Raw genomic sequence first — 144,179 nt, 5'->3', positions numbered from 1 at the left:
GGGTCCACCTGTCATAAGAAGTCCATTTATGAATATTTTATTTTAGTTTTAGTTTATCCATTTCTTATTTGGCATTTTAAATTTACGATCTCATGTTTCGGGATTTCCAAAGTATTTCAGAATCTCTAAATTTATTTTTATTGTGCATATTTTGTAAATTCAATTAATCAAATAATTTTGACGTTTTAATCAATCAGTCAGACATTAAAAAAATATATATATAAAGCGTTAAAAGTTTATGTTCAGATTTATAAATCAATTAAAATTTTCAGATATATATTTGTAAATTTCATAATGTTACAGATACAGATACAGATAGTCTCAGATATGGATACGGATCGGATGTTAAACAGATACGGATACGGATCAGATTTCAGACAGATACGAATTAATACATATATCAGTATAATTCAGATAATTAAAAATAAAATACTAATTCAGATAATCAAAAATTGGAATGAGATTTTATTGGTCAGGTAAATTTTAGCAATTCAAAACATTTCATTAGCGGATCCGACAAAGAAAATTAGACAGTTTTGAAGACTTCCCAGTGTACAGAAATTGAATAAAAAGATCTTATTATTGGATTTTGAAAAAAAAACAATGAAAATATCCTTTTTTTTAAATCTCATTATTGGATTTTGAAAATATAATGAATCAAATGTTATTATATTTTTTTTGTTGTTGCAAAGACGTGATGACATTCCTAATCAAATTAATTGTAAGATGGGACTTGCTTGCAGCTTGAAGCATTTGACTTTCGAGCTAGTCACTCGTGACATGAGAATATCTCGGGAAATATCTCCGGGATGTACCTGCTCTATCTCGGGGATCCTTTGTGTCCAAATTAAGCAATACCAGTTTAAACATTAAATGTAACAATGTAAGTATAATTTATATAAAAAATGTATTGTACCTGTAAATAAATGAGTTGCGTTGTATTTCGTTTGTTGACCAACATTGAATTGAATAAGACTTGGTTCATATTTAGTTGTTGTTGTATTTTTTATCAACTATGTATATTTACTAAGTTTTTATAAATAATATTACTAAGTTTGATTCTAAATATATCTCTAAATATAGAATTAATAATTAACATTATCATCATATCAAACATAGCGTTTTATGGTTATAGAAACCTTTAATGAATTTAAAATTATGCCCCACTAGTTAATTTAAGCCTAAAATTTTACATTGTAAGTATAATTTATAATATAAAAAATATATATTATCTATAAATAAATGGGTTGTGTTGTATTTCGTTTCTTGACGCATCAAATAAGAATTAGTTCATATTTTTATTGTTCACTAAGAGATGAGGAATAAGGTTTGATTCATATTTTGTTGTTCACTAGCTTATAAATATAAAAACATTTAATGAATCTAGAAATCCTTATTGTTGTATTCCCAACTATGCTTTGTATGAATCTACAACCCTTAATGTGTTTAAATTTAACCACATTAGTTTGAACTTACAATTTAACATTGTAAGTGTATATAATAAATGTATTATATCAAGTAAGGGAACAATTTGGATCTGACATCTATGAGACTCAAATTTGAGTCCGATGAGTTGCGCATATACGTCCGATTCGTTTTAGAATATGTGAGTATTACTTTAATATTTGTGCATCTCCACTTTAATATTCGAACAAATCTTAAAAACTAATCAGACAAATGTGAAATTCATTGGACTCAAATTAATAAGTATAGCGAGCACAAAATATTACATTTTTTAGAATTTTTTCGGTGAACATTTTTCAGATAGATAGGAAATCACAATATTTGGATGATTTAGATCGGGTATATTTCTCCCTATCTAAAAATATAGTAAAATTCTACAAAATATAAAATTCGTTCTCCAAGTACATTTATATGAAGATCACGTTGAACAGTTCGAATAAATTATTTGAACTTTGCATATGTAGATATTAATCTACAGTATGGAACGTTAGGCGCTTTGCAAATTACTGTAGCCTCACTCTAATAAATGCATTATATCTATAAAAATAACAAGACTTAATTAATTCATAATTTTTTGTTTAAAAAAAAATCTAAAATTCATGATTGTTATTGTATTATCAAGTATACTCAAAGTGTCGAGTTAATTGAGAATTTAACTAGCAAGTTATGTAAATATATTTCAAACAATTTGTACTATTGTTACGTTACGAAATTTTTACAATTAAATTCAAATGATTTTGATACCTCGCATATTTAGCCTATATTTGACTTGATTTCGTACCAAATTCACGTTCTAAATTGTCAAAATCATGTGCATTTCATTGATATATCCTTAGAATTTGGTACTGTTGAGAGTTTGTTTGTTTTCTGCAGGATTGGAGCAAAATACACGAAAAAACGGCGTTTTTGGACTCCCTGGTACGACCCTTACCAGGCTTGGTACGGCCTGGCCGTACCACCTTGGTACGGCCCTTACCAGGCTTGGTACGGCCCTTACCAGGCTTGGTACGGCCCTTACCAGACTTGGTACGGCCTACCCTTACCAGGCTTGGTACGGTACGGCCCTTACCAGATTTGGTACGGCCCTTACCAGACTTAGACGATCCAGCCTCTTTCCCATCTTGTACGGCCTGGCCGTACCACCTTGGTACGGGCCGTACATAGATGCCGCCTGACAGAATTCAAATCTTGGCAGAGGCTATTTAAAGCGAGGGATCTCTCCATTTTCGGGGATTCCACTTCATTTTCCAGATTGAGAGCTCAGTGAAAGAGAGAAAGAGAGCAAAGGAGCAAGAAGAGAAGATCAAGGAAGAGGAAGAGGCGAGAATCGACGGATCTACACCTTCTTCATTCCCGATCTTCAATCTAGTTCTTTCATGACTTTCTCTATCTCTTTTCTTGTATATCTGGACAGATCCATGACTTGTGAGTAGTAGACTTTCGTTTCTAGGGTTTGTAGATGGATTTTCTTGATTTGTGTTGCTTTTCTTGATTTGGATCTTGTATGAACTCTTGTGATTGATTTGATTGTGAATTTGCTTGTCTTGATTGCTTTGTGTTGCTGTGATTGCATGTGGTGTGCCTATAGTGGTAGATCAACCCTAACAAGGTCATGTGACCATTGCCTTCTCTCAACCAAACCAATCCCTTTAGGTAGACTTGATCGAATTGAAGCCGAAAGGTTGAATTCTCCTCTAATCGACAGATTAGAGGTTACCTTAGATCTCCAATCAATCAACTAGAGGATCTGGACCAAAACACGAGAGTTGAGGTTTAGAAACCCTAGAAGGTGAAGAATTGAATCCAAAACTTAGATCTTGAACCAACAAACGAGAGTTGAGGTTTAGGAACCTTAGGTATGGTCAATTGAACCTTTATCAAGAGTTTAATACGAGGTACCAGCAAGAAATGCATCAACTCGAACTTGTAAGCTCTGTTTTGGTAAACCAGTACGGCCCTTACAAGAGTGGTGCGGCCTACCCGTACCAAGCCCCATACGGCTTGGTCATACCAGGTTGGTGCGGCCTGGCCGTACCAACTTGGTAAGGGCCGTACCACTAGAGGCAAATCAGAGATGAAGTCTGAAACCCTTGAAACACCTTTTATCCCAAATCAAAACACAGTTTATACCTTTTCTTGCACATTTACTATTCTATATCATTGTGTGATTGCTTGAGTTGATTCCTTAGGAAAATTAAACACCAAAACCCCTTTTTCTCACTTCTAGTCTTTAGTCGAGATAAGTAAATATCTAGATAAAGGAACCGTCCCTGTGGATCGATACCCGATTATACTCCTCGATAGGGTTGTACACTTGCAACCCTAATCGGAAGGTGTAACCGCGGTTTTAAAAGGTACGCCCCCAAGCGTACTGAAACTTGCGTTGCGCTTTTACGCCGATCAGATTTAAAAGAAGGAATCGATAAATCATGTTAACAAAATAGAAGTTTAAACCTTAATTAAGGTTCCCCTAAATAAGTAAGTTAAGTGTGAATCGAAACCGCGTCGAAATTTCGAGATTTTGAAACTTTATAGGCTGAGTGCGGATGGGATTGACCCGCACTGCGGGTGGGTGCATCCGCACTCATGCAATTCTGTGTTGGTTAAAATTTACTAAGTGCTGAGTGCGGGTGAGTGACCCGCACTGCGGATGGGTCCAGCCGCACTCATAAATTCCTATACTGAGCTGAATTTCCTGAAAAATTGGCTAAGTCCCGAGTGCGGATGGGTTGACCCGCACTGCGGGTGGATTTCATCCGCAGTAGGCTCGGACTTTTTCCAAAATTTGCCTAAGTCCCGAGTGCGGATGGGTGACCCGCACTGCGGATGACTTCTGTGTTAAAACTCATTTTCTGGAAACCGACTAAGTGCTGAGTGCGGGTCAAGCCACCCGCAGTGCGGATGGGTGCATCCGCATTCAGGGTAATTTTAACCCTAAAACTCAAATTGAAGCTTCTCTCTCTCTCTCACTTCACCATTTCCCCATTTCTAAGTCATTTTCGTCCAAAGAGAAGGAAAAAGAAAGAGAGAGTTTCCCGTCTAACTTAAACCCCCGATTGTTGCGAGAAATCGAAACTGGAACCAAGTCAGCGGCCGTGAATCTCTCCTAGCTCTCCTGTTCGGTATTTCTTTCTCTTCCCATTTCTCTCTAAAATCTCGGATTTCTCGATTTTCTCGGATTCTCATTTTAAACTCGAGATTTGTGTTCGAATTGCTCGAGGACTAGTTCCTCTACACTCCTTACTAGTTTGTTTGTCAATCTTTTTCCCGATTTCTTCCAATTTGTGAAATCTGATTTCTAGGGTTTCGTGCCAAAATTGAAAGTTGGCATAATCGTGATTTGATTTGTTTAACCCGACCAATTAGACTTGTAATCGGTAGGGTTGCTTCCTGATCTGGAATTTTTAGAACGTTTAACGGTTAATTTGAGGTTTTGACCAAATTAGGGTTAACCAAACGGTGAATTGAATTGAACCGAGAACCAAAGTAGTGAAACGGTGATTGATGGTTACCAAAGTGAAATAGTATATGGCTAGAGGGCCTAGATGAAATTGTGCACCGTTATGTGAGATTTTGATAAGAAAAGAGGAATCGAAAGAATCGGTACCAAAGCATAGGAATTAAACTCCTCGATCATGAACCAAGGTTAAACCTAGAATACGTGTGATATAGGTGTAGGCTCGGTCGAGCAAGATGTAGCGAGGCAATTCGAGACGCCTGATCCATAGTTTAAGCGGTACGCTCGTCAATCAGGTGCGGGATTCTTGGACTTGTTTGATACTTTATTTTCAGGAATTAAACTGTTTATTCGTTTGTCATGTTGAATGATTAATTGTTGCATATTTTGGAATTCATGCTGTAGATTGATTCTTGCATAACTGAGAATGATTTGAATTGTTTGGTTAAGATTACTTGGCATGTTGGTATGGTTATTATTTGATTAGTTCTATTAATTGTTCTTGATGTGAATGAATCTGCCAGACCGACCTGTTTAGGTGGCTGGATAAGGTGACGCTGCTGACTTATGCGTTGACCTGTTAGAATTTGCCAGACCGACCTGTTTAGGTGGCTGGATAAGGTGACGCTGCTGACTTATGCGTTGACCTGTTAGAATTTGCCAGGCCGACCTGTTTAGGTGGCTGGATAAGGTGACGCTGCTGACTTATGCGTTGACCTGTGATGATCTTGCGAGGATGACCTGTATGTGTGGCTTTGATATATTTGCTTGAGATTTAACAAAGTTGACCTGTATAGGTAACTTTGATTCCGTGTGATTGCATTTGTCAAGTTGACCTGTATTGGTGACTTGTAACCGGACCTTAGGAAATGGTTAAGCCAAACAGCAATTGCAGATGGGTGTCTGATAAAGGGTCCAGCTTGGTTGGCCATCTGTAGGCGTCTGTAACCCTACAGATGTGGGTTTGATAACGGTTCAGCTCGAAAGAACATCTGTGGTTGCTACCAGTCATAATGAAATGAGTTAAGCCAAAAATATATGTTGTGTTTTGAAATCCATCTTGGAAATTCCGTTAACTGTGATTCATCTAATAAACTGTTGTCGAGTATTGGCATTCTGTTATTTATGATTATGTATATCTGTTTGCATTGTTATTGTTTGGGTTTCATTTTTGAATATAAAGTCTGATTGCAAGTCCAATAGTCTGAACTGTGGCAAATTCGCACTGAGAATTTATTCTCACCCCCACCCTCCCGGTTATTTTACAGGTACTGGTGCGACTGATTCCGGAGAGGCACGCGAGTAGTAGGCCATAGTAGCTTACCATCTCCGGACCCTAGATATTTTGGTGTATAGTTTTAGGGTAGGCCTCATGGTTGGTATCCGGATGAGATACTTATATTGTATTATTTACTGTCCAGACTGTGTACTCTGATTTTTATATTAGAAACTTGTTTTGAATTGCGTGTTGTTTGGTTTGAATTGTTAATTGCCTTGTAAGCATACACGGCGTTGTATGCTTACGGCGGGGGACTGTTACGACCCGTGGTCGCGGGGTGTGGCAACTATAGTTTTTAATTATGATATATATTATTTCCTCGTTACACATTCAAAGATTACGAAAAATATTTAACTATTGATAGAAAGTGAAAAAGTGATATTTTTAATGGACATATATGAACCATGTCAAATAATTACATTAAAATTTTTATGAATATTTTTCCAACTTTTGTCAAATAATTATTATGTTAATACCAAAACAATTTCAATTTGTATGAAATATGGAAACAGAGGGGAAACAAGCCTTTTAATTCTCTTTTCCTGGCGGTTATGGCATGAATCGGCAAACAAAAATTTTAATTGGCGCGAAGAGCAATGGACACCCTCCAAAAATTGGCGCGAAAACCCCATACGGTACCCTTTTTATTAGAAACAAATTGGACCCTTATCAATTCATCAACAAAAATAAAAACAAACGAAAGAAAGAAAGAATTAAAGAAAAATATTGTACTACTGATTAGTGCTTTGCACTTCTTTGTTGGAATCGGGATGCATCTGATACATATATATGAGTGTTCAGAATTGTTCAATTCGCTTCGTGGTCCCTGGTTTATGTCTATTTGGAGCCGCGCGTCCAATTTACTTCATGATTTTTGTGCACTGCTTTAATATTGAATTGTAAGCTATCTATTATTTTTTTCGTTTCTTACTTCTTTCTGATCGGTGCCTTTTGAGTCAGGTTGGTCAAAATTATCACATACGTGAATGAAGTCCATTTATGAAAAATTATGGTAAGAGTTTCCACAATATGTAAAGACACATGCTTATATGAGATAACAGATAAATAATTTTTGTTATATGAAAATACTTAGAAATTTGAAGGGTACATTGAAAAAAAATGAATTAATATGAGCATACGAAGTTTTTGGACAAAAATGATCTATCTATGTAGAAATTCTATATAAAAGTGTTTGAGTGGTGCATTAAAATATTTAATTAAGCGGGCCGGTAAGCAGTGAAAAATTAATGTTTTTGAAAACAAGACAGCGCAAAGAACTGATACTCATACGAATCAACACGTGACATAAATTTTGAAAGGATGAATGCTTACAAGTTATTAACGTGCAGATATTTTTTAGCAACATATTTTCAGTTGCAATTGCAATTAATCTGGTAACAAATACTTGTTTTTGCGGGCAACCAATTAATTGGTTGCAATAAATAATATTTAATACAACCAATTTATTTCATAGCAATATCATTTATCTAATGCATCAAAATTTTGTTCGGTTGCAATAATTTGTTGCAAAATGTCTATTTTGTAGTGCATAAAGTATGAATAGAGTAAATTACTTTTTGCATTATGCGTGTACAACATGTACTGAGGTTGTTAATAGATCCGGACCGTCCAAAAACCAAAAACCAAAAATCAAAGATACCTCACTACCTGCTACTACTACGCTAATACTACTACTGCTACGCTAAGTATCATTAAGAGTTATCCACCCTTTTTAGTGAAGATCCTATCATCATCCGGTCAGAGCAACACTACGTACTGATCTCAAAATACACCAAGTGGTGCCAGGATCTTCACTTTTACTAGTACAAGCGTACCAGTTTACTAGCTCCAGCCAGGGGTCGAAGCTGAGTGCGAATAAACGTCAGTCCATATCTCAGTAAAAGCACGCAATATGTAACGGTGGTTGCACGGCTTGTTAAGTGCGAGTAACTGGTGAACCAAGTCACTGAAGCCATCCCACGTGTATATCTCCATCCGCACTATCATTTCCAACATGGAATCACGCACGGAAGTCCATATATGGATCAGCTGATTCCTTCCCCACTGCAACTCCCCGTACCTTTTCTTTACCTGTTATGAAAAATTAAGAATACTTTTCTGGATTATTTGTACAATAAAAATTATAAATGCTCCAAAATATCCAGGTTAAGCCTAACTGTTCAACTGTAGCAAATAAAAATCAAATGCTACACTCGAATTGTGCCTTAGAAAAACACCCCACAAATTCTGTGTACACTCTAATACCTTACCGTATAAGACAGCTACTCGTGATCAGGGAGTCAGATGACCTCTAGCGTCGGCCAAATAATTTGATAATCTTACAAAAAATTAATATTAAGCCTGAATGTGAGCTAGCTAGTTATTTTCAATAATTTATAACATTGTTAAAACGAAATCTTATAAAAAAAAAAACTTGGAGAGTGGCAAATTAACTATATCTAGCAGGCATTCGTATCACAAAAATTAATAAAAGGATTATATTAACAACCAACAAATAACACAATGGTTAAGCAAGAGGGAGTTCTATTAATGTAATACCTTCTTTGGTTCCCTTCTTTCTCTCCTTGGGCTTCATTATTGGGCTATTGGTTGCAGAGTAGCCAAAAGACGGTGAAGTGGTGTCGTAGAAAGAAGAACAGGAGGTGTTTTTTATAGTAGTAGTGGTGGTGGTGGTTGCACTAGAAGAAAAATTACGGCGGATTCTTAGTATCTTTGATAGCTTAAGTTTTGGCAAGAGATTAGAGAAAAAAGAAGGCAGTTTTGGTTTTTTCCAACAACAACCTATGTCCACCACCACTGGATGCCTTACAACAAACCTTCGCCTGTTTGATGCCATCTCAAATTAGGTACATATGCAAGAGAAATGTGTTAGAAGGCTTAAGTTGTCCACCCTTTGAGTGGAGAGATGGAGAGAGGGAGAGGGAGAGGGAGAGAGAGAGAGAGAGGGAGAGAGAGAGGGGTACAATTTACCTGGTGTATAGAGAGGAACTCTTAGATATCTCATATTTTGCGTGTTATTTTACTTAAAAAATAACTTATGTTATGCATGAGGTAATTTAGTGAAATTAATACTGGCACCAATGATAATCTGAGCAATGGACAAGTCGGTCACGTAAAATAACTTTAACTTTAGAGCTGATTTTTATTTATGGGCTGATTTATGGCCCAAGCTCTAGATTATTGAAACCAAATGACTTTGAACCTATATATGCTTGGATTTAAAAGAAAGATAAATGTTTGTTAAACGCATTAAAGATTTGATAATAAATAATAATTATTTCTTTCTATGTGACTTGGCAAATTGTTCGAATCATATATACAGATTGAATATAATTCGAATGTGAATCCTGATTGTTCGAATCATATATACAGATTATTTCTTTCAGACACTTTAAGTCAAAATCTAATATAATTCAATTCGAAGCTGATTTTAAAGTTGTTATGATAATAGATATGAATCCGCCTTTAAATCCTCAATTTTTATTAAATATGAATCCTGTAATATCTTAATGAAATCGAATTTAAATTATACTAAAATTCGATCAATTAATTAACATACGTTTTGTTAAATTAGATAGCTAGCTTCGTGCGTGAAAACAATGGTAAAATATATTTGAATGCATTCAGTTAGACAAATATTGGACCCTCGTGGTGGGGCCCGAAATTTTTATATTTACCATTCCAAAAGAAAAACCAATCAATTATAATTTTGTGGGAATTCAAAATTTAGTATGGACCCAACTTCACGTTAAGTTCATCAACTTTTCTTTTTCTCTAACTTACAGCACGCAATGTAAAAATCAGAAATTGGATGACCCTCACATTTTTTGGGCCAATCATATTCAATCAAACCAGTAATTGTATCAATTAATTAAAGAGCTTTTATAATCTTGATCAATTCATGGCATGATTCTAAAATGAAGAATTGTATATATCGCAAAATTCTTAAAATTACATTTTTTTTTACCATGGTTTAAAAAAATATATATATTTAGCCAATTCTTTTTTTTCGTAATTTATCCAGAAAACAAGGATCGATAATTACTAACCATTTATAATTCCTAAATTTTGCCCAATTTAGTCACATATTCTAATCCGACAATTGGAGATGTGAGGATCAAGGAAAATTTTGTTTTTTTTTTAAAAAAAAAAAAACATAACGCCCATTGCATTAGCAACATATGATGTCTCATTTTCCAACTGAGAAGAACACACTCTCCAATGATGAATGTCTCATTTTTTTTTTTAGTCCATTCCTGGGTTCTCTCTAGCGTTCGTCCGCATGTTTATCAATGGAGAGGGGTGGATGTTATTCCAAACGAATAAGAATAAGAATAGAACATGCAAAAATATGTGATCTCTATTCGGTAACGGATTAAATTGTTTCCAATTCATTCATTCATTGGCACCCGTTGAAGTAGATTCTTCTCAGACTGTAATGATAATGACACCTCAATTGATTTCGTAAATAAAACAGCCGGGAAAATAATAACACAAGCACACACAGTACCAAGTATCTCTAGATATTTCGGCAAGTTTCTCTTTCGGTTATCTTTGCTATTACAATAATAGTAGTCAGAGTAAACATAAATATTTATCTTGGGAGTGTTCCTCTTCATAACTAACTTTCTTGTCTTTGTACTTAGGAGTCATTTTTCCTTTTTGCCTTTTGGATCTTCCTCCTATTTTCTTTGTATCGGTATAACTAGGGCTGCCAAAAAAATAAATTATTTCATAATTCGATTCGATTTTGATTCAAAAAATGTGTAGTTCACAATTAATTCGATTCGAAACAAATCAAATCTAGTTCAGTTCGAATCTTATTCAAATCAAACACAAACTAAGGTAAGTTTGATTCGATTTGATTCGTTGCCACCCCTACATGCAAGTGCTAATAATTATTTACTAATTATCTGACTAAATAATAATCTGGTAGGATCAAATGGCAGTCTACTAAAATTACTATTATTATTTTTTAATTTTATTCTTACAACAACAATTCATAATACGAAAACTTAGAATACTAAACGAACAAATAAGAAGAGGGCTATTATGCCATTAGGCCCCTTTGTATTCTTTTATTTAGAAGAGGGTTGGAAGTTTATTTTTTGAAGGAAAGAGGGACTTCATTGCTAAATAGCTTTGTTTTTTGAAGGAAAAATTGGCATGCAAGTGCTAATAATTATTTACAAACTTACTCTTTGCTAATTACTAAAAAAATCTCTAGTGGTATCTAATGTGCCTCACAGCCACTGTTAGTATTTAAAAAAAAAAAGATTATCCAATATGCCTCAGTCACATACACCTGCATCCTGGACTAGCAACTAAGTAGAACAAATTGTAATCATTAGATCTGCAATAGTTTGTAAAATCAGTCTTCTGTCAAGGTTTTATGAAAATCCGCCTAGAAAGCATGTTTTAATCTTCTCTTTGAGCGCTCTCCTACAGCCATGCTTCCACCTATAACGATTTTTCAGAGGAGCTTAAATAAATATGAAGAATGAGCTGAAATCATGAGAAATAAGGGTGGCCCATGTACAAGACAAAGTCATGTGTCAGCTGATTAAAGTAGTTGTTTACAATTGCGACATAGCAGAGGTCGGTGTGGTTCAATCGTTCTATTTTAATACCAATTTGCAGAATATGCTGCCAAACATCATCTGGTATGGACTCCAACTCCCTTTTTTTGTTCTCTATTCTCTTATCTTCTTAGACCTAATCACAACTCAGTTGAATTGGTGAGTAGCGAAGCTTTGCTATTTTGTTGTTGTTGAGGGTTGGAAGTTTAAGGCATCCAAAACCTTAATATCCAATAGAGATCTTTAGTAGGATTTTGAATATGCAACTTTTCTCATGAAATGAAATTTACAAGTAACCCTCCAATTAGATGACATTTATTTCAAATCATCATATTCAAATTAGATTTAATCAATTACAATACTTATAATGCTGTCTAATAAAAAAAAGAGACAGATTTATTCTACACAATTTGATCCAAACTATATATATAGTCCATATATGTATATTTAATTCGAAAATTTCAGAAAAAGCTAATTGATTTCGTCTAAATTTAAATTTATCTTTGTTCCCTGATTGCACTAAATTAAAGAGTATCACTGTGTCAATCACAAAAGTTGTATTGAAATATTTACTAAAACTTTGGCCGTTAAATGGGATTTTTGTAAAGGGAAAATTAAACAATTATAATAACCAAAACAATAACTATCAAAATAAATAATTATAAATGTGCATCAAATTAGGTGAATTTTAAAACCAGATTAATTATGAATCAACCAATTTAAAAATTAACAGTTTAATTTTATTACGATATGGTTAGTAATAATGCAATTTTGATACATGAACAAATTTGACACACAATTTATTTAAACAAGAAAGAAAACATATTTCATTTTTATTTTACAGTTGTGATGTATTATGATATCTATTGTCATAGCTTCCAAATAATTTTAATCAACCATGTTGTTAATATATAAAAAATATGAGTTCGGCTATTGAAAGAAAGTGAGCTCAAGTAATATAAAAACTAAGTGATAATTAAATAAATAATAGATCTAACAACAAACAACAAAGAGAGTGACCGAGGAATCTAATTTTTTTTACAAGAGATGTAAATTTGATTTTTATAAAATGTGTCTCATAAAACTAACTAATAGAACTCTTTATCAATGCATGTAACTTTCCCGATTGATACAAAAATCTGATTAATATAGTTGATTGCTTATTACTATTCGTGGAAAAAAAGAGTTATATATTAAAATTTCCATGTATATATTGCATATTTAATATTTGAAAAAAAAAACATATATCATTATAATTTGCGGAGAGATTCATACCATCTAGTTGATTATTTGGTATTGGTCATTATACTCTTCTGCTGTGGTATTTTTCCTTCTCTTTTTTTTAACCCACTCATTTGGTTTACTCCATTATCCTAATAGGAATTACTTAATTTCTATCTTTAGTTCAAGCTAGTAACATTTTAGTCCAATGCTACGCCTTTTTTTTTCCTTATATTTGAAACTCGAAAATAATAAACTTGTGCTCAATTTTTTTTCATTTGTTTTAATACTGATAAGTTGTAAATGAACAATGTATGTCTACAATACTGAATATATGTTGCTTCTCACACAGAATTCATTGTCAATGACAAATGTATGCATACATAACAATGTATGCCGACAAGACGTAAAATGTTTCTTTCCCTCGCTTCTTTTATTTTATATTTTTACTCAATTGCTTGTTTACCCTCAAATCTATTTAAACTGTGTTTTCATTAAATAAAAATATTTAATAAACCTTTAGAATAAATGCAACAAGCTATAGGTAATGTTTGGTACAAATTTATTTAGGGAAAATTAGTTTTATGCCACTTCAAAACATTGAAATTATGAAATTGCCACCTCAAAACTTGAAATTAGTTTTTTACCACCCCAAAACATAGAAATTTATGAAATTGCCACATCTATACCGTGATTTTTATTTTTACCCAAAAAAAAATAATTTTAATAAAAATATCCAGTTCGGCGCTGGAATTTTAAATATACCCAGCCCGTGGAAATCGGCATCTATACAACTAATATACATATTGAATTAAAAATATTTTGAAAAATATTGTATAAAAAACGTATTTATCCTTTCCAATTTTATCTAATTATTATTTTTACATGTGAAAATGTCTCATTCACATTAAAACATAAACTATTATGCTACAAGTTATCAATAACTATTATGTAAGTCTAGACTTATAACATCTAAATTTCATAAATAAAGTTGCACTTTTACATTCACAGTTTTTAACAACTTTTTTGTTGTAAAGTTACTAATTTGTTTTTATCAATACATGTCCATTTTTTTTTCTTTGCACAGTTATAATTTGTTTCCCCGGCCTTTTATTTTGAGCATATCAATCAATTAGATAATAAACAACTAAATTATTGAATAATATTGGTCAAAGGTAACAGTAGTTTTGTTAAAAAGCATAATAACAATGTTTTTTTAGAGGAGGGTTAAAATGCATCATTCCTTTTGTGCTCCTAACGTGCACCCTCACCTCATATCTTCATTTTCAAAGTTTAAATAGTCAATTTGAACCTTCCAACGTGTTCTTCATATTAAAATGTGCTTGGAGACCAAATTTTACATTTTTTGAAAAAAAATTACTATTTTTTCAGAATTTTTTATTAAGCTAAATAATAATAAAAAATTTAGCAAAGTGATGATTTTCAAAAATTCTGAAAAAATAGTAAAAAAAATTTCAAAAAATGTAAAATTTGGTCTCCAATCACATTTTAATATGGAGAACACGTTGGAAGATTCGAATCGACTATTTAAACTTTGAAAATGAAGATATGAGGTGAGAGTGCACGTTAGGAGCACAAAATGAATGGTGCATTTTAACCCTCCTCGTTTTTTTAATACCATTTGTTTTATACTCATATTATTAGTTTTTCTTCACTTGTTCGAATAATTTTGGTATTTTTATGAATTGTGAAAACAACACTCTATTAATCTAATTATATTATTCATAAAATTTGTATTTTAAAATTTAATAAAATATTAATATTTAATATGTTGTCTCTATTGTAAAATAATAAATATTTTATTAACATATCTGATTCACAAATTATAATTTTTTTTTGCATTCACAAGAATTATAAATTTTACCGAATTAATCAACACGTTAATTATTGCTCAAATATACATTTTTGAACAGCGCATATAGTGATATGTTTTTGACTGAATTCCTTTTTTTTTTAAAGCTCCAATTTTGACAATAATGCTATTGGTGGCATAACTCATGATGAGAACCTCTAGAAGAAAATATGATAAAAAGAAGGGTGAATATCTTTTGATTCTTTTTACTTGAGTATTACATCAGCTTCAAACTGTGACTTATTTTACCCTTTTTGAAGCTTATTTACTTTTAGTCATTCTTCAATTTCTTGGTTGATAAATTATAGCCTTCATTCTTTATGACTTGTTTGAATTAAAACTGGTCTTTTACTTTTTGTTAAGGGCTTTTCAAAGCAATTTTTTTTTTTTTTTTGGATTATTTTTGTGAAGATGGACATCGTAGAGAGAGAGAGAGAGAAAGGGTGCAGATGTGGAGCGGAGACTAGCTTTATTAAATCTCTCGGGTCGCAGAGAAAGGAAGGGGTCTTGAGGTGGCGTAGAAAATAATTGATTTGCAGTTGCATTAATGCAGGAGTTTTGCAATTAAGAAATGAAATTGATTTCAATTACTCCATGACAGCTATTTGCAATTGCAAATCAATTGCATCATTGGAGATGCTCTAATATAGTATTAAGCTCTAAGGTTATTATTTGCTTTTATTATTGATGAACACATAATGAAGAAATTATTTAAAGAAAGTGATCAAAATAAAAGTTTGCTCTTATATGTTCTCACAGCCCCCTCACAATTAATTCTTCAATTGCACTTGGATCTGATCACGGTAAGGTCTCGCAGCGGTGTTGGCAGCTTCTGCCATCCCCTAAAAAAAAAGGTCTCGCAGCGGGCGGGGCCCTCAACTGCTGCTTCATATCCTATTTTTCATATCAAACAAATTAGGAGACATGATTGACCTTGTCTTGAGCTGCTCTTGCATTCAAATTAAGAACTTGAGTTGCCATCGAAATTGACACAATTTTGACGCCTTACCAGTAATCTTATGACCCAATCAGTTTACTTACTGTCAAATCCTCTAATATGAAGAGCTTCTTTCAAATAACCCCAACTAATAGCTTTATCATAAGCCATTCCTTAATCAATTTTCAAAAGAAATTGACGCAATCCTCTGCTTCATATCCTATGTTTAATATCTATTTAGATTTTAAACAAACGAGTTTCTACGTCGGCACTGGAGTAAAGATTAGTTATTCTCAATTTTATGTTTCTTGATTACTTATTTAATTATAAGAATTTTGAAGAATCTCAGAAAATATTCTCCTTCGAAGAAAAAAAAAATCGATCAAATATGCTAGTGGAGTCCACGGCTTCTAGATTCATTTGTAGTTCCATCCTCTACTCTTTCCTTTTTAATCTACAACTTCTCGAATTTCATTATTTGAAATAATTTAAAATTGTCAGTTATCTTTTATTTTTTCTAAATAGTTAAAATTAAAAATTATCATCATATTTTATATCATAAAATTGCAGCCAATGTAATATATTTTCAAATTCTGAAATCAAGAATTCCGTTTTTTTCATTTTCATATATATATTTCAATCACTAATTCGACATTTCTAAGTTACACTTTCACATTTATATTGAAATTAAAAAGTAAAATAATATCTCATGATATTTCTAAAAACAAAAAAGCTTCAATGAGAAAGGATAATGATCAATATTGCTATTTCTCACCCAAAGTTTAATAACGCTAACTGAGCATAAACGTCAGAAGTTGAAACTTCTGAGGAAAAATAACTTATTTTAAATTCCATAGTTTGGAGGACAGCTTAATATATATTTACACATTGTTTATTAATTATTAAATTTTGACAATAATATGATTGAGATATCAGATCAGCAAATGTAATGATGTATTATATATGCTGGAGATGAAAAGACTGATCGTTCAATCCCATAAAATTTTGGGTCATGAGCTCTCAGGCTGGTCTCAATGCCAGCAAATGTTTCTAGTGTGGTCCTGATTATTGTCAGAAAATATTCCTAAAATAGGTTTTCAAGGCTTAAATTGTGCACTGATTTGAACAACTTAGTCTTTAAAATTAATTGATATTTGATTTGAACAATTCAAATAATTATCAAAATAATCGATATCAATTTGAAGACTATATGCGTGGATCAGATCGAATATGAAATTGATCCTTCGTGTCAGGTTGGATTTTGCCACCTCTAATTACCATTCTTTACCTTGGATTGAAAGGTATATTGTTTGTTCTTGTAGTTGTTCATAAATTAATAGTCGAAACGAACTCTACTAAACAACTGTAGTTGTTGGTGCAACACTTAAAACAAAAGAGACAATGCCCATCAAATAATTTCGGTTCGATCCTTCATCGATCGCTCCCGCATCTTCAAAGGCTGTCTACTTGCAGTACTTATTTTCGAACAATATTATTACTAAAATTACCTGCTCCATGGAATCGTACGAGTCCTGTATAGACGAGTAAGGCGGCTTCATATTGGCAAAGACACATGATCTTTATATGGAAGGTTATTGGTTCAAAACCGAGATAGAGAGAAATAATTTGTTGTATTACAAAGGTATTAATTAGTTGGGTGGCTTGACCTCCAACCTTTACTCAAAAAAAAAAAAAAAAAAAATTATATATAAGAGATGAATGGAGGATTGAAATATACTACATGCATGAAGAGTTCTATTCATCTTATAATTCCTTAATTTTTTTTTTTGCGGATCTTCCAGGAAATTTACAAATTAAATGAGGGAAGCTTCCAGGAAGCTTACAAAAATTTATACATTATTAATTGTGGAAATCTGACAACAGCTATTGTTAGAGATAAATTAATTATATATTATTGACATCAATTAAATTCATACTAGAACCCATGATATTAATGATTTTAGTATAGAGGAAAAGTTCGGACATTAACCTTTTAACATATCTAATTAACATGGTATTAATAATTTTAATTAGTTAATTAGAACCCATGAATTATACCTTTTGTCTAGCAAGACTGTATGGTGAAATATTTAGTTTAATTTTGCTTATTAGGTTGACTCGTATAATTATTTTTTATTTTTGAAAGAAAGAATAAATAAATTAATTAAATGAATGATTCAAGGAGGAAAAAAACATCTTAATTCTCACCCAGTGACATCACTATGATTGCACCACCTTTGGCTTTATTATACATGACGGAGGTGCTGCACCTCCGTCATGTATAATAAAGCCAAAGGTGGTGCAACACATGGCACGTGACGTAACCACGTGAACATATTTAATATTATATATTTTTTTTACAATTTTCCTTTTTTTTTCATTGATATTTTTTCTTAAATAAACTTAAATGTTAGAAATATAATTAAACAAATCAAATGTATCCAATTACGTTTAATTACGATATGTGTGGTCATGACATTACTAAATGTTTAATTATGACCATTTTCGCTTAATTAATTACGAGTTTTTACCACCTCAGGTACCAGACTGAGTAAAAATAATATCTCATGATATTTCTAAAAACAAAAAAAAGCTTCAATGAGAAAGGATAATGATTAATGTTGTTATTTCTCACCCAAAGTTTAATAACGCTAATTGAGCATAAACGTCAGAAGTTGAATGAAAACAAAGACTTTAATATAACCATTGAAAATAATATTGCTACGTACTATGCTTAATTTTTATTTTATTTATTTATTTTTATATTTTTAGTTATATTGTTAGAATAATAATAATTTGTGCATCGGACATTCTATTTAAATTTATATTGTTAAAATAGTGTTTTTAAGAGTAGTGATTTTTATTTAGATAGTATGTTTTTAATTTAATTTTGTTTTTCTATCTTTTATGTTTTGTTTGTTAAGTTGTTAACTTATAGTTTGAATATGTATGAATCTTTATGAATACTTACTGATAGTATTATAGTTTTACGGATCTTGTATGCTATGAAATTGGTAGTATATATGCATTTATGTATTATAGCGGTTATTCTTAATTTTTTTTATTTGAATTATATTCGGTAATTACTGTTATTTTATATATTTAGAATATAATTTTGGAATCCATATAACTTTGTAATTAATGTTGGCAGGTTAGATGACTTGTTAATTTAAGATTTAAATTCAAATTTATTATTTCCTTTTCAAATAAAGGACGGTTTGGTCTATAAAAAAGATTTATCTCATCACAAATCATTAAATTTGTAGCTGTTAAAATCTGCACCCTAATGAAATGAGAGTGCTCCTCTTGGACTTGATACTATTGAGCGAAAATTTTCCCATATTTTGTGTATCTATAGCATTTTAATTTGCCATGGTCAGTCTTTCTTTCATTTAAAAAATGTTTTGAACTGTAGATTAATTAACTAGTAATTGGTGGAATCAATAGCGGTCAATTAATCCGGAACTATATTCAAGAGAGAAGAACTAGATCTACATTTAATTGTTCTTATCACCTTTGTTGGAACCACGTATATAATCACTTAATATTTTTAGGTACATTAATCGATATATATAGAGAGAGAAGAGGGATCCACTTACATTATTTTTTTGTGACATCGATTACATTCTGTATTTTTAAAGTTTAAACAGTCGATCCAAACCGTTCAACATGATGGATATATTTACATATCAGATTAATTTTTTTTTAAATAGATGGAATACTATATAATTTGATTTATTCGAAAGACTGCTACAAATAATCCAGATCAACATTTTTCATGCCGTGTTTTTTATGACCGTAAGAAAATTTAATATAATATAATATATGTATATGTATATATAATATAATATATGTATATGTATATATATAATATAATATATGTATATATATGTATATATAATATAATACTAGTTAAGTGTCCGTGCGTTGCAACGGAAATTGAAATATTATTTTGATCACTTTCTTTGTATGTGATTAATTTTTATTTGATTTCTTCATAATATATTAGTATATAATGAGAGCAAACGATAGTCTTAGAGCTTGATAATATATTATTTGTCTTCATTGTCAGTAATTAATTTTATTGAAGATAATTAGTTATTAATAACTCCAAACTAATAAATCAAATCTTTCTACTATGACACTAATGAAGTATTATATGACATATTTTTAATAAGAGTACCAATTGCCTCCTCCCTTCAAAATTATTAATGACATGAATAAAAATCCTCAAATAATTAAATACAATTTTTATGTAGCATTCATGAAATATATATCTTGCGAACAAATTAATTAAATGCATCAAGAATGGCTTAGGAATCAAGACATTTGATTCTTGACCAAAATAATTTAATTAATTAAAAAAAAATTTACATACTCTGCTAGTAAGAACACATCCAATTTATCTTTATAAGCAAAAACGGATTAATAGTTAAAAATAAGTACAAATACATTTTTAATATAATTATAATTTTAAATCAAAATTTTAATGATTTTAATATTTATTTTATCTGAGCAAATAATAGAAAAGAAAAAAAAAATTGAAATGAAAAATCAGAAAATTTTGGCAGGCAGCTCAGTGCGCGTGCGGCTCTCGGCCCCCAAGCCAGTGAAATTCCATCTTCTTGACTGAACTCTTGGCCCATAAACGCCCGTGTTCACTCTTGTGCGCGGCTCACAAACACTCGGTCTAGACAAGCGAACGAGCATAACACAGCTGACCGGCTGACCCCTTCTCTCCTGGAATTCGTATCCACTGAGATATCTCAAACTTTGCGTGACTTTACTGACAATTTGAACCGTTTAAATAAGTTCTGCATGAATCTCAAAGCAAAAGTAATAAAGGCCTCCCGCGCTATCACCGAATAGGCACTGGACATGTCGGTCAGCAAAACACAACAAGAATGAGACACCTTTCGCGAGGATAAAAAAGTGACTTTTTGCGACGGACTACTCTCATTCTTCAGCTTTTTCTTTTTGCGACGGTACTTTTCGCGAGGGAGTACCGTCATAAATTTTCTTTTTCTCTCGCAAAAAGTATCTACATTGTTGTAGTGAAAGTTGAGATATCTTAGAGGATACGCACTCTTCTCTCCTGTGTCTCATTACTCCACTGCTCCAATTAATTGTTAGTTTAGATTGCTCCAATATGCGTCGGGAAGCGGAGAAAGAAAGCGCGTCATGCGCACAGCAACCAAGAAAGAGAAATGAAAATAATGTGGCGAGTATAATGGCTCAGATTATGTGTTGCATTGAAACGGGTATGTTTTTAATTAAATTTTGACTTCTACACGTTTGATACTATGAAACAGATGCATAAAATCGAGATTAGTAATTAAAAGCTGAGATTGAAATATATCTTGATGAATGGCTCAGATTTATTAAATGGACGGTTGAGATTTTGTTTGGACAGATAGATGCTTGGAACCCAATTTTTTTTTGCGTGATATTAGTAGTCCTGATAAGTTATTTTAAATAAATGAAGTTCTATTTAATTTTGTGATTTATTTTTAGATTAAGAAAGGCCCCTTTGTAAGACTAGAAGCACTCTCAATTGGGTTGCCACATGATTTGGACGATGGTTATTTAGATTCTCTTAACCGACTTCGTCAGTTCTGGCACAAGTCACAGAATGCTGTGTTGATCGACCAGGAGGTACCTCTGGCACTCAACTGTTTTAAATCTCTCTTGATATCTGACCATCATAATTGTCCATCTTCAAGCTCGCCATTGTTAGCTTTGGAGATTTAAGCAATGATCACTGTCATGGATCTTCATAGTGCATCGGATCATCTACTTTAATATGAAATTTTCATTTTTTTTCTTCTTAATGAAAATGGAAATTAAGTTATTAAACAAAATTTAACATCAACTCCTAGATCTCTCAAACATTGGACCCATGCAAGTTGTTTATTTTGCTCTTAATTTACTTTCCTTGTAAAGCTTGGTAGCCACTACCAAGTCTCTCAAAAAAAAAAAAAAAAAAAAGATCTCCTAGATCTCACTAACAACCTATTTCTCTCTTTCTCCACAGGAAAAAGTGAGAAGAATCGTTCTCTTTATTAAGTCCATAGTAAATCATACTGCCCAGCCGTTTCTGATTTTATCAACAGTGAAATCCCTCTCCTCGTGGGAAGATAAGATAGGACAATTGATACCATCTGTTCATACCGTGGTGCATACAAATAGATCCGCTAGCTTCTTAGTTGAGGTCACGGAGTTCTGGGGGCAAGATGGTCATTTGCTATTTCAAGTTTTTTTGTCACATCCTGATGCTATCCAGGTGAACTAAATTTTATTTGTCAATTCCAACAATTTGGACTAATTGCTATGTTACTAGTTTGTCCAAAATAGCAGTTTTGGCCAATTGAAAGAAAAGGAGGGATCAACATGGGAATAAAAATAAACAAAAAGGACATGCTTTGGGAACCAGACTATATCTTGGAATGAAGAGATAATCAAGGATTATGGGTTCATTTCATTTAAATCTGGCAGGGAGGGAGTAATTAAACCCCAAAACTGCCTCTGTTAATTCTAATTTTTCTTTGGTTGCTCAATTTAGGATCAGCTTAACCCTCATCCGTTCACCTGAAAAGCAAATAGTACCATATGGAACAAAAGGAAAACAAAAGATGTCAACAAAGCAAATAGTACCATATGATAACATACCAACATCAACCTGACTGGAAATACAGATCTGCATGGAAACCTTAAAATATATAACACTGTACAAAATGTATTACTATTGGTAGTCATATTTGATATCCAAATTTTATTGGTTCACAGATCTTAGAATTGACCTAGAATTGTTAATTCTTTCATTTATAGTGTCTTTTTTTTTTTTTTTTTTCCCTTTTTTGTTTCAGGGCTTTCAAGCCATAAAGCAGATCAGCTGGGAAGGTGTTATTGTTGACCAATGTGATAATGCGAATATGTCAACCCACCTAGAGCAAATAAAAATTCTTTCTGCTGATTTTAAGATGCTTATACTAAATAGCCATCTAAAGGTGTATTAAATGGATAACTTTGTTAGAGCGTCCTTTGCCATGATAAGTGATTGTCCTATGCAAAGGGATACATACAGATTAATATTCAAATGTTGTTATTTTGCAGGATGATCCTTCACAGTATGTGAAATTGCTTTCTGTTCTTGAACCGGGAGATGCATACTCTGTTCCTGATATTTCTATCTTGAAAGAAAGATTTTCAAGATATATTGCATATCCAACCGATGCTGATGGCTTTTGCCAAGAAGTCCCTTTCGCTGGGGAAAAAGAGGGGGCACTTTCAGAGGTGCTAGATAAGGGAGATTGTTGTCAATACTTGTCTTCGGTTGTGAATCCAAGGAAGCGCAAAGAGAGCCCGAATGATGTTATGGATCTTTCTGTTTCCCATGGTTTGATGTTATGTAAAAGAAGATTTTTCTGGAAAAGCCTGCAAGCACTGCAATATTGGAATCTTTTTGTGAAGATCTTGTGGTGACATTGAGTATGGAAGTAGCTAACTCGAGTTTAAGTTCAATTGAGACAGGTATTGTTCTGGGACTTTTTTCTTCTTGGTTTTGCTCACTTTTTTTAACTATTTCTTTTTAGTATTTAAAATAGCATTTTGTTACACTAAATAGTTGTAAACTTCAATTTGCAGATGTTCCAACAAGTGCTGATATTTCAATTGCTACAATAAAGAATCATATTGTCAGTGCAGAAAGATCCAACCATATAATTGCATCGAAAGATGGAATTAGAACCATTCACTTTTTATTGATACCCAGGCTGTTAAGGTCATATGAGATGTTAGGCATCCCGGTACAGATCTATCTTATCTCAATTTCTTTGTGTTGCAATCAGTTTTGTATATTTTATTTCTCCATTTATATGTCACTTCTTGTCAAGAAAAAGGGCATATCAACAAAGCAGGATCATAAGGTAGTAGGCAGTTATTTTAGGATCCTAGATAAGAAATATCACTACTGAGTTTTTGTTTTGCTTTGCCTCAACAGGCTGTTAATCGTGGTTAATCACAAAAAAGTGATAATGTGATAATGTGAATATGTCAACCCACCTAGAGCAAATAAAAACTCTTTCTTCTGATTTTAAGATGCTTATACTAAAACCCATCTAAAGGTGCATTAAATAGATAGTTTTGTTAGAGTGCCCTTCGTCATGATAAGTGATTGTCTTATGCAAAGGGATACATACAGATTAATATTCAAATGTTGTTATTTTGTAGGATTATCCTTCACAGTACGTGAAATTGCTTTCTGTCCTTGAACCGGGAGATGCATCCTCTGTTCCTGATATATATATCTTGAATAATGTGGCCAACATGTTTTTTAATCATGTATTGAAGAGTCACAGGGCAATGCTAGCACCTTTCATCATTCCTAAGGTTAAAAATAATTAAATTGTTCTTATTTCTGCTTGCTTTATACATAGAGAGTGGCAATTACCCTTCACTATTTTTTTTCCCCTCCAGTCTTATTTAAGAGAACCGCTGGAAGTTGTCTCAAGCTACAAAGGTTCCTCACTGAATGGGCTATGGAAACAGTTTCTTCACCGTTTAGAGATAGGAAAGAGAATTCCCAGACTCGGTTACTGCGATGTCCCAATCGCTATTTCACCAAATGCCCAGCAAGAGCATGTGGTGCCACAAGAAAATAAGTCTCTGGAACATAAGATTGAAAGGATTTGTTCTAGAAGAGAAAACGAATTGCGTGCCCTGCAAAAAAGTGAACGTGTTAATCTGCAAATGCATGCTGAGAGGGAATTTAATTGCCAGTGGAAGGCTCATGAGTCAGTGGTCAAGAATAAGCACGCTATCAAAACATCTGACAAGAAGTCGAACGTGCTTCTGGAGAAAACAATACAGAAATTCAATGCTTTTAATGAGCACATGGTGTGCCAGCACAGGAGACTAAGACTCTTGCAAAAGGAAGCATTGGCTTCAGAAAAATTGAGGAAGGAAGAATGGTTCAAAATGGTAAAATCAGGTGAACTGGGGGAGTCTTTTGACTTCAGTAAAACCCCTTTGCCTATTTCAGGGTTTGTATTTGAGAAGTTCGATTGGGTTTGTGGTACAAGAGCCATAAATTGTGGTGTTAGTTCTTCTCAGGAGAATGTTTTAGAGACACCTGACCATGGTCAACCAACTGTAGGAGACCTCGGGGCAATAACTGATATGGTATGCAATAACTCTTTATTCTTAACCTTTCTGTAAGCTGACTTGGTGTGTTCATGCTTGTTATATGCCTCTGAGGGACTGATGCGTGTTGCTAACCTAAGCTAACATTTGAGGGTAAAACCGTCACTGAGCTTGGGTATCATGGTGGTTTCTTTTGTGTATGTTTTGTACAGTTGACTAATAAGATCCAATTCTAGGTTCTCACTTGGCTGTTTTGAGCAAAATATAGAAGTAATGTGGGATGCCTGGTGTGAACCAAGCATTGCTCTTGCTTTACTTTTCTTCCTTGAGAACTAATTTGGTCAGGTATTCTTTCTTGTTTTAGGGGGAGCCACCTAATAGGGTACAACAACATGATGAACCTGTAGGAAGTCAGAGCAGAATGTGCTCTGCAAATGCTAGTTCAGCTAGCGGATCTAATTCTGCAGTTGCTAAGTTTTCAATGCAACAAGAGACTGAAGCTGCTCCTTTAAAATACGCTGGTGCTAGTTCAGTGTCCCATGAAGTTAGGATTTCCAAGCAATTAAACACCAACACCACCTCTTTTCTGGCTGAAGAAACTCCAATCAACCTGGTAAATAACTTATTGTCTCGTACAAGTTACCACTTATCACGTACTATTGTAGTGTTGACTGGTAAGTTTGACTTGTCTGGTCGAATTTGTCCAAAAAAAGGAAAAGAAATGAAAAGAGCACAAGAAGACATAAAACAGCTACAGATGTTTCACATGATTTACCATGCTATGCCTGATGAAGTATTATTTTAGGTGAGTTTGGTTTGAGTTACAATTTGTACTTGTAAATTATTATTTCTTTTTTTCAGGAGGAATTGCCTGACTGTGATGACATGCTTTTAGAACCTGTTCAGAAAGAAACCAACTCTGGTTGTACCAGTGCCCATGCTTCCATGCCTGACATTGGCGTTTCTACTCTCCTCAGGCCTATCGTTTACTCAAGAAATGTTTCCTGACAGGCTTAACCTGGACCAGCTTACTAGAATAAGTTATACGTTAAAAAATCTTGCCAAGAAGGATGAAGAGAAGGTACATCATTGGCTCTCCTTATTTTATTTTTTTTGATGGTTAACCGGCAAGTGCCGAGTTAACAAATATATTATAAGAAAAGTTTTTTATAGGGTCATTATTTACATGGTCTTTTAGACCCTCTGCCCTACCCTACAGCCCCTCCTAGTTATTTGCTAAATGTTGCCTGTAGCATTATGCTATAGGTGCTTGCATAACCTCTAGCCTTCCCTCTTTTCTTTTCCCCTTCTATAAATAATTTACGTGAGATGTATCCAATCATTGATTTCTAATGTTGTGCTCTCGATGGCCATCCCCGGTGGCCTACGCTTGTTTGTGAAAAGTCTCTTGTTCCTTTCTCTCCAAAGGCTCCATGCTCCTGCCGCCCAAACCGAGTCCCACGTTGCTCTTGTCTGGCCGTGGAGTGCCGATCTTACTTCCAACCATACTTGCCCGGGTTGAGCATTCGAAATTGCCCTATATGTCAGATTAAATTCGGCCATGAGGCCTCTCCAAAAGGTCCTTGCATAAGGACATGCCCAAAGCATGTGCTCTGTGGTTTCGACATCCGTAGAGTCGCACAACATACATCCATGGGATACGTTGCATCCCCTTTTAATCAGTACTTCCTGCGTCAGCAGACTGTTCTGTGTTACCAACCGTACGAAGATTCGTACCTTAGTTGGTACTTTGAGTTTCCACAATGCTTTGTAGTATAGACATGTGGTTCCTCTGTTGTGCATGACTCTGTATGCTGTGGTGCATGTGTAGTTTCCTTCCCTCGTCCATCTCCACCTTTTCCCTCCATTTGGCGGTTCTGGTTCAGTCGATACCTGATAGAAGTTCCGGTTTCTTTCCAAATCCTTTATGAAAAACGATTTGCTTGTTGAATCCCAGATTTCATCCGCCATCCCATAAATCTTCTGCACGGTTTGTGTCCATTGGCTGGCCGGTGTATTATCAAGTTTCCAAAGCCATTTAGTGAGAAGTGCTTCATTCTGTATGGCTAGGTCTATAATTCCCATACCTCCATTTTTTGCTAATGTACATACCGTCTCCCAGTTGACTAGGCAATTAATTCCTTGACATGTTTCGTTTCCTTTCCATAGAAAGTCTCTTCTCATTTTATCCAAGTGCTTCAACACCCCTTTGGGAATGGTAAGCGCTTGCATATAATGTAATGGCATGGCGGACATGACTGATTTAACTAGTGTCACCCTTCCTCCATAAGAGAGAATGTTAGACTTCCATCCTTCCATTCGGTTCTGCACCGCATCGATCATAGGTTGCAGCTCTACTTTCCTCGGCTTCTTGGTTGTAAGGGGTAGGCCCAGATATTTCATCGGGAGTTGGGATGGTTGACAACCCAGAATATTTTGAATAACCTGGGTTTGGTGTGGCAGGAGCGCGATTGGAACAAAGCTGCTTTTGGTTTTGTTTATTTTGAGGCCTGAGAGCTCCTCATACACAGATAGGATCCTGGCTATGATTTTCAGGGTGGTTGGGTGCGCCTCGCATATAATGACAGTGTCATCTGCAAATTGGATTGGTTGTGGGGTCATAAATGTCGGGTTCGGCATCAGGGTTGAGGCTGTTTGGATAAAACGGGTCAGAGAGTCTGCCACAATGATGAAAATCATGGGAGATATTGGATCTCCCTGCGGTACCCCCCTTTGATGACTAAAGTAGGGTGTCAGGCTGCCATTGACCTTAATTGCAGACGATCCTGATTGCCAAATGTGTAGTACCGATGCTATCCATTTCGGGAGGAAGCCTCTCTCAATCAGTAGGTTAACTGTGAAACACCAATCTACCGTGTCGAATGCTTTCTCAAAGTCCACTTGCCTCTTCCTCTCTGGTTCCTTCTTCCACTGCTTCATCCATCTCGGAATTGGACGAGATGTCCTTATCGGATTGGGGATCCACTTCTCTGTCCTTGTCTGGGGGCGTTACCTCATTATGATGAGCTGGGTCGGGCCTCCCCATCCTTGCTTCGATATTAACCAGTGGAGGCCCACCGTTGTTGCTTCCTTTATTGTGGGAAGATTGGCCCTCTAGCAATATCCCTTTAAATGGAGAGATTTGGGCCGCGCTCATGCGAGTTAGAGGTTCTTCAGCCCATTCCGTATCATTTATAAATTCAGTGATTTTGGGCCCCTGTGTTTCCTTATTCCTAACTGGGCTTTGGGCTATTGGGTGATCAGATAGGCCGACAACTAAGGGATTTTTTAAATTTTGAATTTCCTCTGTAGCCGGCAGCGTAGGTACTGTGCGGTCTCCATCCGCATTAAACCCGACTTGACATTGGCGTGTGGTTGACCCCTCTCCATTTGCTGCACTGGAGGCCTCCAACGTCTTCCCCTTCTCTTTAATTTTTAAAATTTCAGAACCTTCAAGGTTTTGGATGTTATGATTGTGGGTCGGGTTTTGCAAGAGGGAGTGCAGTTCCTTGTCCCTGCCTTTCATCTCTCCTTCCCTTTCTTCGTTCTCCCTCAACAGCTGTTCAAAGTGCTGGTTAGCCCTAAGAGAGAGTTCTATTTTATCCCTTTTCTGACTTGGCTCCATCTTAGACCAGATAGAGAAGATGGTGTCAAAGTCGACCACTACACCTCTTTCATCCAGTTCACTATTGGAGGTGGAGATGGCTTTTGCATTCTTCCTTTGAACTGTGAGAAAATAGTTCTGCAGTGGCGTAGTGTCTGTCATAGGCGGTAGCGGTATTGGATCTTCAGCCCAAGAGAGCACCGTTAGTTTGTTCCTTCGCTTAACTCCCCTGATCCACATTGAGATGGACCTCGGGATGTCCTCTAGCTCTTCCACCGCAATTACTGCTCGAAGGGTTTGCAGAGATGGTGCCCCTCGCATGTTTGCGTGTTCTAATAGCATCCCAAAAGAGCTTAGGGCTGGTACTAGGTGGTCGAGAGTCCATGCCTTTGGCGTGACGTTTTCTAGCTCTATCCAAATTCTATATTTGAGGATGAGTTGCACGCCATTGATTCCTTCACTCCACGGGTATATAACAAAGCCGAGATCTTCCAAGGGTGGAGCAAATTCCTTGAGAAAGATCTGGCGGTCAGCTCCATGGAGCAATAGAAGGATGTATTGAGCTCCTTGCATGTGTGTGAGTTGAAATGGGAAGGCTGATTTACTTACTGCCATAAGAACTGATTGAATGATTTGAGGGTTGTGTGTCGATTTTAGCCTGGCATCCACCACGATTGCCCGCCTCAACTCCATTGCATTGTACCTCATCTGGTATGTTTCTGGTATGTAGACATTGGCCGTCTCTGGCCGATTGCTTGGCAGCCCTTCCTCGCCTAGATTGCCCATTGGTTGCATTGGGTCAAAATGTGCCCTGTGATATTCCGGGCAGCTGCGTGCCTCATGACCCTTGACCCAACAGTAAGCACACATCCTTTCTATTTCTTTGCATTCACTTTGGTCGTGTCCGATTTCGAGGCAGTTGAAGCATCTCCCGCGCCAAGCCTGATGTGTTGGTACTGGTGGCAGCGGTAGCGGGTGTCGTTTGGGTTTACTTGACTGTTCAGCGTTGATTCTTGAGGACCATGGGTTTTGGTCGACAAAGTTGATCCAAGGTGGCAGTTGGTATCTCGGTGGCGGAGGTGGTGGGGTGACGTGTGCCGATGGTGTTGAGTGTGTGTGTAGTGCTTGGTTTGTGCCATTGCGGCTGGCATGCAGGGGGGGAGGTGGGGATGACAGAGTTTGTGCATATGATGGTTCAGTGATGTTGAGGTTTAGAGTAGCGGGTGGTTTTGGGTACTTTATGTATGGTATGGGTGTAGCTGTTTGGTTTTTGGGGCTGTCTGGGTTATGTGTGGGGGTGTAGTTTGGAGAGTTGGATGTCATTTTCTGTTCTGTTGCCATTAATGTTTGCTTTGGCTCATTAATGGGGTATGTTGGTTGGTGAGGATTGTTGTTATTTGTAAGTATAATACGGTATTGGGAACTGTTGTTTTGAGTGAGTGATGGTTTTGATTGGGCATGGTTGGCTAGAGGGTACGGTATCAGAGCATTAATGGCCGTATGCATTAATGGCGCCCAGTGATGATTACTAAAAGTATGCTGATGTGTGGTTTGCTTTGGATATTTTGTGTATTTTGAATATGTTGGTTCTCTTCTCCAGTACTTTTTGTTTTGAAATTGAAAATTTTTTGGTTGAGTTACATACCTTTTTCCTTGATACTGCTTGTACCTTCTCCCTGCGTTGAGATCTCTTGGGTGGTTGTAGTGTGTATTTCTCCCTGTTCCATACTTCATTCCATTGTTTGGTACCACCTTCGACCAGCCATCCCCTGTTGGGATGATTTTCAGTTTCGCCATAGTCGCCTCTTTTCCCGTCACCAGCACATTGGAGTAGGTAGTTGACTATTCTTCGGCTCTCCTTATTTTATTGACAAACTCCAGAAGAAAAGAAAAGCAAAAGAAATCATTATCTTTCTTTCTATATTAAAAGCCAAATGACCCTCGATTTTCTTTCTGTTTTGGTATTAGCAGAAATTGAGGTTCAGATCGCAGTTTAAGGCTGAGTCTCAAAACATAAAGAGAAAGTACAATGAATTAACTAAGGAAATGGATGCACAATCAGGTAAACTTAAGAAGTTTCTACTAGGTCTATCCTGCAGGGTTGAAGGTGGTCAAAAAGCGGCAAGGGAACTAAGAGCATTTGAAATGGCTGCAGAATCAGATATTCTACTTCAAAGTATGGTTCTGTTTCACCTCTAAAGTTTTAATACAATACCAGGTTTAATTACTACCAACAATATACCTGGTCAGTGTGGTAAGGATGGTAGCTTAATAAAGTTATTGGTAGGAGCTTCATATATGGTCTTAGTGACCTCTTTTGGCCAGAATACTCTTAAGGGTCTGCTCCAGAACGGAGATTTTGAAGGAAAGAGGAGTGAAAGGAAACAAAAGCCTGTTTGTGGAACTATTGATTTCAGAACAAAAAAATATTGAGAGGGAGCGGGAGGGAGAGAGGGTGAACAGTGTATAGAAAATTGGTGATTTTGTTCACCCCCGATTTGGAGTGTAGATGAGGTGAACTTGCTTCCTTTCCTTCCCTTCCTTTCCCCATTACACACCTGGTTTGTGGAACTATTGATTTCCATCACACTCCCTGTATCTTAACACTAATGAATTACCAAAGGGAAGGAAAAATAGAATCTTGTCAGATATTACTAGCAGTATAAATTTTTTTTAATCATATTTTCTCAATAACATCAGATTGGAATCGACAATCTTTTCCGCAAAATTCACCAAGTCAGTCAGCATGTCAGTCTGAACCAGCATTTATGGACTGCACATCCTTTGGGCTTAGCCCTTGCATGCCACCTATCAAGGACACTCGAGCGCCACCGGTTGAAATTGGTCAGGCTCCACCTATCATGACAAACCAAGTACCATCTGTCCAGACTCATCTAGCTCCCCCTCTCACAACCAACAGAGTCCCAGCTGTCCATTCCAATCTGGGCTCGTCCAATGAAGCATCAATGAACCTGGCCTCAGCACAAGCATCAGTGGACCTGCGTCAGCACGTCTCTCCACTGTCCATGCTGCTAATTTCTCACACATTTGGAATCGACAAAACCATGGCATTCCGATCATAACTCAGCACCTGCTCACCACAGACACTCTTGGGATGTCTCCCCCAACCAGTAGGGCAACGTCTGTCCAGAAAACTAAGACACCAACTCTTACCACCGCACCAGTTTCACCCGTTCAGGTCCCACATGTCCGAGCGGATCTGCCTTCACCTTGCTGGACCAGCATACCCAGGCCTGCCTCGACAAGCCAAGTCCCACCAGTCATAGCTGGCATGCCCCCTCCTTTTGCCAGTACATTGGCCCCATCAACATCTCCTGTTCAGGTCCCACATGTCCGAGCGGATCTGCCTTCACCTTGCTGGACCAGCATACCCAGGCCTGCCACGACAAGCCAAGTCCCACCAGTCATAGCTGGCATGCCCCCTCCTTTTGCCGGTACAGTGGCCCCATCTACATCTCCTGTTCAGGTCCCACATATCCGAGCGGATCTGCCTTCACCTTGCTGGACCAGCATACCCAGGCCTACCTCGACAAGTCAAGTCCCACCAGTCATAGCTGGCATGCCCACTCCTTTTGCCAGTACAGTGGCCCCATCTACATCTCCTGTTCAGGTCCCACATGTCCGAGCGGATCTGCCTTCACCTTGCTGGACCAGCATACCCAGGCCTGCCTCGACAAGCCAAGTCCCACCAGTCATAGCTGGCATGCCCCCTCATTTTGCTGGTACAGTGGCCCCATCTACATCTCCTGTTCAGGTCCCACATGTCCGAGCGGATCTGCCTTCACCTTGCTGGACCAGCATACCCAGGCCTGCCTCGACAAGCCAAGTCCCACCAGTCATAGCTGGCATGCCCCCTCATTTTGCTGGTACAGTGGCCCCATCTACATCTCCTGTTCAGGTCCCACATGTCCGAGCGGATCTGCCTTCACCTTGCTGGACCAGCATACCCAGGCCTGCCTCGACAAGCCAAGTCCCACCAGTCATAGCTGGCATGCCCCCTCCTTTTGCCGGTACAGTGGCCCCATCTACATCTCCTGTTCAGGTCCCACATATCCGAGCGGATCTGCCTTCACCTTGCTGGACCAGCATACCCAGGCCTACCTCGACAAGTCAAGTCCCACCAGTCATAGCTGGCATGCCCAATCCTTTTGCCAGTACAGTGGCCCCATCTACATCTCCTGTTCAGGTCCCACATGTCCGAGCGGATCTGCCTTCACCTTGCTGGACCAGCATACCCAGGCCTGCCTCGACAAGCCAAGTCCCACCAGTCATAGCTGGCATGCCCCCTCATTTTGCTGGTACAGTGGCCCCATCTACATCTCCTGTTCAGGTCCCACATGTCCGAGCGGATCTTCCTTCACCTTGCTGGACCAGCATACCCAGGCCTGCCTCGACAAGTCAAGTCCCACCAGTCATAGCTGGCATGCCCCCTCCTTTTGCCGGTACAGTGGCCCCATCTACATCTCCTGTTCAGGTCCCACATGTCCGAGCGGATCTGCCTTCACCTTGCTGGACCAGCATACCCAGGCCGGCCTCGACAAGTCAAGTCCCACCAGTCATAGCTGGCATACCCCCTCCTTTTGCCGGTACAGTGGCCCCATCTACATCTCATGTTCAGCCCATGCATCTACATACTGGCAGGTCCCAAACTGTCATGAGAAACTGGACCCCACCTGTTCAGAATGCATCTTTTTTAGGCCGTCCACCTGGATCTCAGCATGCCTTCAATCCTCAAAATAAACTAATATTATTAGTCAATATCATATTATTAGTCAAAATGTACTATGTGATTGATGGTCCAGAATTTTTTTACTATTTTTAGTCAATAAACTAATATTATTAGTCAATATCATATTATTAGTTAATATCATATTATGAGACCAAATTTTACATTTTTTGAAATTTTTTTACTATTTTTTTAGATTTATTAAAAATCACTGTTTTTGGATGGTCCAGAATTTTCAGATCAAGTGTTTTTCTAAATATCTAAAAAATTAGTAAAAAATTTTCAAAAAATATAAAATTTGGTCTCCAAACACATATTAATATGGAGAACAAGATGAACGGTTCGGATCGACCATTAAGATTTGAAAACTCAAATATAGAGCCGTAGCACGGTAACAACCCGTGATATGCATAGTACCATAGACTCACTCATATTTACTTGTTGTTTAGTGGTTAGAGTTTTTTTGATGAAATTTGCTTTCAAATACCATCAATCACATATTAAGCATTTTTAATTTTTAATTTCTTAATCAAAATTTTCTAGTTCTAACGCTGCTATCGTTAAAGAAGGTACTGTTACTTTGAAATTTAACAAAAATTTATACTTGACAGTCGCTGCCAAGGTTTAAAAAAAAAAAATTAACAAAATTTAGAGTGGTGGCTCGCGCACTGTGATGATTTTAATTTTTAGAATTTTTTTTCAGTAACTTTTAGAAATTGATATATTCCATATGTATTGAAAGGGAAGTTTGGCTATTTGTGACAAAAATGCTATTGTACGATAGGGGCATAAATTTGTGATTAGCTTTGGATATTTGACGAAATATAAATATTTTGTATAGTATATTAATACAAAAAAAAAATTAAATATTCACTTCAATTAAATATTTAAATATTTTGTATATTAATATAAAATTTATTCATGATTCAATTAATAATCTTTAAACCCAACTCATGCATCAACATTTCATCTTCTATTATTTATAACTTAATTGGTACATTTTGACTAATAATATGATAATGATTAGTGATTGATTTATATTAGATAAATATCATTTTTAGCTAGAGAGTGATTAACGCTATAAGTATGTTATGTTGTTAACCTAATGAATATATATGATATACACATTTTACTTTTTAAAAGCATGTAATAATTTTGTTTAGATATCTGAATTATGTTTATGTTTATATTCAATAAATTTCAAAGCTATTTATGCGGTATTTATTTAATATTTAAACTATATCCGAATCTATTTTATATATATATATATGTGCATATCTGAAAAACTAAAACAGATTCAGTTTGATTATTATTCATTTGTGCATGATCCGTTTAAAACTTTAAATCCACAACAAAGTTGCTATCTGAATTTAATTTATAAAACCATACCAGCATAATCCACGTAAGCAGAAAGTAGAAGAATGTAGAAAACAAAAGTCGTATAAATAAACATGGACAAAGCCGTAATAAATTTGCAGCACCACCGCTCCAACAATGTCCGTATCCCCTCAGGTACCTCGGGTACAATTTTAGAAAATAACGGTTTGGATTTAATCCCATCAGGGTGAAAAGAAATTTGGTGCCTAGTGTATATGAGGGGTCTGTTTTGAGATTCGTGACAGAGTTAACGAACGGTATGGATTTTCTAAATGCACCTCAGGTAACCTGAGGGATACGGATTCACTCCAACCTCCAGGAGATATCTCATATTTTGCGTGACCGACGTGTCCGGTGCCTATTCGGGGGTGACGTAGGGGGCAGTATTATTGGAGCTTTGAGATTCGTGCAAAACGTATTGCAACGGTTGAGATTTTCCAAAAAGTCACGCAAAAATGTGAAATATCTCAGAGCGCATTCCGTCTTTTTCGAGTGCGTATCCTCTGAGATATCACATATTTTGCGTGACCGTCTGACCGACGTGTCCGGTGCCTATTCGGGGATACCACGGGGGCCAGTATTATTTGAACTTTGAGATTCGTGTAGAACGTATTTGAACGGTTGAGATTTTCCAAAAAGTCACGCAAAATATGAGATATGTCAGAGAATGCGAATTTGTCTTTTTCTCCGCCACTTTTGACCTTCGCCTGCGCGCAAGGACCAAATAAATCCCCGTGCTTCTATTATTTTGCAGTCAGTAAAGCCGATATGGGAAAGGACAAAGGAGGGTGAAGAACATTTTGGATGGGTTTTCTCAACCTCTGACACAGAAGAACCGGGCGCAGATCCAGATGCTCTTAATGGGGCCAAAACTGTTAGAGAATTGTATGAGATAGCTAGCTCAGCTTACACTGGGAAATACACTGTTCCAGTAGGTACTCTAATTGATTGTTCAATTTAACAGGGCAACCCATATTGGGTTGTGCCTATAACTTTTGTTGGTATTTTGTTGGATAATATTTTTCTTTATCAACTAAAACTCCCAGTCTCATGTTGATAGGGGTATTCATTAAATGGAATTTGACTAACTATCCTAATGGATAGATATTAAAACTGAAATTTTTAAGACTTTAATATAAATTCTAAGAGTAAACTTGGTCCTAACCATGACCTGCTGGGTAAAAAATGTGAACAAGACCAGACCAGTGCACTTGCACCATACCAGTAACTACCTCCTTTTTTGCTTGTGATGTGGCTGTCAGCCTGTCATGCACCAAGGATGAGCTTCTTGTATCTATTTACATTTGAATTTAAGTTATCAGGACCATTATCGGATGTAGTTAATGTTTTCTGGCAAATATGATATCTCTTTTTAGGTCTTGTGGGACAAGAAATTGAAAACAATTGTAAACAATGAGAGCTCAGAGATAATTCGGATGTTCAACGCGGAGTTTAATGATCTAGCTGAGAAACCTGATTTGGATTTGTACCCAGAACATTTGCGACTTTACATACATGAGGTCAATGATTGGGTATATGACTCTATAAATAATGGTGTTAATTTACAAGTGTGGTTTTGCCAAGAAACAAGGGCCTTATGAGGAGGTACTTTATATATGCTTCTTCTATACTCAATTGTTTATGGGCTGTTATGTACTTTATACAAGTATTGATTCCTATCGCGATGGTTTACTTTTTGAAATTGGGCTCCATTGGGATCAATGTTTATCCATTGACTGAGGGAAATGTACTAAGTTGAGCCAAATCTTTTTGGAGAACTATTTTTGGCTTTATTGAGGTTTACTTCAGTGGAGAGCACTAAACAATGATTCATTTGTCCAAGTTGGTCCTCAATTTATATAAACTGGATGTACACATAAAATGTGAATATATTTGTCAAATAGTTAGTCCCAGATTTTGTCATATATATTGTGTTAAGCATCTAATCCCACAAACTTTTTTTTTATTCATTATCAAAAACATTTAAATGTCGAGAGCTGATAGAGGACCCAAATTGGAGTCTTGGACAAAAACAAAGGATCAAGTTAACAAATCACTCACTCCCTGTGTGCTTGAGCTGAAATTGAAAGACGAGAATCCAAATTGGTGTCTTGGACAAAAACAAAGTTCAAGTGGCTTTAGAGGGACAAGTGAAAATTTTGACCCACTTCAAACATAACATTTAGTTGGGTGATGGTTTTAATTAACTGTAACCCATTTGAACTTTTGGTTATTTTATAATAATGTTTAAATCATCATTTAATATGAGTTGGAATTTTACAGCTATTTTGCCTACATGCATGCATTTTCTGCAGGCTGTGGAGAAGCTATATAGGGCCTTAGACAAATGTGAAGAGATTCTAAACAAGCAAAGGTATATTTGTGGCGACACACTCACAGAGGCAGATATACGACTCTTTGTCACTCTGATTAGATTTGATGAGGTACTTCTAATCCATTTTTTTTGTTGTTGTTTAATTTTTCTGGTAATTACGCACAAGTAGTTTACCATGTTAGCAAAGGGCACTGCTCTGATTAGATTTGATGAGGTACTTCTAATCCATTTTTTTTGTTGTTGTTTAATTTTTCTGGTAATTACGCACAAGTAGTTTCCCATGTTAGCAAAGGGCACTGGGGTATTTCATGTTTGCATGTAATGACCAAAGAGTATTTTGTTATTTTATGCAAGTGAACAGTATGGATATTCTGCTAAGCATTAGCAAGACTGCCCCTGAACCTAAAGTCCAATTTGCATAAAATCAATCTAAGCATATTATACATGTGGTCTTTTGGTTAGCATCAATCGCCTAAAGTCAAGCCAAACAGTCATGTCAGTTATTACTAAGCCTTGGTTTTAACAGTTCGCCCTCTTTGCAAGCAACCTTTCAGAAGTATGATAAGTATTAGCGGTAATGTAATTTGCAAAAGACCCTTTATCTTACATCATTATGTATTAACAAAGTACTAAACAGGATTTGTGATCGTATATTGATTAACACCAAGTAAAATTATATTTTCTAGGTATATGCAGTGCACTTCAAATGCAACAAGAAACTCTTGCGTGAATACCCAAATTTATTCAACTATACAAAAGACATATATCAGATCCCTGGCATGAGTAGCACAGTCAAAATGGATCATATAAAGAAGCATTACTATGGTAGTCATCCTTCCATAAATCCATTTGGAATCATCCCAGCTGGACCTAATATTGACTATTCCTCCCCCCCCATGATAGAGAAAGGTTCAGCTCTTAAAAGAGGATGTGAGCGTATTTTTCTTTTTAGATAAAAAAATATTATTTTGGTTCTTAAATTTGTAAAAAATATATTCAAATTGATCCCTAAGTGCAGGATGGAAAAATACTAGAGTTATGTCACGTTCGTGTTCAACAGATACCGTGTTGTATTTGATACGACATTATTTAGATGATCAGATGACACACTATTCTTTACGCTCATATATTTCAATAGAAATTAAAAACCAAAAATTGTGTATCATACATGCGACATTTATAAAAAATGTTTAATGGCTTAATTTTATTGGCAAGACTAAAAACCCATATGAACAAGCTATATCTTGCATCGGTAACACCTTGTCGGGCTTTGATGAAGACAACAAAATACCATGCATGTTTTGGATTTACCCAAAGACTATTATACCCCTTCCCTGTAGGAATTGTCTGTCCTGCTAGATTGGTTACTTATTGCCATAGTTTAATTTGTTTTATTTTGTTATTGTTGATCCTTGCTTAGTTGATTGGTTAATCATGATTCTCTTTTTTCTTTTTTGTGAGCTCAAATAAGGGATATATAAAGCTGCTGTGAAGTGTTGTTAAATACTGTAAGGCAAATAGAGATACCCTTTTACACAAATCACTTGAAAATCAAAAGAATTAAATTCAAAGTAATATGCAACTTTTTGTTTCTGTATTGATATATGAATGTGTAATTCTTCTTGCTTGCAATTTTAGGCCTTTCTTGTATTATTATTTTACTTTTAAGTTTTAACCCATTATTTTCCTTAAATGTTCTTGTAGGGCCCACATCATTTGCTCCCATAATAAACAAGCTAGGCTGTGGATGTTGTTATAAGGAGTGGATATCACTACCATTTTTTAATTATAATTGCTGATGGACAGCTATATTGAAGCATTAATACGAGGCATCATCGCCCCCCCTCCTAACAACTTCCCTTTTATTTTATTTTTATTTTTAGGGCTTCTATTAGAGTTTATTTTTTTCAGCAAAGTTGCTATTCATGCGTTTGGATCGTGCAAGGATTAGTGCAAGAATAGCGATTTTTGGGTTAGTGATTGAGAATAGTGCTAACCCAAGAGATTCAAGAATAGCACTAACTTTGGCTATTCCGGATTAGTAGAAATGTTGTTTGGATTGTATGTTAGGAATAGCAAAGGCCAGCGGGTGCTAAATCGCTATTCTTGCGGGTGCTAAATCGCTAACCCAACGTTTTCACGGAATAGCGGAATAGAGCTAATCCGGAGCTATTCTTAATCTTCGTTTCACGTTTGGATGACCCTCTTCTGAGAATAGCTCCGCTATTCTGAGAATAGCTCTATTCTCTGAGCATCCAAACGCAGTTCTTAAAATTCCAGATAACCTTTCTACTTTTCATTTTATTTTAAAAATACTTTACGATGCTTCCTCCTTTTGTCTGAGAAAGCAGGGAAGGGTTTGGTATTTTTAGGTTTAACGTGGATACATATATTTCTGTAATTTTCTTGGTCTAGGAAATTAACTTTTATATTTTATACATATTTAAGTTGTTCAAGATTGAGTAGCACATATTTCTATTGACACGGGTCACCTCCAATGGAACCATAGTAACATGATTCGCGTTTTATTCGCGAATAAAACGTTTTTCAGAGGTTAACGAACTGAACAGCGAATAAACGGTTGACCGAACTTTTACCGATTTATTCGCGAAAAAAACGCGTATAATACGTATTTTACGAATTATTCGCGTTTTAGTCGGAAAGTTCGTCGTGTTTTCATCTCCGTAATCCGTGCAGTGTAGCTATTTCACACTTCACAGCTCCCAGTTCACACCATAGTGACAATTTAATAGTTCGGGAAAGGTTCAACAGAGTCAAAAATTCGTGATTCGGGTATAATTCGGGTATAATTCGGAAATAATTCGGAAATAATTCGTTTTTGTAAACACCAAATCAGTATAATTCGGGTATAATTCGGGTATAATTCGGGAATAATTCGGAATTATAAATTGAGTTTATATCAGAAATTAGACCCATTAATATATGATATTAAAATTTTGGACTTTTGAACTTCCGTTTATATAGAATTAGGCCCATCAAATAAACAAGCCCATAAAAACTGGGAGCAAAAACCTTGTCCGGTTTCTACTTCCTGCCGCCACCTTAATCCCACATGCAAGAAATAAAGTAAAGAGGGCGGTAAGGTTTCTATAAAACAAGGTTGAGTGCATGAGGAATAGATACAACTTGGACTTGGTCAAAGAGTCATCTTTTCAAGGAGACTCGTGGCCTGCTGGCAGCCTGGCAGTGGCCCAAAAAATAATTTTTTTAAAGTATTATGTAAATCGCGAATGATTCGTGAAATCCGCGTTTTATTCGTAAAATTCGCGTTTTATTCGTAAAATTCGCGTTTTATTCGGTCAAAGGTTCGGTCAACCGAATAGTTCGCTATTCGGTGCGGTAACCTCATAAAAACGTTTTATTCGCGAACTAAACGCGAATAAAACGCGTATCTGGTTACTATGGTTCACACGACAAAGCAACACGTGGGTAAAGCTGTGCCACTTGTTTAATTTTGAAAGGACTAAGTGGGCCCTCCCCCCACGTGACCACCATCTTATATCAAAAATTTAATTTTTGTAGCAGATTTTGAATGTCAAATAGAGGCACAGTTTCTTCTTTTTTTGCCTCCAAATTTTTTTTAAAATGTTGAAAATTAAAAAAATTTAAATATATAAACTGAATCATTTCCGAATTATACTCGAATCACGAATTTTTGACTCTGCCGAATCGAACCCGAATAATTAATTTGTCACTATGAGTGGAACTGAAAAATTAAGCTGCCAAGAGGAATGTACACAAAAGGTTATACAGAGGGCTAGGTAATTATTCTCAGTGATTGTCTTCATGAGTTGGGCTAATATACTTTATAAAGCTCTTCATGCCCTTCCATGCCCTTTTAAGGTGCAAACAGTCGATCTGAACCGCCCAACATGATCGCCATATTAAAATATGCTTGGAGATCACTTAAACTTCTTATAACAATTATTAAAAATACAAATAAGATACTACTCACTCTTTTGATTAGTACTAAATTATAGGAGGTTTTAATTTATCTTATGTAGATGCCCCACTCGTGCGGGTGATTTTGTTACGGGCATGTTCGGTTGTTACGGAATTGTGTGGGATAGAATGTTTGGTTGTACTATAGTAGAAATAGTTATGAAAAATTATAATTAAAGAAAGATATTCATGATTTTTTTTTATATTTCAAAAATCGGTGTCAAAAATATTTTTTTAGTTAATAATTATTAAAATAATTCTGGTCAATTCTAATAATCTAAAGTCTAACAATTAAAAATATGATAATATTTAGAAAATTTTTAAAAGTAAAAGTTATTAAAAAAATGAAGAAATTAATGGTGAAAAAATAATTTATAATTATATAAATAAAAATTAAGTTCAATGTTATATATACTTTTTCATGGACAATATTTTCATTATAAATAAACCACCGAAATATAAATCACATCCCACCAAATGCAAATGCAATTACAACTTGTAGGAAGAAAGAAACATTTTCATTAAAAATGTTAATTATATTTTAGCTTTAGCATCCTTTTGGAGCTGGGCTGAGTATGTTTTACTAAGAAAACAACGCCAAAAATCCCCTTATTTGTGTTCATCCAGAGCATACTAACAATAATTATAATTTCTCCAGTTCTTGATTGCATAGCTTTTTTCTTATGCTGTAAGAAATTTGCATTGGCCAATTAAAGCAAGGATCAATTGCATTTGGTAATGGCTTTTTTGAAGCCACAGATACTTGCATATGAATTTGATTTTTCGAGTACATATATAGCACATGCAATGACAGAATTAGACTTTCAAATTATGTGGGTTAAATGTGAATGACAGTAAAAATAATGTAAAATGAATTTTACGTGTGGAGTTCAATTTATAGTACCCATAAAATTTTACTTTAAAATATAAAAAAAAAACCATGTATAAGTACAAAAATATGGAAAATAAGTAAAGATCAATTAGTCTCATATGTTGAATGTGGATCCGTCTTTAATAACACGAGACAACATCATAAACTAAAATTTGATCACGAATGTAACAGCTATCCGATCTAAGAAAACTGTTATTTTATAAATCGGATGGTTGAACTATGCTTTAAGATTGATGTGCTCCATTTCAATATGCATACATATTTGCATCAATTTTATGTACACAGATCTTAAAGTGAATCAGACTGAAGCCTATCCTACCCAAAAGTAAGTCTGATGGTCTGTTGTGCATCTAAATATATTTAGATTGTATTAATTGTGTTGCAAGATGCACATGCAATATGTATTCTCCCACGTAGTCATTAATTTACCTCATCAGTACTCAATGACATTGAATGATCTTAATTATAGAAGTAGAACCAAGGAGATGAAATTAATTTCTTGTTCCGAAGGGGATCGAGGCGAGCAATAGATCATGGGCATGCAAATATGGAGAACAAATTAACTACTTTGGATCCAAGATGGCAGCTCCTTTTTAACTACTTGGATCGAAGACCGGGAAGGTGTCAAGGTGTCTTCTACTTGTTGTATATTAACGCCTCAAACTGGTCACGAGTGGACCCATTAATTGATGGGACATGAAATGAGTAAAATTAAGCTGCGATGATGACTGCTAAAGAATAGCGATTTTTGGATTAGTGATTGAGAATAGTGCTAACCCAAGAGATTCAAGAATAGCACTAACTTTGGCTATTCCGAATTAGTAGAAATGTTGTTTGGATTGTATGTTAGGAATAGCAAATGGAGGGAAGAAATATAATAATGATTTATTTGTTTTTATTTTATCAACTAACTTTTATATTTATAATGACTTGTTAAATATATATAAAGCATCATATTTTTCAATATTACTTCAATCTAATATTTAAATTAATATTATATTGTATTAATATTTAAACTAATATTATTTTATTTTTAAATTAATATTTAATTTAATATTAAATTTAATACTAATCTAATATTTAAACTAATATTATTTTATTTTTAATTTAATATTTAATTTAATATTTAGTTTAATACCAATCTAATATTTAAAGTAATATTATATTACATTTAATATTCAAAAAATATTATATTATATTTATTTAATATTCAAAAAAATATTATATTATATTTATTTAATATTCAAAAAAATATTATATTATATTTATTTAATACTAATATAATATTTAAATTAATATTTTATTTAATATTAATCTAATTTGATATTATAGTTATTTAATTATTAATCTAATATTTAAATTAATATTAAATTACATTTAATATTTACACTAATATTATATTTATTTAATACTAATATAATATTTAAATTAATATTTTATTTAATATTAATCTAATTTGATATTATAGTTATTTAATTATTAATCTAATATTTAAATTAATATTATATTACATTTAATATTTAAACTAATATTATATTACATTTAATATTTAAACTAATACTGTATTACATTTAATATTTAAACTAATATTATATTATATTTATTATTTAAATGACTATGATATTTAATCTAATATTTTATTTAATATTATATTTATTTAATACTAATCTATATTTTAAATTGATATTATATTATATTTAATATTTACACAAATATTTTATTTAATACTGATCTAATATTATATTATATTATATTATATTTAGTACTAATTTAATATTTAAACATACTTTAATTGAGAGGAATCAAATATTTTATTAATATCACTAACCCCACTAGAGCTATTCTTGCTAACCCACCATTTCTTTGGATTAGTAGAATAGAGCTATTCTTGAGCTAATCCTATTTGCAAATTTGTGTTTGGATCACCAAGATTTGAGAATAGTGGAGCTAACCCAAGAATAGCTCTCTGACTAGTCATTATTATCAGATCCATACAACTCTGTGTTGAAACTTGAAACTTTAAATATTTCAAAACTCCAAATTTCAATATATTTGTTTAACATCTCCATTTGTGATATTTAAATACAATCTTTACATGCTCATGTACACCTACACCTACACCTACATCTTTTTTTAACCGTTGGAATTAATTTGTTATATTCCATAAATTATTTTAATTAATTAATTAATTAGGTTAATAATTAAAATTTACAACTAATTACAAAAAATTTATGATTAATTTAATTACCTAGAGGATAATTAATTGAGAAGATGAATTAACTTATATAAATTTACTATTAAACCGATTTAGTGATTTATCAAATTTTAGATTTAAATTACCTCAACCAATTTGAATTTAACTAAGTAAATAAAATAATCAGATCATGTAAATATGCAACTAACTTAACAAAAAATTTATTTATCAAGATAGAACTCTAAATTGATGATTCGTGAAATAAAACAAATTTTTGTGACTTAATAGGAATTGGTGAAAATTTGCGGAATAATATTTACATATTAATAAGATCAAAGTAATAAAATTTTACGTTTATAAAATAAATATAACGAAAGTTTGATAAATTCGTTTCGATTTCTAATCTCAAATTTGGTTAATAACCTTTAATTAAAACGATCTTTTGTTAATTGTTATCTCAATTAAACGCATTTGAATTGGCACGAATCTGAAGCCTCTTTATTTGTATCTCCCACTCTCTTTCCTCTCTCCCTTTCATTTGCACCGCTGCCTCTGTTTCTCTTTTTGTTACATCATAGCAGACAATCCTAACTAACTATTAGTTATGTCTTCTGTCTTGAATCGGCTAAGTCCGGATTATCTCTATTACCTTGATTTTTACACTCCATCCATGCATTTGTGTCTTTTTTAGAGGAAAATACTTGCGGTATCAACTTATCATTATTTCTTTTTTTCATGAGTGTAATAGTTCATGTTTTATTAGATTTTTGTGGTGAGCACATACGAAAAATGCATCGTTAGTGTGATTGTGTGACACTAATTGTTTTGTATGATAAGTGATATCAGATCTCCTCTTTTCCTTTTCCTCTTGCTGCTTTCCGTTAGTAGCAAACACCGATTTTGTATTTTATCAACATTTCTACAGTTGAGGTTTTAGTTCATTAAATAGTATTTTATTTATTATATATCCGAATCATTGAAATCCGCCTATCTTACGTGTGATACGTCTACATGTGAAATTTTTAAACATTCGAATTAGTTTAGTATAGAGTCAATCGGTTAAAATTAGAATGTTAATAAATTAATTTTAGTGCATTTATTTTTTGAATGTTTTTTGACAGCTTAACTTTATACTAAATTAATTTGAATGTTTAAAATTTTCACATGTAGATTCATCACTCAGCAGATTTCAACGGTTTGAATTCGTCATTTAAAACATATTTAATGGATTTGGATTCATTATTTGAAACATATTTAATTGGTTTTAGAGTTAAGCTCACCAGGTGAGCTTAAGAACACCCTCGTTCTACTCGCAATTTCATGCAATCTAATATCTGATTCGTTCTACTCGCAATTTCATGCAATCTAATATCTGATTAGCTTTTAAATTCATTAATATCAAGTGCCCACGCAATGACAATACTAATTTTGTAAAAGATTTGTGTTAGATTTATAGAAATATTTCTTTAAGTAATTTTTTTTAATGCGTTTCTTTGAAGAGTGACAAAATTAATTTTAATAAAATTCACGTATCATTGATTTTGAAAGTAGACTAATCGAAGGGGAAAAAAATATATTTTTCATTCTTTTAAATTTATGTATATGGATATACAAGGAGAAATTATTATTTATAACATTATAATTAATGAAACTCTTATCCATTTGAGCAACAAGGTTGAAGCTTTAAAATAAATACTAAATTTGATCAATTTGAAAATTTCCATATGATTCGAACAATTTGCCCGAGTCACATTGAAAGAAATAATTATTATTTATATATATATTTTTTTTTTTTCTTGTGGAGATCAAAACTTCTAAAGGTGGCTATACTCCACATGAGATTTCTCTAATTTCAGAGAGAGATCTTCTCTTTGAAGGCATAGGCCAGCCTTTTCTCTCCCTAGAGTTTCAATTGCAACTCCCAGGCTGGTGCATGTATTCTCTTTTAACTTCATCTCCGTGTCCATTTTTCTCAGCTGAGAGTCAAGGTTCTTTAGCTGCATCTGGTTTGATTCTACAGTCTCCTCTAGGTGCTTCAAATCAGAATCTGTATAAAGGAAGGAACCTTCATGCAATGATACAAAGAGAACTTGAAATGTGCTCTCATAAATACGAAAGATCATAACCAAATTAGTTATTAAGAGGAGGAACCAATTAACATTGTGCCATTTGTTCAGTTTATTATTCCTTTCTCATTTATTTTGTTTATTGTGAAGCAAATTGACACTATTTGACAAAGAGAACTTGAAATGTGTCATTTTGTTTATTGTGAACCAATCCTATATCTATGATTAGGGCTTCAATAAAAGCTTGTTCTGGTAATTGCCCACAGAAACTTACAATACTTAAATGAAAAGGACCCAACAATGTACCTTTTCTCTGCATGACAATATCAGTTGCCTCAGTTTCTCCCTCAAATCCTTCTCCATTTCTTCTTTCTCATTTTTCGTTTGTAACATCTTTTGCTTCCCTGTTAAAAGGACCTCACCAACTTTACCATACTAAAATACAAAGTGGCCAGAAACTGTGAAACAAAGAGAAATACTTTGTATATCAGCACTTCATATGGGAAAATACTTTGTTACAATAATTTTTTTTTTTTAAATAAGCAATACAGTCCATATTTCTACTTTATACTAAAAGTGAATTACAGATACCTATCTATACTTCTACTGAAATAAGAAAAAATAAAACCTTTCTTTAAAAACCCCCTAGAGATATCCAAATGCCTCACTCACTCACACCTGCTTTGTTAGAGTAAATAACCAGCAATGCACCAATCCAGTACCTATACTGGCAATAATGCAGCAAACCCTACTTTACATATAGACACCTCATACCATTAATTTCAAAAAGAGTACAGAAAATTGGTAGTTACGTATCATGAATGATTTAACAATTACCATAATTGATCTCAGTCTGTGAATGCTCCAGCCTTGTGTTTACAACATGAAGAGAATTCTTCAAATTATCCATAGCTTTTGAATACTGTTCAAACATCTCTTCATAGCGCTTCTCATCCTCCTCAGCTGTTAACAGTGTATTTGAAGTAATTGACAAAGGAGCACTTTGTGGAAACTAATAGAACTTAGCCATAGGCACAGGAGGTATACATCCAAGCATTATTCTAAAGAATGAGGCTATAGTACTATGCATAGCGCAATTTGGTCCGTACTCTGGATTCATATCTTCATTTTGAAAGTCTAAATAGTCGATCCGAACCATTCATCACGATCTACATATGAAAATGTACTTGGAGACCAAACTTCACATTTTTTAGAATTTTTTTACTATTTTTTTAGATAGGTACAAAATCACCACTTTCGAATGGTCTAGAATTTGTAGATCAAGCGATTTTCTAAAAAAATAGTAAAAAATTCTAAAAAACGTAAAATTCAGTATCCAAGTTCATTTTCATATGGAGATCATGTTGAGCTGACCAGATCAATTATTTGGACTTTATAAATGTACATATGCATCCGTAGTACAGACCAAAGTGCACTATCCATAGTACCATACCTTACTCTTTTCTAAATACAGAAAAGGAAATAACTGACAGGTAGTCTGGTGTCATAATTACTCTTTACTAATTAAGTAGTTTGTAAAGTTCGTATTTGCTCTGTTGCCTTTTTTAACTTAGAATGCTGCTCAAATTGCATATAATAGAGTTGAGCAGTGAAAGAAAATTTGACAAATCATGTAGGCATTGAATAACCAAAGAATTGAGGAGTGAAATGTAAGCAATAAGGTATTTGGTGCAGAGAAGTATGGATCCAAACTTTATCACAACTCCATCAAGCTTTTTGCTAAACTACGACAAAACTGAAGTAAAACACAATAAGTGTAAAAAATAGAATTTAGATTATGTATACACGAACTTGTAATGACTGAGTTAATATAAAGAGTTAAAATGGAAACTTAGTCATTTATTGCTTAAATTTAACTTTGGTTATATCATTGATTTATTGCTTTTTGCTTAAACATAACTATGGTTATGCAGATACAGAAAAGGTTTAACGTTTTTTTTATCACGAAGTATCAGGTCTTCTTTGTAAAAAAAAAAAAGACAAAATAAAAAAGGACGGACAGAAGAAAGTAAATAAAATATGACAATATCTTAAAAGAGAGGTGAGTTTCAATGTATTTTAGTAATTTACCATTATTGTAAGTCCATTGTCCAGCACTACCCTTTTATACCTGAAAGTTTAAGAAACAAAATTAATTACGTATCTAAAAGAAGTTCTTACTGTGTAAATGAAAGGAAGTATAATGAAATTGAGCTGGAACATCAGCAATGGTGTTACAGTGTATTTTGGACTCGTATACAAAGGTTTTCTTTTTAAAAACGAAAAGAAAAAAAACAATATTCTCCTATTTTCACTTTTGATTTAATGTTTCTCGTGCTTGGAAACAAAAGCTTACATTTTCAGCAGATGCATACTAATATTACTGTAACCTTTTTTTTATCCTCATTTCTTTTATTCACATAGCAAAAGAATGAACTAAATCAAGACAATTATATCGAAGTGTTGGCTCCCAGATATTGACAAACTTGTCCTCAGTAGGTTTTGGTTACGACTAAATTGACAAACTTGGGTAGAAATTTAGACACCTATGCCTTATTTGAAAGTAAGAACAATGCTTTCACGTTAACTCAAACAAAAGATGAAAAACTACACTTGACATCCATACATGTTCAGAAACAAATCGCGTATAGATAGTCCAAGAAAAAGAAAAAAATAAACCTAGCAATGTTCAATTATGTTCGGTGTTCGTAGCCAATTGGTACAGTTTGAGTTATATATGCTAAAACACAAAGACAGAAAAAAAGAAGTTGATTTATAATTTAGTCATGTTCAAATTACCCCTACAAGTAGGGGTCACCCATAAATATAAGACAAATAAATGGTGTAATTTGCAAAACAAAACACCATTTGAAAACTAAATTCCTATATACAGTACCAGCAAATCACAAGCACTCTGATTTGGGCTTCCCCTTGATCAGTGCCACAGCAAAGGCTACAGTGAAGGTGTCGCCGGCTCCAGTTGTATCGACAACCTTTGATGCAGGAATGACAAGTTGTCTTACCGTTTCCTCTCCTTCAATGAATAGAGCTGAACCTTGACACCCAAGTTTTACCAGCACTTGCTTCACACCCTGCTTTAATTCCACAAAAGAAGCATGCATTGTGATTAATTCATAATATACATGAATCAAAGAATTTTGAGGCAGTATATATAGATTAAGTATTGAGGTTAACAACACTACTAATGGCATGCATTCTTAATTGGTATCCCCACTCTATGAGAGTGCTCAGAATTTATTTTTCTAAGAGTTGTCAATACTAAAATCAATTTCAGTTGTGTCCTAAGGAAAGCTTAAAAATTAACAAGGAAAAAGCAAAGATCTAGATGTATAAAGAATATATAAACCTGTACAGAAATATTCAATAACTTAGATCACCATGTCCCAAATTATCGTCAATCAAATACCCCCCCCCCCCCCCCAATCCAAAAAAAAAAAAAACTCCTCCATTTTTCATTTACCATCCCCAACATGTTAAACCAGAATAGGTACAATCACATCTGATACCAGTTTTGCTCATCCCTGATGGGTACTGAAAAGAACTCCAGATTCAGAAATTTTGCTTTTCTTGGCTTTTTCAGGATAAACGAAAATAATCCCGAGTTAATTGCTGCTGCACAAGCTAGATCAATACCGGTAATTAATGATATTAGGGTCTATGGTACACTTGCCTATAAACTATCAAGTCCGGCATGTGCCGTACTTACAGCTATTCAAAAACTTCAAAGGAGAAAAATTCGTATTCCAACATCCAAATTTTAATTGGGCGATTATGATACCTTGGAAAAATGAAAATGTGATCTCTTCCACCGGAATGCCTAGAGTATGCCATCTGACTCAGAACCTGAATTTCATATAATTAATTTGTCATCACTTTAAACAGTACCAAAGAAGACAAAATTACATTTGCAACAAGAAAATAGCCAATTGAATTTAAAATTTAACAGATAGAAATGATTACAGATCATACCTTAACATAAGTTTGATTGATCTCTTTATCATTTAACCCTCCCATCATACGAACACATTTCACATAAGGTACATACAAGAAATCTGCCTCATCTTCCTTCATAGTTGTCTATGAATGTTGACCTGAAATTTCACACAAATTTTAAACAACCACTACTTTCAGTTCATGCCACTCAGAACAATGCCAATACCATTCCAATTAACAGAGAATTGAGACAAGTCATTAAGATCAATATGGCACAGTTTCTTCATAACTCTTCACCCTTTATAAAATATTTAAACTACTTTGCACCAAAATAACATATCTGAACCTAGAAAAGGCTCTCGATCGTTTCACTTTTAGATCCATGTAATAATACACACCTTCGATTTGTCTTCCACTGGAGTTGAGTTGTTGACATAAGCAACACATTTGTGCAGATCCGTTGTGTCCTGATCATGCGATTCATCCACTACTTTTACACCCTGTATTCAATTTATACAACATGTCAACATTAAAAATTAATCATAAATTAATAATTAAGAGACAGATCATGGATTTGGTCTGCAGTACCAGATTAGGCACAGTTGAGTTCCTCTTAAGTATTGATTCATTTAGTAAATATACTAATCCCAGTATATTGAAACATTATGTGTGGCCAAATAACTCGGGAAAAGAAATGATGCATGTATACCTACCAGTATAATTTCAGTAGGTTAGGTAGTATTTCCTGTTTACTTAGGCTTAAACAATGCAACTTGACACCCTAAACTTAAACTTGATATTCTTCCAAGCAAGTAATAATTTTGTACATTATATTGGATATGATTATGCTCAGTTGAGTTGAAGCATACGAAATTCAGGTAGAAAGCCTTCACATCATCTCTGATTGAATCCAAGTCTCCACTGATTACATCTGGAGTAATATCTGAAAATTCATAATAAAAAAATGGAATAAGCACTCAAATTCTTTCTTCTAACACCAAAAGATATACAACAGCACACTGAGACCTATGCCGGAATATAATCAACAAAACGGTACTATTCAGATGCCAAATTGTTGGGTCTTTCAAACAAAAGGTAATGGCCACTGTGATTTGGGTTTCCTTTGAAAAAGGAAGAATTCTAAAATATCAGGGAAAATTCCGATTGGAATGTAAGCTTACATGTGCTTCGAGTTATAATTTTAAAAGTGGGCGTTGGTGGGGTCAGTGGGGTGGGGGTACTACAAATCAACCTTATTTACTTGCAAAGATTAAACATCAATTTATTGGTCAATATTACAAACTGAACCAAACAATATCAACTTTGATTCTTTTATATTACTATTTAACTTTCTTTATTGGCCTATTGCTTTAAATTAAGGATTTAACAAGGCTAGTTGGAACTGCTAGAGACATGGCAGCTAAAAATATTGCTAAACTCTACATAGTTGTGCATAAAAAGCAAAAAAAAGAGGAGAAACCTGAGTCGAACTTCTGACGGGTCCTGCTCTGGAACAGTTGGGGTATATTGTCATAGACCCGATTTGCACCTCCATCTGCACAAACCCTCAGCTGTGCTGCTCTACACATAATTTGAACAACAGATCCTTTGTCAAAACAGTTATAACTCTTTTGCAGATGTATTCAGAAATAATCCTCTTTTTTGCTAAATAGTATGTAATTATTCAAACACTTACTCTTTTGATAATTGTGCATAAAAAAGAAAGACTATAGATTATGACCTTAGCCACCGGAAGTAAGTGCAAGATAATGTTCTGGCATCGGCTGGGAAAAGAAGCCCGACATTTGGGTCATCAAGTAAAAATGGCGCTTGGCACAGTGCTACAACCTATAGAAGGAGACATAATAAAAATTAATCAACCAACCAACTTTACAATTATACCCCTAAGAGCTTGCTTGTTATTGAAAAAAAATATATATATTCTCGACAAGAGATTCAACTTTGTTGAAGTTTTCTACAGAAAAATAGCACGTTCCTTTATCTTTTATGGTTTTGTTGGCTGAAATGTGCTAAGGTTAAGCCTCAATTAAGCAAACATAAAACAGGACACAAGAGAAGTTTAACAAAATATACCTCACTAATTTGTGGCATGGTAAGGATTTATATTGGAGGATACATACTAAATGCCAAATATAAGGTCCTCGCTACTAATAATGCATTATTTGAGGTTCCTGTGGCTCTTTTTTAAAACAAGCACAGCTTACAAATCAGAACAGGCGTAAAAAAAGCACAGTTTGTAATATTTCAATACTGCACCTGAACAGTACGGTCTTACAAATCAGATATCCCTTGGTTTGAACTACCAGCATTCTTTGTACTTAGGGTTTAGGGTTTTAGGGTTTGAACTACCAGCATTCTTTTTACTGTGTCTGGACAATCCATGTGGCGAGATTATATTTCTGCAAGTCATTAGCTAACATGTGTGAGATGACTAGGAATATTATTGTTAGTAGAAGGATGATACTTGTTTTGGGTAGTGATATCATATTTTGTTAATATATAGATGGCATATACTTAATTAAATGGAATATGCTAGCATGCTATGCATAGCATAGAGCCCCTCCATGCAATGTCTTGGATTTTGACTTTTCAAAATCCTAACGGTCGATCCGAACCGTTCATCTTATTCTCCATATTAATATGTATTTGGAGACCAAATTTTACATTTTTTGAAATTTTTTTACTATTTCTTTAGATTTATTGAAAATCGCTGTTTTTTTATGGTCCAGATTTGCTGAAAACAGCGATTTTCAATAAATCTAAAGAAATAGTAAAGAAATTTCAAAAAATGTAAAATTTGGTCCCCAAACACATATTAATATAGATAACAAGATGAACGGTTCGGATCGACCGTTAGGATTTTGAAAAGTCAAAATCCAAGACATTGCATGGAGGGGCTCTATGCTATGCATAGCATGCTAGCATATTCCATTTAATTAAGTATATGCCATCTATATATTAACAAAATATGATATCACTACCCAAAACAAGTATCATCCTTCTACTAACAATAATATTCCTAACTGTGCACATGGTGTGCAAGAACAATGGTTGTGTTTTCTTAAACCTTATTGACAATAATATATTAACAAAGGAACCTTATTGACAATGGTTGTGTTTTCTTAAACCGTGCACATGGTGTGCAAGAACAATACGAGAGGTACAAATTTTTCCAATTCATTTTTGCTTTAATTCAGAATCCTATTAACTAGTGATGGGTTATGGTTTCAAATTTGTGTTTTGTTGACACATTTCTTCTTTTCTAGGATGGCCAATTACTGTATGAAACTAGCATCTGAACAAGAGAGAGTTGTAACGGAAATATGGTTGCCAGAGCTTAGTAATGCTTTTGAGGGAGGTTGTGAAAGCCTCAACAATGACTGTCGTCGTGTCATGGGCTTGGTTAGTACTTTTTGCTTGCTTTTTTCTTTGAAAAGAAAACTTGAAACCAACATCAACCAATGACTAGTTCTATATATTCCATTTTCTATGATCATTATTCATGTGATGAATTGAGACTCTACCTATCCCTTTTTGATCGACTCGCCATACCTTCCAAGTTATCTGTTCGTACTCTTTTTATTAAATGTTTCTCTCTATTCAAAAGATTGTTTTATCTTCACCTCTTTTATTTCTGGAATTGTCTACAAGTTTGTCTTAATTGGTTTACGTGAAGATTTTGAGTCCATTTTTATTACCTTTTTAATATATTTTTTTTCTCAAAAGAAGCAACAGTGTTTGCCTGCTTGAATTTTGTTGCACAGGTGGAAGAGTGGTGGGAGCAGCCGGCTGCTACTGTTGTGGATTGGATTACACTTGATGGAGAGAATGTTGGTGCCTGGCTCAACCGAGTAAAGAAACTGCAGTCAATTTTGTATGAGAGATCTCGTGACCGCCTGGAAGTGGGGCACTAGGAATTTACTTTGAGAGCCTTTCTTTTCTTTTCTTTTACTTGGTCTTTTGGTTTGATAATTATGTCTAGATCGCTGTGTAGTCTTTTGGCATGAAAACAGAAACTGAATTCAAGATATATTATGTGAGTTCTAATTCTAGTTTAGTATTGTAATTTGTTTGTAACTATTGGACGTTTCTTTGGATCATGGTTGTAACATGATGACGGCTCTAGCTAGTTCGGTTAATACTTTCACATGTATTATAAAATTATGCTTCGCACTCTTTTGTTCTGGATTAGTGATAGCAAATATTTGGTGTTAAAGCATAGAAGTTTATGTACTACAAGGTTTATTTAGATATCACACCGTTACATATAAACTGGCCTAAACTCTGTCAACTATGAGAAAAAAGAATATAATAAAATGACGATCTGTTGAGTCTAAGCGCATATAAGAACCAATTAAAATCTAAATCCTTCAAAAACAACATATTAGTTAACATCGCTTGTCCAAACTGATAGAAAAAATAAACAAAATTACAAAAAATGAAAACAATGAGCAAATCAGGAGGTCATCACAGGCTTCCCACTTAGTTTTGGAAACGGATCACTCTATAAGAACACACTTTGCTTTTGTGTGCGTGCAAAGTATCCTTTAACAAGATTCTTATATATAAGCATAGTAACTATACTCTCCCTGCAAGTTCAAAAAATCATTATTTTATTTGCAACTGATTTTCAAAAAATCATTAGCAATTTAAAGTAAAAAAAACTATGAAAGAAATTAACACATACCTTATCAATCTCTATTCCAAGCCATTTCAATGCCTTGATAAATGTATCCAACTTAATTTGATGAGTCTTGTCTGGATCTTTTTGCTTTTGAATCATATATCTACAAAAATACACAAGGAATGTTATTTCAAAATAAAAGCCCAAAGCCTATTATGTCATGAGAATGTGTTTACTTACATATTGTTAACTAATCTTTGATAAACTATGAGCTCTAGCTTCTACAGCACAAGATAAACACCTGATCTCAAAAATCTATTCATCACAAAAAAGAGTCAATGTAGTATCAGAGAACAATGAATGAGGATTTTACAAAAACAACTCTTTTATGTGACACTTCTTGACAACATTTCTTCATGCATCATGAATTCAAAATTCAAAGTTCAAATTTCAAATGACAAACCCAAACTATATTATGACGAGCAATACTAAATGAAATTTCAGTTAATTTTTTTTTAAGGTCAATGAAATTTAAATTTAAGAGTCAATTTGGCACAAGATGAAGCAAATAAGAATTCAAAACATAAAATTAATCCTAGCTGACAGTTGATTTTCCGACTTCTTTCTTGATCTTATAATATTTTATGCATATGAACGGGATGGATGAGTTAGCATTGTGACTAGCAATTTCAAAACCTCATTATCAATGCAACAAAGAGTGTTATCATGTTATGTGACCAAAAGTTCTAACTGAATCCCTTGTAATAACAAAGAGGCTGCGGTGTTTCTAAATAAACTTTTGGAGCTGTTTACTGTTTTCAAAAACAATCGTCATATCTTCAGGAAGAAAATGTATGCATAAATCTGACATGGATAAACTTTTATTAGAATAAAGACAGGAAAATTACTGTTCTTCATGCTCTTGAAGAGCTTGTCTAAGCAACTTGACATCTCCCATTTTCAATGCATCAATGAGAACTGAATACTGCAACAACAAACAAATAATCAGCAAACGAAAATAATAAGTCTACACAGTTGGCATGTGCAGGCTATGCCACTGTTTTATATTGGAAAAAAGTGGTACCTCCATTAGATTATACTTCTTTAGAAGCGACATCTTAGGTAATATACCAATTGAGAGCTTCACAGGTATTAGATACTTGTATGATTACATGATAACTAGAAATATCGAATGTAAAAAAAAATACCTCATATTTGACATATTTAGAGGATCAGAACGTGCCAAACTATATGCCAGCTTCTGATCAGCCTATTCACATAAGAAAACAAATACCTGTTTATGTTACAAATGAAATACTTAAAGCCCCATATCTTCAAATCAAATGAAAGACATGGTATTAATTTATACTCACAGTGAGAAAATTTTCATTAAAAACCTCCAAACGACCTGTGTAATACATATAAGTCACCTGTGAGACAATTTAAGAAAAATGTAAAACAACAAACACGAAAACCAAATATTGCAACTTTTAGAATTCACATCTAAAGCAAACAATAAATTGCAAAATGAAAACCTTGTCTTTTACAGGAAACTCCTCAAAATCAAATATACAAGCAGTCTCTATACTCCTTATCACACTGCGACAAAGATGAACTGTGCCAAGCTGCAGGTTTAAGGCTAAATGTTAATTTTACTTTTGATCACCAACTAATATCTCCATGCTAGGCTCCTTTATAGGGGGAGAGAGAGAGAGAGAGAGACCTTAAAGTACATTTTAAATAATTGGCAAGTGATATACAGAGCTCCAACATGCTTGGGTCCTTTTCCCTGTTTGAGATATATTGTAACACACACATATACACAGATTGAGAGCTCTTTCTCTTTTCTTTTTCATAGTTCATACTCAAGCCTTGTGCTTTTCTCCCATTTTCTGCAAATCAATAGCATAGAAGAAGCCTTGATGGCTGTATGATGTATTAACTCCCTTGGTGAATAAAGTTTATTTGAAAATTTCTTCCTTTTCTTGCATTTCTCTTACTTTTTGTTGTGGATTACTTTGATCTCTCTATTCTCCAGTATCTGACCCTCAATCTTGCTATTTTGAGGTGTGAAAGAGAGAGCTCTGTGCCATGGCACAGAGCTTGATGATCTAAGCTTCTTCTTTTTCTGCTTCTTTCTTTTTTTTATGGATTTCCTTTTCCTTTTTCTTTTCTTTTGTACATGGATCTGTTCTAAAACCTTTTCTTCAATCTAAAGTAAAGCAAATGGAGAGTGAAGATGTAAATATTGAGCTTTACAGTTCTATTTGCATCAGAGTTCACCAACTGTTTTATTCAAAGATTGAAGAAATTGATAAAAAAATATAAACAATAAACTTTTTAATTCCTTTAAAATAACTTTAATTGAGAAGATGTGACTGTCGAGCCTTATGGTTCCTCTTGCATCCAATCAACTAGGGTTATTTTGCAAACAAGGAATTAAAAGGTCAAAAGAATGTGTAACAAACAGGTACAGTCAGGTTGAGCCTTACGGTTTCCCTACTGTCACCTTTGAATGGGCCTATATGCACCTTAGAACCTGATCTCACACATGGATACATGCTATGATGCATGAAATCTGAGTTTTCAGGGGATATGCTGTGTAAATGGTGAGAGGAGAAGGGTATGGTTGCATATAAGCATCAGTTGTGCTGATCCTTGCTATGTGTATGCTTGCCCAATGATTCCTTGATGATCTGCCCTTCAAAAACAAGAAACAACATGTGAAAATATGATTTCTCAACAACTCAGGGACCTCCCTGCAAAACTGTCACTGTGACAGAGGACTTGATGCTCAGATGAGCTTGATATTTTGAATCTGAAAACCTTGATCTCTTATTTTGGAGTTTTGATCTTATTCTCATATTAACATAGTGGCACTGAAGCCTTGAAATCTGTTATGGACTCAAACCAGAATTCATATCATGACCAAAAGACCCTGTACTAGTCTCTGGTACCATACCAAACATGTACTCAGCGACTAATCACATGAAAAACCTGACTGGTACAGTATAAGGTGCTAAAAACAGTTAAATGCACTGATCTGATAAATCTGACAATTGGGACAAGTACAGGGACTGAAATGAAAAATGGATTTCACAGTTGAATAGAGGACTCAAAAACACATGGGATAAACACAAATTTTACATTTCTCGGATTTTTCTATGATTTTCTATGAATTTCCAAAGTTCAGATTTTAAAGGGTAAAAATGCAGAAATAAAACTGCTAAATTGACTTTCATACCCCTGACATGAATAAATTCCTAGAAATATGAATAAATTCCCTAAAATCATAAAAATTGGCACACAAGCTTCTGACATATACCTCTTTGATCTTATGAAAATAAATCATAGCTTCATGTACAAAGTTTTATAAGAAAATGAATCAATTATATGTAAAGAGATGGGCTATGGTGCATTGCAATGCATAGGCCATGGTGTGCATTGAACCATAAATCACCGATTCAAAGTCCAAATGACCGATCCAAACCGTTCATCTTGTTCTCCATATTAATATGTGCTTGGAGACCAAATTTTATATTTTTCTGAATTTTTTTTACTATTTATTAAGCCACTTTGAAAATCGCTGATCCAACGGTGGCTTCTGATTTTACTGTTCCAAACAGTCACCGTTGGATCAGCGATTTTCAAAGTGGCTTAATAAATAGTAAAAAAATTCAGAAAAATATAAAATTTGGTCTCCAAGCACATATTAATATGGAGAACAAGATGAACGGTTTGGATCGGTCATTTGGACTTTAAATCTGTGATTTATGGTCCAATGCACACCATGGCCTATGCATTGCAATGCACCATAGCCCATCTCTATATGTAAATATACATGAAAATATGACCATCTCTATGGTGCTCTGACTCAAATTCGAATTCAAGCAAAACCACAACCTCTGACATGTCAATACTTCTTTGAAATGGTCAAATAATATCCTTTGAGCTCTTGAACTAGCCCTAGCACCTCTGTACCTATCAATGGTACCAAATCGGTATCAAACCGAGCCCCATGAAATCAAGCCATGTTCCAGATATAACTAAACCCCAAATTGATACTTCCTTGGGCTTTCATGCCCCAAAACAATGCTATACAGCCAATCAATTGAATGAAATCGCATCGTAATAAAAATGAGATTGAATTCAAACCTGACTGGTACCGATAACCACTTGCTTGGCCGAGAACCACCTTTCCGGCGACCCATGATCGCCGACGAGTGGTGCAAGGCATTCCTGAGACCAAGGCGACGCAAACTGCACCTCCTAGAAGCCTTCCATGGCCGGAGGTGTCACCTGAGCTATGAACCCTAGTCGGGAATGGAGTCTCCAGTTCGGAATCGAAGCCATCAGACTCGCACGAGTTTTGATGCAACCCAACGCCGCATGATGAAGGCGCCAGATGAAGAGTTCAAATGAAAACACGCATCACCACGCACAATGCTCAATCCGAAGGCCAAAGTTTAAAATCACAACCAACGGATCCTTATAATCAGATCCCACCTGTCATAAAACTATCTGGGCTGCTTGACACGAATTTTAACGCAAGCCCAAATCCTATGTTTCGATATTCTGATACCAAAGCCCAATGTCATTTAAATCAATAATCAAGGCCCATAAGCCCAATGTCATATCCAAAACCCGAAGCTAATCTCTGAGCTCATATCTCAAAGCATAGCACATGTCTTGAAGCACTGCATCCAAATCTTAAAGCCCAAATAATTAATGAAAGTTGTTTTGCACATAAGTCCCTCTGACAGTTTGAAATATGCACCGAAGTCCTTATTTATTTGCAAATAAGCCTCTGACTTGATAAAATCCTCACGAAAGGGTCCCTGTCAGCCCATGTCTCATTCTAAACCTTGTTCAAAGTCCAAATTACATATCTAAGCTCTCCAGAAATTACAAACAAGTCCCTAGGAATATAAAATCTTCATAAACAAGTCATTTCAAGTCCTTCTTGACCATAACTTTCTCATACTAAGTCCAAATCAACCCAAATCAGTTCCAAACGAACCCAAATTCAATCCTCCATAATTTTAAATAATAATTAAACATATCCAGGTCCCAGCCATAATCTGAAATGACCAAAATACCCCTCTCGTGACATATCCTTATAAATAAAAATATAAAAAAATAATATTTAAATGCTCCTTTCAAATCAAAAACACATAAATGATATTTCTCATGCACATTCTCATGGAATCCATATTTTCATGCACATATCGTGGTAATTGACCAAAAAGAAATCCAAAGCCAAATGAGAACCAACCACATGACCAAAATAAACAATACATGAGCCCCTTTTAGCCCCATTATTCAGTTCACAGCCCATACGCACAAATCTTGGAATGCATGAGGTATTCAGTCTGACTCGAAAGGTCTTTCTGATGTAATTAACGGCGGGGGCTTGCGCCCGTCGGGAGTTAAACGTCCTCACAATCGAAAATAATAAAACCTCCGACAACTGATCATGAACGTAGGTTGTCACAAGGGGTGAACCAGAAGGAATGCAGAAAGAAATATCCAGTGGATGCCTTCCCCTGAGTTCGGTGACCTGCTCATGAACCAGAGCACTGAATCCAACTAGGAGCATTTCCACTCACCCACACAAAAAACCCTCACCGTTAGCTAACCTGACGCCGTGCAACTTTCTGCGCCCTACAGGATCACATGCGGTTCATATGCGGTATACATACGCGAATCATATGCAGATCATATGAACTCATATGCGGTATATGCGGTTCATATGCGGTTCACATGCGGTATACATATGTGAATCATATGCAGTTCATATGCAGATCATATGAACTCATATGCGGTATATGTGGATCATATGTGGATCATATACGGTTCATATGCGAATCACATGGGGTTCATGTTAGTTTGTAATAATCTAGAAGTCAATAATACAATAATTTATCATAAAGCTTTGTTCATGAATTGGATGATTAATATCATTTTGTTGCCTTGAGTATTATTGAATTTATGGATCATTTCGAGTTCATGACTGAAATTGTGAAACTCCATAATATAGATGATATATACTCTTAATCTTAAAAGGTCACTAACCAAGGTAATTAGCAGGAACACTAATTACCACTATAAGGTTAGTATGTGGATTGAAAGATGGTTAAGTTTTACAAACCATTTGACACGAGATGTCATTTTAATCACATAGATACATGTTCTAGGAACATGGTATTTGACAGACCCCGAATGAAAACATTAAATAGAACTGTGTTCGTGTCATTTATGTTTTTCATTCAGTGTCACGTTCTAAAGTATGAGGTATTTATCGTTCCCACTAAGAAATATATATGTGTGAGTGTTATCTAACACTGTCCGTAAAAAGCAGTCATAACGGTAGCATTTCGATATATATAGCTTAGTTGAGGAAGTGATAGTCTGCCAAGAATACTACTTGTCCCTCGTATCTCTATACGAGTTATAGCATCACTGGGCCCCTTGATAGAGTAAGATTATCAGCGCGCGGTATGATTACAAGAGTAATCATATTTAATAATATGCTCAAGATCAAGAAAAGATTCAGTTAGCAAGGATGACACACATCTACCTTGAAACTGATCTGATAGCTATGAGACAGAGGAACAGACACAAGTAAATTGTTTACTGGATCGTGATATTGTACAGTACAGCATCATCTGTGTAATTGGATGGTCATGATGTGTTGCCAGACGCCACCCATGATTATAGAAGTTAAAACGGTTTTAACTCTATTTACCAACATAACACAGATCCTATTGGGTCACACCATATAGGAGTTAATCGGAGAATCTTATTTTGATTGATTATAAATTGGTTATGATCAATGATAAGATGGTTATAATTAATTATACGTGTTATAATTAAATTATAAATGTTATGTAAAAATAACAAGCAAAAACATTGGTTAATTTATAAACGTGTGTGACACGTTATATAAAAGTTGACCGGTTAATTTATAAATGTGCAGGACACATTGTATAAATTATCGAAACAACAACCGCAAGAAAAATATATATAATTATTCAGAATAATTATACGAATATTATTTGTGTTCGGGCCGAGGGCATTCGAGTCTTTTCAGATTCGACCTTATCCGCATGACACGTCATCGATCCTATCCAGATGACATGTCATCGATACCGAAACAAATAACCGAAAGAAAAATATATATATATAATTGTTTAGAATAATTATACGAATATTATTTGTGTTCGGGCCGAGGGCATTCGGGTCTTTTCAGATTCGAGCTTATCCGCATGACACGTCATTGATCCTATCCAGATGACATGTCATCAATCCTATCCACAAGGGCAAAATGGTCATTTCACACCTATGCCACCTTGCATGTGTAGAAGCATGGAGAAGGATGTGGAAGGGTGTGGAAGGGGTATTTTGGTCATTTCACATATAAAAAGGATGAGGTGTCAATGGCATGTCTTGTAAATAGGCCGAACTTGGAGGGCATTTTGGTCTTTTGCAACCAACTCTAAACACTATAAATAGGGGTGGAGGGGTAGAGAGAGAAAGATATATTCACATATATACATATGCACATTCACATGTATCTTTTCGTGCAGAAACGAATCGGTATTTTCTCTCTTTCTCGGTTTCTCTCCCAAATAGTGTTTCGGTTGAGAAAAGAAAGTTATACGTAGTTGACGTATAATCTTGCGGGTTGTTGTGGAGAATATTTACGGGATCGATGAATAGTGTTTTACCGAATTTAGCGGTATGTCAGTTTTGCATATTGATGAAACTGAGCAACCGAAAATTCGTGTTTACGGGTTTTCGTCTTTTCCCCGTGAATAGTGTTTTTGCAGAATTGTGCGGTTTACGGTATTTCTGGCAGAAGAAATAAACCGCTCTCCGGTTAGTCCTGGTGGATAACCGATAGAGGTATCACACGTGTGATACTCCGAGTCGATTCCTTCCCTGGTGAGGCTCTACTCGCTCGGTCTGCATTCCAACTGTGATTTGGAAACAAGGTATAAATATGTTATATTAATCTATTTAATTTGTAAGTAGATTAAAGTTTTAGAAATCAATCATGGAGTAGATCTGTAAAAAGGATTAAAAGGGTCCTTGCAATGAAAGACTTCAGAAGGAACTCTGCTTTGGTCTTTCCGGCATATCCCTTTTAATTCACGGCTTGAGTTAAAAGTAAAAATTTTTGTTTTACGTTCTTTCCGCAGCTTAAGCCTAAAAGGGTTTTGGTTACCGCAAAACCCCAAAAGTGGTATCCGAAAACCCTACAGTTCAGATGCGGATCACATGTGGTTCGCATATTAGACCGCATATTATTTTTCTATGCGGTTCGGAAACGCATACGCATATGCGGCCGCATAGACCGCATTTTGTTACACTGGCTAAAACAGTACATCTAATGTTAAAAATTTGTCTAAGGCTGGATCATCTAGAAAACTCTTAAATGAAATGCACACATCAGCTCATGTGTGGCTGTTTTACCATCACTACGGTGCTTAAACTTTTTACTGTTTCACAGGTTTGAGTTGAAGTGTAACCACCTTCTCAGGCTATTATATTATGGACAGCATGCACTAAAGATGAATGTCAATGCACAACTTGAATTGGTGATGCATTCATCAGAAATACTGGCGGATAATTTTCAAAATATGCTTACCTTTCTTTCAAATATTTTGTTGTCCATTTTGTCATCGGACTAATTATACTAGCTGCTGTTGTTTGCAGGAATAGAAGAACATTTATTCTGGGGTTTCTTTTGGAAGCACAAGACGAGAAGTGGCTCAAAGAAAAAAGAAATCCACTATTTTTAATGTAATTCCATCCAGTGTTGCAAAATGCGGTTCTATGGGGGAACCGCATTATGTTTGTATGCTATGAAATTTATGTATTATGTTGTGATAACTGACTTGTGATATGTTTGTATTATGTTGTTTGTATGATATGAAATTTATGTTTGTATTATGCTGTGATAACTGACTTGTGTGATAACTGACTTGTGAGTTGTGGCATTTATGTTTGCTGTGATAACTGATATGTTGACTACAGCTATTCACTATTTCACATTTATGTTTGTATTTTTATTTTTGTTGTGAGATTATGCATATAATGATACAAATTATATATGAATTCTTATTTTAAAATTCGCATATATTAGTCCGCATAAAAATCCGCATATGCGGCCGCATTTTGCAACACTGATTTCATCAAAGACCAGCTTAGAGTTTGGTGCAAGCCCTGATTTTAGAACACCAATTGCACGACACAAGACAGCTGATGTTCTTAAACATAATCAAGTGGATAAGGTATTTGCAGATACTCTAGATGTATCTGTAGGATCTGCAAGACCTTCCAATAGACATGTATATTATTTGATACGAATGATGATCGGACAATAGGACTTTATACAGAAGGCTTATTATTTGATTTTCGGGAAATGTTTTCTTTGATAGGTGTAAGTTCTTCCCGTTAATTTTCCGAGTATTTTAGATGAACCTCCAATTCATCAGGATTTCAATTGGTGAAATTATTATCTTAACATTAGTATATACTTTGTTCAAAAGGAGACTTGAATCAGAACATTACTTCAATTCATTCTTGAACGTAGTTTCCACAAGTTCAAAATATTGAAAATCACTTCTTTAGAACTCATTTCTTCTTAAGTTGTACGCATCAATGTCGTTTTTACTTGGTTTGAACAAGTTCAAAATATGTTGGAAATGCTTGAATCATATCATTAGAATTCATAACCTTTGGGAGAATGTTGTTCAAGTTTGTGGAGTTGCACGAAGCAACATCATTTGAACTTGGTTTCGGTAAGTTCAAAGTATGTTTCAAACACCTGAATCGTATCATTAGAAATCAATCATTTATGGAAGAATACTGTTTAAATTTGTCAAGTTTCAACGTCATTTGAACTATTATTCAGTTCGTAACGTCCGAATCATATCATCATAAATCATTTGTGTTTGATAAAATGTTATTGGATTTAGTTCAGTTGCAAGATGTCATCGTGAGAATGTTGAATGTATTATCGGTGACCTCTTGTGCAATTGTTGAAAGTACATCTTAATTACGGGTTTTATTTCGATTATTTTTTATTTCGACTTGGTTTCATTCATGTCAAAGTGTTGTTTCTAGAACAATGAAGTTATATCAATTATCATCCTACAAAATGTCTGAATTATTTTTTGTTAAATCATGTATCATTCATATGTCAGGATCATGTCATTGGACCTAGATGTTGATTTTTGAGATATAGATTGAACACTCAAATAATATCAACGGGAACTATTCTGGTGATCAAAGGATAATCATACTATCCAAATCATATCATTCAAAGAACACTGATGTATTAATTGGAAAGTCTGAATGACGGTCGTCCTAACTATCAAGGTTATCAAAAGAATTTATTGTCTATAACGTTTATATGTTTTCTTAGCGAGAATTGAAGAGTTTTTGAGTAATGATGCTTATGTAATATAATCAAACATTATCGTTGAAGTTTGAAATGTGATGTCATCATTAGGCAGAAGTATTCTAGGAATATATATATGAAATTATCATCTTAAGAGATATTTTTGCTTTAAAGTTGAATAACTGGTCTTTAGAAACAAAGTCTAAAACATATTTGTTCTATTATTTTAATATGTTCATTTCATTTCAGCATTTTTAGGGTAAATCATATCAATTTAATGCTCTGCTAATGTTTTGAACATGAAATAAGTCCAATGGATAAGTAGTCGGCAACCAACATGCGAGGGAAGGAGATTCAATATGTTTACAAAGACGTTGCTCCTAGTTGTTCTCCACTTTCTTAAATAGCTAATAAAGAAAGTGGTTACTTGAAGATACCCTTGAAGGATGTGAAAACCAAGAAGAATTGGAGTTTAGGATTTAAAGCTGGCTTTTCTAAAAGAGTCGAGCCAGGGGAAGAAAAGAACACCTCTAATCAGTAACTAGAGGCACTACCTGGTTGTGGTACTTCAGATCATATATTAATCAAGCGTGAAAATATACCTTGTACTGTACCGGTTGGCCTTGAGATCCCAACTGGCTTTTCTATAAGAGTTGAGCCAAGGGAAAAAAAAGAACATCTCTAACCAGCAACAAGACACACCACCCGGTTGTGGTACAATGGGTCCTATACGAATCAAGTGTGAAAATGAACCTTTTGCTCTACCGCTTGGCCTAGATATCCCAACTAGCTTTTCCAGAAGGAAAAATGAATATTTCTAACGAGTTCAAGGGCAGTTTCATGAACCAGGTATATTAGCATTTTGTTCAGTAAGAACTGCTTTCTTGGGAACATATTTGGTGTAAAATATCTAAAGGCAGCAATCTAGCTGGATGGTTGGGTTCAAGAGTAGTTTAACTTTGGATCATTATCGAACATCTGATTGTCCGCCTTTAGTTAATTAGTATTGTAGGCCTTTACCTCTTCAAGTTTCTGCTAAGCTCCACAGAGCAATAGAGGCACTGCCCACAAAGTTACAGATGCAGATGGTGTGACGCTTCAATGTATGGGCAATTCAGTTGGAGACCAACTTTCCAAATCCTGAGGACATTGGAGGTTACATCTTGCCTTCCGAGATGAGGTATTTTTTTCTTTTACTGATATCAGTGGGTTGCACCTGGAGGTACTGAACCTATATTGATTTGTTACCGATCGGGTCTCATCTTTGTTGACACATGGATTTGTTGGCATTAAATATGGTTTCTGAATGGACAAACATCTGATCAAAGCGTAGACTTGTTTTTTTTCATCTTTATCACATTAAATTGTCCTAGCTATAACCAGTGTGTGTTATAAAATGCGATTTCTATGCGGTATGCGGAAGGTCACCGCATACCGCATATACGGTATACGGCCGCATATGCGGATTTATATATGCGAATTTTAAAATAAAAAATTCATATATATTTGAAAGCATAATCTCACAACAAAAATAAGAATACACATGTTTTTAGAACTATTTTATATCCATTATTCTCTAATATAAAAAACAACATACATAGATAATAATACACAATAACAAGATTATATGCGGATCACATGCGGTTCAAATGCGGATCATATGCGGTCAAAAATTATGCGGCCGCATATGCAGATTCGCATATTAGACCGCATATTATTTTTCTATGCGGTTCGGAAATGCATACGCATATGCGGCCGCATAGACCGCATTTTGTTACACTGGCTATAACAATACATCTAATGTTAAAAATTTGTCTAAGACTGGATCATCTAGAAAACTCTTAAATGAAATGCACACATCAGCTCATGTGTGGTTGTTTTACCATCACTACGGTGCTTAAACTTTTTACTGTTTCACAGGTTTGAGTTGAAGTGTAACCATCTTCTCAGGCTATTATATTATGGACAGCATGCACTAAAGATGAATGTCAATGCACAACTTGAATTGGTGATGCATTCATCAGAAATACTGGCGGATAATTCTCAAAGTATGCTTACCTTTCTTTCAAATATTTTGTTGTCCATTTTGTCATCGGACTAATTATACTAGCTGCTGTTGTTTGCAGGAATAGAAAAACATTTATTCTGGGGTTTCTTTTGGAAGCACAAGACGAGAAGTGGCTCAAAGAAAAAAGAAATCCACTATTTTTGATGTAATTCCATCCAGTGTTGCAAAATGCGGTTCTATGCGGGAACCGCATTATGTTTGTATGCTATGAAATTTATGTATTATGTTGTGATAACTGACTTGTGATATGTTTGTATTATGTTATTTTATGTTCTTTCATATGTTTGTATTATGTTGTTTGTATGATATGAAATTTATGTTTGTATTATGCTGTGATAACTGACTTGTGTGATAACTGACTTGTGAGTTGTGGCATTTATGTTTGCTGTGATAACTGATATGTTAACTACAGCTATTCACTATTTCACATTTATGTTTGTATTTTTATTTTTGTTGTGAGATTATGCATATAATGATACAAATTATATATGAATTCTTATTTTAAAATTAGCATATATTAGTCCGCATAAAAATCCGCATATGCGGCCGCATTTTGCAACACTGATTCCATCAAATACCAGCTTAGAGTTTGGTGCAAGCCCTGATTTTAGAACACCAATTGCACGACACAAGACAGCTGATGTTCTTAAACATAATCAAGTGGATAAGGTATTTGCAGATACTCTAGATGTATCCGTAGGATCTGCAAGACCTTCCAATAGACATGTATATTATTTGATACGAATGATGATCGGACAATAGGACTTTATACAGAAGGCTTATTATTTGATTGTCGGGAAATGTTTTCTTTGATAGGTGTAAGCTTGGTTTGAACAAGTTCAAAATATGTTGGGAATGCTTGAATCATATCATTAGAATTCATAACCTTTGGGAGAATGTTGTTCACATAGTTGTTCGCACAAAAGTGTATCACAAAGTTTCAATACATCAAGTTGTACATTTTAAATCTTGAATTAACTTCCGATTAAGATTGCAAGTGCACAATTCTATCGTACAGTAAAATTAGGTATCAATCTAAATGACGGTTCAAATCTGGACTCTACTTAAATTAATTAAGTACTAGAAGTTAAAAAAAGTTGATTTGGTTTGTTTAATTTCCTAAATTCAATATTCAAAAGGTAAAGTTATGAATTTATTTGTGATTTCTAATTGATTGAAGCATTAAAATATCTGGATATAGTAATATTTCTCTTTCTACTTAGATTGTTTTTGCATTTGTGGATTAATCAAGGATAATGAATGTCATTGTCCACTACTCCACTTAGGTTGTATTTGCGTTGAATTTTTTTATTTGAAGCATTAGAATTTCATATTTAAAAATTAGGCAAGAGCTAACTATTATTACTAGTTACAGACGGCTAGGTCCTACAGAATTAAATATATAGAGAACATGTAACAGTAGAAAAGTTTTGATTTCTTTTTCTTTTATGTAGTTTGACCTAGATTGTAGTAGATAATAAATCGGGCAGTTGAAACAATGCATGCAACAATTTAAAAAGAATAATTAATGAGAGATCTTTGTGTCTATCTGAGATAACAATACTGTTGTTTGAGAATTTCGTTAAATTATTTTGGATGAACTAGGGACTAAACAGTCAACTTTAATTTTTTTTTCTTAGGAGGGGTAGTAGGAATTTAAAAGAAGATCAATCTCTTACCAGCAAATACAGGGAACCAAGCTCTAATGCCAATCCAGTGAGGCACTGTTTTCTTTAGATTTTCCTTTAGTTAAATTTTCATACTCATGAGAGTTTCTAGCTCCATTCATGTTCGTATACCAAGTAATTTCATAAATTCACTATATTTTTTTATTAAGAAAATAAATTAACTACACACTTCATCGAATAAATACTTTGAAATAATTTCATGAGTGAATAAATATTATAAAAACTATTGTGCTCTATCTCGCATTACGGGCAAGGAAAAATGTTTAAAAATAAATAAATAAATAAATTATGCAGCGCTGCAAATTGAAAAGGACTTCAGCATGTATTGTTATTTTCTAATGTAATTTACAGATAAATCTAAAAGCACGAGACAGCATATTTTCAAAACTATTTTCGAAAATTAACTTCATCGTAAATTATTAGTGTACATAAATTAGTGAACCCAATCATTTAAAAAAAAAAAATCCTTTTTCCTAGCGAGTGACAATTCGCTACCAAAATATCAAAGCAGGAAATATTTTTTTAAAATATAATTTTGAAATAAACATTTGAGAAACCAACTTAACAAGACTTACAAATATAGAAAACTAATCTATAAGAACGTTATTCAGAACTCGTCATACAAATAGAATGAGAGAGAATTGGAGAGGAGACGAAATATCTTACAGATTTGAATTTTATTGTTTGAAATATTAGTGCAAGAAAGATGTTTTTTGTCAACTTGTAACTTGAAAAAATAATGACAGCAAATTAAATCTCGCTCGATAGAATATAAAATGTCGCATAGCACGTATATATAAATTGTGTGGATGAAAAGTGTATTAAACAAAAAGCTTGTGATCATTTTGGATTCTCACCAATTCATGTCGACTCTCAAGATTTTTTGTTTTTACAGCTTTACGTTATTCATTTTGGTTTGCTGAAAGAAAGCATCTTAAGTTTCATGTACATAACTAAATGTACAAAAAAAAATCCACTAATTATAATTTGATCTCCGACTAAGCAGTATTGTACAGCTTTAAGTCTTATATATTATAAGTGTATTTGCATGAAATGTAAGTTTGTAACTCGGTCAAATTGACCAGTGTCGAAGCCTTTCACAATACCTAGTTGGTGATTGAAATAATTTGACAATATCTAAAATTTATAAGATAAATACTTTATGACTATAATACAGCTCTTTATATTATAACTCAAATAGCAAAATATTGCTAAATTTACAAAAATAAATAAATAAATAGTTTGTAACTTTTTTATAAACCATAATTAGAAAAAAAAAATTATGAAACCAACATGATTATTTTTTTTTAACAAAAATTATAAGAACCGAAATGCCATTTCGGTCCTGATTTTTTTTTTTTTTTAGAACCGAAATGACAATTCGATCTACAAATAGAAAGGCCGAAATAATATTTTGGTTCTTATAATTTTTGTTAAGAAAAAATAATCACGTTGATTCCATAATTTTTTTTTTTTTTCTAATAATGGTTTATAAAAAAAATTCGGATCTGAATTCACTAATTTGCACGAAAAGGATATATTTTTTTGTTACTTTTTTTTTTCCTGACAATAGTAACTCGTGTCAGTGTACCGTCTAAACAGAGTTTTCATGTTGTCTCGGTCCCGTCCCGTCCCTGAAAAAACCCTCTTGATACACTTGGTTCAAACATTCCATCTCATGAAAGAACTGTGTGACCCAGCCCTCAGTGTCGTAAGGATCGAGTAGCTTCTTCTGCTGCTCCTTTCCCTCTCCACTCTCCAAGGAGAGGTTTGAAGAACAGTCATTGGAATGGAACACCAAGGAGAGGTTTGAAGAGGGGTGGAGTTTGCCGTGACTGGGACACTAAATGTGATGACTGGCGAAATGACACATCCCATAGTGAGGTAAAGAGAGCACGTGCTTTTATGCCTGAACAGAACAAAGTTGACTGCTGGAAGAAGATGGGGCCTGATAGAGAGACAAGAGAACAGTCGTCCTGTGGCCTTGTCAGGTAAAGCCTTCCACCTCCCCATGGGATACTCTCTGGCAATGTTGAGGAGGCCATATAGTTGGATTAGTTGGTGAGCTGGCGAGTTACAGTTTCTTTAGACCAGGGTAAGTGATAAAGGCTGGATTAGGGTTTTGTATAGTTTACATGTGTCTACAGATAGAAATAATAGATAGGCTAATTCAGCTGTAGTTTTAGCTGGTTAGGATGACTGTGATTTTACATGTTTAGGGAAGTGCAATAGTAGAGCTAGCTAATTAATAGTTATACTCTCTTATGTGACATTACTTGACAATATGTAACCGGTGTAGTGGGACTTAGTTAGAGACGCTATATTACTATGATCTAATTTATTTACATAATATTATTACTGGTACTTAGCATGTCTGTTTTGGAATGTGGTTTGCGTGGTATTATCATCTTTTTGTTTTGTTTCTGAAGGTTAAAGATCGAGGTAAGTTTGTCTTAGATTATATTGAAATAGTTTGTGATGGTTTTGTCCCCCAAACAAAACTTGCTACTTAATAATGTTATCATTATTTTTTTAATTCTGACAAATATAATAGCCTCATTCCTACTTGTGTCTATGCTCCCTTTTTAGTCTGATTTTGTTTTGTTTCTCTTGTTATCATTTGTTCAATTGTGAATTTTTAGTGTATCTAAAAATCATTTTGATTGAGCTCGAGCAGGGATTAAGGGCTGCATAAACTTAGAGAGCTTGATTGCTTTAACCCTAATTTTTTTTTTTATTAGTTTGCCGTCCTGTGACAATAGTTGCATCGTGCCAACTAATTTATAGTCCTTATCCTCCCAGGAGTTACTATAAGCGCACGATCAACAAATGCACTGTAAAGAAGCAGGTCGAGCGCTCTGCTGATGACCTGTCAATCATCATAACAACATATGAAGGCCGGCACTGCCACTACACACCCATCACTCCACGTAGCAACCAATTAATACATGAAAAATGCAACTGCATTTACTTTAGAACGAGTTGCACCGGCTCCAGCAGCGCAGACTGATTTGCAAGCAATTTACCAAGGATTTTACAGCCCTATTTTGAGAAGGAAATTGGAGGTGAAGCAGGAAATTCAGTCCATATAGGGAAAAGTAAATTGTTTTTGCACGAACTAGAATTATATATATATATATGAACATTGTATTTAGCCACTTACGGAAAGAAAAACTAGGCAGGGATGAAAGAATTTTTCATCCTATTGATTATTCAAACATGATCCGCTCCTAAAATTGCTAAATTATAATTTTGAACAAACATATTTATTAATTAGGAAAAATTTGGTCCTTGTACGATAAGCAAGATTTGGAATTTTGGTAAACAAATCAAGGAGCCCGCATCATCTACAATAAATACGCCATTAATATTTGAGTTTAACTGCGTACCATTCGATTAGAATTCGGACCAATCCGGTCAATGCCTATAATGTACATAGTCGTTTAGTATTCGTACGATTTAAATTGGACGATCCGGATCTAAATTCAAAATTTGTGTTAATTCGAAATCCAGATTCTTCTTTTTCTTTGAATCTAATCAGCTCCAAGTCATCTCCAGGTTGTCTCAACAAACTTTATCTTGTCTTTTACGAAAGAATTGGAATAAAGGGGCTGGACACCGTGTGAAAACCCCTAGTCCAGTCTCCGTCATGACTATCGGTCGTGCAATGCATTAATTGCACTAATAAGTAGCGTGTTAATACTTTCTTTCTTTTCTCGGATGTAACCAATGGCAATCTACATAGTCCAATACCAACACCAACAACTCCAACACATTGTTTCCTAAAGGTAATGGTTCCTATTCACGCGTGGATGGTCCTTCATGCTCTTTGTACATCAGAACTTTAGGTAGACCCGGTTTATGGACTAAACTGATCAAGACATCTTTGCAGTTGTTAAACTAAACCTGTACAGGAAGTTGCTCCCGTAGTCCGTTAGGTTGTGCTTCAAAACGGAGGAGGATAAACTGCTCATTAAAGAGAAGAAAGAGAAGAGATCAAGTGAGGTAACCTCTCCGAATAGTGATTTTACACCACAAAAAGCTTTTCTTCTCTCCGAACAATGCTCCTTCACCTCTGCTCCCTCTCTGGTTCTTCTCTTCTAAAACAGAGGAAACTGTTGAGCGGATCCAGTCTAGGATGAGCATCAACTCACACAGTGATTCTTCCTTTGCTTTCTTCTGCGTCCCTCGGAGCACAACCTTAAAAAAGTGCATTATGATTTGTATGAAAAAGGTAAACTCTGGATTCTTCCTTTGCTTTTTATTTAGGCTTCTAACATTGGTACAGGCATTTTTTTTTTAGGGAAAATTGGTTATTGTATGAAAAAGGTAAACTCTGGATTCTGGAATCATATCTTGGAATCCAGAAGTTTTAAAACTGGGGAAATCACAACCATAATTTGTGCTCCCTTTTGGTTCGCATACATTGTCTGCTGTTCAAAATGTAACACCAACATTGTTCATCGATGATGCAGATATTGTCTGCACGCCAAAACAGATTGCAACCATTGTTATAGATTTTTTCTAGTTTGCAAAACAAGGTGATTTCACTTTCCACAAACCACACTTCATGCTTTCCAAATACACTAAAAAAGCTGCATAAACACAACTGCAAACTACACCATTTACACAGTCACCAACAAACTTAGCTAGGTGCAGCAGTCGTCTAAGCAGGGACAACATCAGGGGCCACAGAATCATGTGTCACAGCTGAACCACCAAGAGCCCACCAAGGTGCTCTGCTTGCTTCTTAACCATACTATGCTAGCTGCTGCCCCTTGCAATGGTACTCGAAAAACTTTGGGCCGTTAACAACTATGTTACACAAGTCACATACCTTGACTGCATCACCATTGGCCCCACTTTCTAACACCTTCCTCTTCTTTGTCTCAAGATCCTCTTTCGACAGACTCTTGCTCTTCATTTTTGGTTTCGGTTCCATTTGTGAACTAGCCAGTGTTTGGGTCCCAGGCGAGGTGCTTGTCGCTGGGACAAATTGGATGGGTCTATCACCCATGGTGTGGTTAAACTTTTTGTTGTGTTTCTTGCCTGACACATGATTGTTATACATCTCCTGGGTGTTGCAAGTGATTTTGCATATGTCACAATACATAAATTGTTTGGGCCACTGTTGGGGCCTTCACAGCGCTCGGCGCGTTATTTTTCTTTCTTTTAGATTTCTTATTTGGGGTGGACACATTGGCTGAGTAAACTGCTTGTTGGCCCATGAACGTTTGTGCCAACATCTATCCACTTTAACTCAACCTCAATTTCATCTATGTTCTTGCACTGGAATAATGCGCTCTTTATCGGATAGCTTCCTTTGCACTGGAATAATGCGCTCTTTATCGAGTAGCTTCCTTGATCTGCTTCTAAGCCACATTCATCCCGGCAGTTGAAGGCAAGAAAAAAGATAAAAACACAAATAAGATAATTTTCACAAATCCAACATAGTTACTACGGCTACACTTCATCAAACACCCTGCGGAAAGTAATCATTAGCAAAGAATATTTTACCCGGAGGACAAAATGACAGTGAAAAGAAGGCTGACAGCCTGAAATGCCAACATGTCCTTGTTTGTAATTTGACCCAAACCAAACTTTAATACTGTTCTTCACCAGTAATCTCTTTTATTCAAGTTACAATATTATTTTTTAAAGACAAGAAAGAAGAACAGTAAAAACCTATGTTGGGAAGAATAATCAATCAGTATCCTCCGTTCTGAATTTGTTCCGAGATGATTTCACCAACTTTTCAACAAAATTGGTGTGGCCATTGGTGTAACACTCACGGACTGAAATGCTATTTCAATCCACTGTTTTTTTTTTAGCCCGGATTGATATGGTATTTTGGTCCGATCTATTTCTTTTTGTTTCAAATAAAAAATAATGAAATTTTGTGACTTTAAAAAAAGTGTTGGTTCGGTGGAAAGAAAAGCAGAGGGGGAGGAAAGGAGAAAAGAGAAAGAAGGGAAGAGAAGAGGGCCGAAGCTTGTCTGTTGCGATCCTTGCGGATGGAAAAAAAAATTACCAAGAAATGTCATTTTTGTTCGGAGTCTTTTTTGAATTTTCTATGGCCGTCTTTGTAAAAAGTTGTAAAACCATGACGGACTGAAATACCATTTCAGTCCTGAAAAAAAAATAGCGGACTGAAATGACATTTCAGTTCTTATGATTTTTGTAAAAATAAAAGTAATCATGTTGGTTTCCTAAAATTATTTCTTTGAATTATGGTTTATAAAAAAATTATTTAATTTCAGTTGAAAATGAAATGCAATTTTCTCAAGTTTGAATAAAATGAAAAGGGATAGATGAACAATTTTGCCTTGTATTTTCGTCTTTTTTGGAATTTTTATTTGAAGTAGCCATAAAAGGAGAAGAAAAATCAGCAGGTAATTAATTTCTTCTGGTTTTAATTATTTGCTACCTGAGTAACTATTTGCTTGCATAATGTATAAATTAGTTTGTTTGCACTAGTCTTTTTGTAAACTTCTCATTAGCTACCTGCCTTCCTATGTTGAGAGATAAAATTTGGGTAAATGCTTGTTTTTGCACTAATCTTTTATTGCATTTGATCTGAGGTGTTATATATCATATGTTCAATGCATTAAAAAAAAATAATCAAAAAGCGATCTTCCATCAGTTCAATGAGGGCATTGCTGTCATTCTCATAAAAAAAATAATAATTTATTATTCTCTTTAATTTTGATTTTGGAATGCATAAAATTGATAAATACAATTAAATCTACATTTTTTTTTTGAGCCAATAGATTGTGAGAAATGATTGAATTGATTCTGGTATGTCAAAAGAAATTAAAAGTCAACTCTATAGTTGACTGAATAACATGAAAAATTGATTTCTGCACGTAGAGAATATGATTGAAATAATTGTTGATATGTTTGTAGGAACATGTATATCAGTATTTTACATTATAAGCTTTTCAATGCAAAAAACCCAGAAAAGGCTTTATACCTTATAACCAGCTGGGCAAGAATAAAGAGATTCATCTTTTGCAATTCGGAGCATAAATCAACAGACCTGACTCAACACAATTGAAATGGATGGCTCCGATTTAATTTCAGCCGATGGGTGATCAGGATGGCAGTAGGGAGCAGTATTATTTGCGCTTTGAGATGAGTGCCAAGTTAAAAATTCTTTTTTCAGACCGTCCGATTCAATTCTACTCAGTCAGGTAACCTGAGGGGATAACAATTCTAAATCAACTTGATTCAAATTCCTATATCTCAAACAATCTTAGATTCAGGTTTTCCATGCTTAAATTGTGAACAGTTCAACCCAATTTATCAAATAATGTCAAAAAGATTCAGGATTTGACTTGATTTGAATTTGGTTTGGTTTTGTTTAGTTTTGATTTGATTTGATTTGGTTTAAGTTTGGGCTTAATTTGGGCTTGATTGAAACATATTTAGATTTAGGTTGGTTTGGGTTGAAATTTGACTAGGTTTGATTCAGCTCGGCCTTAAATTGGATTTAATATGGGTTGGGCTTCGATTAGTTTAGATTTGGGTTTAATTAGGTTTGTGTTGGATTAAGTGTAGTTCAATTTGGGCTTAATTTAGACTTGGGCTGTAAGGACTTTACCAGGGTCATTTAATATATTTGTCGAGGCTTCGGTTCATTATTTGATGTTTTCTAAGGTCTTTTTTGGAATTTGGACAGGAGTCTATTTGGCTATTGTTAAGAAAAAAAAACGAAAAGGGCGCATTTGGTAAGTATGCAACGACAATTCTTCAAACTTTATCAACATTAGGGGCCTTAGCGTAAATTGCACTTTAAATTATTCCTTTTTTCTATTGACATGTGGATCCAGCTTGTCAGTAACTCAGTATCGATATCTATCGTTTGTTTCTGCCTTTGACAGGTAGGCCATCCCATGTTAGCAGCCACTAGAGGATTTGCCTCGCTTCGGCAGTGGTTTGCAAAATGTTCTCTACATATCTACGTACATGATAAATAGTAAACTTGTAATATAGAAATAATAGTTCACATATGAAACAACAGAAAACAAAATGTACAAAATAATGTATGTCATGTAAGCTATAGTTTACATATCGAAGGAAAGCACAAAAATATTAGTGTATGTAAGCTATGTTAGTGCTATCTATGACATTTTTAAATTTCTAAGAAAATAGTTATTCTATATACATAGTTTTATCAAAATAATTTCATTACATGGAGACAATAAACAAAATATTATTTGCACGAATTTAGCTTCGATGGCATGTTACTCTTTCTTCTCTTCTGCTTTCTTGTCATCATGACTGGAAAAAAAAAAAGATATAAAAAGCTTATTAGAATTTGATTTAAAGCAGATGAGCGTTTATGCACATTTTTTGTTTATGTTTTGGGAAAAAAAAAAAAGGCACTACATATTTATATAGATATTTTATCGTTTCTTGACTGATACTAATTTACCATAGGGTGCAAAAATTGAAATTGAGTTTTGAAGTTAAAATGATATATATAATTATGTAACAATGTTGAAGTTTTGACTCAATAATAATTTCTAATTACCTATAGATGAAATATATTGTAAAGTACCTTGAAACTGTGGTAATAGGCTGAGATTGAAAATTGCAAAGATCAGCTGTTCAAGTTACCATAATTTTTTTGACAGAATTAACTCAAATGTTTATAAAATTAGCAACTTGAAAATGAAAAAAATTTAAACAAACTTTTTCTTTACATGACATCCCAATTGCCTTTGTAGCATGCTAGTGCTTGAAGATCTGAAAGAAAAGCAAATAAGAATATTTGGAAAAAAAATATATTAAATACCTATAGAGAAGAATGGAAAAGAGAAAATAAGAAGGAATAGCACAAATTTCAGTACCAAATTAGTTCCCAAAGGGAAGTGAAGCCAAATGCATATAAATAAAGTAATAGACAATTTGCAATTAAAAGCATATTCATTTATTTCTTTTAACCAAAAATGAAAATTAAGATATGACGAAGAGAACTGACTGTTGAGAATTAAATAGCTGATGCAAATGAAAGTGAGAACGATTGCTGCCTACTTTTTTTTGTTGATCCAGGTAAAATCGATTTGTTGTAAATATTTTTTACAAAATTTGCAATTTTGAGTCTGGTATTATCTCTCCAATTCTTTACCTTTTTTGTTGCTAATCGGATTCTTCCAAAGTGTTTCTTATTGGTCCTGGATCATTCTTTACAAATCAGAATGGAAATGATAGGCTGAGCAAGAAGGCAAATAGAAGACTGACCATTGAAAAAATAAAAGCAATTGTGGACTGTGGGGCATGTAAGGTGAATTGTGCAAATTCCCAGATATCATTGATGTTTCCTTTTTTGTTTCATTTTTCTTGGTAGCTATTTGAATTTCGGAGTTCAATTCTTATAAAATGTTCAGAGCTGGAATGAGATTTCTTTCTGAGAAGGATCGAAGGGGGGAAGAATCGTCAGAGCGAATTTGTGAGTGTGTCAAAGATTCATTCATTTCTTGGATAAAGTTCCCTGACCATACCTTGATTTTTCCCTAACCTTTACTCAAAGACATAAAGCTAATCCTATCAGGAGTCTACGCATGTAATTGGTAATATTTTTAATTAATGCAATTGTGCATAAACACGTGCAAGTAGACTTGAGAACAGGGATTACCTGATCAAGCTGCCCGAGGCGGGTTAGGATACAGTTAGCTTCAGCCTCGTTATGGTTAGGCCCATGCAACCCCAAGCTCCTTTCTCATTCGATCCTGGAGAAGCTGCTTCACAGTTTCTGCTGAGTACACAATGTTCACTGCAGAGTCGGGATCCTCATTCTATTATTCTCTGCAACCTGCCCATCACAACAACACATTGAAATTCAACCCACTTTCCAATAAATCAAATTCTTTAACTTCCTTTCTTGGTTTTTTTCTTTGTTTTTTCTTGTGGCAGAGTTGGTAATTTTTTGTTTCCAGCTTTTGGTATAAAAAAAGTATTTTTCATGAAAATATAGAGCGAAAGAAAATAAAGTAGCATGTGTAATGTTAAGAACTAACTTAATTCAGAACTCATATGTGTGGTAAACAGGAAAACCAATAATTTTGTTTATTGCTTTTGCTTGGTCATAAATAGGGCATTGTATTTTCAAATAGCTATATAGAAGATGCAACCTGCATATATTGTAAGTTTAAGATGATTTTACAACAATTAAATAAGATTAATTTGAAACTGTAATAAACATGCTTTAATATTGTACCTGCTTTTGCTATATGTCGGTGACTCACTTGACATTATTTTTCTGATACAATTTCCTCTAAATTTGTTTGTGCCCCTGTGCATAGTGAAAGGGACAATTGTGCAAATCAAGAATCAAACCAGGTGAACTGAAGATCTTATATTGGATTCTAGAGACAGACAAAAAAAAAATTCTTACATAGGTCAAATGTGTTTGGCTTCAAATCAACACCGATGATGCTCCTGCCAGCCTAACTCCCTGGGCAGCCTAATTACCCAAATAAATCACTCCATACTGGAGCTCAACTTTAACAACTCATTGAAAAAAGAAAGTGAAGAATGTACTTACCACCAAGGCAACAATTACCAGAATAGAAATTACCACAGTAAACCCCTTTAGTGGTCTTGTAACATTAAAAGTAGCATGAAGACCTAAATAACCAGAAAAACAAAATAGAAATCAGATCAATTAACTATAATATCATAAAAAGATAAAAACAACTTACTTTTTACTAATTTTTTTATAAAGAAGGCATAACTTACTATTTACTAATGACATCCAAGAACTAAAAGAACTCTGGCACTAAATTTTAGCATCTAGAATCTAGATATTACTCAATTGAGTTTGTTCATCAGTTGAAAGTGTGTGAACCATTACAATTGATAGTTTTCTCAAATTGAAAAAATAAAAGAACAAATCAGATAGCAATGAATTACTAATTAAAGTAATCTACTTGAAATAAGAAATAGTAATTCTGATTACCTTTGAAATTTATCAATGTGAAACATGTGTATGTGACAGTTGAGTCCAAATAAAGGTGCTAGATGAGGGTTGATCAAGCTTCAGTTGAGAAAGTCACCATAGAAGAGACGACAGCTTTTATTAGGCCTGGAATTTGGAAAGGGTGAAGAGAGTATCATCAATAAAATGATTGGAACATTATACTTTTGGAGAGGGACTACAGTATCCATTTTCATTTATAGGATAATATCCTGATTAATTGATTTAAGGCAATAAAGGGAAATTTGAAAGAGTACAGTATCCATTTTCTGTTTGTAAATTTGGTAAATACACATAGCAGGACTATGCAGTATAAGTGTATGCATCTTGATATGATTACGTGTTTGAGTACATTAGTATTGCACAATGATATAACCTATTAGGTACCAAAACAACTATAAGTCTATAATATCATAAAAAAGATAATAACAACTTACTTTTTACTAACTTTTTTTTTTATAAAGAAGGCATAACTTACTATTTACTAATGACATCCAAGAATCCCCAATATCCATTTCTTATCCATAAACCATCAACAATGAAAATGAAAATAGCTTGAAGCTAAATCAGATACTTACCAGTCAAAATGCCACAACTCAGAACACAGACTTTGTCGAGTGGGGATTCAGGGTTGATCTTCGCAACACAGTCGACGTGGATGATGGCATAACCGTTGAAGATGGAGGTGGCCACAAAATGGTAGATGGGCTTGCCGTTGATGGATAAGCGAGACTGACCATCGCCGATCATAGCGCCGCGATCAGTTTTGATACGTAGGAGATCACACATGTTGTCGGGTGAGAGAGAGAGAGGAGGGCAGAGGCGGCTAGGGTAGTGCCAGTGAGAGGTTGAAGCTGTGTTTTGGAGCAGACTGGTGAGGGGAAAATCGGAGAGAGAAGAAAAGGGATCGAGAGGAGCTTTTTTTTTTTTTTTTGTGCGAGAAATGGAGAGAAAAGAGAAGGCATAGAAGGGAGTGGTTTTTTCGAAGATGAAGAAGAGGGAAGAAGCTTCAGGAGAAATAAAACCCAAAAGGAAAGAGAGAGAAACACGTGTTGCTAGAATGAAGAAATAAAGAGACGTGCCAGTCAATGGTTGGCTGAATCACAAAGTGCAAAAGTAAATCAAGCGGTGCAAAGACGGTAGAAGTTTCGAATCCGTATCCTCTGTAGTACTATAGAGGATCACCATCACTTTACGGTTTGAGATTAAATATCAACCGGTTTGAGATTGGGGTCGCAATAGGGAGCAGTATTTTTGAGCTTTGAGATTTGTTCCAAGTTAAAAGAACGGTCCGGATCCATCAATTAGGGAATCATTCTAAAAGATTCCCTTGTGCGGTACTACACTGGATCCGAATTCAGAAGTTTCAGGATAAAAACAGGAAAGGAGAAATAACAATTACACTGGCAGTGGGATCCGTCTGGTAGAGGAACTGTAGATATCTACTGTAGCTTCGCGACTCGGATTTGTGGTTAGATAAAAGGAGACATGAGGTATTTGTGGTTAGATCTCAATCCAACGGATGAAAATTAAAAAATCACTGTAAGTGAACAGTAGCTCACATCCAAGATTATAACTATAAGATAGATTGCTTTTAAACTTCATCAATTTTGATCGATTTCTTTCAATTCATTGTATTCTTAGCATCGTTATATCATATTAAGCATGTTTGTAAAATCAATTTTGAGTTTTGGAGTTCATTTCACATGTTGCTATGAAGAGATAGGTTTCATTTTTGGAACGTAAAACAGAGAAAATGGGGTATTATTTAGCTTAAATTAGATGATGCTCTGATGCTTTTCAATTTCCTGGGAACATGTTCATATTGTCTTTTCATCAAAATTCATGATTTTAAATGCATAAAATTTAATCTTGAATTTCATTTCATGAAATATAGCCCTTTTTTCATAGTTTCCAGTAATTGACCAACCAAATTTGAAGTTATTAATTTATGTAATTCCAAGCATTAATTTAAATTAATTTTAGGGTCAAACAAAAGGGTTAGCATTTGTAGTTGTACAGAGTTGATGAATCATTGAATCGGTTAGCATTTGCTATTTTTGCGCTTGCTGCACAGTTGCTTACACACAGGTGGTGTGACAGTGACAAAAAAATTGTTTATAGGAAAGACAATTTTTTTCTGCTTTTTCATTTATTATTTTATTTTGCCAAGAAAGGCAAACAATTAATCTGGACAGTTTTGGACTTAATTGACTTCATTAATTTATAACCTGATCACAATTGCCAAATATAAAACCAACATCTCCATGTTTTGCCCCCTTAAAAATACTTGTTTAATAAATTAAAAACACCTACAAATCTATTATATATATATATAATCCTGATGGGAGTCTGTTACAGTACTGCAACAGTGATAACTACAGTAAGGCTGACAGATGGGGCCCACAGGAAATCTGTTTTTATATATATAATCCTGAATGGGTTTTGCATTGTTCATTCAGTGTTGTCTCCTCAGCCGTCCGATTTGAATCCAACAGTTCTCAACGATCCGCAGTTTGTTCTCTCCTTGCGCTGATGACACGTCTTTCCCTTCGTCCACGCGTCCGCTGCTACAACTCTTCTAGATCCTTTCTTCTTTCGCCTTTCTTTGGTGTTTCTTCTCTAATACCGGTTTCTCTCATCTAACACGTCTTTCCCTTCTTCTCTCTCCGTCTCTTTGAAAAACTCTAACCCCACCTCTCTCTCTCCTATCTCGGCCGCGTCAGTATCAGAGCTGTTCCTGGCGCCGCCGTTCAATCCGTCATTTACCGCGCGCTCCTCCCCTTGGACGCCGTTAAGGATCTGAGCACATCTCTTCCTCCTCCCTCCGCCGTTGCTTTCTCCTCTCTTTTCCCTTCTAAGTTTCAATACCTAAATATTGGATACACTTACCGAACTCTTCTGTCTAATGCTATTTTGAAGTTGGGGAGGTCAATCTGATGACGTGTTTGAAGCCTTATATTCTAATTTATTGAGACCAGGGATCAGTGAGGTACAAGTTATTATATCCTCTTATTAAATTCTAAAGGTTAATTACATTATTCATTATCCAACAAGTAGATTTGATTCCAAATCAGTGTTTCCGAGTTCATTTTCATAAAGAAAAAAGATTGCTTGCTCATAGTGTTTTTCGCATGGTTTTAGTTATGCCTATTCTTTGATGACATCTCCTCAAATCTTGAATTTCCGATACTGGTAAAAGTGACCAGTGTTGAGATAGGAAAATTGATTTTATTTTGGTAAACCATTGAAATAAAATTGACCAAATTAGAGCTTCATTAAGGTTGGGGTATCTATAGAGATAACAGTGAGGAGAATAGAGTAGATAGGAGATAAAATTCAGGGACCTTTAAGCAAACTTTCCCGAAAGATAGATATAAAAATGCTCATTTTTAGTCTCAGCATGCAGTGCTATAAGAATATAATGTATGGAGTCCAATGCCTTCTCAATTTCCCCTTTCTTGCAGTCCTCCTAAAATAGTGTTGTTGGTCACCACATTAGGCTCCTACCATAAAATCATGACATTTAAGGTATATATAACTTAATTAACCCTCTCTGATCTGGTCCTGACAGGTTATTTTCCTGCAACATTACCAGTATCTCTCTTAGAGCTATTTAAAAAAAAAACAGGTACGTATGATCTGAGAGTGGTTTTTGGCTTGAAAAAAACAGGTACGTATTCAAAAAGGAAAAAAGTTTCTTATTTGCAAAATTTTCCTGTTAAGATCAGAGAGAGGTTTTGGGCTTGAAAAAAACAAGTACGTATTCAAAAAGAAAATAAGTTTTGTATTTTTTTTATCTATGAATTCTGCTATACATGCAAATTTTAAAGGAGCACCTCTCTGGCATTTTATAATAATATGTTGAGGAAGATTGTTGATTTAGTAGGGGTTATAGAGACCGAAAAGAGAAACATTGAGAAAGCAAATCGAACAATTATTGAACATATCAGCCTGGATTGACGGTAAATATTGGGGAGTGATTGTTGTCATTTTATGAAAATTGGGAAGGAATAGATTATGGAACTGGTATTAATAAATCCTCAACTTTCTCATGCATAACTATATATTAATATGCTTCAACGTACATGAAATTTTGCAAATAACAAAAATGTGGTGGTTTTCAGCAGCAATAATATAATTTATTCTTCAAATCTCTCCTCTATTTTATGGGATTCCAACCTTGATTTCTTCAATTAGATATCAAAAAATCCTCAACCTTCTCTAGCATAACTAAATCCAGATTCTTGATTTTTACAATGCATTGCTGACGTCTTCCACTGGGTTATTGTTGTCAAATAAGCTTAAATATTTCCTGATTTGGCCAATGGCTAATAATTTGGTTATTTATGCAGGCTACGTATTGAACGCCAGAAGTCTCATCTCTATGTATCGAAAATCTTGAATATTATGCTAAAGGTATGGCCATATTTTGTTTTGAGCATATATATGTGTTCTTTCAATTAGTCTATATGGCATCTTTCAATTAGTCCAAGTGTATTATGTTGTTATGCTTTGTAGAATGGTAACCTGACTATGAATCCTATGAATCCTGATACAAAGAGCAATAATTGGATAATACAAGCATATACTAGATATGAGACTGATGACAGGTTTGTATCTAATCGATCAATTTTCTTGGATTGCAATTACAGCGTGTATTTAATTGAGAGAAATGAGTTCCTGTATTATCCAAAAAATACATAATACATACCTTTTTTTTAATTGCCAAGAAGACACCACCTTCTTGGAGAATTAAAATGTAAGCCCTGCCTTAATATTGCATCAAATGCATCTTCAAGTACAAGTTTAGTTAGTTCTAAAAAAATAATTTGCCATTAACACACAGTTATTTACAGTATATACTAAAGATGTTGAAGACTGACTAGGTTCATGTCTTTGCTGATTGTTTTCATCATTCTAGGTGCTTTTGTGAAACTCAATAACAGCATAAAATTATTTTCTCCATCATTGCAATGGATTTTCTCCTATGGTGCTTTGGCGTGCGACCAACTATGTCTAGATTATTATTTTTCTAAATTTCTCCAACTTTCAAAATTTATGTTAAATAATTTATCTAATAACTCTTTTTTTATATATAGGGTGACAGATGTAGTTAAAACTGCTGGGAATGACGTTGGAGCAGTACAAGAGATTGCAACCAAATGCCATGGCTTATTCGTAAAACCACTTTTTTAATCAATTGGATTCATGCTTGATCTGGGATGTCTCTTTTATGCCTTGGAAGGTATCTTATGATGTATTACTTGCAACCTTTGTTCTTGACAACTAATTTGGTATATGTGAAGTAGCCATCAATTGTGCATTGTAAAAGTCCTATTGTTATTGATATCTATGAAATAGCCTGTTTGATGCCATTTTGATTACATCACTTTGACATGTACAGCTAATTTGACACTGCATGAAATAAAGCTTGACTGTCACCTAAGTTATTGCATCATGTTCGACAATCACCGTCCTTGGTACATAGGGAAGGTAGGCAATGCTTATGTGTTATTCCGAAATGTTTTTAAAGGCTTTCTGAAGTTTTCATATATGTCTCAGTACAAGAAATGTTAGATTTGATTGCACATTTAAAAAATATATTAAGTTAAATATTCAAAATATGCATATTTACTATTCTGCGCCCTTTGATATTTAATTTTTGGTTTTTCTTTAAGATGATACGAGTCCTTTTGTATTCATGAATTTTCAGGGGTAATTTTCATAGAAGATAGAATGATTGCTCAAATTGATAGACAACAGCAAGGTTAAGGATGCTGGAATATCTCAACTTAGGCGCCAACTTTGGTCTTCTCCTCTTCTGCGAGAGAGGACCAAAACATGTACAAAGGACGCTGTGATTTCTAAAATTAGAGGCTGAGATTTCTGAACGTATGCGTTGACTTTGGTTAGTGTTTATCTTTGTCTGAAATTCTTTTGATGTTTTTGAATTGGCATTATTGATTCCTTGATATTTTTTTGCCTGTTTTTCTCTAATTGTTAGAATTATGTAATGTACAAGGAAAACATATCAATGCACTGTACTTGACCTAATAAAAGCCGATATTTTTAAATATACCATTTTATAAAAAATGTTAAACCAAAACACCATTTTCGGCTGGATTTTCCAAATTTCGCATGGCCGCTTCTGAGGGAAGCGGCCACCAGGAGCTGGGCCGCTTCTGAGCGAAGCGGCCAATATATTGGGCCGGATTGAGGCCCAGCGGGGTGGCCGCTTTGGGGGGTAGCGGCCAGGGCCGCTTCCTGGGGTAGAGGGCACCCTGAATACATAAAAAACGCACCGTTCATAGTATCATTCCAGCCGGCGCACCGTTTGCTTTTGTATTTTTTTTACTCTAGTGTTGTCATATACTATGATTTGTTATATCAGGATGCTTATCTTTCTTTTATGTTGTTATTTATTGTACTATTTTGCTTTTATCTTTCATTATTTTTCGTCATAGTAAATCCGAACGTAACGATTTGTAAAACAAACAATAAAACAACAAATAAATCACAAATAAATCAAAACAAACAATAATAGTGCGCCTAAATAGGTGTCTGCATGTTAATACAATAAACGAGTAATGCTTGCCTAAATAGGTGTCTGCATGTTAATACAAATCTAAACTTGACCGTCGGATAAAAATACATTGCTTGCCTCTTTCTCAACCTGAAAATTTAATAACAAAAATGTATTGTTACTCCTATTTCTCAACTTGAAAATTGAATAACAAAAATGTATGAGTTAACTACCTCGTGCATCTCGAGCAGCTCTGTTTTGTTGTTCTTGTGTATCCCGGCGAGTCTGATGTCCTCTCCTTCTATTATGAAGTAAATCAAGCCACATCGGAATCCTATTAACTCTCCTTCGACCCAAGGTAATATTTTTGTCATTTGGAACAAGGATCGGGCCTTCACTTTCCGGCCAATCAGACTGATTGTCATACACATGCCATTCACCCAGCCATGTGTTGATAAGTGTTTGTATGTGGTAGTAGTAATGTACAAACCTTCCAGGGTCAATGCCTCGGAGACGACACACTGCCAGAACATGAGAACACGGTATTCTGTTTAATTGCGGCTTCTGGCATGTGCATGTAACCGTGTTCTCATCCATGATTACCACCGTGTATTTATAATTCGCTTTGGTAAACCGGCCAGAAGCGTCTTTCATGTATGCATTAACTTTCTCTTGTGTGGATGTTATCTCAAACTCGTTCCAGTTGCCAAATCCACCGAGCGTCGTCATAGATTGTGACCTCCCGCACCGTTTGTTAATCAACTAGGAAAAATACATTGCTTGAAATTAATAAAAATTACAAAAATAAAATAATTTAATGAAAATAACATACCTCGTGCACACGGCATGAGAACTGTTGACCCTGGCTTGCTTCAAATTGCGCTTTTGCCCTCCTTTGAGCAAACCATTGCTGACATTTGTAAAACGTGTCCTCAATTATTGCTGCTACCGGCAACCTACGAGAAGATCTAAAAACATTATTGAGCGACTCGGACCCGTTCGTCGTCATAATTCCCCAACGGAAACCCCCATCCAACGCCTGGAATATCTTCCATGGTTTAGGACATTCGTTATCATCTTGATCTAGATACTTACCCACACCATCCAACCAATTCAGAGCCCGATCACATACATCTCCCATTGCTTGCATTCCTTGCTCATATCTCCTCATCTTTCTCTTCGCCACACATATCCTGAAGTACTTGATTGCTTCTTCATTGCAATGATTCTTTTTCATATTTTCTGCTATGTGAGTAGCACAAAGACGGTGAACGCACTCATCCTCATCTTCCTCATTCCATCCCAGATCATCCTGTCGAAACACCTTTTTTATGCCCTTACCCCTATCAGTGATGACACACACAAACCTGGAGTGAATATCAAGGTCATATCGATCCTGATTCAATCCGAGGTTCTGAGAAATAATCGATTTCAGAACCAACAAATCAGTACCCGAGATTACAGGTATCACAGAAACAGGCCCGATACTGTAATAAACCCCATTAGGGCCTGTTAAAATCTCACCACCAGTGTAAATAGATACCATAACAGCCATTTGGTATGAGTATAAGAAAACCTAAATTTAAAAATTAATTAAATTAATTATAAATACTAAATTTTTTTTTAAAAAGAAAGAAAATAAAATACTTACAGCTGAAGCGGCACTAGTGGCATATGATCTCTGTGCGTCAAATGAATCTCTCTCCGTCAAATGTCAAATGAATCTGTCTGTCTTTTTTATGTATTCAGGGTGCCCTCTACCCCAGGAAGCGGCCCTGGCCGCTACCCCCCAAAGCGGCCACCCCGCTGGGCCTCAATCCGGCCCAATATATTGGCCGCTTCGCTCAGAAGCGGCCCAGCTCCTGGTGGCCGCTTCCCTCAGAAGCGGCCATGCGATTTTTGTAAAAAACAGCCAAAACTGGTGTTTTGGTTTAACATTTTTTATAAAATGGTATATTTAAAAATTTCGGTAATAAAAGAGAGTTGCATGGTGGTTCTCAATTCCATTCATTATCAGCTGAAAATAAATGACTAAAATTAGAAATGCCTACTTAAATTTTTAATCTCGATAAAAAGTCTTCCAAAAATTTGACCTAATTTTATAATTGATTTTACTAATCAGATCTTATACAGAAAAACAAGTCAAATTCTTTAGAGATAGATCGTTTTAATTGTTTAATTTGAACTTTTACAGCGTCAATGATTTTTTGCAAACTGGTTCTTTACCACTAATTTATAACTTTCTTTCTATTCTACAACAATGATGTTATAGTATGTACCATTTTAGAGTGTTGCTTTTGCTACCAAAAAAGTATGCACTTCCATCACTAATTATTATGGCCTTTCTTTCTAGGTGGGTGGTGCGATTGTGAGAGTGGAAACATACTCAACATCGTGCAGCATTTTGCCATAGAGGAGCACAATAGAAGAAGGTTAGTAGATTTTTCCTTTCGTGGCGAAAGTTTAGTTTTGTTATGTTGCTTTCATATATGCAGCACGCTGTCTCCTTTAACCCCCACAAAATAAAGAATTTGGGCTAATTAGTGGGAGTATAAATTTCTGAACTGAGTTATAGATCTAATTAAGGAACTTTCTTCATTTCTCAAGCTATTAGTTTTGTAGTTTTACTCGATTGACTTGTCAGTCTTATGGGTTAAAATACCAAACTGACACCAATTATTACAAAATTATTTCAGCAAAAAGCACACACAAGTTCATTCCATCAACTTAACTCTTAAAAGATTTTCTTCTTTTTTATTTTTCCTTCATAAATAAAAAAGGCCATTTATCAAAGAAAATATAGCTATATCTTCTTATTATATTTTTATTATTTTGTTTATTAAAAGATTGCTGCCATAGCAAATGCAGTATATGAAGTATGGGTTAGGTGCCAGTTGCAAATTATAGGTTTGATTTTTTTTTTTTCCTATTCTATCCAACATGTATTTTTGGCCATTGCATACCTGACCAATATTAAACAGTACCAACACTCATGCAATTAAGCACTATATTTAGAGGTAATGTGCATGAAGAGAAAACAAAAGAGGCTAATTTTATGTTATTAAAATTTACATGCATCCACATGTCAAGTATGTTAATCAAGTTAATTATAGTCTTTTCAAGAGCAGAAATTCAACCATTAATTCTCAAATAGGCACAGTACCATAAGCAAGAAGCCAAATAAAAAGTAACTGTCTTTACTTGCAGGTTGCTATTAGAAGTGGTTCTATAAGATAGAAGAGAACTTCATGAAGTCGATCACTCTCTTTTTGCTAGATTCTTGATTGGAGTTAAAGATTCGTGTCATAGAGAAGCACATTAGGTTCCCAAAGGATGTAAGCCGGTTTATACACAATTATATATGTATGACACTCCAAATGAATTAAAAGTAGATTATGTAATATTCAGTCTTCAGAAATTGCAAGAACTACATCTGAATATTGTCTCAGATCAAATATAAATGTGAAACGGACAAAATGTCATAGTCCAATATTTAGAATGTTTAAAGACGCTTCCTTCTTAACTGCCACCGCCGAAGCAACGCGAGGCTAACCTCTAGTATTCTTACAAAACTCAATAGACATAAAAAGAGGTGTATGAAACTATTACTGGTTGCTCTCTCCCATCAAATTTATTAGTGGGGCCTCTAAACAGGGACTATTATTTTCCGACTGTGCATGAAACTCTGTTAGCGGATGTACGAAGTGGATGCGAATTTTCACCATCCATAAAATACATATTCATCTGCCAAGGCCCAAGAGATTATGGAACCATTCTGGTGTTTCAACTGAAATTGGATACTTATCAGGTTCTCATTTTACTCGTTCACCGAGTTTGGATTCAGATCCCTAAAGTAACCCAAATTTTGTCTTTGGATCCTGACCGTCCAATATGTTATGGACAACTTAAAAGGGCCCCGATTCTGATCGGACGGTACAATCTAATCTCAAAATTTGGATTACTTTATGACACGCAATTCCTATGGTTTAACATCGGACTTGAAGGATATGAACGAGGTACAGTAGCATTAATGCAACAAAATACATAAATAAATTTACACAATTCTAAAACAGAATAAATACACAAAAATTCCTAAAGAAGCATACAATTTTCGAGCATATTTTCTTAATATTAAAATTTCTCAATATTTAGCGGAGTGTCGAAATTAAAATGATTCCATAAACTTTTATAATGTTAAGTCAGTATTTCAATAAAATTTTATAACAAAATTAACTAAATATAAAAGACACTTAAACAAACAAATTTTAAGTTATAATACTACCATTCACAATTTTAATAAAATCGTTGGAATCTTTTCTAAATCCTATTAGAATTATAATAATAAAATTATATCTCTTAAAATAACAAATAAATTTCCATTCTAAAAATTATGCATTAGTTTCACCAACCTAGCAAACATTTTTGTGAAATGGACATTAATACTTTCTGTGTTGCGGACAACAACTTAATTAATAACCAACTTTAGACTGGATGACCACATGGAGATAGCCACAGTGGATCATGAGCGATTGTAGACCAAAGAAAACAGCGACGCACTTCTGCATCACAAAAAGATTCATTATGAAAAACAGAAGATCAGAAGGAAAAACACATTTGGAAAAATTATGTTATAGTTAAATTTCGATTTTATTTTTTCTCATTATGCCGCGAATCCGTAAAGGTGGGACCATAACGACTTAACTATTACTGGGACAGACTGTACGGAGACTCGTAACAAGACCATCTCCTTTCCGAGTCCGAGAAGCCCTTACTCTTCCCCTCCATTTCTGGATGAAACGGATGTGTTTTAATAGAATGGTTACAAGGACTGGGTTATTTAATTATCTGTGTGAATAAAATTGTGTTTATTTCGGCCTCAAAAAACGTTTGCAATGCAATTTATTTTTGGGTACGATCTAATCTCAAAGTTTGGGTTAATTACGTTGCATGCGAAATTTTTGAACTTTTAAATTAATGTAGTATAAAATCAAAAAGGTCAAAATTATAATATATATAAAATAAAATTAATTTTAATGTATTTATTTTTTAATTTTTTTTACCATTTTTTTTAATTAAATACCGAACAGTGGCTGCCATGTTGTTTTCTTTACCACTTTACGTTATATAAATTAACTCGAATTTGAAATTTTGGTATATGGACGTATCACTCGTAGGGTAAATGGATTTTAACGGTTCGTATTCATCATTTGAAACAAATTTGATAGATTTTAAAATTGACTTCACAAATAGACTTGGTGAACTTAAAAACACCCTAGTTCTACTCCTATAATTGTACAATTTTCTTTTGGAAAAAAATCTTGGATTGGAAATTAGCTGATCAATTTTGGTTAATTCGATCCATTTTATGTTCCAATAAACAATAGCAAAAATTATATTAATTATTGCATCGCAGTGTGGTCTTTATTCACCACTGAATTCTTTTTTTTTTCTGACTAAAGAGCTTCCATGACTCAAGTAAAAACAATTTCTCATTAATTAAAAAATAAGAAGAACTAAACTTCATCAATTAACAATAAAAAAAAGTTGAAATGCTCTGCCAATTACTTCTTTATTATAACTCTAGATCTGTTTGCACTGCATTTAATTCCTTTCCAACTCTCTATATACTCTAATTTAAATCCCCAGAAAAATGTTAATTATCAATCATTTTGATATTAGTCTCCTCTTATAAAATCCAGGAGAAACAATAGTTCTTTCATTATTAATCAATTTTATCTGTACTAAAAATGAACGGTCCGAAAATATTTTCTAAATTCTAAGGGGCATACAATGTTGAATGTATATAAAAATGACAATAATAAGTATTATGTTGTCATATAATAAGTAAATAAAAAAAATTTCATATTATTTGTTGCACATACATTACATAATTAGTAAATATCAAGCTCCGAGTCATTCAATCGGTAATAAATGGTCTGGATGTCTTCATTTTGGAGGTTGTGGCCTTGTGGGTAAGGAGTTTCTATTCTCTGAGATAACATAATATTTTTGTTTAGATCCGACCCCTATAATACTTTTTAATATTCTTATGTAATAATAATCGGACTATCCGGATCTAAACGCAAATATTTTGTTACCTCGGAATATACAAATTCATATGTAGGCCTTCCAAGTAAAAATGATACAGAGAGTCAGAGACCCTTCAATTTTTCCTCAATACGAAAATGATACTAGATATACATAGATAACCAGATTATATTTTTCCTCAATACGTACAACTTTTTGTTGTGAGACTAACAAAAAAAACTCTCATAATCCAAACTAAATAGCAAACCCCAGGTGCAAAGATTGCATCAAACATGGTGAAAGTTTCTTCTAGTAAAGTATTGCATCAAACAACACAATTATACAGAGTACTCTAAATGAAAATAAATTACAATTGAACAGATTAGTAATTGCCTACAGTAAAGATTGTAAAGAAAACCACTACAGGTCAATAACGAGAAAAACAATATCAATTGGTTATCTTAACTACCAGTAAATATAGAAGCTAAAATAGGACTGAAAAGTTACACAAAAAATTAAGAAAATAAAAGGCATAATAACTGGTCTGATAAGTTGGCAGATTCTTTCAAATATATCTCATGATACCAGCAAGTTTTAAGCAAGCATCCATGCAAAGCTCCATAGCCTTCTTAACAGAGGTCAGATGAGAAACTACTTAACAAGATGTCAGACAATAAATGGAAAGGTAAAAATCACGGGTTACAAGTCTGACGATAACACCTATACATATCTATACTCCACGAGTTTATTTGTCACAGTAAACATCCTGCCCCCCTATTGTGGCCCAAAGAGGCACCTCACATGCCACCTAACAAAATAATTTAAGCAAAGAAAACAAGACAAAACTTATTGAATAATTAAACTGTCGGTCAGAATAGGGTGAACTTCTTTGGATGTCCCAATAGTTCGATGAACCATAAATTGGTCACTGTAATATGATTTGTCCTCCTCAAGCAGTTGAACTTTCAATTGGCTCCAATTAGTTTAATTCAACCAAAAACCTATGTATGATGGTGTGGAAAACTATTTCTGCTACGAGGGTAAATTTTGCTGAGTTGGACTTTGTTTTTGCTGACATGGACAGTAACATCAGCAAAAATAGCTGGGTTAAAATGTTAGAATGACTAGTTCTTGTAGAGCTGAAATGAAAATTAATACCTTATGAATAGTGAAAGAGGGCCACAAGTACTTGAAACCTAGTAATGGGGCCCGGGAGCAGCTTGTGACGAATTTTAGAAGCAAGCATCTTTCCTTGGGGTTGAAACCCTTTATAACCTGAAAAAATAAATATTAAATCGATTCAGAGTTATCATCAAGATGCCAATACCGTACCAGTATTTTGCTACTTGAATCTAGACATTTCATAGTCCAATGCCTTAGAGAACTTCCTGTTCTTTATCTTTACTTGCATTTGGTTCGTGGATAATTGGCCTTATAAATGGGTAGAATACAGATTGTAAAAAATTTATAACTTCAGCCAACATTGCAAAAAAACAGATGTTTTGCTTAACAAAAATTTAAAAAAATCCATAGTTCCATAAGTTACCTCCCAAAATTGTTTAACTGTGTGACTTGACTCGGAATAACCCCCAGTGTACTTTGTGTTGCTTTGCAAATCAGCCACATCAAAATCTTTCTTTCCTCCAGAGAGTAACTAGATATAACATTTGAGGTTCAGTAAAAATTGAAAAGAGAGAACAGAAAACAAATATTAGGTTCAAAGCAACAAGAACATGCAAATTACCTGATTAAATTCATTAGCATTAAATAAACTCAACCAAGAAGGTGATATGAAATAAAATATTTCAGTGTGACAGTTGATCTTTTATCATCCTTTATGTTATTTCAAATTTTGAATGACATTTTAACCTGGCGGTTTAGCTTGAAGTCGGCCATAGCATGGGCATACTACAACTTATTTTCGCTTGTCACAGAAATATTTTTACCACCAGACCTAAGCTCATGAACAATCATTCTACCACGTAGCACTTCAGTGACTGTAAAATCTAGATAAAGCTCTGATGAATCACCATCAAAATGCTGTTTCATAACAATTTTTTAAAACCTCAGTTCCATATATCCAAGGCAAATTTTTTAAAACCTCAGTTTCGTAACTCTGTCTGAACTGGTTATGAGTTGGTTCAATTGTTAATTTACAGAATTCAATGGTAATTTGGTCAAAATTAAAGTGATATTAGAATAGAACTAGCAAAATTAGGACCGAAATAAAATAAAATAAAACAAACAGATGAATCTAATACTGTTATTTTGCAAATAAACAAGAAATCTGCTACTGGATTGAGAGAGACCAGGTCAAGTCTAAAGGATCGGAGAGGAGTTTAAAGCACCTGATCTACAGAAAGGAGGAGAGCGGCCTGCGACCTACATTCTTCCAAGGATGAGAGGGTAGCAGCGCGCAGTGCAGGATCTCGGGGACGTAGTCGAGGACAAGGTTCAGTTGAGGTTGCAGGCCAACCTCTTCTAATCTGCCCATCCACGACGTGCAGCAGAGGAGAAAGGCGTGGCACGTCTGTGCTGAAGTTGGGGTCTAAAGCGAGGGGCGATAGAGATGAGCGTCTGTGCTGGCGCCGGTCTGAAGCGAGTGAGCGAGAGCTATGGGCCGCTTTCGGCTATGCGGAAAGGGCTGGCGGGAGGGTTTTGGTCTGGCGCCAAAAGCGTGCTTCTAAGAGGGAGCGGCGAGAAAGAAAGCGAATGAGAAAGAAATGTAACGGCGTCATGAGAAAAGAAATAACGGAACAGATAAAAAGACTATTTTATCCCTAAACAACTTAAAGATGGAGATAGCCACTCAAAGGTCAGGATTTAATTAAAACCAATTGCTGCACTACAGCCAAAATAACTTTGCTGCCCTGTAGACAACCCCTTTTTTTAAACCCCTTTGTAGAATTTTTTAAAATGTTATTAAATACCTCAAGTCTTATAGAACAAAATCAAGCACACATACCAACCAACAAGAGAAGCACAATTATCCTTTATTTTGCTTATCTTTTGTGAAATTTGAGTGCTAGAGAAAATGCTTACGGGACAATTGAAGCTTTTCCGCTTTGAATGACTGCACCTTGTCATATATCATACCAAATATACTTGAAGAGTTGTACTTGACTTTCTTTTCCAAAAAATGTGGATATTTGACCACCTTTAGATCATTCCCAACATCAACCTGTGCATTATAGAAAATCCAAATATATATCAGTTACCAATAGTAGCCACAAAATCTTTCGCATGCTAGCTCTAACACTCTTACTATATGTTAATTACAAGTTGATCCTGGCAGTTCAGGTGCCGAGTTGTACTGCCTGGGTCAAATCAGGTGTAGGTTGTTTTGGGTTATTCGGGTTCAGGTCAAGTAGGTCTGGATAATTAGGATCTTACTCACTCCTACAATCCAGTGCATTACCTATAATTTACCCACATAAAGAGAAAAACCTGATTTTCACTCTTGGGAGCATCAAGGGCGTTATAATATATGTTAATTAATTTTTCTATCTTTGACCAAACTTCTCCTTTCTCTACTCCAGGAGTGAGTAAGCGGTCCATATAAACCAACCATAATTCTGCAGCCAAGCCAACAGTGTAACTGCAAGATTAAGAAATCAAGAGTAAACATTTACTATACACGCTCATGGGTTGGGCCAAGTATTGATGCACTATCATTTGACAAACTTTTATGCTTGCTTTTCTTTCCTTTGGCTTGTTTTTATGGTTAATCTCCAGTTGCAAGATTAGGGTAACAGAGGCACAATTGTACAATTTAATGTAATTTTTATAATTTTTGTTGAATGTGATTTTATTTTTATTTGTTTGAGAAGTAACTAGAGAACTGCTAGTAGTGTCACATCTGCAAAAGAAAAAATGAACGGTAAGAACAATGACAGTAAGAACAGGAAATGGTTGGTACTGTACATTGGCTTCATATTTAAAAGGAACAAAGCATCACATATGACTCTTATAACTATTAGGTTGATCAGATTGAACAAAGAAATGAAATCACCTCGAATTTTGCAATTAAAAGAGAGGGATGTGTATGAAACTTACCTTGGCTGAAATCTATTGTTCAGAAAACTGTGAAACAGCTTCCCTTCAAGTTCATTGCTATTCATGTCAGTAATATCCATGTTCTGTACACCTTTCTTTAACAAATTTTCTTCCGGTGGCAACCATGGTGGACTGGGGTTAAAATTCTTTAACAACTGTACAAAATATAAACAATCAGAAAACTACAACAACCATGTTACTTCATTTGTGGCCTGACAAAGCATTTGAGTTCCCATCATTAAAGAAGCCAAACTTACCTCTGGATGTCGAGATACCCAGTACGTATCCCCATCAAAATCACTGTTACCCATTTCATCAGCCAGTGATCTGGGTCCCACAATTGGAAAGAAAATGACAAATTTTGAGTCTCCCACAATTTTTTCCAAACCTTCTACAAAGGTAGCTTTAAGTAGGTGTATGTCTCTAGGATGCAGCCCTAGATGCTTGTACACTAAAACATCTCCCGATACCTGCCCCTTGTCCCTACATATATATTTCAGATTCAGATGTTGCTTAAACTTTAATAGTCTTCTATATTAAGCATTGTACTAAGGGTTTATGGTTTGTAGTTAAAGGCAAACAGGCCAACTTCTGTTTTCTTAAAATCGACTATTCTGAACTTAAAAGTTATCAACATACCTTCCAAATGCACACAAATTAGGGTACACAAGTGTGTTTTTTCTTTTTTGCAAAATCAGGAAAAGAAGTTACATACAGTATTATGCAAACTTGATTGGCACAGAGTTTCCCAGTGGGGTCTGCGGTCCCCATGAGATAGTAAGAGTCACTGATTGGGATTTTTCTTGCCTGGAGACCTTTTATTTCTTCCCCCATCAAAATGCCTAGCCGGTACAGTAAATAAGGCTCATCAAGAGGCATCCCTGACCAGATCATCCTGGCTATCATACGGTCATTGTCTATGCCCTCATTGTTCACTGCAACTGCCATTTACTTAACAAATGGTTATAAAACAGTTTCACCAAGTAAAACTCTGTGTGTGTGTGTGTGTGTGTGTGTGTGCACATGTGTGTGTTTGTCTGTGTGTGTCTATTTTTCTGCTAGAATATTCAGTTGATGGGGTGTCCATGTTAATTTATGTTTTCTCAAAGATAGTTCAAGCTTGATTTTTACAGATGAAATTCTGATCAACACTAAATTGAGTTAAATTTAGATCAATGTGCGATTTGTTACATTTGAGTGAATGGGACTTAATTGCATAATTGATTAAATGGAATAGGATTTACATTTCAAAGCAGCATGTATATCATAACGGGAACACTCGGTTTCTGCAAGAGCAATTGATAGGAGGCCCAAGAAGAATTCTGCCGGAACCCCTCCAAAGTGAAGAAGTGCAATCAAGTATCTTGACAGGAGTACCTTCTTTGGACGGGTGCTGAAAAAGTATAATAAGTCAAAAGATAGGAAACGAATGACGAGCAGTTTTGCAAATGAAGACTGTAAAATTAAGACAATATAATTGCTTAGTCCATTTTTTCTTATTCAGTACCTCGTGTTGACAACTTCCAAAGAGTTAAATGTTTGAACAGCACTCAAAGAAGTTTCTAAGCCCACCCCATAGGATACGGATAATGAATTTATTTTAGTTTTGCGAAATTTTATGATCATGCATGCTACTTTGTACAGGCCGCTAGCATGCATGACCATGCATGTTACTTTGTACAGAGCGGTCTGTTCAAATTTTTCTTGTCAGTTTTCTTGCAACTGCACTCTAATCACCTACTATTTAAGTATAGATCTGAACTTTATATATAATTCATTTTTGTTATTAAACTTTACTTTATCTAATTTCTATTAATCATCTTTATATTTGATTTTTTGGTTATTAACTTTTATTTAACATATTTAAATCAGTCAACTTTGTATATAATTCCTTTGTTACTTTTAAACTTTCATTTATCTAATTTCAATTCATCAACTTTACACTGCTTAATCAATCAAGGCGCCTTGAGATATATATATATATACTGCTTAAAAAGCTAGCATTGGTCACATGCAGATAAATATTGTTCAACAAATAACCATGTAAAAGTTCTCAAACAACAATTCTTACTATTTTCTCAAAAAGTAGGTCAAACACTATTTACTTCATATTTTAGCAAATTTATAAATTGGTCCATGAACTCCTCGAAAATTATAATTTCTAAAATACAACTATTAACTTACTCAAAATTTTCTTGTAGTTCCAAGCTAGACATGTTTCCCTCCTATTCAAGCTTATCTGCTCCAACATGACATAGGATATGTCTACTTTGATAGAAATTAACGCTGGACGCCTAGAGAGCTGTAAAAGTTTACAAGGCCCAACATTATTAGAAATTTCCATTACAAAATTCAATACAAAATTATTAGGCATACATACATGATATTGTTGTCAATATACAAGGTGAAAGCAATTAACCAATATATATACTACGTACCAAAAAAACCATCAATGAACAGCAACACATGATAATTTCAGAAAATACATGGACAACTCTTCACTTGTAAAATAAATTTCTACAAAGGGAAGTTGAAATATTGGCTTAAGAAAATGCAATCAAAGTATACAATTAATACCACAGATGTGGCACTTAATATTAACTCGATTCTTGGTACTGCACCAATCATTCGATCAGGTCTGGCACAGGCATGTACCAAGAAGTACCAAAATGCACATTCTTAATTATAATTTTTTTGTTCTTTGGATTTCAGGCAATTTTTGAACTTTTAACTAATTGGAGACCCACATTAGAAAATGGAAATGTGCATATCCTAGGAATAAAAATGAAAGACTAATTATTAAACAAGGCAACTTAAAAAAAAACAAATTAATCAAGATACCTTAAGAGAGACAAGAAGAAGCTTAAACCTGTCAACTGGAGAGCAGATAAAAGGAAGACTTAAAGAGGGAGTAAGTGGGGTTTTTTAAAGAGAGTTAAGAGGTTGTCAGTTTTTCTGCATCTTTCCAAGAACACTTTGACCACTCTTTTACTGTTTCTTCTCCTATGATAAAAAAAAAAAATCTAAACTTTCATTTATTCTTTAATGTTTCCACACTGTTCCAACCACCCCATTTACTCTTCTCTTTGTATAATGGATTTTAACAAAGGAAAGTTGAAGGCTGGGCTTAAGAAAAACCAGATGGTGAGGAGATGTAAAAATAATGAAATCTAAAACATTTGCCTAATGAGTGAATGTACGCTTATATAATCATGCAAACCTCTAGATGCACACTTATTGACAATCCTTTTACACATGGACTTTCTAATTTTTTTCTCCTTTTTTTCTCTTCTCTTTTTGAGCAAGACAGGAGATGGAGCATTGGGGAGGGCCGTGGGGGGAGTTGGGTGGGCTGAGAAATTTCTTTGTCTGTGAAGGCTTTATATAGACCTTGAATTAGGGTTTTCTCAGAGATAGCGCCGAATGGTCACTAACCCTTCTTCTCACTCGTTATTCTGTAGTTGATTGTGCAGCTCGTTCCTGACATATAGAAAGTTAGTAGGCTAGTAGCTAAGTTAGTAGGCTATTTGCCTGAAGCAAGCTTTCTAATTGCAGTTTCATGCTATATAAAACTTTGCCCTTTTGAATGAGTTGAAATGGCTTGAACTGGAACGAGTTAACATGTGTTGCAATATATGCTTTGTGATCTTGTCAGACTAGCACATACAACTGAAAATTTAGTTACTTTGCTTTTGTGATGTAAAACATACCATTGGTTAGCATATATCAGAATCTTCTGTTGAAGTCAATAAATTCTGATCAGGAGTTCTCTTATTCTAAAAATAACTATTATGTTTAATTGTTTTCATGAATTGAGAAAATTAGTTTCTATGAATTGAGATATTACGACTCGATACGACCAAAGTTTTGATGAGATAAACGATGTATATTGGGAGATAAAATATGAGCATGAATCTAGCTAACAGTGCCTTGTTGTACGGCACAGAACAATATTGTTTTTAAATGGACCTGTTTTCTTCTGTATGGAACTAGCTTCTAGTTGGGTATCAGGTCCATTACAAAATACATCTATTTCATTGTAGTTAATGCTAACACCCACTACATGCAACACAAAATTGAATATGACACTGTTACGAGTGGTACAAATTTAGGCCATGCACTTATGCCATACTGGTACAAATCAAATAACTTTGTAATTCAGAAATAACTCAATAATTCAATTCAGCTTTTATAATGAAAAACGTACCAGTACAAACTGGTACAGGCGAACGTTTTCTTAACTACAGGTGTTCAGTTCCTTCCCAGTAAACAAATCCTCTTACGAAATCATTGATTAAGGAATATCTTGTTGACCGCCAAAGGAGAGCTTACCTGGTCAGGAGAAAGCAAAGATCGCAATGAGCAGCAGTAGCGGAGTCGTAGAGGCCGACGAACTGTCAGGGGTGGAGCCTGGAGGCGCGTTCGGCGGTACACGCGGAGGCGTGAGGGAAGGCGGGTTAGGGTTTAGCGGATTTAGGCGCGCAGCGGCGCACGGGAAGAGTTGTGTGAAGGGAAACAAGAGGGAAGAAAAATGAATCGCGCCGGAAAGGAGGAAAAAGGAATTTGGGCTGAGGTTCTGTGGGCTGTAAAAGGAAAATTAATTGGGCTGTACCTATAATTTTGGGCTACTGGAATAAAACTGAAAAATAAAATCTGAATTTCTCGAGATGAGCCCAACATGTACAGTAAAATAAGCATAATAAAATTTGAATTAGATAGCATAACTTTTATATTTTCCTATAAATGTTGGTTCATCTATAAATGTCACCAACGGTTTGGCATATAAATGTTAGTTCATCTATACTAAACTAACATTCTATAACTGGTGATAGCATAGCATGCCAAGGAGAAAAATGTGTCCTCTCCTACACCAAGAACTTGCACGAGCGCCGGGCTTCAATGCTCAAGCTTACTATTTCCATCATCCTCTGCATCACATTCATGATTGTAGAGGTCATTTGTGGTGTTAAAGCTAACAGCTAGTCTATCAGTTTACAATGAGTCACTAACATTTTCTTTCCAGGTATGCAAGCTTATGTATATGTACATATATTATATATACATATGCATGTATTATACATATATTATATTATATATACATATATTATATATACTGTATACATATACATATATTATACGAGGAGGGTTCAAATGCACCCAAATTTTTGTGCACCCAAATGCACCCTATCCTTTTTCTCCGTTTTCAAAGTCCGAATAGTCAATCCGAACCGTTAGATGCGATCTACATATTAAGATGTGCTTGGAGACCAAATTTTACATTTTTTAGAATTTTTTTACTATTTATTAAGCCACTTTGAAAATCGCTGATCTAATGGTCCAGAAAATGTAAAATCAGCGATTTTCAAAATGGCTTAATAAATAGTAAACAAATTCCAAAAAATGTAAAATTTGGTCTCCAAGCACATCTTAATATATAGATCGCATCTAACGGTTCGGATTTACTATTTGGACTTTGAAAACGGAGAAAAATGATTTGAAAAATAGAGTGCATTTGAGTGCATTTGAACCCTCCTCATATTATACATATATTATAAAAAAATTGAGTTTATAAAAAAAAACTTTAATTATACAAAAACCTTAATTATATATAATTATATGTAATTATATTATACATATATTATATTATAGATGCATATACATATACATATATTATACATATATTATATTATATATACATATACATATACATATATTATATTATAGATACATATACATATACATATATTATATTATAGATAGAGCTAGGCTACGCTGAGTTGCGAAGTAAAGCGACTATTTTACTTCACGCTCATATTTTGCGATTTTAAAGTTCAAAACGTCGATCTGAACCGTTCATCTTGTTCTTCATATTGAAATGTGCTTGGAGACCAAATTTTACATTTTTTGGAATTTTTTTACTATTTATTAAGCAATTTTGAAAGTCGCTGATCTGATGGTCCAGAAAATTTTACTGTTTTTTACTGTTCACAGCAAAACAGCAATTTAAAAAAATGCTTAATAAATAGTAAAAATATTCCAAAAAAATGTAAAATTTGGTCTCCAAGCACATTTCAATATGGATTAAATATCTAACGGTTCGGATCGGTAATTTGGACTTTCAAAATAAAAATACAGCGTGAAGTAAAAACGCGTTTTACTTTGCAACTCACCGTAGACTACCTCATTATAGATATATATACATATACATATATTATATTATAGATACATATACATATATTATAAAAAATAAAAAATCCGGGCCGTGAAAAAAATCCGCGCCCCGGAATAAAAATTATAAAAAAATATGTATATATTTTCGGAGCGCGAATTTTTTCCGCGACCCAGAATAAAAATTACGGAGCGCGGAAAAAATGTGCGGCCTAAATATTTTTAAAATTCCACTCAAAACCTGATTATTTTTAATAAAATAATTTTTTTTTGGGTAAAAATAAAAAACTCAGCCCTCAGGCTATTGTTAGGACAAATATTCTTTCATTTATTGGAGAGTGAGACTCATAACTTTACGGTCTAACTCAATCCGGTGTCTCTTCGACTGTAAAGAGTCCCTTTAAAATTTGTGCAAAGTTAAAAGAACGGTTCGTATCTACTAATTCTAATAGAATGCCTTGTCCGGTCCGAAATTTTTAAATATACCATCATCCCAAAAAAGATAAACTCAAACACCCCGGTTTTGAAAATTTTCGAATTTTGACATGACCGCATCGCCCAGATGCGGCCACTTTTCTGCGGGCCGCATCTAGGGGCAGCGGCCCATTTTTTTTTTTTTTGCTTTTTTTTCATGTGACTTTGAACTGAAAACAGGGTGGCCGTTCCCTCGGGATGCGGCCGTGTCAAAATTCGAAATTTTTCAAAAAAAGGGTGTTTGGGTTTATCTTTTTTTGAACTATGGTATGTTTAAAAATTTCGGTTGTCCGGTACCAGGTAGGATCCGAATTCCAATTATTATGGGTTTTACAAAAAATATAGTACCTTCATTGAACAGTTTCGGACCACTAGTGAAATTCATTTTTTTTTATGAACAAATGCATACAGTAAATGAGAAGATTTGATGTCGGCTCAACCGATGCAAGCAATTGATCAAACTGGATTTCCTATCAACTTCTTTTTTTGTTTTTTTTGAATCAAAACCGGGCAGAAGCTGTCCTAGTACAAAGCTCACCACATGTGACACGCCTAAATTCTATCAATTTGCGACACGCATGACAAACGTGATTTATTGAACAAACAATTGACTTTATTAAATAATGTACTTTATTTATGAAAGGGCATCGAACATGTGGGATTTTATTCGATTTTTCTTAGTTTTTCTTCATTTGACAGTTTTTAATGTAATGCCCGCTCTATGAACAAAATTGCTGGATAAAGTCTGAATAAGTGGTTGTGACTCGACTGAAAGTATTATACACGATCCGATACCGCAGATGATACCGCAGATTTTATTCGTAATTTATTTCTCGCTTTCTTTTTTGATGATTTAGGATCTTAATTTACTAAATTAGTTGAATGAGATAAATCATTCTGTTCTTCTTATATATATGTCAAAATTTTATAAAAAACTACCCTTATTTCGAAATATTTTTATTTATTTTTTATTAATAAAAAATTAGAAAGTATATTCATGGCTGTCGGACAGAATTTTTTATATTATTTGAATATCACGATAGAAAATACTGTTGTTTTAATTCCTGTACCATTTTAATATTATTTCTCAATTTACACAGACTTCTCTAATTGGCAGTATCTTTTGTATTGTTCTCTTTACAATCTAGCTACCGTGTAGCAAGTAAATTACAACGGTATAACGAGTCAAATGCATTTGTTACATGTTACGTTTATTAACATTTATAGTGACACAAATTCACAACAAAAGTTTTTTTTTTATGTTCAATCTCATGTGATGTTCTCCGTGCAACACCTACATTGGAGCATTCGAATAGTTCAAAACTTACCCGCCTCATGATAAGTTATGCAATCTCAATCATACTATAAAAGTTTGTGAAATTAAATATTTGTTGTTTTGTAGTAAGCCGCCACCCCCCCCCCCCTCAAATTTTAATCTAAATTGCAAAATATTTTTGTACTACATTAAATTGATCTGTAAATGTGTCTAAAAAGTTTTATAATAATATAATTAAATAGACCGAAATGATGCGAAACTTTTATTCCCAGTATTAAAAATATGTAGATATGATGCTTTTAATTAATCAAAATTCAAATGACCGAATTCATGTTAATCAAAATTAAGAATGATAATTAATTAAATAAATTTGATTTGTTTAACCCAATCTCTTATTGCTCCCGGTGTTTGGAACCCAGTCTGTTGCATTCAGATAAATGAGAGAATTGGATCACAAAGTTATTTGTGAGACAGGGTCCATTTTTTTCCCCCCATTTTCAATAATCTTGATCGCTGGCGGTAAATAATAGGACGTGTCGTGCCACATGGCCGAGATTGATTGCTACAGTTTATATTTATTTACTTCGATGGATCTAGCACAAAAAATGACTATCACGGTGAGGCGGTCAGCCCATGTTTTTTTTAGTAATTTAAGAGCATCTCCAACAGTAATTGCTTATGCTGATGTGTCAATTATTTTTGTAATTGCTGGGTTGTATGGCTATTGCTTATTTAGCAATTGTTGGAAAGAATTGCTTAATAAGAAATATTTTTTTTTAAAATGAGTTGGCCAAATGTTTAATTCTTATTGGTCAAATGTTTAATTCTTAATTGTTTGGTTGATTGCACCAATGTAAGAGTGGATTGCTTAATTTTTAAAATTTTTATAATTGCTAATTTAGCAATTAATTTCAGTTGCTGGATTGGAGATGCTCTAAGAGATTTGAATGGTAGACCGGGTGTACATGAAATCTGATTCACGCACATGCTTCCCTTTTTCCCGTGCTAAGAAGCGAGCGTCTCCAATTAAACAATTCCTAACCATATTCCATGCCCTAATCGTCTCCATTTATACAACTAACCAGTGTATAAGGAAAGAATGGAGGTTTCTATTTCTAATAGAAACGAAGAAGAACAATGAAAAGAGGAATGCTAAAGGGATGGCGGAGAAAAGGAGAGAAAGTACTGACCATTTACTTAGCAAAAAAGAGTTGGCCAGGAGATCTGACTTGTGCATTTTTTGACCACCATGAGAGTACTGACCATTTATTTATACATTGTTCATATGTACGCTTAATATGGGATTGGATTGCAACATATAATTCATTCCCCTTTACATATAATTCTTTAGATGATTTATGGTTACTTGATGCTTCTATCCCCTTAAAGGATAGACTCCTCGTAGAATTGTTACGGGGAGCTATCTTATGAAATGTATGGTTAGAAAGAAATAAAGTTATTTTTAATGATAATACTACTCCCATTTCTGCTAAATCATTAGGGTTTAAGATAATCTCTTTAGCTACTTTTTGGTGTAAGTCTAGCTTTGACAATTCATACTTAAAATTAAGTTTAATGCTTCCATGTGATGTTAAGGACCTTCCAGATCAGATCTTGGGAGAGGAAGAGGAGTCCACCCAAGTTCTTGGAGCCGGCAACCCCCCAGATCATATGTCTGGAGACGAGATGTCGGATGAGGATTTATTGGATTACTAGTCTCCTAGGATATAAGCGTTTTTTTTAGACTTTTACTTTGCTTAGTTATCATTTTGTTTCTATTTTAGATTTTGATGTGGTACTATCTCTACTTGTATGCTTTTATATTTGTTGGTGGTGACTTGATATATGACTTTTCATATTTGATTTTGGTACCTATTTTAGGTACCATATCAGGTATGCTTGATTTATATGAAATCGGTGGTAATACCACTATTTTTCAAAAGAAAAGGAGAGAAAGTTATTAGATATCAGAGAAGGGAGGAGGAGAAAGAGAGAGAGAGAGAATAGCCTCGAGATTTGTGCCATTCGAGAAGCCTAGTAACTCTAGACTCGTGCAACGTATAAGGTAGGCGAGCCTAACACTTGGCGAGTCGGTACTTTGGTTTTAGCCGCATCGCCGCTTCAAGATCGTGCTATGTATCTAGCGTGAAATGCGGGATAAGTCCTCAAGTGGTATCAGAGAAGAATTGAAGACAAGGCTACTAACTCTATTTATTTCTTCTTTTTGCTTGCCCATCACTTTAATTTGTAAGCAAATTTTGTTATTATTGTTTTTGAGTTTAGGTTTAGTCATCAACCTATAATTTTGCATGTCACTAAGAGGAGCGATGTTGGAATTTCTGGGGCAATTCCAATCTCAAGGTATTATTCTGCCTTCTAGAGTCGGTATATCAAACTTGATCCAATTAGTATTCTCATTTTTGAAGAGAGCTTTAGCAAAAGGGAAGAAGGACGAGATAACCATGGCTCAGAGAAGTAGATAAGGGTAAAATAGTCAACTTAATTTTTAATAAGAGATAAATAATATATTTATTAAGAAATGAGGATAAAAGAAATGATGTTTAGTTTGAATGGGTAAATAGGATATTATGATGTTTTGATGGGTAAATTGGCAATTTTTTAATTTTTTATGGGTACACCAGCAATTTTCCCATTAAAAAAATACAACTTTTTAGCTTGACTGCTCCATTTTTAACAAGATCGGTCATTGCAAAACTTTTAAATTTGCCTGCTGCGTATTACTTTTTATACTTTTTAAGATAGTTCAAGAATCTTAATTTAATCAAAATAAGCATGCAGTTCATTATGAAGAGCAGCGCTACATACAGAGATTACTAGTTAACTCTGGGGGTCTAGAAACATAATTTGAAATATCAAACATAACATCCATATTGCATACTTTTGTTAGTGTAATAATCTAGAAGTCAATAATACGATAAATTATCATAAAGCTTTGTTCATGAATTGAATGTTTATCATTTTGTTGTCTTGAGTATTATTGAAATTATGGATCATTTCGAGTTCATGATTGAAATTGTGAAACTCCATAATATAGATAATATATACTCTTAAAAGTCACTGACCAAAGTAATTAGCAGGAACACTAATTACCGCGATAAGGTTAGCATGTGGATTAAAAGATGGTTAAGTTTTACAAACCACCTGACACGAGATGTCATTTTAATCACATAGATACATGTTCTAGGAACATGGTATTTGACAGACCCCGAATGAAACATTAAATAGAATTGTGTTCGTGTCATTTATGTTTTCATTCAGTGTCAAGTTCTACAGTATGAGGTATTTATCGTTCCTACTAAGAAATATGTGTGTGTGAGTGTTATCTAACGCTGTCCGTAAAAAGCAGTCATAACGGTAGCATTTTCATACGTATAGCTTAGCTGAGGAAGTGATAGTCTGCCAAGAATACTATTTGTCCCTCGTATCTCTATACGAGCTATAGCATCACTGGGCCCCTTGATAGAGTTAGATTATCTGCATGCAGTATAATTACAAGAGTAATTATATTTGATAATCTGCTCAAGATCAAGAAAAGATACAGCTAGCAAGGATGACACACATCTACCTTGAAACTGATCTGATAGCTATGAGACAGAAGAACTGACACAAGTAAATTGTTTACTGGATCGTGATAATGTACAGTACATCATCATCTATGTAATTGGATGGTCATAGTGTATACTGCCAGATGCCTCCTATGATTATAGAAGTTAAAACAGTTTTAATTCTATTTACCAACATAACACAGATCCTATTGGGTCACACCATATAGGAGATAATCGGAGAATCTTATTGCGATTGATTATAAATTGGTTATGATCAATATTAAGATGGTTATAATTAATTATACGTGTTATAATTAAATTATACTTGTCATGTTAAAAATGACAAAGCAAAAACTAATGGTTATAATTAGTTATACTTGGTATAATTAATTATAATTAATTGTACGTCATTTAGAATGACAAACAGAAACACTGGTTAGTTTATAAACGTGTTTGACATGTTGTATAAAAATTACCAAACGAAAATCGTAGACGAATATAATTGTACATGACAATTATACATATTTGATTTGGATATTTACTATTCATAATGGGTTTGGGTTAATGGGTTTAGAATCCATTAAACTAATCTAACCAATATGAAGTTGCAAAATCAAATTTGAATGCCAAAAGGGCATTTTGGTAATTTTGGCAACTTCGGGGGTATTTCGATCTTTTGCGAACCTCCTCAAATGCCTATTTATAGAGGGGCATAGGTGAAAGAGAAAACTCACTAATTCTCTCTTTCTCTGTTTACGGTTTTTCGGATTGGTGAGTAGTGTTTTATCGAATTTTCGCGGTATTTCAGATTTGATTTATTAGTGAATCTGATCAAACGAAAAATCTCGGTGAATAGTGCTTTTGCAGAATTCCGCGGTTTATAGTTTTTCTGGCAAAAGAAATAAACCGTTCTTTGGTTAGTCCTGGTGGATAACCAATAGAGGTATCACACGTGTGATACTCCGAGTCGATTCCTTCCCTGGCGAGGCTCTACTCGCTCGGTCTGCATTCCAACTGTGATTTGGAAACAAGGTATAAACATGTTATATTAATCTATTTAATTGATAAATAGATTTAATGTTTTAGAAATCAATTATGGAGTAGATCTGTAAATAGGATTAAACGGATCTTCTTGATTCATTTAATCCGTAACTTAAGATAGATGTAAAAGTTTTGTTTTACTCTTTCCGCACCTTAAGCATATAAATGGGTTTGAACAGTCAAAACCCCAACATACTTAATCAATGGGTTTGAACAGTCAAAACCCAACAACTTTGTCATATATGCATTGAATTTGGTGCATAACTTGAAAAACTAAGGTTGTATGCAGCAATTGTTTACATTTTATTCTATGGAATTTTATTTTTTTATTTTCTTCTATGAAATTTAATTTTTTTTAATTTTTTCTATGAAATATAATTTTTTTTGCTATCTTCTATGGAATGAATTTTTTTATTTCTTTTATAGAATTGATTTTTTTCAATTTTATCTATGAAATTGAAATTTTTTCTATTATTTCTATGAAATTGAATATTTTTTGCAATTCCTTCTAAGACCTTTCACCTCTCACCTGTCGAGTCAACTGAGCTGGGGCAGACTTGCTCTCTTTATTATATGGATTCCTGATGCTAAAATCTGCTATTATTCCTCATAACAGTTATTCCGATTCCAACAATTGAAATAACAAGATTCCGTTATTCTCAACGAATAACATTAGATTTATTTCCAAATAATTCATATCATCTAAACTCCAAATAATTCTTCTCTTTGTAAGGTCTCTCTCTAAAAAACACTCTATTCTATGAAATTAAAAAAAGAAATTATAGAAACAATTTTCATTAACTCCCTTCTATGGAATTAAAAAAAAAATTAATCTTTCTAGTTCATTAAAAAATCTTTTACTTTTCTTAACGCATAATTCGTATCCTCTGAGATATCTCAAAGTTTGCATGACTTTATGGAAAATCGCAACCGTTTAAATATGTTATGCACGAATCTCAAAGCACACATAATACAGACCCCTACACCACCCCCGAATAGGCACCGAATACGTCGGTCCCACAAAAGTTGAGATATCTCAGAAGATAGGCACTCTAATCACTAGAAAGGAACCCTGGACTTAGCGAAATTTTTTGAAATCCATTTCGAAAGGGTTCTTCACTGCGTTCGCCGCACCGGCCGATCCGAGCCCCTCAAGTTCAATATCGTTGTTCTTTCCCGCACCAAGACGGAGCCGCCGCACCGGTCGTAGAGGGACCCGATCTGAGCCAGCGCCGTGAAGTAGCCGCCGCACCGGCCGTAGAGTTGGAGGCTGCTAAGGTCACCGTTGGTGCAATGGAGGCCCAATTTTTGCGCTATTGCAAGGTCTCTCTCGCTAAACCTGAGGCTTAGGGTTTAGGGTTTAACGCTAAACCTGAGGCTTGCTAGATAGTTAGAAAAACGATTTTCTGTCAAATTGGTTTCGGATGGGTTTTTCAGTAAATTACCAAGTGCTGAGATATTATGCCCTGAAATAGCGCTCATATTTAAAAAAATAAAAGAAAAATGATGGCCTTTTAAATCGCCATGAATTAGTTGCTGGTATATTACCTACCACCAGTGATTTGGTTCACAGGCCAATTTGACTAAGTTTGATGAGAGTTAAATCTTTCATGGTTTGTTTAGTATTCAGTTGCTGAAAGGAGGGTACTGTTGAGAACAAATTACATTAAAACAACAACAATGAGGTTATTTGCTTTAACTGGAATTTTAATTGCACAACTGAGTTTTATTGCACATGGATGGCAAACTTCTGTTTTTTGGTTCAAGTGCCAGTTTGAATAGGTTTGATGAAAATAAAATCTTTCATGGTTTGTTTAGTGTTCAGTACCTGAAAGGATGTACTGTTGAGGACAAATTACTAAAAATAACAACAATAGAGGCTATTTGCTTTAACTAGAATCTTAATTGCCCAGGTGAGTTTTATTGTACATGGATCACAGAGGTTTAATTAAGGACCACTGAGGTTAATTTTGCTAACACGTTGATTCAACAATTCTTACAAACTGAGGCTTAGTTGTCAAAAGAAGGTTCTGTTGCGCTAATCATTAGTAACTTTGTTGTTGATCCAATTGTATCCAGGTCAAGCTAGAGCTAGAAGAGAGCATGATCACAGAAGCTATGCACCTATATGGAGTGTCCAAACATATACTAACTTCCAGCTTATCTACATTTGGGAGTGGACTGGTAAAAAATATATATATACCTTTTTGTATTTGAAATGTAACATCTGCTCATATCTAGGGTCTATACACTATAGCACTGATTTTACATTTGGGCTTTAAATTTTTTAATTTTCAATCAGTTCCAAAAAAATGTTAGTTGTTACTGTGAATCATGCGAACTCCAAAGCCATCTATATCATTAAAAAATTACAATTTGGGTTTTAGTAGTCTTAGCAAGTAAGGAGAAACCAATTAATCATAAGATTTGCTTTTGTCTACTTGGATTTATTTTCTTGTTGATGAATTATTTTACTTCCATATTTAAATCTGGTGTTTTTTCCTTTGCAAATGTGTAGCCAGAGGAGATGGAGAAATATTGGTGGGCATTTATTGTGCACTGTGTGATCAAGCTAACCAAAGAGAGGTCAAAGAAAGAAAACCAGGCTACGGTTACACTCTGCCAGATTGTGAAGGCGTTTCAGCTCAAGTAATTTCTCTCTTCCTCCCTCCCTCCCTCCCTCTCTCATTTTTGTTTTTGTTCATATTTTAACAGGGTTGTATCATATTGGTAATTTTTTTGTTTTGACGTCGATTTTTCCTTTTCATTCCATACTTTCTGTATGATATTATAACTTTCAAAAGACATAATGCGACCTTGCTAATTTTTGAAAATTGTCTCTTATCTGAATTTAACAGCATTGTAGATTTTTTCAAAGAGTTTCGTCAGTTTTGTCTCAAAGCCGGATATATTTTGATAGGCTTCCATGGTTCTGATTGGCAGAAGAGACTCGAGGTATTGAACAAATTCCTTCTTTCAGCCAGCTGTACAATTACCTGACATGGATTACCCTGAAATTATCTGATTGCTAGACAATAACCTCAAGGAAACAGAAAGAAGTCATTGGAATTAAAACAAATAGATATCAATTGGACTCCAAACTTGTACCTGTTTTGATTTGGTACCCATCCTAGTGAAGTATTTTACCAGAATCAACTGTTATGGTACCAAAAATGCCCTAATATCTCCATAACTAACAATTAATATAACAAAACATCAATTTTTCTTTTCCTTTTCCGTAGCTGGAGGAGATGCAAGCCAATATTGTCCATTTGAGCCTACTAAGCCGGTAATCTTATTTTTTTTATATAAATTTAAATTGAAACTTTTGGTGATCGGCCCATGGGTAATTGAGTTATTTCTGTCAAGATGTGGTTATATTTTTTTCCCTTTTTTTCCTGTCAAGATGTGGTTCTATTCATACATGGAAAGCATCACAAGTGTCATAGGCCTGTATGTATTGTCACGACACTTATGCGTAGCATATTGTACTAAAGTGTAAAGAGGACAATATCCTCACTTGCTAATTCTTATTTATATATTATCAGGTATTACAGGCGTGCATATGAGGAGCTATTTGTAACAAATGAAGCAAATGGTTTTAGCAATGAGGAGATGTCGGACCGGTACCGTTTTGGGTGGTTACTATTTCTGGTTCTCAGAGTTCAGGCTCTAGGCCAGCGCAAGGATCTTGTCACCTCCACAAATGGGCTAGTCTCTGTGTTGGTGAGTCATTTATTATAATTTCTTTAATAGGATACTATTTTTTTTTTTTTTGGAAGGCACCTTTTCCATCATATTTGCATCAAATCTACATAGAACTCGCATGTTTAAAATTAACACCCGGCGTTCATGAGATTATACGCGAACAATACCCACCTGTTGGAATTAAATTGATGTCATACTAAGTCAAGCAAAAGTTTGCTAAAGCATCTCTTGTCTTTTCCATATGCTCAAAACTTGTTTTTACGTGACAAAGCCGTGTCTATCTTTCGTTTGGCTTGATGTCTAGCTTAATTTGGGATCATTAGGAGTGGGAGAGAAACTGCTCGCTCTTAAAGGATATATGTTGTGGACTAATAGTTAAATGTCATGTGCCAAGTACCCTAAGATGTTGAATTGGAAAAATGAGAAATGGTGCTGTTATCACTAGCTATGTAATGCTCAGTCTATTTTGGATGAGACTTCTCTTAATAAGAGCGAGTGCTATACATGACCATCCACAAATTTTCATGAGTATATATAATATATTGAGGTTTTCTAGGTGACAAAAGGATATTTTCCTGCAATAATTTGTTGCCTGATGTACATTAAAAATGTAGGTGTTGCTCACAATGCACACGCCGGTGCATTTAAGAACCTTCAGATTCAGTAATGCGTCACTTTTTGGTATTTATTATTTCTCTATATTGTCTTACAATTCTGGTATATTATTGGCTCACTATACATTCATTTCTTACAATGTTGCAACCGAGACCCCAATTTTTCTGCTTATAATGTGTTTTGCTAGCAAAGGAAGTCTGTTAAACTCCTACACCTTTAAGATATTGAGAATTTCATCTGTGTAACATTGAAGCATCCATAAGTAACCTTTTCTAACTTCACACTTCATCAGACAATTTCTCAAAATTTCTTATAAATATTATTCAAGATCAGCTTCTAATTAGTTAAAAAACCAATTTTTTCCTCTTTTTTCTGCTCTGTGCGTAGTTTTGGGGTTTAGGGTTTTCTACCAGTTTGCTTAATTTTTTTTAAATTTCTATTTTTTCCCCTTCTCCTTTATTCTGTAATTTAAAAGGAGAGAAGGGGTGACTAACTCAGATAGACCGTTCAGGTATTAAATATGCAAGGTTTACTGTGCATAAAATTTCAAGTATGTTGCTATTTCGTATTTATTTATTTCTCTGGAAGGTATTATATTTATGTACGAGTTATCGTTATAAATTGTATGTTTCAATGTTGGATACTTTGTTTTGATTTAATTTTCAATTTGACAGTTGCGATTGGAGCTGTTTCGTTTCCTTCACCTATTTCTTTTCTGAACTGGAATTACTTCGTCTTGTCTCCAAGTTTCAGGTTTGTATATTTTAGTTAAATTTGTCGAAAAAATTTGCCGAAGCAATGCGAGGCCTCTGCCTAGTATAATCTATCTTATAGCTTAATTTTGGATCGGTGAATGAACAGTTTCATGAATAGTAACACCAACAGGTGGTCCCCATATTTATTACCTAACATTTACAAGTGGTCCCTTGTGTAACGAATTCCTTCCAAATGGTCTAGGCCTACTTGACCTGAACCCAAATAACCCAAAAGGACCTAGACCTGATTTGACTTAACCAGTACAACTTGGCACCTGAACTGCTAGGACCAACCTGTAGTTTATAAATACTAAAAGTGCTAGAGCTTGCATGTGAAAGATTTTGTGGCTGCTATTGGCAACTGATATAGATTTGGGTTTGATTTTTCAATGCACAGGTTGAGAAAAGAAGGCCCATTTTGAAAAATCAAGTGCACATACCAACCCAACAAGAAAAGCACAATTCACCATTATTTGATTATCTTTTGTGAAATTTGGAAACAAAAGCGAAGGTTTACCGGTCTATTGAAGTTTTTCCGTTTTGAATGACTGCACCTTGCCATATATCAAACCAAGTATAGATGTACAGTTCGAGAGCTTTCTCAAAATGGGCCTTCTTTTCCAAAAAATGTGCATTGACCCCATTTTTTGGAAAAGAAGGCTCATTTTGAGAAAGCGCTCGAACTCTACATCTATACTTGGTTTGATATATGACAAGGTGCAGTCATTCAAAACGGAAAAACTTCAATAGACCGGTAAACCTTCGCTCTTGTTTCACCCAAGTTCTGATTTGAATATAATTTATAGACTACTGTTCTAATCTAGTGCTATCTTTGGTTTGTTTCTATACGCTAGCAACCATAGTTACATCCACATTGAGTCAAACATAGAATGAGACAGCATCACGACTCTCAAACAATATTCAAATAAGGAAGAACATGGGTTTCATATTAAACCTTGATACCATATTAGATATATATATATATATATATATATATATATATGTAAAGATGATAAAATTTGATATATTTTAACATACAATTGATCTAAAATTATTACGATATGTAATAATTATTGATCGTTAATCAATTATCAAACAATATTTAAATTGTATGAAATTTGAATGTCATCTATAATATGTACAATAACTTACAAATTTATTTTGTTTGGATTTGTTTGAATTTTTCTTAAATTTAGTTCAAATAAAGCATTGTCAAAAAATCCCTCATTGATTAATTAATCAAGTCACTCTTACATCCATAGTCACATGATTTGCGAATTAAACTCAAATAATTCATTTTTTTGTGATGTCGAACCGATCACCTAATTATTCAGTTGACCAAACTTTGATCGAATTAAATTTGAATAATTTGTGATTTTTTGTCCTCCATAAAAAAAAAATTCAAGTTTTGAAATACATTAATGTGATTTTGTCCTCCATAAAAAAAATTCAAGTTTTGAAATTTTATGTTTTTAATAAAAGGTAAAATCTTTTTCAAATTAAGTAAAATACAAGACACTATCTAAAATAAAATATGTCTGTAATTTTATTTTGTATTGTTTAGACAGCAGTTTGGAAAATATCACTAGATTCATCAATGAAGTAAATGTATGCTAGAATTATAATATTACGAAAAAAACATGGCTCAGGAGCAAATCACCGCTAAAATTTCACTCGAATAATTAAATATTGGTTTAGTTTTACATAATTTGCAGTTAATTCAATGAAATTCTTCACAATAATAAAAGGCCGAAATTTTTATTAATACCTCGAAATTTTTCAAAACTTTGTACCCATGCATTGGACTTCTCATACTTAAATAAAACTGCCTTGTAAACTTTTTTCTTCTACATTTTGTAGGTTTTAAATTTAGATGAAGGTGCAGTATGGGATCAGACTTCTGATATTAATGGGTACTGCCCAAATGGACGGCATGATTTGATATTAGATGAACAAATTGGGGTTATTTGCAAGAATTGCTCCTTTGTGAGCATTGAAATCAGATACATCCTCCCTGCCATGGTATATCTGCATTTGCTTTTGTCCTTTTTTATTACTAGAAGGTGTGTCTATTAATTGTATTATGAACAGAATATGTGATGCCATGTTAGTAACATTCATTTGGAATAATGAGAGAATATAGCAAACTATATAGTTCCAATATGCGGGTGATTCTTTACTTAAGATTCTCTCTTTTATTTTTAATTTTTTTATAGTGAACCAGATTAGGATTAGCATATGCCTTGCAATACTTTTACCATTTCAGTGTGGTATATTTAATAACATGTAGAATCAATAATCTCTTGTTTCACAAGATGAGCATTTCTACCCTATATGAACTGCATATTTATAAATTTTACTTGTGCCCCCAACCACTTTTTATCTTTTCCTGTATCATGGTACATAATTAGTTAGTAAACGTTTCTCATTATTTGAATTTCATTTAATTCAGGCTACTAGCATGGTTGGCAAATCAGCATGGAGAGTCTCTACCTCTGAGGCAAGGAACCCACTCCAGTATAGTAACGGTAACCTATGTGCAAATGAGGAAACCAGTGAGGAGGCTAAGCTATGTTACAACACCCTAAATGGTACAGTGTGGGATCTAATTCCCAGCACATTCTCCACCATGTATGCACATCAACGCGAGGCAATGGAGTTTATGTGGAACAATTTGGCCGGAGGGATTGACCTCGACTCCCTGCGCAGTGGGCCCCCCACTGATGTCATCGGTGGATGCGTTGTGTGCCATGCACCCGGCACAGGAAAAACCCGGCTTGCCATTGTTTTCATCCAAACCTACTTGAAAGTCTTTCCAGATTGTCGGCCTGTTATAATTGCGCCACGTGGGATGCTCTACACATGGGAGGAGGAATTTAAAAAATGGAACGTTAACATTCCATTTCACATATTAAACACAAGTGAGTACACCGGGAAGGAAGACAGTGAGATAAGAAATTAAACTGGTACGAAATGGGAAACGCTCTCAGAAGTTGACCCGGTTGGTGAAGTTGTGTACCTGGAATAAAGGCAATGGTATCCTTGGGGTGAGTTATGGCCTTTATACAAAGCTAACACTTGAGCGGTGCAAAACCGAGGAGGATGCTAAGGTAAGAAAGGTTCTACTAGAAAGGCCAGGACTAGTTGTACTTGATGAAGGGCACACACCGAGAAATGCAAGGAGTTGTTTGTGGAAAACCCTAGGGAAGGTAAAATCGGATAAGCGGATCATTCTCTCAGGCACCCCATTTCAGAATAATTAATTTCATGGAGCTGTACAATATTTTGTGCTTGGTTCGGCCTCAGTTTGCTGAAAGATTCTTGATCAAACGGCCAAAAAGAGGCCGGCATCAACCTATATTGATCCTAACGAAGGTAAAGGAATCTGGAATTCAATCACTAGTAATGTAATTAATAGATGATAATGCCGAAGAGGTTAGAGCAATTTTGAAACCCTTTGTGAATATACACACTGGGAATATTCTCCGAACCCTACCTGGGTTAAGGGAGTGCGTTATTATTCTCAGCCCTAGTTCGTTCCAGAAGGATGTTATTAATTAAGAAAGTGGAGAGCATTGGTACAGGTTGTAATTTTGAAACTGAATACAATATTTCCTTGGCCTCAATTCATCCTTCCTTAGTTGCAACTTTAAAATTGACAGAGGAAGAGGCTCTGCTTGTAGACAAACAACAATTGCAAAAGTATCGATTAAATTAACCCAATTAAAAACCCTCAAAGATAAACACAAAGTATTTTGGGGTCCCTATAAAATTAACATGCCTTGTACCATTAAATAACTATAGAAAAAATCAAAATCAAATGTGCATGATTCAGTGTCACTTTTTACAGATTTTTTTTTTTTTTTGAGATCTGTACAACAATTACGCGAAAAATTCAGATGGAATGCAACATATGATAACTCGCCAAATATGTAACATCTCAAAAAAAAAAAAAAGTTATTATTTACGGTTAAAATATATTTTTATAATACTATAATTATTGTAAACGTCTCTGCTGAAAAAAAAAAAATAATATATCCAATCAAAAAGCTAGATGCAAAACCAAATTGGAAGTTTCTTTCAGCCTGGATTAATTTTCTTTTTATATTTTTCTTGTGCGCTGGATCCCAAATCCCAATCAAATGTAAATGGAAAATAAAATGGAAAGGTGTAATTGTTGATTCTTGCATGAAACTCAGCCAATTGTGGTCCATCAACCATCATCCTTGTGTCATCTTTTTATATAAATTCAAATAACAAAAACAGAAATTGATTTTTTTTTTTTTTTTGAGAGAAGTGGCATTGCCACCGATTTCCATTAACATGAAAACCAAAGTTTTACAGAGTATCACCGGTACCTCTAAGATGTAACCGGACAAACCACAAAATTCTTACAAAAATACCCTATCAGCGAATACCCACAGAGAGACCAATATTATATCAGAACCTACAAACAACAAAACAGAAAAGCACACAAAACAAAATATAACAGCAAACTATAAAAGTAGAAAATATCAGTTAAGACTCTCCATCTTCCATAGACGCCCAAGGCACCAACTGCAATTCATAGTTATCATCCAAAGCTGTCCCGCCTCCATTCGTAAGGATTGTAACCTGTGTATCCCCCATGGAAATAGCCCGCGTTGTACCTAATAGGTCCTTCACATCACAAGGCATAATAAGCTTTAGTTGTGCAGTTAAATCTGATTTCTGTTGGGAAGCCCAAAAGAAAGCAAGTGAAATAATCTTTGAACCTAAAGCTTGAATATTTAAAATATTGCCATTACGGAACACAATTCTGTTGCGATCCAACCAAAGAGACCATAGAACTGCTCCACGTATCATTTCTACAAGATTAGCATCCTTCAATGGTATACAGTAATCAAGTTCCCATAACTGACCTACAGTAGTACTATCAAACACAAAATTATTAAAAGTAGCTATCCAAGACCAAATTGAGTGTGCCACCGGACATGTAACAAAAAGATGATCAACCGACTCCAACTCAGGACAATAGACACATCGCTGATCGCCTTGCCAACCACGATTACCTAAATTAACCTTGGTCAAAACCCTGTTCTGCTTGATAAGCCACAAAAAAAAATTTATTTTTAAAGGAATATGAGCTTTCCATATACCATCAAAACTATCACATAGTACCCCACCAAATTCTAACCATCTGTATAATGAATTGACAGTAAACTGACCATGCGAAGTCCATCGCCACCTAATCTGATCCAAATTATCTCCTAAAGGAAAATTATGAAATTGATTTACTAAGGAAACCCATTCCGTAAGAGATGAACCATTCAATTGTCTACAAAAAGGAATAAAGATCCCATTATTACAAAACACCTGAGAAACCACAATATTTCGATCATACACAAGCTGAAATAAATGAGGATAAGTATCAGCTAAAGGAATGTCACCCACCCATCGATCCAACCAAAATCGCACAACAGTACCTGATCCTATATTCCAATCAGAACTTACTCTCATAATTGGTATAAGTGTGAGAACATCTTTCCATAAGGCGGACTTAATTCCTAACTCACCTGTTAACGAATGTTTATCAATTAAAATCTTTTTCCAAGTACCCTGTTCCCGAGACTCATAGAATCTCCACAACCATTTAGCAATCAAAGCCAAATTCATTTTATAGAGATCTAAAACACCAAGACCCCCCTGTTTCTTACTACAGCATACTCGATCCCACGCTATAAGCGAATATTTTTTCCGAACAGTATTCCCTCCATACCATAAAAATTTACGACGAAGCCTATCAATTCTGTATCTAATTTTACTAGGCATCTTATACAAGGACAGCCAATACAAAGGTATAGCAGATACTACAGCATTCAAAAGAGTAACCTTCCCCCCCATAGACAATGGTTTACCCTTCCAAGTTTGTAACCTTTTTTCAATTTTCTCAACCAAAGGTAACCAATCGCTAACCTGTAATTTTTTCCAGTGTAAAGGAACCCGTAAATAAGTAATAGGTAATTTGACAAGTTTACATCCTAAATCATTGGCCAATAAATGTCCCACTGCCTCATTAATATGTAATGGGACCATCTCACTTTTATCAAAGTTCACCTTCAAACCTGACAAATTTTCAAAGCAAAGTAACAGCCACTTTAAAGTAATAATCATTTTCCTGTCAGCACGTAAAAACAAAAGCGTATCATCAGCGAATTGTAAATTTAATACCTGACCAACACTTGTAAAATCCCCCAAACCTTGTAAAAGACCTGTTGTTTGAAGATTTTGTAACATTCTATTTAATACGTCAGCCACTAAATTAAAAAGCAGTGGTGAAAGTGGATCCCCTTGTCGTAACCCCTGTTTGCAGGGAAAATAAGCACCCAGGTCCCCATTAATATTAATGCAAGTCTTACTACTAACAAGTAATGCCTTAATCCAGGATATAAATCTCTCCCCAAAACCCCTTAAGTGTAACACCTCCAACAAAAAGTCCCAATTGACCATGTCATAGGCCTTCTCAAAATCAAGTTTGAAAAGAACCCCTTGCACTTTAGCAATCTTAACCGAGTGTAAAACCTCATTGGCAACCAGAATATTATCCATGATTAACCTACCTTTGATAAATGCAGTTTGAGTACAATCAATTAAATCATCCATACATAAAGCCAACCTATCAGTCAAACATTTAGTGATAATCTTCAAACTACAATTAATTAAACTTATTGGCCTAAAATTCTTAATCTCAGAAGCATTTTCCTTTTTTGGAATCAGGCAGATTGATGCCATGTTCAACCTAGTTAGATCTAACGAATTATTATAAAATGCATGAACAAGTTGCATAAAATCATCCTTGATAATTTCCCAAAAATATTGATAAAACAGGAAAGAAAACCCATCTGGCCCTGGTGCCTTAGAAGGGTTACAAGAAAAAACTGTTTTTCTAACTTCATCTATAGTAAAAGGCCTCTCCAAGGCAACTCTCTGTTCCAAACTCAAATTTCTGGAGTTATCCCATAATGAAGCCCGAATGCCAACCATCCTAGAAGTAGAAGTACCTAACAACTGTTTATAAAAATTAGTCACGTGATCCTTAATGACACTCATATCCTGAACTAGCACCCCATTAACAATCATAGAAAAAATAGAATTATTTTTCTTCCTAACAGATGCTTGAATATGAAAAAATTTCGTATTAGCATCACCTTCTACAAACCATTTAGCTTTTGCCCTAGCTTGCCAATAACCCTCCTCATCTTTAAAAATTTGTTTCAAATTCATTTGACAATCGAGCCACTGTTGTTGATCATGATCATCTAATTCATCCAATTCAACTAACCGTTCAAACCTATCTAATTTATGTAATAAATCCTTTTTAACCCTCTTCTGTTCAGCCTGAAAATTGTTATTCCACCCTCTCAATTTCTGTCGCAAAAACTGCAATTTTAATCGCCAACTATTACCTAATTCACCTTGTAATTCAAAAGCACACCACCAAGTAATTAATAAATCAGAAAAACCAGGTTGACTAAGCCACACTTTCTCAAACTTAATTGGTTTTGGACCAGTGAAAGACACAGCCATAGTGTTTATGACAATAGGGTTGTGATCAGATTGAATCCTAGGCAAAGAATAGACCCTTGAATTTCGAAAATGAGAATTCCACGAAGTTGAACAAAAAAATCTATCCAATAAAGCATATGAATTTGAAAAAATGGATCTAGACCACGTAAACTGACGATCACCTAGCACAAGTTCTATCAATTCCAGATCAGCTATACAAGTATTAAACCTACTACTCAAAGCATAATTGTAAGTTGTCCCAATTTTTTCTGTCCGTCGTCTTATTAGATTAAAATCGCCACACAATAAAACAGCATCAGTACCTAAGGAACAAATTTCCCGAAGTTCTGCTAAAAAATCTCCCCTCAAAGTAGCCACAGTAGGACCATAAACTACGGAAAAAATCCACTCAAAAGAATCTGATTTATTTTTTAAAAGACAAGACACTGAAAAGTCCTTAATCCAAACGTTTAAAACCTCAAACTTATCATCATTTATACCTACTAATATACCCCCAGAACGACCGACAGATGGTTTGAAGTGCCAAGAATTAATATAGGTACTAAAAGTAGAAAAAAAACAAGAAGGATACTCTGTCATTTTTGTTTCTTGTATGCCTAAAATATCAATTTTATTATCAAAAACCAGTTCCTTTAAAATACTTTTTGCTAATGGGTTACCCAACCCTCGAATATTCCAACTTAATATTTTACTCATTAAGAACATTCAAAAACCCTATAGGTTCTCTAACATTACTCGAGAGCTGATATCCAACACTTCAGCCTCTCCTAATGCCTGTTTAGTCTGTAACAAATCTGCTATAACAGTCTCAAAACGATCTTTATGCAACCCATGTAAGAAGTTGATTACTATCAATTTACCATCATAACACGAGCCCAAAACAAAACCTGCTAACTCAAACATCCGAATAAGATCATCATCTGTAAATTCGACAAAAGGAAAATCCTGTACAAAGTCGAGTGTACCTGGACCAGCAGAGGGCTGACGGCCACCACGTCCTCAGCGCCCACCGCGACCTCCTCGACCTCTCATGTTGAAAACCTGAGTAGGCGGAATTCCCCTCTGGCGATCACTGTGACGAGTCGGCTCAGGCACAGAAATTGCACGCGCTGGTGCAGGAGCCACAGGAAAGTTTGGAACCCCCCCTAATCCTGAATCCACCCTTGAAATGACCTCATCCTGTATCACCGCAGCTGCTGTACCCTTGCTTGGAGACTTGATTTTCTTAAAAATATATATATATCGATTATAAAGAAATTTTGCGATTTTAATCTAGCAAGTTTTAGGGAACCAATCCAAAATGTCGCAAATTTCCTTTTGTGGTTCCAAATCTATTAAAAGGCTTTTCTTCTCTCTCCCGTAAAGAAAAGAAAAAAGTATAGTCAGAAATAAAAGAAGAAAGCAGAAAGTGAATAAAAGAGAAAGAGTGAAAGAAAATGAGAGAAAAATAAAAAATATTTTGATAAAAATTCTAATGTCGAATATCATCATTCCATTGTATGACTTATTCGATTTTTCAATTGTCATTGCAATCTAATTTGAAATTTCAAATACCTTGCTATTAGATAACTTGACTTCTCTATATCTACGCACTTCTTAGGTGATCCAAATTCGATTTGCTTGTCTATGATTTTCTTTTCCGACACAACATATATATATATGTGTGTGTGTATATTATCAGGGTACATTTTAAAGGATAAAATCCAAATTAAAAGCAGTAAAACAGCTATTGATAACGTCAAACTGCGTAATGATAAATTAATATCAACAGCCTTTACAAACAAAAAGCTTGTGTATGATCGAAATACGTTCAAAGTTGTTAGTAATTATATTTAAATTAAAATAAATAAATAAATAAATAAATAATATCTTTTATAATAATTAAATTAAATATCCGTTCCATCATAATTTAAATTTAAACGTTTGAAACGTGAAGTACTGGATAATCAGAAAATACGAACTCATTTCTGGTGCACGTTCTGATACAGTCACACAGCTGACTGGTACCACCTCTTATTTTTTATTTTTTGTATTTCTTTAAATAAAGTATAATTTGTTTTGTTATAATATTATTAGGACTTTAGGAGTGTCAATGATATTTTTTGTCTGCTTATCCGACTTATAATTTATTCGATAAGACCGATATAGTAACTTTTTTTTTATTAGCTTATATAACAAATAAAAGTATGGATAAAAATGATTTCTTCTCCGTAACTATATAGGTAATTATTAAAAATAAAATTATATACATAATATATATTTATATGGAAATGAGGTCTGATATGAAATATTTTTATTCATGATTTCAAATACATGCGATATAACTCTAAAAAAAAATTCATTTATTATTTAACCGTTGATTCAAATTCTATAAGACAGCTCAAAAGTTTTTTTTTATTATATTTAATAAAATTTTCAAAAGAAAAAGTAATTGTATTCATCATCTCTATGGCTTCAAATACTGTACTAGAATTGTCATTTCCTATGGCTTCTAAGTTACGCCCCTCCCGTTCAATTGTTGAGTAGTCTAAAATTGAACGAAAAATGCATAAAAAAAAACAAAAAAAAAATCTGATTGAAATTTACATGACAACTTTAGTAGAAATGATAATTTCAAAATTTATTTTAATTTATAACATATGATTCGAATTTAAAGCTAATTGAAATAGAATTGAGTTCTCTCACAAAACTTGAAGAGTGTTTTGATTTATGTTATGCTAGGAGAAATACATTTTCAAAATATCGATTTATATGGTAGTGGATGTCAGAACAATGATAGCTTGCAACCATTAACATTGTTCCCAATGCAATGTTTTGGATATATTAGAAGGTGAACAAAGACAGCTTGCAAGCACTAACATTTTTTATGTAAATACATCATTTGTAAAATAACTGATAAATTTATTATTTGAAATAAATTTAATAAATTTTAAAGTTGTATTTAAAAAGTCAGACAACTTAACTCAAAAGAATTCTGAACATAAGTCAAATTTAACCTATATTAAATACTTATAAATTAATGCCAAGCTACACCAAAACATGTGGAATTATATATTTATTTTATTCGGATGTACTTAAATGTTAAACTAGAAAAATTAGAAGCAAAGGGATCAAAATTAAAAAAAATATATATATATACATACTTTTTTAATTCATTTAGTAGCGTTACAATTAAGTTAATGATTTTATGTTCAAATTTATTTGAATGATTTAAGATTTTCCTAACTTAATTCAATGAAAAACTTTTATTGCTGTTCTTAAATTTTGACCATTATTGAACACGACAATAATTTGTACTACTTAATATATAATTAATAAAAAAAATATTTGATAGCTGTGGCAACCACATTGAAGTTCATCACTAATAAAAAAGTAAAGTCTGAGATATTTTCTCCATCATTTAGATTGTATATAAAATTTGGTTAATTTAAAAATTAATTAGTCATCAATAATAAGATTTTGAAACTTTAATTGTCCAAGTTACCAGTTCTGAATTTTTTTATTAGTTACCTGTTGACAGTGATAATTTCTAAATACATAAAATTTGATTCATGGCTAATTAATTAATGGCACATTACAGTAATGGAAGGCTAAACTAATGCAATAATAAATTTTGAATTTGATCAAATTCTAGCATTAATTGATTATTAAAGTTATCGAATCTATCAATATATGCACCATCCTTACACATAATATTTAAATTTTGCTAATTGTTGATTTGTTAAACTTAATTTATTTGACACCAACTTTATTAACTAGCATATATATATATAAATATGATCCAAATACTATAAAAAAATGGCACATACCAAGTGGCAATATTATAAAATATATGAAATGTAAAAAATAAATCAGGACGTCAGAAATTAATGAAGCCTATATTAATCATCAGGACATGAGAATGAGCATCTTGTTTACAAAATATATTTCTGCTTCTATGCTTCTTTCAAAAAAATATTATAGCAATATACTTAATATTCAAAATAATTACAAATTGTAATTTTGATTTTTAATCAAGAATTAATCATATGTTAATTTATTTCAATGAGTTGCTAAAAGAAGTAAATTTGATAACATCCAAGCTCCTAGAAAAAACAAACAAAAAAATCTTAAAAATTTGAAGGAAATTTGTAAATTTGAGAAATATTGATGTGTACTTGAATATTTGTTATACAAAAATAATTATGAATAAATTATAATTACGTCTCACCCTAATTTTTTTACAAAATATATATTTCTGTTTCTATGTTTCTTTAAAAAATATATTATAAAAATATACTTAATATTTAAAATAATTACAAATTGTAATTTTGATTTTTACTCAAGAATTAATCATATGTTAATTTATTTCGATGAGTTGCTAAAAAAAACAAAAAAATATCTTAAAAACTTGAATGATATTTGTCAATTTGAGAAATACTGATGTGTACTTGATCAATTGTAATCAGACATGCACCTACGGGTCAATTTCAAAAAAAAAAAAGAAAAACCAGACATGCATGCACATAGTACCATTCTCCCGTGAGCAGCATTAAATGCTGATTAAGCCATGCACGTGCACTAGGGTGTACCTTACTCTATGTAATTAATGACTGAGCAGTGGGCCCAGAGGGACAGTAGTGACAGCACCGACTCGTTCAAAGAACCAATGACTAGTGTTGACTTAATTGGATCATGGGTTATGGGTATGCTCATATTCCCATTATGCAATCCATAATCCATTATCAGAAGTACATTAATAAAAAAAAATTAGATAAAATTGAGAATGAAATTTGTTTTACTTCATATATTTATATAAAAAAAATCCTTTATTCATATTCTGAACCTTCATTAAAATATATTGTCTTGAACTATTAGTCTAATAATAAAAAAATGTTTTTTTTTAAATATTAAACAAATAGGAGGGGAGTTCAAATGCACCATGATTTTGTGCTCCAATTATACTTCACATTTTTATCTTCTGTTTTTAAAGTCCAAACAGTTAATCCAAACCACTCAACATAATCGTCATAATAAAATATGCATGGAGAACAAATTTTATATTTCTTCTTGGATTTTTTTTTTTTACTATTTTTTTAGATAGGTACAATATCATTTTTTTGGATGGTCCAAAATCTTCTGGAAACTGTGATTTTTAACCTATCTTAAAAAATAAAAAATAAAAAAATTTGGTCTCCAAACGTATTTTATTATGAAGATATTAAGCAGTTCATATCAACCGTTCAATCTTTAAAAACAAAGATTATAATATGAAACATAATTAGAGCATAAAATCATAATGCATTTGAACCCTTCTCAAGAAACATATGGATGGCTTAAGTCGCAATATCTTATAGAAAAATAAGTACTAGATGTAAAGACTAATTTTACCAATATGAATGTTGGTAACCATTTTCAGACAAATTATTTAAATATTCAAAATATGCATTTAATAATTACTTGATGCACCCATGTTTTTCCAACATTCATATTAATTGTTTCAAACTTTCAACCGTCCCTAAAATATACGTATGATTATTTCATATTAAATAATAAACTATTACTTTATTCATGCTTCACTATTTGTTAAAAAGTTGGCTAAAAACAATTGAAGGGTATTTGAGGGATAAAGACTTGACATGTAACTATAAAATTTATAATATTCAATAATGTTTATATTAGATGCCTTGAAATAAAATTTGGATGTTCATACCATTTTAATTTTAAGAACCAATACCTTTATATATTTAAAAAACATAAAAAAAATATAATTCAAGAAAATTGATTGATATTACAAATTAAATGTGGGGATGCATGAATTACAAAAAAAATATAATTAAAAAAAAGTACTTATTCTGTTATTAAATGTGGGGATGAATTACAAATTACATTTACAACAATTATATATATTACAACTGATAAAACTATTATCAACATAGAAATATAAAATCAGGTTTGGTCATACTTGAAACATTTTAAAATGAAACAGTGGTACTATTCCAACATTAATTTGATCATTATATTTGATCAAATAATTTTGAAATTACAACAAATTGGTATCAAGTAAAAATAAAAGTTTGGTGTAGTTAATAAGCAGAATTTTTATTTTTTAGAAAAGTAATAAATATTTTTAAAATAACCGAAAAGATAGCAGAAATTTTTTAATATGTGGTTCTTTTAAAATTCTGGAATATATGGTTGTACTGTACCAAAACTAATTAGATCAGAAATCAGAGATGCCTGAATTACAAATCAAGCAAAGCCAAGTTAAGATAAGCATTCTTTTGGTTTGCCAGTTTTAATAAAACCAGAAAGTTCAGATCCGCTATCTGATTTGAGTTGCAAATTAAAGTGTTCGGTTCACGATTTAAAGATACAGTGACAGTTGAAAATGTCAAGTGATTTATTGATTCAAAATTTATGATGGGTTTAAACAAGGATGGAACTAGAAATTTTATACTGATCAGCTTAAATGTAAAATGTAGGTACGTGATATGTGAGATTTGAATCCTATGATTTGCTTTACAAAGTATTTAAATGTAAAATGTATTTAAATAATTTGTCTGAAAAATATTAAAAAGTATTAACTGCCTTGTTTTACAAAAAAAATAAGATCAAACAAAAATTTATCTGCAGTGATCAAACTAAAATTTATCCCCCAAATAATTAGCAACTAAGCTTCAAATTTCCCATGCCTTGCAAAACTTAATTATTTCTTGATTCAGCATAATATCTCCATGAAAGATTAAAATTTCAATACTGCCTAAACAAAATCTATCTATCACAATATGACTTTAATATCTAAAGAGAGTTTCAAGTGCATGCCACAAATTATTAGCGTCATCATACATGTGTAATTGGTCTTATTGTACTTATATTTCAAATTTTAATTTCAGTTTACTCTAAATTTAAAGATTAAAAAAAATACTTACATTATCATGAGAACTTGTAGCAGAACCGTTTGAGGTCGTTCCAAGTGATTAAATTATCCTGCGTCATAATATGTAATACAATTATTGTTTATTTATTTTTTGAGATACAATTAAGATGGAAGAGCTTGTTGTAACATCTATATAATGTTCATAAAAAATCTTGGAGATGATTATATACAAATTAATACAACATTGGAGATGACGATTTTTTTTTCTATGGTTCAAAAAATATATGAATGAAATACTAATAATTTGTACAAATGACATATCAATGAAAGCAATAAATTTTCATTAAGACAAATATAGCCGATTTTTTTATTTTTATCCAAAATATAAATTGAATTTTAAAAATTAACCGAACCGGTTGTCAAATTTTAAATCTACCCAAACCGGTTAACCGTTAACCGGACCAAATTTCCGGTTAACGGTTAACCGGACCATATTTCCGGTTAACGGTTAACCGGACCAAATTTCTGGGTTCGCTTAACCGTTAACCGGAAATTTGGTCTGGGTTCGCTTAACCGTTAATCGGATTCGTTGGTTCGCTTAACCGTTAACCGAACCCGAATTTATTTATTTATTTATTATTTTTTTAAAACAGAAAATTTTAAATGTTTTTTTTCTATTGAAAATATACATGAAAATTCGTATTTAGATTTATCAAATTTACACAAAAAAAATTTGTAAATCAAATATGAAATTTAAAATTATAGAAAAATACACATACACATACACATATACATATACATATTTGATTTACAAATTTTTTTGGTGTAAATTTGATAAATCTAAATATGAATTTTCATGTATATTTTCAATAGAAAAATAAAAAAATTTAAAATTTTCTGTTTTAAAAAAAAGTAAAAAAAGTTAAAAAGAAAAAAAAATTGGTAACCGTATATTATTTATGTATATGTATATGTATACGTGTACGTGTATGTGTATTTTTCTATAATTTTAAATTTCATATTTGATTTACAAAAAATTTTGGTGTAAATTTGATAAATCTAAATACGAATTTTCATGTATATTTTCAATAGAAAAATAAAAAAATTTAAAATTTTCTGTTTTAAAAAAAAGTAAAAAAAGTAAAAAAAAAATAAAATAAATTGGTAACCGTATATTATTTATGTATATGTATATGTATATGTATATGTATATGTATATGTATATGTATATGTATATGTGTATGTGTATGTGTATTTTTCTATAATTTTAAATTTCATATTTGATTTACAAATTTTTTTTGTGTAAATTTGATAAATCTAAATACGAATTTTCATGTATATTTTCAATAGAAAAAAAACATTTAAAATTTTCTGTTTTAAAAATAAAAAAAAAAAATAAAAAAATTCGGGTTCGGTTAACGGTTAAGCGAACCAACGAATCCGGTTAACGGTTAAGCGAACCCAGAAATTTGGTCTGGTTAACCGTTAACCGGAAATTTGGTCCGGTTAACGGTTAACCGGTTTGGGTAGATTTAAAATTTGACAACCGGTTCGGTTAATTTTTAAAATTCAATTTATATTTTGGATAAAAATAAAAAAATCGGCAAATATAGAATGATGTATTCATAGCAATAAATTTTATTACAAAAGAGTAGCACTAAGGTGTTTTTAAGTTCACCAAGTCTATTTGTAAGCTCAATTCTAAAATATATCAGATTGATTTTAAATAACAAATCTTAACTGTTAAAATATGTCTGCCTTATGAGCACTCGTGTTTATATCGGATTGATTTTAAATAACGAATCTGAACTGTTAAATTGTATAGAGTGAAGTTGTAAAAAAACGTGCAAAAAATGATTTTTTTATGAACATTACTAGTATGTCTAAACTGACCTAAACTATATCTAGACTATACTAGTATGCCGTCTTTTGGTCTTTGTGAACTTTTTTGGGCCTATTAATGAGGGAATATATATATATATATATATATTTCGTTTTGAAATGTTATTTAACAAAAATATAATTATGGCAATGTGAGCTCTTCACTTTTCATATTAAGTGTCACACCCCGGAACAGGGGGTCGCGCAGTTTTGTTTTAAAATGCAGTTTCGTTCATGCAGATCTATATATATATATATAAAACGTTATGTTTATGTGTGTGGGCCCGATTCTATTAGTATGCGGGGGGTGGCAGGGGGGCGGCAGCCCCCTGCGAGCGTTGTCTGAGGTCAAATTGCATGAAAATCCTTTAACCGACGGTTCAGATTAGTCAAATTATCATATGATTTGATTTAAAACAAGTTTGGTTCAAATCCGATTTAATTTGGCTAAGTTATACTCAAAACAGCATTTTTCAGAATCCCCATTGCGGCCCGCAATAGGGCTGTTGCGGCCCGCAACACTTCCCAAAATTTCCAGCCTTTGAAATTTTCCTCTGTCTCCATTCATTGCGGCCCGCAATGAATTTATTGCGGCCCGCAACAAATTCCAAAATTCTCAGCCTCTGCACAGCACTTCTGCCTCCATTCATTGCGGCCCGCAATGAATTTATTGCGGCCCGCAATGACCTGGTTGGCTTTTTAAGCTGCGAATTTTTCTCTGTCTACTCTCATTGCGGCCCGCAATAGGGTTATTACGGCCCGCAATAAGGGTACTGTTTTCCATTCCTTTGTACATTTTCGTGAAATTTCACCCCGTTTTCAAACCCGATCAAATCCCCATATGATTTACAGTTGTTCCCCATTCACTAGCAATTTTAATGACATTTAATATGCAATTTCAACCTTTAAGTCATAACAACAATATAAAACATACCGTTAGGGTTCTATCACATAATACGGTTCGATAATAACTTATACATCAAAATAACCGACTACAGGTTCAACTACACATTCAAAATGGGCATAAAGGGTTTGGCATAACCTATTAGCTCGGCCTATACTCACACGTCGAGCCCGAGTCCCACTTCACTCGCGTTTACCTGCACATATCAGTTCAAAGGGAAAAATTCCCCGAAGGGAGGGGGTGAGAAAACCTGTCATCCGTTTTCTCAGTGCGGAATTTAAAGAGCTACTGGATTTGTGAGAAATCCATCACCAGAACTAAATACACTAGCGATAAGGCATCTATTTACTTATTCACCAATAATAATAAATGCACATGTACCGGGAATAGAGTCAAACGGATTTCAATTCACAAAAATCAACATCAATCAACGAATTTCCAGAAAGATTTGGTTTCACAGATATAATATATATAAGTCTGGTTATGAGGTACATATATCAACTATCGATCACCTCCGGCTTAACAGTTCTATTTTCTGGTTTCAAGTCATACAATCTCATCAATTCATCACTTAAAATATACACGGGCATATTCCGCGAATATGCAACAGAACATCACTTATCTCAAAAGAAATCACTGACACTTTCACTGAGTCACTGAACCACTGAACCACAGTTCTACCTAAAATTACACTGCACTTCCCTTACCCAACCGGTACTGGGTTCACTAGGGCCATTCTCCAGATGCGCATAAGGGTCCTGGATGAAAGTCTAGTAGCTAGCTAGACTTTCCACTATGATACACTGTTCACTTCACACAATCAATCCAAGTCATACTGTGGTTCCACTCACTTATTCAAAACGACAGATCAACAATCGATAAACCGTACCAACATGAGAATCATAACAGTTATACAATTCAATTACACTAATATCACAATTAATGCAATGCGGCAACAAATGCTTTCAATCAGAGATTCAACATGCTATGCACAGTTTATTTAAATCAAACAATCAACATAAATATAATAATATGCACCGTTATTTAGTTCTACGAATAAACCCCAAAACAGATCTCGTGAACCCCCGCACCTGGTTATGTAGGGCACGTAGAGGGTCCGCGATCTCGCGACTCGGTAAGCTCGTCAATCCCGCTAGCCGTGCTCGTTAGGATCTATCCATAGGTCAATTTATTAAATTCCGGCACTTTTACAATTTAAACCCTAATCAATTTTTGGGAAAATCCGTAATTTGGAAATTTGGTTGCACTTTGGAACACGAAATCAATCAATTTACACTTTAGAAACAACAAAGGCACGGAATAATCAATTTGGTACGATTCTACGGGTTTTCACCGAAACCCTAAAAACAAGGAATCACGAAACGAGAGAGAAATAGAAACGAGAATTACCAATGGAACGGATGGATGTGCGAGATTTGAGCTCCTCTTCCTAGATCTCGGTTTTCGGGCAAAATGGTCACCGGGGTGTCTCTCTCTCACTCTCTCTCTCTCTCTCTCTCGTTCTTTCTCTCTTGGCGGAAACAAAAGAAAAGAAGAAAAGAGATGGGGGTAGGAAAGGAAAGGAAGGAGGGGAAGAGGAGGGAATGACAAGGGGCCCCACTTGTAAGTGGTATTTTTGTAAAATAAACCCTCCACTTGTTTGATATTGTTTAAATGATTTATATAACCCCAATTGCTCCTCTCTCTTAACACAATTAATCGCATAATTATTTTTCACCATCCACGTCACTAATTTCGTATATACGTATATATATATTATTTGATTTAACCACTTATTATTTTAATTAAATCTGAATTTTAAAAGTTCACAGTGTTACATTTCTCCCTCACTTAAAAATGAAGTTCAATCCTTTGAACTTAACCACGTACCTGATCGGCGAATAACTCAGGATGTTGCTCGCGAATTTTCGTCTCCAGCTCCCACGTTGCCTCTTTTTCCGAGTGTCGTCCCCACTGCACTAACACAACCGAAATCGTTCGGTTTCTCAACTTTTGCTCCTTCCGGTCCAGTATTCGCATCGGTCCTTCATTATAATTCAAGTTCTCGTCGAGGTACAAGTCGGAATGATCGATGCAGTGAGATGGGTCTCGCACATATTTCCGAAGCTGTGACACGTGAAACACCGGATGAACCCGGCTCAAAGCCGGCGGTAACCCGAGCTCATACGCCACTAATCCCACTCGATTCTGGATCTGAAACGGACCGATATATCTCGGACTCAGCTTGCCCGATACACCGAACCGGTGTACTCCCCGAACTGGAGATACTCGGAGCCACACGTGATCGCCCTCTTGGAATTCCAAATGCCTTCGGTGCACATCCGCATACCTCTTTTGCCGATCTCGAGCTGACTTTAGTCGGCTCAAGATAACGTGCGTCTTTTCTGCCGCTTCTTGTATCATTTCCGGTCCAGTAGGCGGATAAGTACCCGCCGGACCCCACCACAACGGCGTACGGCAAGTCTCTCCCGTGAGTGCCTCTAGCGGTGGCATTCCAATGCTCGAGTGATAGCTATTGTTGTATGCAAATTCCACCAGCGGCAGATGATCCAGCCATGATCCTTGGAAGCTCAAAGCACACGCCCGAAGCATGTCTTCCAATGTCTGAATTGTCCTTTCTGACTGTCCATCCGTCTGCGGATGGTGCGCGGTACTGAACCGCAACTTTGTGCCCATTGACTCCTGGAAGCTCTTCCAGAAGTGCGATGTGAACCTCGTATCTCGATCGGAGATAATCTCGCGCGGACACCCATGATACCTGAAGAAAAGTTTTATAAACAAACCTGCGAGAGTCCGACCCGAGGTATCAGGCCCGAGTGGAATAAAATGCGCCACTTTGGTCAGTGTGTCCACGATCACCCATATCGTATCACAACGCCCCGTCGTCCGTGGGAAACCACTCACAAAATCCATCGTGATCACTTCAAATTTACCTCTTTTTCTATCCAACGGCTGGAGTAATCCGGCCGATCTTCGTCTATCGGCCTTCACCTGCTGACAGACCTGACACTTTTCGACGTACTTCCTCACGTCATTTTTCATACCCGGCCACCAGAAGTATCGCCTCAGATTCTGATACATTTTCACTTCACTCGGGTGTATCGTATACCCCGAATCGTGCGCTTCGGTCAGAATTAGGGTTGCCAGGTCTGAACCTTCAGGAATGCAGATGCGGTTGCCAAACCGTAGGGTACCCTCATCATCGATCCTGAAAGGAGTCTCTCGATCTGATTTCGCGTGGTCTCGGAACTTTTGGCACTTCGGATCCTCGTGTTGCGCTACCCGAATACGGTCATGTAATTCGGGTCTCACCTCAATAGCAGCTGAAATGATGGACATACCTGCGGACGTACTCGTACCCGCCTCTGCTCCAAGCAGGCGAGTTGCTGTAGCCATGGCTAACTCCTGGGACACTCCAACGTGCAGACTCATCATTCTCATTTCTTCGATCAGCGGTGCCTCTCTCGTAATCATCTGTGCCAGGTTCACCTGACTCTTTCTGCTTAGCGCATCGGCTACCACATTTGCTTTGCCCGCGTGATACTGGATATCGAGGTCATAATCCTTCATCAACTCCAACCATCGCCGCTGTCTCAAGTTCAACTCCTTCTGAGTAAAAATATACTTCAAGCTCTTGTGATCGGTAAAAATCTGGCACTTCACACCGTACAGATAATGTCGCCAGATTTTGAGTGCGAAAATCACCGCTGCTAACTCCATGTCGTGGGTCGGATAATTCTGTTCATGCGGTCGCAGCTGTCGGGAAGCATAGGCAATCACATGCCCATCTTGCATCAATACACACCCCAGACCCGACCGGGATGTATCGGTATACACCGTGTAATCCTTTCCCGTCACTGGCATTGCAAGAATTGGTGCGGACACCAACCGACGCTTCAACTCTTCGAAACTCTTTTCTTGCGATTCACCCCATTCGAACTTTACCCCTTTGTGAAGCAGTTTCGTAAGAGGACTGGCCAATCCGGAGAATCCCAATACGAACCTTCGATAGTACCCGGCTAAACCGAGAAAGCTACGGATCTCGGTAACCGTGGTTGGTCTCTTCCACTCTGTCACTGCTCGGATCTTTTCGGGATCCACCGCTAATCCTTCACCCGACACTATATGATCCAAAAACGCCACTTGGTTCATCCAGAACTCACACTTCGAAAATTTCACGTACAGCTGATGATCCCGTAACCGCTGCAACACAACTCGGAGATGAGCCGCGTGCTCCTCATAAGTCCGGGAATAAACCAGGATGTCATCAATAAATACCACCACTGTAGTGTCCAATAAATCCCGGAACACTCGCTGCATAAGATCCATAAATGCCGCGGGGGCATTCGTCAGCCCAAATGGCATGACCATGTACTCATAATGCCCGTACCTAGTACGGAAAACAGTCTTCTCCACATCACTCGAACTTATTCTCAGCTGGTGGTAACCCGTCCGTAAATCGAGCTTGGAATAGACCGATGATCCCTGTAACTGATCAAACAGGTCATCTATCCGAGGCAACGGATACTTGTTCTTCACAGTCACTTTATTCAACTCCCGGTAATCTATGCACAACCGCAGAGTTCCGTCCTTCTTCCTCACGAATAACACTGGTGCGCCCCACGGGGACGTGCTTGGTCTTATCAAACCCTTTTCTAACATCTCTTCCAGCTGTACTTTCAATTCCTTTAACTCCGCGGGAGCCATACGGTATGGGGCTTTAGAAATAGGGTTTGTACCGGGTATCAGGTTTACGTTAAACTCCACTTCTCGTGCCGGGGGTAACCCAGGGATTTCCTCAGGAAATACATCCTCAAATTCCGAGACAACCGGAATGGTAGCTATTTCCGAAACTTCATCGGTAGCACTCATCACCATTACCAGATATGCGGTACACCCGGACTCTACCAGATGTTTGGTTTCAATTGCCGAGATAAACGGTACCACCTCCTTTACTCCTCTACATCTCAAGGTACAGGTTGAACCGTTCAACAAGGTAAACTGGACCGTATGACGGACACAATCGATGGTAGCTACATGTCTGGTCAACCAGTCTATACCTAATAAAGCATCATACTCCGAGATATTCATAACTAACATGTCCGCTGGAAAATCCCTTCCATCGACTCGTATTTTCAGGTTTCGGCAGGTCCTTGACATTTTGGTAGTAGAACCGAGAGGGGTACGGATATCCAAACTTCTCCCACTCGACTCTGTTAACCACCCACATTTCTCAACTAAAGCACTCGATATGATCGAGTGACTACAACCCGTATCAATCAACACGTAAGCTAGAACCCCGGAGATAGAAATAATACCTGCCAATAAGTCAGTCTGAGCAGAGCCAGATGCCCGCTCCTCTTCTTTGTCCGGCAGCTCGATCGCATGCACCGCGTGAGCACCAACTCGGCCGCCTGTACGGCCTCCCCTCAACATCGGTGGAGTGCCTCGGCCTCGCAGAGGAGGTACGCCTCCCTGTCCACGCCCCTGTGGACCTCCATAACCACCGCTCCCGGATGCACTTGACTGAGCTCTCGGGCACTCTCTAGCCCAGTGGCCCATGCCACCACATATGCGGCAAGCACCCGACTGAGACTTAGGGCAGTCTTTCGCCCAGTGGTCCATACTGCCGCACATGATACACGCACCCCTGAGGCGGCGGCATTCTGACTGTGTGTGTGCCATCCTGCACACATTGCACCACGGTTTAGCGGCTCTCGGGGTAAACCCGGATACCACCATTTGCCCTGTTGACTGACCCGCAGGTTGGGGTCGAGTTCCTGACCCGCTAGCTTCTTTCTTATGATCGAACTTGGGTCTCACGTTGCGGGTATTGGTCTGTTGTGCACTCCTCTTGAGATGCACCTCCGTCTGCTCAGCTTGTTTCATTAGGGCAGGAAACCCAGCAGCTAATGAGTGATGAATCGCTAGGGCAATGGCCGGGTCCAACCCGTCTAGGTACTGTCTTCGGTACCTTACCGGATCCCCTTTCACATCCGGGGCATACCGTGCCAGATCAAAGAATTTCCTGTTGTATTCCTCAACCGACCTTTCACGCTGGCGGAGGTTCAGGAACTGGCTCCTCAGAGCCTCCTGATGCAGATCACTTAAATATTGCTCCCCGAACCTTTGCTCGAACCAGGTCCAAGGGATCTCTTGTTCCACTCCCTCAAATTCCATCTTCACGCCTTCCCACCAGTGTCTACCCGACTTCTCCAACAACTGCACTGCCAGCTCAACTTTATTTACCTCAGGCACCCGGCATAGGGTGAACTTAGCCTTGAGACTCACCATCCATTCCTCCGCTTCCGGGTATCCTCCCGACCCGTCAAACCGAGGGGGCGCAAGGCGCATGAATGCCTCATAGAGTTGTCTGAACTCTTCCCCCGGTACCACTGGAATCACTGGTACGGTTGGCCTTGGTGGTCCTTGAGCTTGCTGCTCAGTTCTACGACCTCGCTCGTAGGCCGCAATTAGCATCTCTTCGAGAGTTCTCTCCATTTCTGAAAACTCAACACATTCACGTTACGACTCACAATAACTTACACTACCGTCCCAATCTAGATTACCCCACTCGTGAATCCTATCAAGTCTGGTTATGGTTCGGTCTGGTTAGGGTTTAAACCATGGCTCTGATACCAACTTAAAACTGTCACACCCCGGAACAGGGGGTCGCGCAGTTTTGTTTTAAAATGCGGTTTCGTTCATGCAGATCTATATATATATATATAAAACGTTATGTTTATGTGTGTGGGCCCGATTCTATTAGTATGCGGGGGGTGGCAGGGGGGCGGCAGCCCCCTGCGAGCGTTGTCTGAGGTTACGAAGCACCGCTCAATAGAGCCCGGAAAATTTTATTTTGGAGAAGTCAAATTGCATGAAAATCCTTTAACCGACGGTCCAGATTAGTCAAATTATCATATGATTTGATTTAAAACAAGTTTGGTTCAAATCCGATTTAATTTGGCTAAGTTATACTCAAAACAGCATTTTTCAGAATCCCCATTGCGGCCCGCAATAGGGCTGTTGCGGCCCGCAACACTTCCCAAAATTTCCAGCCTTTGAAATTTTCCTCTGTCTCCATTCATTGCGGCCCGCAATGAATTTATTGCGGCCCGCAACAAATTCCAAAATTCTCAGCCTCTGCACAGCACTTCTGCCTCCATTCATTGCGGCCCACAATGAATTTATTGCGGCCCGCAATAAGGGTACTGTTTTCCATTCCTTTGTACATTTTCGTGAAATTTCACCCCGTTTTCAAACCCGATCAAATCCCCATATGATTTACAGTTGTTCCCCATTCACTAGCAATTTTAATGACATTTAATATGCAATTTCAACCTTTAAGTCATAACAACAATATAAAACATACCGTTAGGGTTCTATCACATAATACGGTTCGATAATAACTTATACATCAAAATAACCGACTACAGGTTCAACTACACATTCAAAATGGGCATAAAGGGTTTGGCATAACCTATTAGCTCGGCCTATACTCACACGTCGAGCCCGAGTCCCACTTCACTCGCGTTTACCTGCACATATCAGTTCAAAGGGAAAAATTCCCCGAAGGGAGGGGGTGAGAAAACCTGTCATCCGTTTTCTCAGTGCGGAATTTAAAGGGCTACTGGATTTGTGAGAAATCCATCACCAGAATACTTCGGTTCTAAGCTATTATAAAATTTGACTTTTACTGTATTAAGCGGTTATATTTAAAATATATTTAATTAAAGTGACAATCAACATATATAAACTCCTAAATATATGTTCTTTGCAATAATATAGATATATATTGGCCATGTATTTAATTTTACTGCATTAATTACGAAATTTAGTTGATAATATATTGAGGTGCTTAAAATTATAGCAACTGATCATCTCCATCATTTATTTTCTAGTTGCCTCAAAAATACATGGTCAATATATAATTTCTTTATTTGATGAAATTTAACGTTGATTGTCATAGTTACCAAATATTTTCATTTTATGAATAAATGTCTTTTCTTAATTAAATAATGGTGGGTGTTTATCATGTAAAATGATATTTGTCAATATTATTGGTATTGAAGAAATTTGATGTTTTAATATTTGTGTACACTCTCACAAATTAGAGACAGAAAGGTGGTTTCAGCTCTTTTACACATGGATTTCAAGTAGATATCAACTCAACAATTGTAGAGGTAGATTTGAATCCCCAATATAAGACGCAACATATTTGGAATTACAAAATTTGTACGTCAAGAGATTAGAGCCGTTAGTTTGACTGGAACTAACAATTAGAGCTATTTGGCTCCAAATTCTCTACCGAGATAAAATCACATCCATTTAAGCAGCATCAAACGGACAGAACAACTAGAGCGACCAACTTATCAGATCCCTTAATAGATAAATTAAAATCCCTTTTAAAGTATAAACTAGAGAGAAAAACGGCAATTCGAGGCTAATTGTATTGTGCCCTTTTTCTTCCTGTTTTCAATGAGAACTCTTTTGACTCCTAAATAAGAATATACATACCAGTGTCAGTACTAAGGAAAGAATATACAGTGTACACATGTAGGGGTACATACCAGTGTCAGTACTAACGAAAGAATATACAGTTTACACACTAGGGATACTGATTTGAGGCGCTTAACAGTTTACAACAACAAATAATAACACAAAAAAATTAAAATGAAAAACAAAATATCAACACAATGTGAATACTCAAAAGCACAATCCCTTTTATCTCTTGAATCTGCTTGCACTGCCTAAAAATTTTAAAATTAAGAATTTACCATTTATTCAGTTTTGCTTCTAGACCTCTTGAGGAGATACCTAAGAGAAAAGAAACCTAGCATTACAGTTTGCCAAAACCAGCCTTTGGTATTTTTTGGATCCACCCTCCTTGCCAGGTAAAATGCATAGATGCCTTCACAAACATGCAACATGGACGCCACAATAAACACAAGTCTAATCTCTAAGAGACCTAAACACCAATAAATGGAGCTGATAATTGAAACTGAGAGGTCCAATTGGAGGTAGAAATGCTGCACAAAACATGGCAAACATCCCAAATGTAGCAAAAAGCCAGGTATAAATGGTGGGCCCATCTAGTTCTCGTCTTTTTTTTCTCTTGGAAATAGGAAACAGTTGCGGTTACACCATCCCGGGGAGAAATTAGGGGAACATATCCAAGCTCCTGTCTTGCTTTAAAGATGGAAAAATGATGTGCGACTCCAATCTGTTATACACAATCAGTAAAAAAAAATTAACTAAATATAGAAAAAGAGAGGAATGGATGATGAAAAATAACTGATTTCAGAATGTGACACCGAAAGTTATTTTCAGGCCAAGCTTAAAATAATTGAGGTTTTTCTAACTTTGCTATATAAGTCTCGACACCAAATAGCTTCATAACCAGTTACTACACATATGGAAGGTAAAGTGCAAATTTAAAATCCTCTTTCCGTTATTTTAGTTTAATTAAGGCAAAAGCTAATTTAAATATGTAAATCAGGCTTGTAATGTGCAGTACCCAAGTGACAGTTGCATGCTGATTATAAATATGATATTTTATTTTGGATAAAATAAGGTAAACCCACTGATTTCATTAACTAAATAAAAATGTCATAGGGGTACCAAACAACTGGTACCAGTAAATATGATATATTAAGGGTGCTGTTTGCAAAACAAGCAAATACCTTATATGCTTCAGATGGAAGAATGAGGGGTTGACGAAGCCATTTCTTCCCGAGCCATGGAAACAACAGCATGTACAGAAACCAACATATGCGTGATATAACTAGCGCGTGCTTTAGATCCATGCTAAATTTTGGGGCGCTGTAGCCTAAACCTCTACGAAGTGGGTTAACAACAAATTGAAATGTATTCACCGGTGAACCTGGAAAGACAGAGAGATGATAATTTAGTTCTATTGCAATAAATTCAAATGTATTTACTGGTAAACCTGGAAAGAGACAGTTTATAATTCAGTTTTATTGCAATAAAAAATTGACTGTAAAGTATTTGTAAACTTTACCATCAGATACAAAATAGGCTTGACCAGCGGCAACGGGTTGACCTTCTCGACCCGGTATATCATCCAATAGGCCCATACTTGCCAATAAGAGGGCCAACACCAGATTTTCCACATATATCCAGTCTGTTTTAACATTTTCACCCCCAATCTTAAAATGTAGAAGTCCTAACTTTGCAAGAGACACCAGTCTTTGCAGGTGCTTCAGTTCACCGGGACCATACACCAATGCAGGTCTTACTGCACATGTATAGAAGCGGGTCCCACTTCTATTTCTAGAGAGAGAGAAAATAACATGTTGTTTAGAGTGTGGTAGTAAATTTAGTATTCTCATAAATTATGATACTTCCATTTTTCCTTGCAAGTACTCAACCAGATTTTCATAATTGATTTCTCTATGTGATAGTTCTATTTGACTAGAGCTGAGTAAATTCAGACTGTAGACTGGACTTACTTGCCGGGCCGACCATTGCTCTTCAGCACGAGCTGCTCAGCAATGATTTACTCCTGCCAAATGGGTCAGGATTTGATTCAATCGGGTAGTACGGGTTGGTCTCGTTACCGTTCAAAATCTCTTTGCCACCAAAAACCACATTGTAGGAGCTCAAGTAAACAAGCCGTTTGATACCCAACTCGCGGCAAGAGTCAAGCACGTTGCACGTGCCGGTTATATTGGTCTCATCAACCCCACCAGCTCGGAGCATGTCCTTACCTGACCCACCATAGGAGGCCAGATGGAAGACACAATCCACACCACGCAGAGCTCTGTCTACATCCTTCTTTTTTCTTACATCCCCTGATTGCATGACAGTATACTAAAATTAAATGAATGACAACTCAGCGGAGAGAGGAATGGAGGAATTGAATGACAGTATACTAAAATTCTGGAAATTAATTGAACCAATTGAGGAGGAAATTGAAGGAGAAGAGATAAATTGAATTACAGTAAGCTGCGGATTAGAAAGGGTAAAATTTTAACAGAGAAATTTTGGCTTCATGCAGCACACAAACTATTTACAGTACTATTTTGGTTCTATAGTCTTTGCGCCGTATGAAGCCAAAAATGGTCTGTTAAAATCTTTACCCATTAGAAATGGAAGGAGAAATTGAATGCAGCATACTAGAATTATGGAAATTAACTGGATCAATTGAGGAGGAATTATGAAGGAGAGGAGAAAAATTTACCGTGGATTAGAAGAACACCAGCTTGGCGGAGAGAGGAGTGGAGAGGAGAAGAAGAATCTGGCGAGAGGTCGAGGGATCGAACCTCACGAGCGCCTCTCCTCGCCAATTCCAAGCACAACGCTGATCCAACGGCGCCTAATCCACCTGTCACGACGAAAATTCTCCCTTCTATTCCCTCGTTCTCGCTTAGATGCATCTCCCTCCCTCCCTCCCCTCCTCACAGTACCTGACGCGCACAAATTCGGGATGTTATAGAAGAGAGTGAGCAAGCTGAATTCGCATCCTCTGGTATATCTCAAGTCTTGCGTTTCTTTTGGAAAATCTCAATCGTTCAGATACGTTCTGCCCGAATCTCAAAACACAAATTATACTGTCCCCTCCGCTATCCCCGAATAGTCACCGGACACGTCGATCACGCAAAAGTTGAGGTTTCTCAGAGAATACGAAGTATGTGGAGAAAATGGAGAGGTATTGTTGACGGACTCGACACACGGACAGGGTGAATTCATTATTCATATCACCCAACGTAAAAGGATATTTCTGTTTAGATCTGGAGCGTCCAATAAAAATCATCACGAATATTAAAGGCATCCGTGCTTTCTACTTCCGACCGAATGGGTCCGGTTTTCTCATTTCACGGTCCGGATCTGAACAGAAATATCTGTTACACGGTTATCTAGTGATGTGAACAGTCAACAGTCTATAGAGTTATTAGATTATAATTTGTTAACAAACTACAAATTATCCTTTCTATTACGGGCTTGAAGAAATTTGGTCTGGTATTGGGCCGACAGCATTTTATGTCCGAATTCTTCAAGTACTGAGTTTGGATTCGGACAGTCCCATCAGAATTCAGCCGAATTCGGTTCTGGTTGAAATTTACATTGCTCCTTTAATAATTAATATTCTTGTGGATTTTGATCAGACGGTCTACATGTTATATTACTAAGCCACCTTATAAACTAAAAATTAACAGTTTTGTCCCTTATTTTTATAATTTTTATCAGATGAAGTTATACCTTTTAGCCTCTTTTCTAAAATAAAATGAGTGAGGCTATAGTATTATGCATAGCGTGGATTGGTCGATAATATTAATATATATCAATATCGAGTTAGGCTAATATAACACTAGTGTTATATCAAACTAAATAACACCACATCTTAAATCCTTAGATCTGCTTTAAGATTCGTACAAAATAAAGTGCTTGAACAGTAAAAGCGGATAGTACGAATCTTAAAGCAGATCTAAGGGTTTAAGATGTGGTGTTATTTAGTTTGATATAACACTAGTGTCATATTAGCCTAACTCATCAATATCTCTGATTTCAATATGAATCCTTCAACAAATCTCCATATGAAAATCTGGTTGAAGACAAATTATAACTTTTTAAATAGATAGAAAATCATTACTTTTGAATGGCTTTGAATTTATTTTTAGATGAAGTGGTTTGAACATATATAAATAAATAGTAAACAAATTGAAAGAAATGTAAAATTTTAATTAAGTGGTTTGAACATGTCTAAATAAATACTAAAAAAATTGTAAGAAATGTAAAATTTGATCTACAATCACATTTTTATATGAAAATTATGTTGGACAGTTCATATCAACTATTTGAAGATTAAAACGAAAAAT

At 34.7% G+C, this 144,179-nt stretch overlaps 6 protein-coding genes, 4 long non-coding RNA genes and 4 pseudogenes across 35 annotated transcripts; 7 read left to right on the top strand and 7 right to left on the bottom strand.

The window, feature by feature from the left end:
• The first annotated feature begins 20,709 nt into the window (after positions 1–20,709).
• Positions 20,710–25,047, top strand: LOC144564381 (uncharacterized). Its single transcript, XM_078313980.1, has 9 exons — positions 20,710–20,715; positions 21,346–21,486; positions 21,866–22,114; positions 22,698–22,838; positions 22,945–23,202; positions 23,250–23,361; positions 23,476–23,636; positions 24,061–24,219; positions 24,307–25,047. Exons 1-9 carry the CDS (start codon positions 20,710–20,712, stop codon positions 25,045–25,047), a joined length of 1,968 nt encoding a protein of 655 aa, XP_078170106.1.
• A 912-nt stretch (positions 25,048–25,959) lies between these two features.
• On the top strand, positions 25,960–31,913 carry LOC144564594 (uncharacterized). The gene is made up of 3 exons (XM_078314201.1): positions 25,960–26,053; positions 30,548–30,752; positions 31,277–31,913. Exons 1-3 carry the CDS (start codon positions 25,970–25,972, stop codon positions 31,657–31,659), a joined length of 672 nt encoding a protein of 223 aa, XP_078170327.1. The 5' UTR covers positions 25,960–25,969; the 3' UTR covers positions 31,660–31,913.
• A 3,046-nt stretch (positions 31,914–34,959) lies between these two features.
• LOC144564379 (uncharacterized) lies at positions 34,960–37,991 on the top strand (annotated as a pseudogene). The gene is made up of 5 exons (XR_013514617.1): positions 34,960–34,983; positions 35,419–35,631; positions 36,077–36,305; positions 37,016–37,144; positions 37,722–37,991. The product of XR_013514617.1 is annotated as an uncharacterized LOC144564379 (transcript).
• A 7,896-nt stretch (positions 37,992–45,887) lies between these two features.
• LOC144564757 (uncharacterized) lies at positions 45,888–47,111 on the bottom strand. Of its 2 annotated transcripts, none has more exons than XR_013514739.1 (3): positions 46,988–47,111; positions 46,457–46,608; positions 45,888–46,131 (listed from the first exon to the last, which is right to left on the bottom strand). It is a non-coding gene; the product is annotated as an uncharacterized LOC144564757 (long non-coding RNA). The 2 variants fall into 2 exon arrangements; XR_013514738.1 differs by having other exon boundaries at positions 46,457–46,554.
• An 868-nt stretch (positions 47,112–47,979) lies between these two features.
• On the bottom strand, positions 47,980–51,337 carry LOC144564113 (uncharacterized). 3 transcript variants are annotated; one of them, XR_013514555.1, is made up of 6 exons: positions 50,974–51,337; positions 50,503–50,604; positions 50,141–50,262; positions 49,950–50,014; positions 49,047–49,242; positions 47,980–48,281 (listed from the first exon to the last, which is right to left on the bottom strand). It is a non-coding gene; the product is annotated as an uncharacterized LOC144564113 (long non-coding RNA). The 3 variants fall into 3 exon arrangements; XR_013514556.1 differs by having other exon boundaries at positions 47,980–49,245; XR_013514554.1 differs by having other exon boundaries at positions 47,980–49,242.
• Positions 51,338–53,219: 1,882 nt separating this feature from the next.
• On the top strand, positions 53,220–54,299 carry LOC144564333 (AUGMIN subunit 5-like). The gene is made up of 3 exons (XM_078313939.1): positions 53,220–53,285; positions 53,392–53,527; positions 53,890–54,299. The coding sequence occupies exons 2-3, from the start codon at positions 53,393–53,395 to the stop codon at positions 54,037–54,039; spliced, it is 285 nt and encodes a 94-aa protein (XP_078170065.1). The 5' UTR covers positions 53,220–53,285; position 53,392; the 3' UTR covers positions 54,040–54,299.
• A 32-nt stretch (positions 54,300–54,331) lies between these two features.
• On the bottom strand, positions 54,332–70,929 carry LOC144564378 (enhanced ethylene response protein 5-like; annotated as a pseudogene). Its single transcript, XR_013514616.1, has 8 exons — positions 70,585–70,929; positions 56,473–56,538; positions 56,285–56,374; positions 56,123–56,179; positions 55,834–56,019; positions 55,658–55,734; positions 54,990–55,064; positions 54,332–54,912 (listed from the first exon to the last, which is right to left on the bottom strand). The product of XR_013514616.1 is annotated as an enhanced ethylene response protein 5-like (transcript).
• A 6,035-nt stretch (positions 70,930–76,964) lies between these two features.
• Positions 76,965–80,901, bottom strand: LOC144564696 (alcohol dehydrogenase 1-like). Of its 5 annotated transcripts, XM_078314294.1 has the most exons (8): positions 80,476–80,900; positions 79,466–79,548; positions 79,316–79,384; positions 79,139–79,213; positions 78,557–78,733; positions 77,625–77,667; positions 77,480–77,525; positions 76,965–77,199 (listed from the first exon to the last, which is right to left on the bottom strand). In XM_078314294.1, exons 1-3 carry the CDS (start codon positions 80,684–80,686, stop codon positions 79,337–79,339), a joined length of 342 nt encoding a protein of 113 aa, XP_078170420.1. In that variant the 5' UTR covers positions 80,687–80,900; the 3' UTR covers positions 76,965–77,199; positions 77,480–77,525; positions 77,625–77,667; positions 78,557–78,733; positions 79,139–79,213; positions 79,316–79,336. The 5 variants fall into 5 exon arrangements, 2 of the variants coding, with proteins under 2 accessions (XP_078170420.1, XP_078170421.1); XR_013514707.1 differs by lacking the exons at positions 77,480–77,525; positions 77,625–77,667 and adding an exon at positions 79,880–80,005 and having other exon boundaries at positions 80,476–80,616; XR_013514708.1 differs by lacking the exons at positions 77,480–77,525; positions 77,625–77,667 and adding an exon at positions 79,880–80,005 and having other exon boundaries at positions 79,316–79,375; positions 80,476–80,616.
• Positions 80,902–82,672: 1,771 nt separating this feature from the next.
• On the top strand, positions 82,673–89,806 carry LOC144563784 (uncharacterized). Its single transcript, XR_013514426.1, has 7 exons — positions 82,673–83,862; positions 84,253–84,316; positions 85,000–85,145; positions 85,614–85,808; positions 88,777–88,855; positions 89,270–89,330; positions 89,631–89,806. It is a non-coding gene; the product is annotated as an uncharacterized LOC144563784 (long non-coding RNA).
• LOC144563986 (uncharacterized) lies at positions 86,422–86,827 on the bottom strand. Its single transcript, XR_013514523.1, has 2 exons — positions 86,657–86,827; positions 86,422–86,573 (listed from the first exon to the last, which is right to left on the bottom strand). It is a non-coding gene; the product is annotated as an uncharacterized LOC144563986 (long non-coding RNA).
• A 2,931-nt stretch (positions 89,807–92,737) lies between the features above and the next one.
• On the bottom strand, positions 92,738–101,026 carry LOC144564856 (putative RNA-dependent RNA polymerase 4). 15 transcript variants are annotated; one of them, XM_078314475.1, is made up of 14 exons: positions 100,839–101,023; positions 99,727–99,986; positions 99,348–99,382; positions 98,691–98,808; positions 97,751–97,899; positions 97,222–97,447; positions 96,764–96,989; positions 96,507–96,661; positions 95,898–96,048; positions 95,493–95,631; positions 94,799–95,133; positions 93,997–94,104; positions 93,609–93,725; positions 92,738–93,258 (listed from the first exon to the last, which is right to left on the bottom strand). In XM_078314475.1, exons 4-11 carry the CDS (start codon positions 98,720–98,722, stop codon positions 95,081–95,083), a joined length of 1,131 nt encoding a protein of 376 aa, XP_078170601.1. In that variant the 5' UTR covers positions 98,723–98,808; positions 99,348–99,382; positions 99,727–99,986; positions 100,839–101,023; the 3' UTR covers positions 92,738–93,258; positions 93,609–93,725; positions 93,997–94,104; positions 94,799–95,080. The 15 variants fall into 15 exon arrangements, with proteins under 15 accessions (XP_078170601.1, XP_078170595.1, XP_078170594.1 ...); XM_078314469.1 differs by having other exon boundaries at positions 98,945–99,986; XM_078314468.1 differs by having other exon boundaries at positions 99,348–99,986.
• Positions 101,027–110,099: 9,073 nt separating this feature from the next.
• Positions 110,100–114,743, top strand: LOC144564556 (retinoblastoma-related protein 1-like). The gene is made up of 9 exons (XM_078314155.1): positions 110,100–110,354; positions 111,111–111,215; positions 111,550–111,680; positions 111,890–111,986; positions 112,274–112,320; positions 112,580–112,757; positions 113,354–113,420; positions 114,029–114,107; positions 114,507–114,743. The coding sequence occupies exons 1-9, from the start codon at positions 110,325–110,327 to the stop codon at positions 114,529–114,531; spliced, it is 759 nt and encodes a 252-aa protein (XP_078170281.1). The 5' UTR covers positions 110,100–110,324; the 3' UTR covers positions 114,532–114,743.
• A 900-nt stretch (positions 114,744–115,643) lies between these two features.
• Positions 115,644–117,071, top strand: LOC144564377 (SNF2 domain-containing protein CLASSY 3 pseudogene; annotated as a pseudogene). Its single transcript, XR_013514615.1, has 3 exons — positions 115,644–115,649; positions 115,970–116,131; positions 116,562–117,071. The product of XR_013514615.1 is annotated as an SNF2 domain-containing protein CLASSY 3 pseudogene (transcript).
• Positions 117,072–139,978: 22,907 nt separating this feature from the next.
• Positions 139,979–142,780, bottom strand: LOC144564798 (uncharacterized; annotated as a pseudogene). Its single transcript, XR_013514745.1, has 5 exons — positions 142,544–142,780; positions 141,813–142,154; positions 141,362–141,633; positions 141,024–141,223; positions 139,979–140,563 (listed from the first exon to the last, which is right to left on the bottom strand). The product of XR_013514745.1 is annotated as an uncharacterized LOC144564798 (transcript).
• Between the last annotated feature and the right edge of the window lie 1,399 nt (positions 142,781–144,179).

The sequence above is a fragment of the Carex rostrata genome, chromosome 13 (assembly GCF_964058835.1).
Source record: "Carex rostrata chromosome 13, lpCarRost1.2, whole genome shotgun sequence".
NCBI classification, from domain to species: Eukaryota; Viridiplantae; Streptophyta; class Magnoliopsida; order Poales; family Cyperaceae; genus Carex; species Carex rostrata.
This window is presented reverse-complemented; position numbering and strand designations above follow the sequence as displayed.

Coding starts and splice junctions, on each gene's coding strand:
- LOC144564381 (XM_078313980.1), top strand. Junction 23,637..24,060: donor ATGAGATGTTAGGCATCCCG/GTACAGATCTAT, acceptor GTTATTTTGTAG/GATTATCCTTCACAGTACGT. Junction 24,220..24,306: donor CACCTTTCATCATTCCTAAG/GTTAAAAATAAT, acceptor TTTCCCCTCCAG/TCTTATTTAAGAGAACCGCT.
- LOC144564594 (XM_078314201.1), top strand. CDS start 25,970: ATGTTTCCTGACAGGCTTAACCTGGACCAGCTTACTAGAATAAGTTAT. Junction 26,054..30,547: donor CCAAGAAGGATGAAGAGAAG/GTACATCATTGG, acceptor TGGTATTAGCAG/AAATTGAGGTTCAGATCGCA. Junction 30,753..31,276: donor ATCAGATATTCTACTTCAAA/GTATGGTTCTGT, acceptor CAATAACATCAG/ATTGGAATCGACAATCTTTT.
- LOC144564333 (XM_078313939.1), top strand. CDS start 53,393: ATGGCCAATTACTGTATGAAACTAGCATCTGAACAAGAGAGAGTTGTA. Junction 53,528..53,889: donor GTCGTCGTGTCATGGGCTTG/GTTAGTACTTTT, acceptor TTTGTTGCACAG/GTGGAAGAGTGGTGGGAGCA.
- LOC144564696 (XM_078314294.1), bottom strand. CDS start 80,686: ATGTGTGATCTCCTACGTATCAAAACTGATCGCGGCGCTATGATCGGC. Junction 79,549..80,475: donor GAGTTGTGGCATTTTGACTG/GTAAGTATCTGA, acceptor CTGGTTATTTAG/GTCTTCATGCTACTTTTAAT. Junction 79,385..79,465: donor TGGTAATTGTTGCCTTGGTG/GTAAGTACATTC, acceptor TTGGGTAATTAG/GCTGCCCAGGGAGTTAGGCT.
- LOC144564856 (XM_078314467.1), bottom strand. CDS start 98,722: ATGTCTAGCTTGGAACTACAAGAAAATTTTGA. Junction 96,662..96,763: donor GGGTATCTCGACATCCAGAG/GTAAGTTTGGCT, acceptor TATTTTGTACAG/TTGTTAAAGAATTTTAACCC. Junction 95,134..95,492: donor GGAAAAGCTTCAATTGTCCC/GTAAGCATTTTC, acceptor GCTCCCTCTTAG/AAGCACGCTTTTGGCGCCAG.
- LOC144564556 (XM_078314155.1), top strand. CDS start 110,325: ATGGAGGCCCAATTTTTGCGCTATTGCAAG. Junction 112,321..112,579: donor CATTTGAGCCTACTAAGCCG/GTAATCTTATTT, acceptor ATATATTATCAG/GTATTACAGGCGTGCATATG. Junction 113,421..114,028: donor CAGTAATGCGTCACTTTTTG/GTATTTATTATT, acceptor TCAATTTGACAG/TTGCGATTGGAGCTGTTTCG.